This window comes from Tamandua tetradactyla, chromosome 1, assembly GCF_023851605.1.
Source record: "Tamandua tetradactyla isolate mTamTet1 chromosome 1, mTamTet1.pri, whole genome shotgun sequence".
Lineage (NCBI taxonomy): Eukaryota > Metazoa > Chordata > Mammalia > Pilosa > Myrmecophagidae > Tamandua > Tamandua tetradactyla.
In genome coordinates this window covers 176694224-176820610 of record NC_135327.1, presented here as the reverse complement: position 1 = coordinate 176820610, position 126387 = coordinate 176694224, and the positions used below count along the sequence as shown (strand labels likewise).

General features: G+C 41.1%; 2 long non-coding RNA genes across 3 annotated transcripts; one reads left to right on the top strand and one right to left on the bottom strand.

Moving 5' to 3' along the window:
• Nucleotides 1-40738: 40738 nt before the first annotated feature.
• Nucleotides 40739-71270, bottom strand: LOC143663719 (uncharacterized). The gene is made up of 3 exons (XR_013166145.1): nt 71114-71270; nt 51194-51404; nt 40739-41211 (listed from the first exon to the last, which is right to left on the bottom strand). It is a non-coding gene; the product is annotated as an uncharacterized LOC143663719 (long non-coding RNA).
• LOC143687371 (uncharacterized) lies at nt 64844-110920 on the top strand. 2 transcript variants are annotated; one of them, XR_013177512.1, is made up of 4 exons: nt 64844-64890; nt 65412-65684; nt 87669-87718; nt 110342-110920. It is a non-coding gene; the product is annotated as an uncharacterized LOC143687371 (long non-coding RNA). The 2 variants fall into 2 exon arrangements; XR_013177513.1 differs by lacking the exon at nt 110342-110920 and adding an exon at nt 88960-89262.
• The last annotated feature ends 15467 nt before the right edge of the window (nt 110921-126387 follow it).

The following is a 126387-nucleotide window of genomic DNA, read 5'->3' as shown; positions in this document are numbered from 1 at the left end:
ACTTCAACATTTGGAAATAGATAGAGGTGATGGTAGCACATTATTCTGAGCATAATTAGTGGTACTGAATGGTTGGTGAACATGGTGGAAAGGGGAAGTTTAGAGCCACGTATGTCTCCAGAAGGAAAGTTGGATGTTAAAATGTGATGTCATAAGAATGGATGGCACCTTACCTCTGTGATTTCCTCCCCAAAACCCCAAATCCCAGTGTAATGAAAATAGCATCAGACAAATCATAACTGAGGGACATTCTACAATGTACTTCTCAAAGTTATCAAGATCAGCAAAAACAAGAAAATCTGATTAACTGTCACAGCAAGAGGATCACAACTAAGAAGATATGACAACCAAATGCAATGTGGTACTTTTGATGGGATCCTGGAATGAAAAAAAAGACATTAAGTAAGAACTAAGGAAATATAAATAAAGCATGATCTTTATTTAACAATAGTGTGTCAATATTGGTTCATTAATTTTGACAAATGTACCATACCAATCTAAGATATTAAAGTAGAAGGAAGTAGGTATGGGATATCTCTAAACTATATGGTTTTTCTGTAAATCTAAAGCTATTCTAAATTAAAAAGTGTATTTACAAAGACTTTATCATATATAAAGCACTTATAAAAAGTGCTTTCTAAACTGAATGTAAGTTTCCCTAGGTTACTCATATGCTTTAATCTGCCAACACTTTTCTTCAGTATTGATAATCAAGCATATAAAAAATTAGTAAGGGCTTAAGTTTGATTGGCAAAATTGCTAATCCTGCTCTTGGAGAATACATATATTTCTAAGAGCATAGTAGAACATTTATGAAAATCAGTGAAATGCTAGGCCAAAATGCTAGCCACTACCAATTACAATGGATGATATCACCTGGATCACATTCTCTGACCACAATTAAATAAAATCGTAAAGCAATACAAAATATTAACTAGAAATGATCCCCTCAACACATACATTTGAAAATGTTAAATAGACAAATAATCAAGTATTAAAGAAGAAATAATAACTCATTAATTACCTAATGTCCCAAGCACTGTTAAGAGTTTCATATATTTTTTAATCCTACCACAAAACCTATGAGAATGTATTATTATTATTCCCATTTGCACAGGAAGAAAGTGGGGGAAACAGAGGATAAGCAACTTGCCCAAAGATATACAGTAGGAAAATGGTGGATCTGGGATCTGAACATGGGCAGTCTGGCCCCAGAGTCCACACCCTTCTTCAGCTAGGCTGCCTCCTAATATAAAGCAGAAAACACACGTGGGATGATAAAAATATGACATGTAAAAGCTTTGGGGATGCAGCCAAAGTTACTTAGGAGGAAATGTGCAGAGTCTTGTAATGGTTAAAAAAATTGAATAACTAGTTAAAACGTTTTCCACAAAGAAATTACCAGCCAAGATGGCGTTACAGGAAAGTTATATAACATTATATATACAATTTCATATAATTAATGTTATATATATAATTTTATAATGTGTAGCACATCTATAACATTGTAAGTAGAAATAATGCCAACCTACACAAGCTCTTCCGGGAAACAGAAGAAGAGGGAATATGTACAAGCTCATTTTATGCCACTAGCACAATTTTGATTCTAAAATCAGACCAGGATATTTCAAGAAAAGAGAATTTCAGGCCAATATCACTCATGAATAGAGAGGCAAAAATACTAAACAAAATATAATTAACCAAATCCAATAATATATAAAAGGGGTAATATATAATCACAAATTTGATTTTATCACAGGAATGTAAAGTTGATTTAATATTAGAAAATAGTTAATGTAATTCACCTCATTAACAAATGAAAGATATTTGAATATATTCAAGTAAATAAATAATTGATAAAAAAATTCAAAATCCTTTTATGATAAAATCTTTTGGAAAACTAGGAATTAAAAACTTTCTTAAACTGTTTAAGGGCAAGCATCTATAAAAACTTACAGTTTGTTTTTTTAAATACTCCTATGCAATATCCCCATCTGCAGAGACAGAAATTGAGGCACAGAGACGTTAAGTAACTATCTCAGGATCATAGAGCTGATAAGTGAGGAATGATGAATCAAAGAAATCTCTATTGTTCCTTTAAGATAGATCTAGGACTTTGATCACTAATTTACAGATAGGAGGAAGCAGGTATGCTTTAATATAAAGGAGCTTATTTAAACATAGTTGATATGTTTTCAAGAAAACAGCTAGCTCTGAGCTGTGACTGGACATATCTGGATCATCGAATCTTGTGTAATTTTGCAGAATTTTGCTACAGCCCTTTTTTTCCCCAGAATAAGAAAGAAACAGTTTGGTCACCAAAATGATTTCATGACATGGTGAGCCTACGGGAATTTTGAGATCAAGAAGAAGACAATGGCTCTTGCTTGGTAGCTCAAGCAAGAGTTTCTACTCAACATGTTATAGCTGAGTATAGTTTCTAAACATTTTGTGGAGGTCTTAGGCAGTTCACTGAGATAAGAAAAATTAAAGGCCTGAGATTTGAAAAGAAGGAATAAAATTTCATTATTTGCTGGTAATGTTGTATCCGAGAAATTAAGAATTAACAAATGATTTTGATTACTGAATTATTACTTAGTGTTTTTCTTTCCATTGTAAAACAGGCAGAAGTTAATACCTGAAATTACTGAAACTCAGCTAGTCTCACCTTTTATACTTACAATTGTAATGGTTGTTGTGGCCTAGTCTCAGCCCTGTTTACAATTGCTGTTGTAGTGATTGTTCTAGCTTAGTCTTACCCTTCTTTACACTAACTGTTGTAATGTTTATTCTAGCTGGTCTCCATCCCTTCTTATTTGAATCCATAAATACCCTAACTCCTTAGATTCAGGCAAACAGATTTTTGGTCCAACAGGCCATCTACTTTACTGCTTTATGTAATAGCATTAAACTCTTTCTCTCTTTGAAATTCCAGTGTCATAGATTGGCTGTTATGTGCATTAGGCAGAGGACCCACCGCTTTTGTCCAGTAACAATTTGGCAACCTGAGAAGGACAAAGATTCCTAAGAAAGAGTCTACTGCCAAAGTTCTGGAGCTCCAGCAGGGCAGGTAAATGGATAATTAAGTCTCTTGCATCCACTAGACTCCTTTTAGTCTGGAGGTTCAGTAACCAGATTTCCTCTATTCTGCCAGCACTCCAGACCATTGACAATTTAAAAAGAGGGAAATGATTTCCAGTTCCAAGTCTGGACTTACAACTGGGTGAGTGAGTCATAAAAGTAAAGGTAAATTGGGAAATTAGTACAGCTGTTAGAGTTCCCTGGCTCTGGGCTTGAGGTCCTGGGCCCTGCTTCCAGAGCAATTCCCCTTGCACTGATCTCTACACCATTTCTGTTTTATGGGTACCATTCTATATAGGGTTCAAGGCCCCAACTTGTGTTTGTCTGTACAAGCTCAAGGCCCTGCCCTGAGTTGTCTGTTAAGTACACTCCTGGAAAATAAGTAATCCAACAATTAATTGGTATTTAATTAAATTAGGTATGCATGTTTAACTATTAACTGTGTGTTACCTACGGATGATAAGTGTTTAATGCCTATTTAATTGTTAATTGAAAAAAATAATAAAACAAAGAAAAATGTTAATTTGTCATTGGTTTAGTTATTAATTGGTGTATTACTTAAATATATAAGTAAGTGTGTGCCAGGTTAAAACTGCCCTGTTCTAGTTTGCTAGCTGCTGGAATGCAACACACCAGAGACGGATTAGCTTTTAATAAAAGGGGATTTATTTTGTTGGTTCTTCAGAGGAAGGGCAGCTAACTTTCCACTGAGGTTCTTTCTTACGTGGAAGGCACAGGATGGTCTCTGCTGGTCTTCTCTCCAGGCCCCTGGGTTCCAACAACTTTCCCCGGGGTGACTTCTTTCTGCATCTCCAAAGGCCTGGGCTGAGCTGCAAGTGCTGAGATGAGGAATGCTGAGCTGTTAGGCTGTGCTACATTGCATTCTCTCATTTAAGCACCAGCCAATTAAGTCAAACGTCACTCATTGCAGCAGACATGCCTCCTAGCTGACTGCAGATGTAATTGGCAACAGATGAGGTTCACGTACCATTGGCTCATGTCCGCAGCAACAAGACTAGGTATGCTCACCTGACCAAGTTGACAATTGAATCTAACTAACACATGCCCTATACCCCAAAAAAGCCATGTTCATTAATCCTCACTCAGTATTGCTGGGTGAGATCATTTTTATTTGTTTCCATGGAAATATTACCCATCCAACTGTTGGTGATGGTTATGATCCCTGTATACTACATAGAAAACCAACAAGAGTGCTGTAGGATCTGTATAAATGGAAACACTGCCAGTCTGAATTAAAAGGGACAGAAAAGGGACAAATTGAAGGAAAAATAACTTTAAAAGCAGAACCATGGAAGCTTAGGTCTAAAGCATCAAGGATAAATGACTCATAGACTTTAAAATCTAATGGCATTTGCCCTATAGGTTTTCAGAACTGTTTGGGTCTGGTGACCCCTGTGTTCCTTCCAATTTCTCCATATGTAAATGGGAACATATATCCTATGGCTGTTCCTCCTTTGTATGTTGGCAGCAGATAACTTGTTCTGAGTTTTACAGGTCCAGAGCCAGAAGAGAAATTTGCCTTAAGACAGACCATGCCTGTTGCTGACTTAGTTGCGATTTTGTACTGTTTCAGACTTTGTATTAGTTTTTTTACTGAAATGGTTTACAGCTATGTGATGTTGTGATGAAATGAATGTATTTTGCATTTGGAAAGAACATGTCTTTTGGGGGTCCAAAGTGTGGAATGTGTCAGTTTGAAACTGTCCTGTACCTCAGAAAAGTCATGTTCCTTAATCCTCATTAAATATTGCTGGGTGGGATCATTTTTACTGTTTCCATGGATATGTGGCCCACCCAGTATTGGGTGGTCACTTTGATTAGATGGTTTTCATGGAAAAGGTGGGGTTGCTCACTGGAGTCCTTTAAGAGGGAACCATTTTGGAAAATGGTTTAGAGTCAACAGTGCCCCCACAGCCAGAGTCCTTGGAAGATGCTGGCAGAAATACCCCCGGGGAAACCTTATGAAATGAGGAGAGAAAACTAGCAGACATCACCCTGTGCCTTCCCAGCTGAGAGAGAAACACTGAACACCATCGGCCCTTTCTTTGGAGTTAAAGTATCCTTCTCTGAATGCCTTAGTTTGAACATTTCCATGGGCTTAGAACTGTAAGCTTGCAACCTAATACATTCCTTTTTTAAAAAGTCATTCTGTTTCTGGCATATTGCATTCGAGAAACTTAAACAAACTTAAACAAAGTGCTATGTGTCTGTTTGAATTGTTCGCTTGTTTGGTATTTCATTTGTATTGTTCAAGTGTTCCTGGTTGTTTTCTGATTATTGAAATTCTTTGGAACGGGAAATTCTAATGGTAGTATTCCTAATTGCCGTTCTTTGGGCTGCATTTTGAAAAGTTGGAAAGATTTTAGTTATGAAGTTATGAAAAAAACAAGGAATACTTTATTTCTGTAACACAATCTGACCTCAGTCAGATTTAAATCTCCAGATTTAAAATCAGGAGAGAAATGACCTGCAAATGATACTAAAGAAAAGAACACTGTATTAAAGTTAGAATTGTTCTTTAAGAGAGAGAAGAAAAGGGATGAGATGATGTATGGTCATTCCTTTATTTGTCTCTCCCAGCAAAATGTTGATGAGAAAATGTAATATTTTACCTCTAAAGATTAGTGGAGAAAAGAAAAATATCCTCCTTGATTCAAATTCAAAGGATCCAATAAAGGAGCCTTTATTAACTCCTTCATCTGCTCCACCTGCATCCTGTAACCAAGGGGCCAATAGATCAGGAAAGAAAGAAGCGTCATGAACTCCTCCTCCTCCTCCATCCCTGTATCCCTCTTTATCAGAGATGAAGATCTGAGATAGAAATGTTCTCCCCTTCCCATACTCTGCTTCACCAGGGCTGCTCTTTAAAACCAGCAGCAGAGCCACCAGCGCAATTTCTACGCCTCTGGCAAGTGCCTATAGGAGTAGATGATCAGGGAGGCCAAAGAGGATTCATAACATTCAAGCAAATCAGAAAGGATAAAAAGTAGTGAGTTTTATGTTTCTGGTGTTTTGTGTGTCTTAACTTTCTATTTGTGTCTGTTTGGGCAATATATATTTTCCTACTTCAGATGTAATACTAAATTGGCAAACAAAAATTCTTAAGAGAGCTCTATTTGAATTGCTTAAGGATAAATAAGTGCATATATTTTATGTATATATATTAGTACTCTAGGAGTCCCAAAAAGGAGAAAAAATTAAAAACCTCTAGGCACCAGGGCTCAAAGACTTAGTACCTCTAATCACTGGAAACAGTAATTTGGCATTAGAAAGAAATGGCCCCTAGAATTTCCCTAAAGCAGCACATGGCTGCCTCTGGAAAAGGCAAAGACTTTCAAATGTCCAGGTCACAGCTTTAGGCAAAACAGATCTAATAATTGGAAACAATTAAAAGAAGGGCAAAGGACCTCTCATCAACACTAAGGCCTCCTTAAATGAGGCAACCACCCTCATTTAAAACTTTTAAAACCAGGTGCATTCTTTCTGTTTCATGCATCCCTACCCTCAAGGCGTAGCCATCTAAGGCAGCTATGGGGAAGGATTGGGTGCTGAAAGAGGGGGAAGGTAGGCTAGGTTTAGAATTCTTTCTGCTGAGCCAGGAGATTAGAAATGGTAGGAACAGAGGAAATGTTGTGGAATAGGCCATGTTTGTTCTGAGGGAATTCCCCAATTAAAATTTGTTTATTTGAGTAACACCTTTGCAATAATGGTAACCACAATAAATAAATAATTATCAAAATATAAATAGCCTTGGGGATAACACCCTGAACGATGTCTTTTATTTCAAACTGTTGCAAAGGATTTGTTCTTTTACCTCATAAAAGTGAGATGATATTATATAGAAAGTGTTTGGGAGGTATTCCATTAAGTAAAAGGGATTTTTCTATCCTTCTGTTTGCTAAATTTGTATGGGTGAAATATTATTTATATATTTAGAGATTGTATAAAATTCTTAAAGACTTGATAATGTTCTCACTGTCCCTGTTATATCCTGATACTTATCTACATGATATTAGACAAAGTATGATATTAGTCATGGTTTTAGTTATTCTTAAAGGAAAGTTGCAGATCATGGAAATAGCCAACTTTACTTGTTAGTTACACTGCTTAGCTCAATATGTCTCTAAAAATCATCTATAAGGCAGAACTTCAACTTCAATAAAAATAGACTTTAAAGGAGAAACAAGGCAAATACGTCAATTATAGTCTGCCTGTTAATTAACATAATCCTAGTAAAGGTGAGGCAGGAAAAAATTCTGTGACTGTTTATGGTTGATGACCCCAATATACATCAATGGTCAAATGTTTTTATTTCTGAAAATAGCGCCATTTAGAAAATGCTTGTGAAAAATTATAAACTAGATTATAGCTCTTATAGCAGCTATAAGACATTATTATTATAAGACATTATTCCTGAGCTTTAACTGTTATTTCTAAATTCTGAGATGCTTTGCTCTTTGTATATAACCAGATAGTTCCCTGGAACTTTGTGTATCTGTGTGACACCTGAGACTCAGAGTTCTCCAGCTCTGAAAGTCAGCATTACTCCATATAGCAACCATTAAAGGAGCTGAAAAAAGAGATCAGGCTTCAACTAGAGATACGAATGAAGCTGATTTGGTTAGGATTAAGGTGAATCAGAATACAGGGTAAAAGATAATATTGTCTGTATTTTAAGACTTCAACTTCTGTGTGAGATCAAAGGAAGAGATATTTATTTTGTCCAAAATTTAAATTTTCTGTGGCACACTAATTTAACCTGTCCAGTCAGTTTATTTAAACAACCTAAATCAGCTTTATAGTATACTATAAAGTATACTATATATATATATATACACGTGGCATGAAACCCAGAATAGAGAATAAGACCTTAGTATACTATATAAGTTGATGTAACACTCTGACACATTTCAGAGTGTTTTGGCATAAATTAAAAAAGTATTCTCAAGGTCCCTTGAGGACCTGGGGAAAGAAAGCATGGGACTATTAAACTTCCCCACCTGAGGAAGTTTTGCAATTCTTTTAAGTAGTAGGTGCTCCCAATTTAACAAGTTAGGCCCTCAATCTTGAGGCTTGCCCTTATGAGACTTATTATTTATATTTTTAACATGGGCAGGCTCCAGGAATGGAGCCTGGGTCTCCGGGGCCTGGGTCTGTGGCACAGCAGGCAAGAATGCTGCCACTGAGCCATTATTGCTGCACCACCTGAGACTTATTTTTGGAATGGGAAACTAAGCTTACTTATAACTGATGCCTAAGAGTCACCCCCCAGAGAACCTCTTTTGTTGCTAAGATGTGGTCTCTCTCTAAATCATACTCTGTAAATAATCTCCCTACGTTCCCCCCATGTGGAACATGACTCCCAGGGGTGTACATCTCCCTGGCAACATGGGGCATGATTCCCAGGGATGAACCTGGCCCTGACCTTATGAAATTGGGTGACCAAAAGGAGGAAACAAAGTAAAGTTTCAGTGGCTAAGAGATTTCAAATAGAGTTGAGAGGTTATACTGGGGGCTATTTTGAAATGCAAGTTTCAGCCAGATATTACAAAATGCCACAGTATGGCCAAGCCCCAAGCAACAGTGTTCCTGAAAACCCTAAAGAATACCCTGGACTCATTCAGACTCTATGAAAGTTTTACTTATTAAGTTTACATTTCAGAGACTTAAAGCCTCCAGATTTTTCTTATGCCAGTTAAGCACTGAAACCCAGAGTTACCAGTCTCTCCAAGAACAACAACCAGTTTCATTCCTCTGTCCCATAATGTCAATGCCCCTTTCAGCATAAATCAGTTAGGATGGTTGTCACCCAGATATCCCTCAAGATTGATGAATGGACAAATAAAAGGAAGGAATTGTAGCAGAGAAATTAAAAATTAACAAATGATTATGATTAATAAATCATACACATATTTTTCTTTCTATTGTAGAATAGGCAGAAAATACCTGAAATTACTGAAACTCAACTAGTCACACCCTTGTTTATACTTACATTGTAATGGTTTCTGTGGCCTGGTCTCAGCCCTATTTACAGTTGCTGTTGTAATGATTATTCTAGTTTAGTCTTGTCCTTATTTACACTAACTATTGTAATGGTTATTCTAGCTTGGTCTCAGCCTTGTGTACATTTACTATTGTAGTGGTAACAGCTCCATCCCCTCTTGTTTGAATCCATAAAAACCCAAACTCCTTAAATTCAGGGAGACAGATTTTTGATCCAATAGGCCATCTGATCTCCTGCTTCACATGTAGCAATAAACTCCTCTCTTTGTAAACCCGGTGTCATACATGGGCTGTTATGTACATCGAGCAGAGAACCTACCACTTTTGCATGGTAACATATCATTTTCTACATGAAAGACCCTAAAGCTTTTACAAATAAATTATTAAAATTCATGAGTTTAGCAAGCTAGTTAGCTGCAACATGAATATATAATAATATATTGCATTTCTTTACACTATCAAGCAATTTAAAATACCATTAGGGCGGGCCATGGTGGCTCAGTGGCAGAGTTGTTGCCTGCCATGCTGAAGACTGGGTTCAATTCCTGGTGCCTGCCCATGCAAAAAAAAAAAAAAAGCAAAAGTTTATAAAATGTCATTAGAAGAAGATACCATTTATAATAAAAAATAAAAATTATCTGGAGATAAATCCAACAAAAGATATAAAAGACCTTTTTTGGAAAAAAATCATAAAATTTTATTGCAGGATAGTAAGGAAGACAAATGAATGGACAGATTCATCATGTTCTTGACATACCAAGATACCCAATATTATAGTTTTCCCTAAATCATGCTTCCAATACAATTCCAATAAAATTTCCATCAGGATTTTCTTTTTCATTACTTGATAAACTGATTCTAAAATGTATGTGGAATGCAAAAACAAAATTTAAAAATCTATGTTGCTTCTGAAGAAGAGCAAGGTGGAGTGACTTCCCTTGCTCAACTGGTTTATAATTAAAACATTATAATAATTAATGCAACAAAAACAAAATTTAAAAATCTATGTTGCTTCTGAAGAAGAGCAAGGTGGAGTGACTTCCCTTGCTCAACTGGTTTATAATTAAAACATTATAATAATTAATGCAATATGGTATTGGAACAAAGGTAAGCATATAGACCCATGCAGCAGAATAGAGAACCAAGAAATGAACTCATTCATGGAAGCATGGTTTATGACTGAGTCAACACTGTAATTGCAAAGGAAAAGATAAACTAGACAATAAATACCTTCTGTGGCAATTGATGTTCCATATGGAAAAAATGTCATAAATTCCACTTGGCTTAAAGACTAAATGTGAAAAAGCAAACCTAAAATTTTTAAGAGTCAATACAGGAGAATATTTCTACCATTCAAATAAGAACAGAGTCTTACATCACAAAAATTACAAGCCATAAAGGAAAATCTTTGACTACATAAAAACTAAGAACTTCTGTTCATCAAAACTCACCATAAAGAAAGTGAAAAAGCAAGCTATAACTTGGGGAATATATTTGCAACACAAAACACAAATAACCTACAAAGGCTTAGTATCCACAACATAAAATGAACTCCTCTTAGTCAATAAGAAAGAGACAAGTGAATCAGTTTTTAAAAAAATAGATAAAACATATGCATTCTCCACATTCAGCAAGTCAAGTACTAGGTATAAACTCTAGAGAAGTTTGAACACCAGGATAAATGTCCATAAATGTGTATAGCAGAGCATGGAAGCTGTCTAAATGTCCATCAGTAGTGAATTGGGTACACACACTGTGGTATTTCACATAGTATACAAACTTCAGCTATATGCCTCCATGTGAATGAATCTCAGAAGCAAACTGGACCAAAAAATCTAGTTACGGAAAAATACTTACAGTAAGATTCCAATTATAGCAAATTAGAAATAGGCAAAACTAAACAAAGTATATTTTTCCTCCCCTAGGCAGGCACTGGGATTCAAATCCAGCCTGGTATGGCAGGCGAGAACTCTGCCTGCTGAGCCACCGTGGCCCACCCTAAACAAAGTGTATCTTAATATGACCTTTGATACAATCAAAAGTATAAAGAAGAGCAAAAGAATGATTTATTCAAAATTCAGGGATGGGAGTCAGAGTGTGACTTGATATCAGAGAGAAACAATAAAGAATCGTAGTGATATTTATTTCTTGTCCAGGGTTCGAGAACATGGTGTTTGTTTGATTATAATTCTTTATTTCACAATAAAACATAAATGTTTGCTGAATAAATGATTTTATTGGCCCTTACAACAGTGTTGTGAGAGTCATGTATTACAATTCCCATTTCACAGGTGATGAACTTAAATCAAGAGAAGTTAATTGCATGCCCAACTTCCCACAGCTCGTCGGTGTATCTGCTTCCTGACCCTGACCTTTCCACTGAATCACAACTGTGGCTTACATTTTTGCTGCCATTAGCTCCAAGTACAGAAATGTTAGAGTTTCCAGTTATAGGCTAATGAACAAAAAAAAAGAGAGGTCCTTTTAACAGAATTATCTTTTTTTTTTTTAACTTTTTTCTATTGTATAGTATAACATATATACAGAGCAAAGGAATAAAGAAGCAATAGTTTTCAGAGCACTCCTCAACAAGCGGTCACAGGACAGACCCTAGAGTTTGTCATGGGCCACCACATGATCCTCCCATATTTTTCCTTCTAGCTGCTCCAGAATATAGGAGGCTAGAGGGCTTAAATACTTTTTTATCATCACAATCTACTTTATTTCCTTCTTTTTTGTGTGTGAAAAATAGCATATATACAAAAAAGCTATAAATTTCAAAGCACAGCACCACAATTAGTTGTAGAACATATTTCAGACTTTGACATGGGTTACAATTTCACAACTCTAGGCTTTCACTTCTAGCTGCTGTAAAATACTGGAGACTAAAACGACATCAACCCAATAATTCAGCATTCATATTCATTTGTTAAGTCCTATCCTCTATGTATAATTCCACCATCATCCTTGATCTTCCCATACCTCTCCTTAGAGTTGTTTGGGCCATGGCAATTATAAATTTCCAATGTTGAATGGTCTGTCACTAACATGGGGTAGGGAGATGGAACTATCTGATGTTCTGGAGAGGCTGGGCTAGGTTTCAGGGGACTTATCAGGACCAGGGACCCATCTGGAGGTTGTAGGTTTCTGGAAAGTTACTCAGGTGGCTGGAAACCTTGTGGAATCTTATACATTGCCTTAGGTGTTCTTTAAGATTATCTGGAATGGTCCTGGTTGGGGGTTGGGAGGTTATGAAAGTCAGCAAGGTCTACCTGAAGCTTGCATAAGAGCAACCTCCAGAGTTAGGATGTAATTTGTTGATCCCATTGTGCCAGGTCTGGATTCATCCCTGGGAGTCATCCCTGATGTCACCAGGGAGACTTTCATCTCTGGATGTCATGTCCCATGTAGCGGGGAGGGCAATGATTTCACTTGCCGAGTTGAGATTAAAGAGACTGAGGCCACATCTGAGCAAAACAACAGAGGTCCTCCCGAAGTAATTCTTAGGCATGCCTAAAGGTAGTCTAAGCTTCTCCACTACCTACATAACCTTCACAATCAAGGGCATGGCCTATTGATTTGGATATCCCTAAAGTTTGACACAATATCAGGGGATTCCCTGATGGTAAGGTTTGATAGTTTCATATTTTTCTCCCCTCCCTCAGGGGACTTTGCTGAAACTTTTTGATTATTTAGTTAATATATTATATATTATAGGACATTTCCAGGCATTACAATAATCTATACAGGACTAAAGGACCTCTTTCTTATTCTATGCTTCCTGTGTTTCAGTTGTTCAAATGAGCTATACAGATAGGTTGAATTAGGTTATGCACTCCAGAAAATTTCAGTTCCAGATCAAATAAGCCTTTCTTCCATTGGTCTCAAAGAGTATGTGTGGTTCTAAAATATAGACACTGTCTTCCTTACCCATATGTTCTGAATTACTTTAGCCCCAACCTGTTCAGCTTCATTCTTATCTCCACATATCAGGTTACATTTATGAAACAGCCTCTCAAAATCCTGAAGTAATAATCACCACTCCAAACTTAATGTGTCTGCTCTAAAAGCTTACAATCTAGGTTCCTGTTTTCTTATAAGCATTTTCTAAAGGTGGCTTATTTCTGGCTTATTTTGTCTCACCAAATGTCCCACATTTCATTCACATCATGCCTCATGACATTGTTCCTTTTTGTAGCAGTACAACCTTTGTTCATAAGTGTACACCATCGTTTGCCAATCTACTTATCCATCAGTGCATCCTTCGGCCACCTGCATTCATCGGACATCATGTAGAAGGCCCAAAGTCCACAGTCCATCAACATTTTCAATTTCAGATAATTTCATTGTTCCCAAGAGACAGAAAACTATAAACACACCCTCACCAAATAGGAAATCTAAACCTCCTCTTAATTCTTGTCCCTCACCCCATTATTTACCTCTGCTGTTGCTGTGGTAGCCTTGTCTTGTACCTGATCTTAAGGGGAAAGCTTTCAGTCTTTATCCATTGAGTATCATGCTGGCTATCAGTTTTTCGTATATTCCCTTTATCATATTGAGGTAGTTACCTTTGATTCCTATATTTTGGAGTTTTTATCAAAAAAATATGCTGAATTTTGTCAAATGCTTTTTCAGCATCAGTCGAGATGGTCATGTGATTTTTCCCTTTTGATTTGTAAATATGCTGTATTACATTAATTGATTTTCTTGTGTTGAACCATCCTTACATTCATGGTGTAAACCCTACTTGGTCATGGTGTGTAATTCTTTTAATGTGCTGTTGGATTTGATTTGCTAATAGTTTAGTGAGAATTTTTGCATCTATGTTCATTAAGGGGAGTGGTCTGTAGTTTTCCTTTCTTATAGCATCTTTATCTGGTTTTGGTATTAAAATGATATTAGCTTCATAAAATAAGTTAAGTAGAGTTTCTTTTTTCTCAATTTTTTGGAAAAGTATGAGCAGGATTGGTGTTAGTTCTTTCTGGAATGTTTGATAAAATTCCCCTGTGAAGCCATTTGGCCTTTTCTTTGTAGGAAGATTTTTTGATGACTGATTGAATCTCTTTACTTGTGATTAGTTTATTGAGCTTTCTATTTCTTCCTGAGTCAGTGTAGCTTGTTTGCATGCCTCCAGGAATTTGTTCATTTCATCTGAGTTGTCTAGTTTGTTGGCGTATATTTGTTCATAGTATCTGCTTATAATTTCTTTTATTTCTTCAAGGTTTATGGTAGTGCACCCCTTCTCATTTATGATTTTGTTTATTTGCATCCTCTCTCTTTTTTTCTTTCTCAGTCTTGCTAATGGTCCATCAATTTTATTGATTTTCTCAAAGAACAAACTTTTGGTTTTATTTATTCTTTGTATTCGTTTGTTCTCTCATTTATTTGTCTCTGCTTTAATCTTTGTTATTTCTCTTCTCCTATTTGCTTTGGGGCTAGTTTGTTGTTCTTTTGTTAAGCCCTCAATTTTTTCTGTTTCTTGTTTTTTAATGTAGGTATTTAGAGCAATAAATTTCTCTCTCAGCACAGCCTTTGCCACATCCCATAAGTTCTGATAAGTTGTATTCTCATTTTCATTCATCTCTAGATAGCCATTGATTTCTCTAGCAATTTCTTTTTTGACTCACTGGTTGTTAAAGAGTGTGTTATTTAATCTCCATATATTTGTGAATGTTCTCATTCTTTGGTGGTTATTGAGATCCAGTTTCATCCCATTGTGATCAGAGAAAGTGCTTTGAATAATTTCAATATTTTTAAATTTATAAAGACCTGTTTTGTGCTCCAGCATATGATCTATCTTGGAGAATGTTCCATAAGCACTAGAGAAGAATGTACAACCTTGTGCTTTGGGGCACAATGACCTATATATGTCTGTTAGGTCAGCGGTGTGACTTCAGCAGAGGAAGGTTTTAATAATCAAGTGAATAAGATGACCCATTCTGTGGATACCAGTCAGCCTCTTTCCCCAGCAACTCCTGTCATTGCCCAATGGGCTCCTGAACAAAGTGGTCATGGTGGTAGCGATGGAGGTTATGCATGGCTCAGCAACATGAACTTCCACTCACCAAGGCTGACTTGGCTACAGCCACTGCTGAGTGCCCAATCTGCCAGCAACAGAGACTTACACTCAGCCCCCGATATGGCACTATTCCCCACAGTGACCAGCCAGCTACATGGTGGTAGGTCGATTACATTGGACCACTCCCTTCATGGAAGGGGCAACGATTTGTTCTAACTGGAATAGACACATACTCTGGATATGGGTTTGCTTTCCCTGCACGCAATGCTTCTGCCAAAACTACCATCTGTGGGGTTACAGAATGCCTTATCCATCATCATGGTATTCCACATAGCATTGCTTCTGATAAGGAACATACTTTACAGCAAATGAAGTGCAGGAATGGGCACATGTCATGAAATTCTCTTGTCTTACCATGTTTCCTATCATCCAGAGGCAGCGGGATTGATAGAATGGTGGAATGGCCTTTTAAAAACTCAATTACGGTGGCAATTAGGTGGCAATACCTTGAAAGGCTGTGGTAATGTTCTCCAGGAAGCTGCATATACTCCGAATCAGCGTCCACTGTATGGTACTGTTTCTCCCATAGCCAGGATCCATGGGCCCAGGAACCAAGGGATGGAAATGGGAGTGGTCCCACTCACTATTACCCCTAGTGATCTGCTAGGAAAATTTTTGCTTCCTGTCCCTGTGACCCTGAGCTCTGCTGGTCTACAGGTTTTAGTTCCAAAATGGGGAGTGCTTCCACCAGGAGAAACAACAATGATTCCACTGAACTGGAAGTTAAGACTGCCACCTAGTCACTTTAGGTTACTTATGCCACTGGATCAAGAAGCCAAGAAGGGGATTACATTATTGTCTGGGGTGATTGACCCTGACTATCAGGGAGAAGTAGGACTGCAACTACATAATGGAGGTAAAGAAGAGTTTTCTTGGAATCTAGGAGATCCCCTAGGGTGTCTTTTAGTACTACCATGCCCTGTGATTAAAATCAATGGAAAACTGCAACAACCCAATCCAGGCAAGACTACCAATGGCTCTGAAACTTCAGGAATGAAGGTTTGGGTCACCCCACCAGGCAAAGAACCACGGTCAGCTGAAGTGCTTGCAGAGGGTAAAGGGAACATGGAATGGGTAGTGGAAGAAGGTAGTAATAAATATGAACTTCGAACCACATGATCAGTTACAGAAATGAGGACTGTAATGCTGTTTTGTTCATGTTATACTATTTAAGTTGTAAGATATCATGAATATTACCCAAGGATTTGCACCCTATTCTGGAGAGATTTAATGTGTTTCCAGTTATATGCAGGACAGTTGAGTATTGTTAGGTGAAAGAAAAAATATGTTTTATTGTAGAAATTTGGTATGATTTAAGGTGGTATGTATAGCTGCCAAGTTGACAAGGGGTGGACTGGCTTGGCTAGGCTCATGTGTCAACTTGGCCAAGTGGTGGTACCTGTTTGTCTGGTTGGACAAGTGCTGGCCTATCTGTTGCAATGAAGACATTTCATAAAATTAAATCATGATCATGTCAGCTGTATCCACAGCTGATTCCATTTGTAATCAGCCAAAGGGGAGTGTCTTCTGCAATGAGTGATGCTTAATCTAATCACTGGAAGCCTTTTAAGGAGGATTCAGAAGAGGCAAGCTCTCTTTCTGCTTCAGCTGGTGAGCCTCTCCTGTGGAGTTTGTCCAGACCTTCCATTGGAATCGTCAACTTCACAGCCTGCCCTGCGGATTTTGGACTCTGCGTTCCCATGGTCATATGAGACACTTCTATAAATTTTTTATTTGTGAGTGTTCCCTGTTGATTCTGTTTCTCTAAAAGAACCCTAACTAATACAGTTGGTAAGTTTTCCCCCATTATATCCTCAACTATTCTTCCTAGCCCTTTACTCCTCTCGTCTCCTTCTGGGACACCAGTGATTCTTATATTTGTGTGCTGTGTTTTGTCTATCATTTCCCTGAGTTCCCATTGCATTTCCCCCCCCCCTTTTTTTTTTTTTTTGCCATTTGCTGTTTTGAGTCTTCAAAGTCAATCATCCTGTCCTTTATATCACTTATTCTTTTCTTCTGTCTCTTCAAATCTGGTGTTGTGTGCCACTAGTACATTTTTTATTTGGTCAGCAGAGTCTTTAATCTGTGTGATTTCTGCTATTTTTCTATTTATTCTTTCAAAATCATCTTTGTCCTCTTCTACTGTCTTCTTGATTATGTTATTTGCTATCCCACTTATTTTATTAAGTAGAGTTGTATGAACATCTTTGATTAGTTGTTCCATCATCTGTGTCTCCTCTGGTGTTTTAGTTTGGTCATTAGACAGGGCTATATCTGTCTGCATTGTGATATGCCTAGTGATCTTCTGCTGTCTTTGTGGCATATAAATATCTTGATTGATTTACTTTGGGAGTTGATTTCTTTCAGTAGTCTAACACCTTGTATTTGCAGGATGGTTGTACAGCAGGGAGCAGGTCACACGGTGGAGCACTCAGTATGGTGATTTGTTTCAGGGCAGGTATGGGCACAGGTTGGGGGTGTTATCCCGATGTTTGTGAATGTGGGTGCCCAGCAGTCAAGGAGGATGTAGCTGTGTGTGTGCACCAGTCTTGGGGGAGGGGTTGTAACTGTGGTATGCACTGTTCTAAGGCATGGAGCCCTTTGTACGCATGTGTAGAGCTGTGGCAGCAGGTTGGCATTATGGCTTCATGGATTGGGGACAGATGTGACCCGGCTGCGCAGGTTGATACTTTCTCAGAGCTGGGAGGTGTGGCTGAGGGCTGTTCGCATGTGCAATTCTAGGACTGCTATAAAGTGCTGTTTCCAGAGCTGAATGAATGATTGGGGGCCCATGCACATACATGGGCCTGGGAGTGCTATAAACTGATTTGCTGAGCTCAGGGAGTGGCGGGGGGAGGTGGACACTGTGTGACACTATGGGCTGGTGGTGGGGGTACTCTAGGTATGGAGGTTAGTGTCCGCAACCTTTATGTGCTGGCAACAGCCTGCAGGGAACACGGAGGGGGAGGTAGTGCTCAGGAGGTATGCAGGAGAGGTGGATTGGGCTGCACTTGGGGTGGGGGTGGGGCAGGTACGTGCACTGGGGGCTGTTGGGGTGGCGGTGCCTGGAGCGTGGGGAATGGGAGCAGATGATGGGGTTCAGGTGCGTGGGGTGTTGGGTAAGTGGCCAGTCACAGGGCTGTGCTAGTGAGGTTAGCGCATCTGAGGAACACAGTCTGGCTTACTTCCTAGTCCCACGTTCCCGTCTGTGCACTCCTGCAGGCTCCACACCTCCATGCCAGGCTCCAACTTTCTGCCTCTCAATTCCTCGGCCTCTGCAACCAGGGCTGCCACATGTGGTGCAGAAGGCTATCCCAGGTCAGCCACACTCCTGAATTGCCTCCTCAGTCGTCCTCCTGTCCTTCTCTAACTTTTTCATGGAGCAGGGCTAATCTTGAGCTACTCTAGTAAACCATCTTCTTGGAAGTAACAGAATTATCTTTTAAAAATCAATTTTCCCTTTCCCTGTCCTTGGTTATCTATGCTGTGTGGATAAGGTATCCATTCACTAGTATAGGTAAATTTTATCAGCATTTCAAGTCAGGCATAATTCCAGTGGTAAGGAAGTGAAAGAGGTATTCAGATGGGAGAAAAAAAAGATTTTAGAAGAACATTATTAGTGCCTCAACCTGTGAAATAGTTAGATCCCAAGGAAGGGAATGTCAGCCTTAAGGCCCAGGACAGAAGTTTTTTGTGTTGTTTTGTTTTGTTTTGTTTTTGCATGGGCAGACACCTAGAATCGAACCTGGGCCTCTGGCATGGCAGGCGAGAACTCTGCCAGTGAGCCACCATGGCCTACCCCAGACAGAAGTTTTGAAGGAACTGGAGCACAGGGTCAGAAGGGATTAGAGAATGGACACTGGTGACAGGAAATGGGCCTCCATGGCTCAACCCAGCAGGGAGGAGGTGATGGCCATGACTTGGAAGCTGGGTGGGAATGGAGGGGCTGGGCAGAGCAGAGGATAGCTGTGAACACACTCCCACAGCACAGTTAGACTCAGGCCTGCAGCAGAGGTCTTCCAGCCTGGGCTGACCCCTGACAGAATTGTGTGCTCTTCTCCCAGTCACAAGAAACAGCAAGTTTGGACTAGAACCTGGCTCTGGTAGAGCTCTCAGAGGTCATCTGGTCCCAGCCTTTATTTTATAGAAGGATCTAGTGGCTCAGTCAACAGCCAGCAAATTGGTGGGACTGCCAGGTCTCAAATTTGTGTCTGAAAATGTTTATTCAGTGTTCTTTTTCTACAGGAAACCTAAAACTGCTGTTATCTTAATTTGAACAGATCATTTTGAGAGGCCTAAACCATAAACTTGTGACCTAATTTGGAATAGAACTTTGATTGGCCATTCAATGGGAATCCAAGGGTTCAAACTCTGAATCCAAGGAAACCTGGAGTTCCACACCAGGGCTGAGAGGCAAGGAAGGGGTAGTGTAGCTCTCCCTTCTCCCTCCCCTCCAGAGCAAATTCCCTTTTATCTGCTTTGTTTGTTGGAATTATGTGTTAGATTTCATCTGTAAAAAGAGTTCTGATCCTTTAAAAAAATTTTAAGAAAAATTAAAATCACTCAATGAAGAATGAAGTTGGCCTCTTGGGGCTCACTCCCCAAGTTTTAGTATCATTCAGTAATTTTGTAGTCCCATTTACATGCCCAGTTTTGTAGCATCTACTAAGGGACATATAATTGATTACTCCATCCCCAAGTAATTTAAAAATGATTCCTAGGTTATTTACTTGAAAGAGGGAAGCATTTTCTCTTAGAAGCAGTCTTATGAATGTTTTAGTTTGCTAATTTCATGTGATGTCCCTACCATCCTATTCAATTGCCTCTCAATTCTTGGATCTCCTTAGAAATTGGGTTGCAAAGGGATAGAGTGAATAATTGTGGTGCCTGCAAATTTCTTACTTTCTGCTACTATAAAAGGGAATATTTCTTTCTATGTTTGCACAAGAGATGATATCATCAATGACTTTCCAGATTATTCTGTAGAGGGGAACATATGACAATAACCTCTTCATAGTGAGGAGTGGGGAGGACACAGCAGGATGTCCTAGGTTGGGAGTTGCATAGTTGGGTACAACCTGTATAAAACCGTGTTAGTGGTGGCTCTGGGGACTACCAGGAGGTAAACTTAAAGCCCCTATAGGGGATATATGAAGGTATGTTAGTCAGAGTTCTCTAGAGAAACAGAATAAACAGGAGAGCACGGTAAATATGAGATTTATAAAGATGTGTCACACAATTATGGGAATGAAAGAGTCCATAATCCATAGGGCAGGCTGTGAAGCTGACAGTTCTGATGAAGGATCTGGATGAACTCCACAGGAGAGGCTTGCTGGCTGAAGAAGCAGTGAAAGAGTTTTTCTTCTTCCTTAAAAGCCTCCAACTGATTGAATTATCTCATTGTGGGAGACATGCCTTAGTTGATCTCAGATGTAATCAGCCACAGATGCAGTCAACTGACTGGTGATTTAATACACCTGCCTTCTGGTTTATCAACCAGCCATGAAATATCCTTGCAGCAATGATCAATGTTTGACTGACCAGAAAATTGGACATAGTCACTGCACCAAGTTGACACCAAGAACCTAACCATCACAGTCCACCTCTTGTCAACATGGCAGCTATACACATCACCTTGCAACACATTTAATTTCCAAATAGAACACAATAACAGACATATGTTTCACCTAACAATATTCAACTGTCCTGTATACAACTGGAAATGCACTACATTACTTACTGCCATAAGCTCCAGACAGCATCCCTATTTGCCACTGACACTTTCAGCACCATTTGATCTGCTGGATTATATAGCCCAAGTGGCAAAGCAACTTACATAGCAGTCTGGACATGTATCCACAAGATCCACCTGATTATTAAAAACCTTCCTCTGCTGAAGTCACCTTCTGGTGAGCTGGGACCAGATATTCACATGGGACCCAAATATCTTAAAGTTCTTTGCCCACTCATAAAGGTTTATCCACATACCTCTTCCCCATACTTGTTTGTCACCAATTTTCCAATCACGCTCCTTCTAAGTCCCTGACCATCCAGCCAAACCATTAGCAACAGCCCATGAGTCAGTATACAAATGCACCTCTGGCCAATTCTCCTTCCAAGTAAAATGAACAACTTGAAGTTCCACCCACTGGGAGGATTTCCCTTCACCCCTGTCCTTAAAGGACATCTCAGAAGGTGGTTGCTATACTGAGGCTGTCCACTGCATATCATGCAGAACCATCTGTAAACCAGGCCTGAGTTTTCTCTTCCTCAGTCAACAGACTATAAGGAACTCCCTAAAAGGCCACAGCTCTGGCCTGGGAAAGACAAAGTAATATGGCAGATGTGGGGACCATGGGCATTTGGGCCACTTCCTCATATAACTTACTTGTGCCTTCAGGACCTGCTCAAGCCCTATCTCTAATATACCGTTTCCATTTTATGATAGAGTGCTGCTGTGCACACCCAACTTTATGGCCTGGTGGGTCAGATAACACGTAGCTCATTATAGGCAACTCAGGTCTCATGGTAACTTGGTGGCCCATGGTTAAACATTAAGTCTCTAAGGCCCAGTACCAAGCTAAAAAAAACTGTCTCTCAAAAAGAGAGTAGTTATCTGCAGTGGATGGTAAGGTTTTGCTCCCAAATCCTAAGGGTCTGTGTTGTGTTTCTCCCATAGGGGCCTGCCATAAGCTCCAGACAGCATCCCTATTTGCCACTGACACTTCCAGCACCATTCGATCTGCTGGATCATATGGCCCAAGTGGCAAAGCAACTTATACAGCAGCCTGGACATGTCACAGAGCCTCCTCTTGTTATGTTCTCCACTCAAAACTAGCAGCTTTTCTGGTCACTCGGTAAATAGGCCAGAGTAGCTCATCCAAATGAGGAATATATTGTCTCCAAAATCCAAAGAAGCCAACTAGGCATTGTGTCTCTATTTTGGTTGTAGGCAGAGCCAAATGAAACAGTTTATCCTTCATCTTCGAAGGGATATCTTAACATACCCCACACCACTGGACACCTAGAAATTTCACTGAGGTAGAAGATCCCTATACTGTTGTTGGATTTATCTCCCATCCCCTGACATGCAAATGCCTTACCAATAAGTCTTGCTAATTGCTATTTCTTGCTTACTAGGTCCTATCAGCAAGATATCATCAGTATGATGTCTTCAGGGAGGGAGAATTGATCAAGGTATCTGCAGACAAGATTGTCACATATGGCTAGAGAACTGATATACCCTGAGGAAGGACAGTGAAGGTATAGCACTGGCCTTTCCAGTGAATGCAAACTGTTTCTGGTGGTCCTTATTGACAGCTATTGAAGAAAAGTATTGCCAGATCAATAGCTGCATACCAGGTACCAGGTGATGTATTGATTTGCCCATGCCATACCACATCTGGAACAGCAGCTGCAATTGGAATCACCACCTGGTTAAGTTTAAGATCATCCACTGTCATCCTCCAAGTCCCAAATACACAAAATATCTGATCATTTCCTTTTTCCCAGTACAATCACCCTGGTAAAGGGCCATAGATCTCCTTGGGGAAAACTTGGAGGAAGGTTAAAGTGTAAACTTGGGGCAGCGTAAAAAGGTCCTTTCCCAAGGATACCTGGCCTTCCCCTCATTTGAGGGGCTTCAGTCTGTAAACTGTCTCAAGTCTGGGAATTGATTCATCTGATCTAGAATTCTACTTATACAGCTCAAACAAGAATTTAATAGACTGCCCATTTATTTTACTTCTAGGTAACCCATGATTTACTAGCCAACACCACAAGTCTTTGTAAACTAGATTATTTTGACTACTGTTTTGAGTCTGCTGTCCATTGTGGTGGCCATGCCCACCTTGTCTATGGTGATTAACTGTTATCACATAGCTCTGCCAACTCAGGGTCCCATCATTCCATTATGTTTAAGGATTCCAGCTCAATGACAGCAGTTCCCACAGTAATATCTGGCTTACAGAGAATGGCAACTACAGAGCTCTTCAGGGATGATGGAGCTAGTCTCATGAATTTATTTCTTAAGTTTTTAGTGAAAGATGTGTCCTCTGGACATTCCTGGAGTATGTGAGCATGTCTTACATGATAAATCCATTCTAACATTCTAATATCTCTAAGCTTATGGATCCCCTCATTTACATTATACTAGGGCAGTTCTGGCATTTTGACCTCAGGTGATGTTGACCATATTTTGATTCATGTTTCAGCCAACCATCCAAACAAACTGTCAATGCCTTTTCTAACCCCTCGAGCTACAACATTGAATGCATAATCTCTTAGTGGGCCAATATTAATAAATTCAGCTTGATCCACCTTTACATTCCTTCCACCATTATTCTTCACCCCTAATATCCATTCCCACATATATTCCCCTGACTTCTGTCTATATAGACTGGAAAACTCATGCAGTTCTTTTGGAGTATAGCATATCTCCTCATGGGTCACAATTTGTACTTCACCTATTGGGCCTTGTTGGGCCTTTAGCCTAGTTGTAGGTCTTAAAGAAAAGAGGGGTGGTGGGGGTGGGTCATGAAAAGAAATAGAAGTGTCTTTCAAGCCAAGTACCTCAGGGCATTCCATGGCAGTTTCATTTGGTAAAGCAGGATTGGTTGCTCCAGACAGAGGAGTAGGGGCTGTTACCCCAGGGGAGGTGGTTACAGGATTAGCAGGCACTGAAGAGTTAATCTGATTAGGTAGAGGTTGAATGGCAGACTTCTCTGGGGACACTGGAGGCTGGGAAGCTGTTTCCTCAGGGTAGTCCATTACAGGTCTATCTAACAAAGACTCAGCAGATTCCAGGGATCCTGTCTCTTCATTTCCATCATTATCAAGCCATATGTCACCATCATCATTACACTGATTGGATTATCTCACTTTGGAAGACATGCCTTAGTTGATCACAGATGTATTCAGCCACAGATGCAATCAACTGACGATGATTTAATATACCAGCCTTCCAGTTTATCAAACAGCCATGAGATATACTTGTTGCAATGGCTGGGCCAGTGTTTGCCTGATCAGACAACTGGACATAATCACTTAGCTAAATTGACACCAGAACCTAACCATCATAAAAGACAAGTAAAGAGTTACATAAGGACATGAAAGTAAACTGAGAGTATGTGGACCCCACTACATAAGTAGAATTCACCCCAGCACCCAGCTCCTGCTCTCTCTACTTGTATGATTAAAATGCTGCTTGGATACATGGGGTATAATACTATTTGTTTCTAAAGAAGCCCCAGATGGCCTGTGGCCTGGTCTCTGGCCTCCTCGAATCTCCAGAACAGTCCTCAGACTGCCTCGGTCGTCTATGGGTGTGACCCAAGAGTAGGAATGGACACTTTTCCTGATGCTGTGGGCCAAGGAAAGGGGCAGAAGAAAGTCCTGTGCATCTAGCTCATCCTTTGAGAGCAGAAGGGTGTTGCCTTCCTCTCTCCTTTCCCTTTTCTTTTCTTCCTGAGTTTACAGTATGGGTCTTCGCTTCCCCCTGCTGGCCACATTGACTCAACACTAAAGTTTTCTTTATGATTGGTGACTTGGTAGGGAAATGGACTTTCATAGTAACAAATAAAGCAGCAACAGCAAAACAATACTATTGACAGAACCACTGACTGAGGGCTTATAATATGTCAGGCACTGTACTGGGCCCTTATGTAAAATTATCTCTTCTAATCCTCAAAACAATTTGTAAGGTAGTATCATTATTCCCTCTAAATAAAGGAGAAACTGAGGCACGGAGCAGTTAAACGACAGGCACAAGAATATATGCTGGTAATGATAGGACCGGGATTAAAACCTAGACGTGTTAGAATTCAAAGTCTGTATTCTGAGCCATAGTACAAATTCATATTTCTCACAGGATGTGTTTTGGAGGGGATATATTCTCTCATATTCTCTTAATTGACAGAGACACGTTACTTACCAACCTGTGTCTTTTTATTTCCATCAATCCATATCCTAGCAGATTCCCACATGATTTTTATCGTCCATTTCTTGTGCCCATCAGCAACCTGTGGCTACTCCAGTCTCTTTCTTTACTTTCTGTCCTTTGTACACTTAGCTTCCCCCAAGCTTGCTCCCAACATTCATCTGGAGTCCATAAGAGGTTTGGATAGGATTCAAGAGTTCTGTGAACTCGAACAAAGAAAAAGTTTCATTCTATTGTGAATGTAGAAAAACAGAGAACCTGAGATTTTGTCAATTATAGAAATTGGAGCTATTTCTATATCACATTACTATTGTTACAGATATCTCAAAATATAATTATACTTATTACAACTTTGAAACAACAATGGTTATTAGCCACTAGATCTGTTATTTATTCATTCATTAAGAGCACCTATAAATATATACCACATATTTCTTGTTTCAATATTTTGATAGCAGTCTTTCAAAATTACAGAATTACTTTGTAATCCTGTGAATTTTATTTTATGCATTTTCAAACATTATTCTTAAAAGGGATCAAAAGGCTTCTGCAACCTGCCAAAGGAGTCCTGGAATAAAAATGTTAAGAACCACTGCCCTTGATTGCACATCAGTCTTAGGGCCCTGGACCCAATTAGTATGATACCATAGCAGTGACCAGTGCTGGCAGTGGTTGCAGATCTCCAAATAGGATGATTGTACGTTTATCTCCCAAACTAGGACCCTTGTGAATGTTAAAGAGGACACCGTTAATAATTTTGCTGATATAATTAATGCCAGTGAATTGTACACTTAAAAATGGTTAAAATAGAAAGGTTTTAAAAATTATAATTATGCTGGTACAACAGGCATAAACTAGGATATATGGTCATCCACCAAATAGCTTGTATTGTTGAAACTGAAGACTTAGATAAGAAAATGTCAGGTAATGAAACGTAACTTGCAAGAATCAACATATAGCACACCCATTAGGCTGGCCAGAAAAAAAAATAGATGTTGACAAAGATTTGGAGAAGTCACAACCCCCATGCACTGCTGAGGGGAATATAAAATGGTGCAGCCACTTTGGAAAACAATCTGGAAGATTTCCAAACGATTAAGCATAGAGTTACCATAGGACTCAGAAATGGCACTCCAAGAGAAATTTGTGTATGAAGTTTCACACAAAAATTTGTATATGAAGTTTCATAACAGCATTATTCATAATAGCAAAAGGTAGAAACACCCAAATGTCCATCAACTGACAAATGGATAAAGAAAATGTGGTATATCCAGACAATGGAATGTTATTTGGCCATATAAAGCAATGAAGTTCAGACACATGCTACAGCGTGGAAAATCATGAAACATTATGTTAAGTGAAAGAAGCCAGTCACAAAAGACAACATATTATATGATTCCATGCATGTGAAAGTCCAAAAAAGGAGAGCTATAAAGACAGAAAGTAAATTAATAGTTGCTTAGGGTCAGAGATGGGGCCGTGGTGGGTGGGTGGCTGGAGGAATAGGGGAGTGATAACTGAAATGAAAAGGGTTTCTTTTTAAGGTAATGAAATTTTCTAAAGTTGACTTCAGTGATGGTTGTATGTACTTGTGAATATACTAAAAATCATTGAGTTGTGCACGGAAAATGGGTGATGTATGATATGTGAGTTATATCTCAATAAAGCTATTAAAAAAGAATCAACAGGCTGAATCATTATATTGATATTTCTTTTAGTCTCCAGTATCTTCTATCTGAGCAGATAGAAGTAAAAATCTAAAATTGTGGAATTCCAACCCATACCAAACTCTGAAGTTCTACAACTAATTTTGCAATGTGCTTTGAAATGTATTACTTTTTTGCATATATGTTATTTTTTCACAATGAAAGAAAAAAGTTGATTGTGATGATAAATGAACAGCTATATGATGATATTTATTGTATACTTCAGATGATTACATGGCATATGAATATATAATATATATCAATAAAAATAAACTAAAAGAAAAAACAATAGAAGGGTATGTGGAAAAAGACAAAGTTACTGCAAATTATGGACTATAGTTAATAGTAATATTTTATATTCTTTCATCAACAGTAACAAATTTATTACACCAATACTATGGGTCAACAATGGGGGGATAAGGAGTATAGGAAGATTTAGGTTTTATTTTTTATTCTTATCTCTGTGCTGGAGTAATGAAAATATTCTAAACTCAATCATGGGGATGTATGCACAACTACCTGATGATACTGTGCACCATTGATTGGTACTTTGGACTTTGTGTGGTATGTGAATTTATCTCAATAAAATTGAAGGGGAGAAAAAAGAATCAACATAAAAATTCACATTGTTTGTAACTGTGCCGCTGATAAGGTTAGATTATCTTCTAAAATCTAACATAACTGATATAAATAAAACATAACTGATATAAATTATAGCAGTTTCAAAAGACATAATTATAGCACATATGAATGGTATAGTTGATGCTAATATTTTACTTACTATTGAGCATGCATTACCTCACAAAACAACTCTCTGAAATTGATACTGTTATTATCCCCATTTTGCAAATGAGGAAAATTTGCCCTATATCACACAGCTAGAACAACTTGTGTTACAAATCCATGGATAGCTCCTGGGGCTGTGAGATAAGCTTTTGCCTTTATTTCTTCCTCAGATCATGTAATGTTAGAAATTTTCATGGTCTGAGGGGGACCCAGGAAAGTAAAAGATGGAACACAAATGTCGGTCTGTTAATCTCCACACTATACAGGGTAGACACTGCTTTTATTCTAGATGACTAATCCCGGTTATTTGACAGGAATTGTCCCTGGTAAGGGAAGCAATTTGGAAGGTTCCCAAAGAGCACTAGAAATGTTATCAGTCTGTTTATGTACATAAAGTAAATATCTTTGTTTTCTTCCCTATCTTCCCATTAAAACTCATAATTTGTAAGTAACTTGTCAGGCATTCACCATTTTCCTTTGGCTCCCATATGAGAGACGGGATGGGACAGTGATTAAGAGTATAAACTTTGTATTACTCAAGGCTCTCTAAAGAAACAGAACCAACAGGAGATATATCTGTAAATATTATGAGATTTTTAAATGAGAATTGTCTCACATGACTGTAGGAATAAGCAAGTCCAAATTCCACAGGGCATGCAGCAAGATGGGAACTGTGATGAAGGTTTTTGATGAATTCCCCACGAGAAGCTGGCTGGCTGAAATAGAAATGGAGATTCCTTCTTCAGACTGCTGAAATCATCATTTCTCCTTTTAAAGCCATCAACTGATTGGAGGAGACTTTTCTCATTGAGACATCAATCTCCTCAGTTGATAGTGGATGTAATGAGCCATAGATGCAATCAATTTACTGATGATTTAAGTCACAAAATGTCCTCATGGTTAGGATCAGGCCAGTGTTTTCTTGACCAAAAAATGGACACCAAAACCTGGCCAAGTTGCCTCATGACCTTAAGCACCACAGTCCATCCCTTGTCAACTTGGCTGCCATACACATCTCCTTAAATGTGTATACCTAATCTCTAACTGAAAAAAAGTAACAGTCATATGCTTGCCTAGCAATACTTAACTCTCCTGCTTACAACAGATGTGCATTAACTCCCCAGAATAGGGTGCAGGCCTTGGATAATATTCATTCTTAAACTTGATGTCCTATAACTTAAATACTACATGAAGCTAATACAACTATGTCATATAAGTGAATAAGATAGGGAAGAGGGTGGACCATGGTGGCTCAGCAGGCAAGAATGCTTGCCTGCCATGACAGAGGACCCAGGTTCGATTCCTGGTGCCTGCCCATGTAAAAAAAAGAATAATAAAAAAAGATAGGGAAGAAAACAAAGATATTTACTTTATGTACATAAACAGACTCAACAACACAAGTAAGAAATATTCACAACTAGTGTCATACTTATTCTGTAACTGTACACATGGTCGTAGCTCAAATTTTTAACTGCCTTCTTTAGTTACCCATTGCATGTTCACTTTACCTTCAACAAGCACTTCAGATGGCCGTGATTCTTTGCCTGGTAGGGTGACCCAACCTTCATTCCTGAAGTCTCTCGGCCATTGGTAATCCTGACTGGATTGAGTTGTTATAATTTTCCATTGATTTTAATCACAGGGGATGATAGTACTACAAGATGCCCTAGGGGATCTTCTGTTTTCCAAGCAAATTCTTCTTCTCTTCCATTGTGTAGTTGCAGTCCTATTTCTGCTTGATTGTCAGGATCAATCAGCCTAGCCAGAACAGTAATTCCCTTCTTTGTCTGTTGATTCCGGGACATGAGGAGCCCAGAGTGGCCAAATCAGCCTTAAATTCTAGTTCAATGGAATAGTTGTGTCTCCCGGTAGAAGCACTCCCCCTTTTGAAACTAAGACCTGTAGACCAGCAGAGCTTAAGATCGAGCAGGAAATAGAAGCAAAAAATTTTTCTAGTGGATTACTAAGGAGAATAGTGAGTACATTTTCACCCTTTGGGTCATGGACCTGTGAATCCTGTGGGAGAAATGGCACCACAAAGTGGAGGTGGGCTTAGAGCATACAAGACTCTTGGAGAACATTGGCCCAGCCCTGCCAGGCATTGCCATCTAGTTGGTACCATAATTAAGTCTTCAAAAGGCCATTCCACCATTCTCTCAATCCAACTACTTCAGGGTGATGGGGAAAATGGTAAGACCAGTGAATTCCACAAGCATATGCTCATTCCTTGCACTTCATTTGCCGTAGGTGAATTCCTTGATCAGAAGGATAATATATTGAGTACTATGATGGTGGATAAAGCTTTTTGTAAGTCAATGGATGGTAGTTTTCGCACAAGCATTGCATGTAAAGGAAGACAAATCCATATCTGGAGTATGTTTCTATTTCAGTTAAAAGAACTTGCTACTCCCTTCCATGATGGAAGTGGTCCAATGCAATCAACCTGCCACTTGTGGCAGACTGATCACCTTAGGGAATGGTACCACTGGCAGATTGGACACTCAGCAGTGGCTATAGCAAGATTGGGTTTGGCGAGTGGAAGTCCATATTGCTGAGCCCATACGTAACCTCCATCCCTACCACCATACTGACTTTGTTCATGAGCCCATTGGGCAATGAATGACAGGTATATCTAGGGGAAGAGTCCAACTAGTATCTACAGAATGGGTCATCCTATCCACTTGATTATTAAAATCTTCCTCTGCTGAAGCCATCCTCTGGTGAGCATTCACATGGGATGCAAATATCTTCATTGTTGCCCACTCAGAAAGGCCTGTCCCCCTACCACTTCCCAAGACCTCTTTGCCACCAATTTTCCAATTTTGTTCCTTCCGAGTCCCCAATCATCCAGCCAAACCATTGGAGACAGCCTATGAATCAGCATACAAACACATCTCTGGTCATTTCTACTTCCATGCAAAATAAACAAACACATGCACAGCTCAAATTCCACCAACTGGGAGGATTTTCCCTCATCACTGACCATCAGGGATATTCCAGAAAGGGGCTTTAGTGATTCAGAGCTCTACTTTCATATGATACTTGTATATCATGCAAAACCATCTGTAAATCGGGCCTGAGATTTTTTTTCTTTTTCTTTTTCTGTTTTTTACCTCAGTCAAATGTTCATAAGGAATTCCTCAAGTGGTATAGCTGTGGGTTGGGAAAGAGATGGTTATGTGGCAAGAGTAGGGGCCATGAGCACTTGAGCCATTTCCTCATGTAACTTACTTGTACCTTCAGGACCTTCTCTGGCCCTGTCTCGTATATATACTTCCATTTGATGATGGAGTGCTGCTGCATATGTCCAACTTTATAGCTTAGCAGGGCAGACAACACCCTGTTCATGAGAGGCAGCACAGGTCTCAAGGTAACTCGTTGGTCCATGGTTAAGCATTCAGTCTCTACTAAGACCCAGTAGCAGGTCGAAAATTATTTTTCAAAAGAAAAGTAGTTATTCTCACAGGATGGCAAGGCTTTGCTCCAAAATCCTAAAGGTCTGTGTTGTAATTTTCCTATAAAAACCTGCCAAAGGCTCCAGACAGCCTCTTTTTTGCCACTGACACTTCTAGCACCTTTGAATCTGCTGGATCATATGGCACAAGTGGCAGAGCAGCTTGCACAGCAGCCTGGACCTGCTACAGAGCCTTCTCTTGCTCTGGTCCTCACTCAAAACTAGCAGATTTTGGGGCCACTCTGTAAATGGCCAGAATAGAACACTCACACCAGGAATATGTTGTTTCCAAAATCCTAAGAGTTCAGTAGGCATTGTGCCTCTATTTTGGTTGTAGGAGGGGCAAGATGCAACAGCTTATCCTTCACCTTAGAAGAGATATCTTGACATGCCTCGTATCACTGAACATCTAGAAATTTCACCGAGGTGGAAGGCCCCTGTATTTTTTTTTTTTTTTCTTTTTTTGTATGGGCAGGCTACAGGAATCAATCTCAGGTCTCTGGCATGGCAAGTGAGAATTTTGCCACTAAGCCACCATTGCACCACCCTATTTTTATTGGATTTATCTCCCACTTTCTGACATGCAAATGCATTACTAATAAGTCTAGAGTAGTTGTTACTTCTTGCTCCCTAGGTCCAACCAACACATCATCAATATATTGGACCAGTGTGATGTCTTGTGGGAAGGAGAAATGATCAAGGTCCCTGTGGACTAGATTATGACATAGGGCTAGAGATTTGATATACCCTGAGATAGAATAGTGAAGATGTATTGTTTGCCTTGCCACTGAAAACAAACAGCAATTGAGAAAAAAGTATTTTCCAGACCAATAGCTGCATACCAGGTACCAGGGGATGTGTTGATTTGCTCAAGCAATGATACTACATATGGAACAGCAGCTGTGATTGGAGTCACAGCTTGGTTAAATTTATGATAGTTCACTGTCATCCTCCAAGTTCCATCTGTTTTCTGTACAGGTCAAATAAGAGAGTTGAATGGGGATGTGGTAGGAATCACCACCCCTGCATCCTTCAAATCCTTGATGGTGGAACTAATCTCTGCAATAACTCCAGGAATCTGGTGTTGCTTCTAATTTACTATTTTGCTAGTAAAGTTGTAGTGGCTTCCACTTGGCCTTTACTCTCATAATAGACCTCACTCCACAAATCAGGGAATCAATGTTGGGATTCTGCCAGTTGCTGGGTATGTCTGTTCCAATTATGCATTCTGGAACTGGGGAAATAACCACAGAATGGTTATTTCCTGGACCCACTGTGAGATGGACCTGAGCTAAAACTCCATTGTTTTCCTGGCCCCCATAAGCCCCTACTCTAACTGGTGAACCACAGTGATGTTTTGGATCTCCTGAAATTAATGTCACTTCAGAGCCAATGTCTAAATGTTGGATCATTTCATTCCCCAATGCACAGTTACCCTGTTAAAAGGCCATAGGTTTCTTTGGGAAAAGCTGGGAAGAAGATCAACAGTATAAATTTTGGCGGTGTAACAAGGTCCTTCTCCAAGGAGACACGGCCTTCTCTTCATCCAAAGGGCTCTGGGTCTGTAAACCGTCTCAAGTCTGGGAATTGATTAGGGTCCATGACTCTCTGTTTTTGCAATTCAAGTTAGAGTTTTGTTCACTTGATATAGAACTCTTTGGCTTATACAAGTCGAGTAAAAATTTTGTAGACTGCCCAACTATTTTAATTCTAGGTACTCCATAATCTACTAGTCAATACCATAGGTTTCTGTGAGGCCTATTATTTTGCTGCTTTGAGTTTGCTGTCCATTATGGTAGTCACACCCACCTCATCTTTGGTGGTTTCTGTTCCTTTGTTTCTGCCAACCTGGGATCCCATGATCCCCATTATTTTTAAGTATTCAAGTTCTGTGACAGCAGTTTCCACAGTGATATCTGATCTACAGAGGATAGTGGCCACAGAGTTCTTCAGGGATAATGGATTTAGTCTCACAAATTTATCCATCACAGTCTTGGTGAAAGGTGTGCCCTCTGGACATTCCTGGGGTGTGTGTGCAGGTCTTAAATGATAAATTCACTCCAACATTCCAATATCCCTAAGCCACCTACATTATGCCAGGGCGGTTCTGGCATTTTGACCTCAGGTAATGTCAGCCACCTTTTGGTCCATGTTTCAGACAACTACCGAAACAAACTGCTTATGCCATTTCTAACCCCTCAAGCTACAACATTGAGTGCAGACTCTGTGGGCCCATATCAATAAATTGAGCTTTGATCCAATTTTATATTCCTAGCACCATTATCCCACACCCTTAATATCCATTCCCACACATATACCCCTGATTTCTGTATATTTAGATTGGAAAACTCATGCAGTTCTTTTGGAGCATAGTGTACCTCCTCATGGATCACACTTTGTACCTCACCTTTTGGGGTCTGTTGAGACTTTTTAGTCTAGTTATAGGTTTTGAAGGAAAAAGGGGTAATGGGGGTAAGTCAGAAGAATAATTAGAAGTGTTTTACAAGCCAACTACCTCAGGGCATTTCATTGCAGTTTCATATGGTGAAATTGGATTAATTTCTTCAGACAAAAGAGAGAGGGCTGTTTGTTCAGTGGAGGTGGCTACAAGTTTATCAGGCACAGAAGCATTCATCTTTCTCAGGTATAGGTTGGATGTAAGTTTCCCCAGGTAGACTGCAGGTTGGGAGATGGTTCGTTAGGGCAAAATGGAGGTCAGATGGTTGGTTCCTGAGGGCAAAACATTATTGGTTTATTTGGCAAAGACTCAGCAAAATCTAGGGTTTCAAAGTCCCCACCCCATTATTATTAACCCATATGTCCCCATTCCAATTTTCAGGATCCCACCCCTTTCCAATCAATACCCTCACTTTAACAGCAGATATTGTGCAAGGTTGGGAATTTAGTTTATGTTATAATTCAGCCATTTACACTATGAAGCTTTGGGTCTGGCTTTCAGAATTCTCAAGCCTACAAGTACATGACATAAGATTTTCTTTTGGGGCACACACAGAAATTTCATGTCCTTCCTGCAGCCCTTACATGGAGATTTTGAACTCTCCAGCTCATCCGTTTCTTTTATAACCATATCCAGCATATTTCTGAACAACCAGCCAACATCATTATACCTTTTAACTCCACAACCTCTGTTCAGATGTCAGAAACACTGATACCTGGAGCCTTGCTTCTTACAAACATTTGAATAGCTATGTCCAATGGTGATATTTTATGTATCTTTATTACCAACTCATGCCATGGACTATCAGTGCCATTTTGACTACCAGAAAAAGAGTCATTCGTCCCTATGAATCTAATCAGATTAGAGAACTAATTCCAAAAACCCAGAACCAATTCAGAAATTTCATCCTTAGTATTCTATTTTTAAGAACCACTCCAGGTACCAAAGTTGTATTAGCCAGGGTTCTCTGGAGAAACAGAACCAACCAGACATATATATGTATATATTATGAGACTTTTGTAAGAATTTTTTCACATGATTGTGAGGATAAGCAAGTCCAAATTCCATAGGGCAAAGCAGAAAGCTGAGAAATCTGATGAAAGTTTTTGATGAATTCTCCAGGAGAAGCTGGCTGGTTGAAATAGAGATGGAAATTCTTTCTTCTAACTGCTAAAATCATCACTTTTAAAGAATTAAACTGGTTAGAGGAGACTTCTCTCATTGTTAAAGGTCATTTCCTCAGCTGATTACAGTTATACTCAGAACATAGATGTAACTGAGTTACTGATGATTTAAGTCTATGAAATGTCCTCTCGGTGACAAATAGGCCAGTGTTTTCTTGACCAAACAATTGGACACCAAAACCCGGCCAAGTTGGCACATGAACTTAACCATCAAAGGCTTCAAGTTCAAATTCCAGCTCTGCATTAGCTGGATGACCTTGTTTAAGTCACATCACCTTTCTGTCCTTCTGTTTGCTCATCTGTAAAATGGAAATAATAAGCTTCACAGGTGGTTGTGAGCAGTAAACAAGCCTGGTAAACACCTTAAAAATGGTAAAAAATTATTTTCATTTTATTAGTGTCCAACAGTTTTCTCCCTAAATTCAGATCTTTTGTATGGCTCTGAATATTTCTTCCATGTATTCAGGAATTTTCAACCTTACTTCCACCCCAACTTTTTCATCCTTTTCATAGCTATCTTTGTTTAATTATTACATTTGCTTATACAGCATTTGTACCAGGAGTCATTTTGCTGATGCAACATAAATTCCGACAACTGGAAGTGAGAAAGGGAATTTCTCTCATGATTATCACATGTTCTTGATTTACCAGTTTCATAATAGCATTTGCTCCATAGCTCTGTATTTGCATTTTGCTGAGACAACATGAATTCTTATAAGTTCGGGGTGTCCAGAGAATGCTTCAGTAAGAATTGAGTTGACAAAAATTAGAATGGATCATTTATCACCTTTGTAGAAACAAGATGAATTTCTGCTTTCAACTGAAATAAGAACTTAAAAAGGACTGTGGACCTGACCCCATGAAAAATTAAAAAGGTACAAAAGAAAAATAATTCAACATAAGAAGGGAAACCACACTGGAAATGGTTTACAATATGAAAAGTGATTAATAAATATGCTCTATAAGGCCAATCTTTTAAAAAACATTTTTGTTGCATCCTCTGCTAAGAAAAAGAATATCTTACACCATGACTAATACCCACTTACATTGAAACAAAAGTTTCACAAAAAAAAAACTTGCTATTGAGTATGTGAGAAATGTTGCAATATTTTTATTCTATTCTATTTTAATTTTTCCTTTAGTACTGGTCATGAATCACTTTATTGATTTCATAATTTACTAATGGATTGTTACCTGCAGCTTGACAAACAGTGATATCAAGAGCTCTTGTAAATACATAATTGGATAAAGAATATACCTAGTTACTTCAAATGGGAGTAAAAACTTTTTTTAAAAAAACAGAAAAATCACCCTCAGCACTCTCAAAAGCTCTACAAATTGTAGCAATGACATAATAAAATTTTCTACTAATTAAATTAACAGAAGTAAAAATAATAATGTCCAATCCTGATGACATTTTTAAAGTCTTTTTTTAATGCAGTTATTTATTTATGCCCTGTCCCAATTCAAAACCAGTGTGATACAGCTTTAAGTACAAAATTGCCATACACAATTGATGTCAGAATCTGTTGATGCAGTATATTTTTTCGAGTAGCCATTTGCTAGTTTGTGTAGGAGGGCATAAAAATGTTCATACTGAAAAGTAATTCTACTTCTGGGAATTTGCCCCAAAGAAGCAATTCAAAGGAAAGGAAAAATACACACAACTTTTTATAACATCACTAAAGTAGTAAAAAATGAGAAGCAGTCTAAATGGCCAAGAATAGCACAATACTTAAATAAGCTTTTACATCAACTCAAAATATTTTGCAGCCAATAAAATGCTAATTACGATGACTATAATGCAACATGGGAAAATGCTCATGCTAATAAAAGCCAAAGTTATAAAACAGAACTGTATATGTGTTCCAGTTAGTACAGCTACACAACAAATTACTCTAAAACTTAGTGGTATGAAGCAGCCATTTATTTTGGATCAAGAATTCAGAGAGGGCACAGCAATGTGGCTTATCTGGGACTGCAATGCCTGGGCCTCAGTTGGCTGGTTGGAAGATCTGAAGGCTCATTCACTCACATGTTTGGCTCTTATGCTGGCTGCCAGCTGCTGAGACCCTAAGTCTATGAGCTAAACATGTCCATGTGGTCTGTGCTTCCTCAGACATGATGGTTGGGTTCTAAGGGAGAGTCCCTAGAGAGAAAGCAGGCAGAAGTATCACCTAGCCTTGGAAATTATTCAGTATCACTTTCACTTCCATTCACTGAGGCCATCACAAAGTCAATTCTAGTTTCAGGAAGGAATGAAAAGGGAAGCTATCTTATGATGAGGGAACAGAAGCTTCTGGAAGAGTATGCAGGACTGGAAGTACAGATGAGATCATTTTCAGAAGATACAATCTGCCACAATCTGTGATCACATAAAAATCATGAGACCATGAGGGCCAGGAGAAGGAGGAAATATGGAAAAATGAAGACTTGCTATTTAAATTCTTATTATGATTTTGATGATGTCCTTTGGGTAATAAGTATGAACAAAATTATGTTACCAGGGAACTATGCTGGCAAAGCCTTGGAAATTGTCCCCTAGGTACCCCAGCTTCCCTTGGCTCTTTCATTTCTAAAATTCTGCTGTTCTCAAGATTCGAGTCCCATGGAGTGCTTAATCCACTGCATCGGCAATATCTCCCTAATTTAAGCAAAGTGGCCCAAAGCATAGGCCTGAGTGCCCAGTGAATGGGCACGTCACCCATAGTGGCTGTGGTTAGCTTTTCCTGCCCTCCTCAATCCCTCATTGTTTGACTTCCCCTCCCACTTGTGCAGCATCATCCACAGATGGCCTCCCTTTCTAGTTGGCCTGTCCTACCCTGCTGCTCTCCCCGGAATGACTTCCTCGAGGCACACCCCTGGACTTGGATGTGCTGGTCCAGTCCTCCAGTAGGGTCCCTTGGTCTCCAGGGTGCTGTCTTTTGCCAGCTCACCCTTGTGTGCTTTTAGGCATCTGATGGTGAGCCAGCAGCTGTCTAGCTTGGGGACTGCTCATTCTATGTCTGGTGAGGGCCTTGGATGATCAGACCCCATATCAACTGTGTTAATTGTCACTGGCTGCAGAACTCTGAGCTTCCTGCCTCATCCTACATCTTCCACCTTCTCCTTCTTTCTTGACTCTCTTGATTCAGAAGAGGGATGATAGGGGGAAAGAAAAGTAAAGAAATTTAGTGAGTCTTCTCTCAGCATAATATCCTGGCTTGAAGAATGTTGTCCGGCCACACAATCTTATCCTGAATGTCAAAAATTGGATATTAACTTGGCCTTTTCTAGCCAATCCTTCTGTATCTCATTCTAATGGCCTCCCAGTCAGATGTATGCCTAGGGCAAACTATGTGTAAAGGTCATAAGAAGAAAAATCACATACTATTTCAAAATATTCTTGAATCTCTATCTACTGCAATCTCCAATATCTCTTCTGAGCTCTACCTTTTAAAATCTTATTCCAGCACCTCTAAAAATCAAATTCATTCTCTTCCCTTTAAAACCTGCTCCTTCTCCTATGTTCTCAACAAAGTTTAAGAGAACAGCTATTAAAAAATAAAGTTCACAAATCTCTAAAGCCAAGTGTTTTTTGAATTCCAGGAACCCACCCCTCCATCCGCAATGATTCCAAATGGGGCCCAGGAATCTGCATCTTTAACAAACATGTCAGCTGCACATGATGTAAGTGGATGGAACCGCGTTTGGAAATGGGCTCCAAGCCCTGCAGTAGGGTGGGTAATCTGCAAGAAGAACTGGTTCTTGCAAGGTGAGCAGGTCCGGACTCAGAACCTTTAAGATGTGGAGCCATAATATAACTGTGAGCTGGTCTGTGATCAACGGCTGAAAACTGAAGCCTAGAGGTATGTTTATGGGAGTGATCAGCCTCCTGGTTTCCTGGTACAGCTCCATCTGGTTCAGCCCCACCTATAACTAACCACCCTCCACCCCCTAAAGCATCCTGAAGGTGGCATAGTGAGGAGAGTTCTCAGGAGATCTCACTAGGGAGCCACTTACCTCCTCCTGTCCCCATGACATGCATGTTCCAAGTTCTTCTACTCGTGGGGTCGCGTGGATGAGTGAGTCCTCCCGATGCTGCAGCCCTCAACCCTTAGTGACGGTGGGTAGATACTTCACCTCTGTAAGTCAAGTTGCTTCACCTGAAAATGGATGGTGGCAGAAAATGGGTTTCTACCATGTCTGTCACTCTGTTATTCTGCGTTAATTGGAATAGTAAGACAAACAAAAGGCCCCACCTTAGCCTTGGGGAAGTCAAGAGTTCCAGTCAAGAGTTCATTTCCAAGGTCCGACTTTGGACAGGGCTCAAGAAAGTCCAGGGCTGGGTGGGGGAACTGCAGTGGAGAGAGGAAGAAAGACACCAAAAGTCTGCAAGGGGGTCTCTGTGGGTGGTACCTGCTGAGGTGTGTGACAACAGAAGGGGTCCCACAAACTCTTCCACCAAGCTTGGTCTGTGCTTTGCCCACAATGGAAAGCTACACCTGGTGAATGTTGGTTTGTTGTTTTTTTTCTAAGACCTTTGTGCTTACTTTGTTTTCCTGAGTTTCTGAGGAAATGTCCTTTTGGAAAATTCCGACTTCATCTCAGTTGAACAAAAGAGAAAAAGGATTTTTCCACAGGCATCTGGCCAGGGAGATCCAAAACCCCAGACACACACTTGTTAGCTGTGAAGAATCAGAGCTGGATAGATGCTAGACAGGGCAGTCGTGGGAGAGCTGGAGCGAGGCCAACCAGGGAGATGCCTTCCCTTCCTCTCTCACCATCCCCTCACCCTGGACAGGGATGAATTCTGACACTCTGACTTGCTCTCCTTCTAAAACACTGCACTTGAGATTGAACTAGACCCTAACCATCCAATATATTAATCAAATAAGATAAATATACTCAACTGGAATGCCTATTCCAAAAGGAAAGCACTCTGACACTAATTAGTTAAGGGAATCTTGGAGATTCTCTTATTTCTCCTTTCTCCTTATAGTCTCCTGATGACCCCTTTCATTTTCCTGTATTTTTTGATAAGTATCCAAATGCTTTTTTACTGACAGAAATTCCATAACATAAAATTCACTATTTTAAGATATAATTCAATGGGTTTTGAACATATTCTATTCCTCTGACTGCTTATTGCAGCGATATCATGCCTGGCTGAGAGAGGAAGGGGCTGAGCTGAAGTTTCCCTGAGGCGTTACCAAAAGGCAACCCAGAATGAGATCCTAAAGGCCAGCTCTAACTTTGACACAGCCGTGCCCCTCTCTGGAATTTCTGGGGGAATCCTGTCCTTGGAGCTGGAATCCTGCCATGGTGGGTCAGCTGGGTTCTCAGGTGAAGTTTCCCTTATGAGACCAGTCGGAGGCTAACTCACAGGCCCCGAGGGGTTGGAGACCCCGGGCCCCATCCTGACATCAAGCACTGAGGGAGAGCTAACCAGGTCAGGGTCTGGCTGGGGACCCAGGGCAGGGGTGGTGGGAAGGTCTCAGTGCTGGTCACCCTGGAAAACAGGCTCCTAGGACACTCTGAAATTCAGGAACATGTGGCTCAACGCTCTTCCTACAGAGGAGGAGTCTGGGGGCCAGAGAGTCTAAAGTTGCACAACCTGGTAATGATATAAGTAAGACCAGAACCAGCTCCTCTGACACCCGGGCCAGTAACTGAGTCAACTGTACCAGGTAACTGAGTCAACAGTAAATAATAACTGATGTCCCTCCCCTCCATGGGCCAGGACTACACTGGGCACTACATAGCTTGGTTGACCTGGAAAGTTCTTGCAGGGTACAGAATCCTAGCACCAGGAAGGGTACAGGAAAGGACTTCGAGAGGCAGACACCACCCCCATGCCCAGCGAGAAGCTGACCTAGGGCAGAAATAGAGATCCAGGAAGATAACCCCTCAGCAGGCCCTGCTACCTGCCTGGTGATTGCTTCACAAAGCCCTTTCCTAAGAGTTACTTTCATCAGCTCTGGCAAAAACAGCTTCCCTTCCAGGTTTGCTCCTAGAGTCAGTTTATGTCAGCCTGCAAGAGCCCATTATTCTGTTTCCAGGAATTTTTTTTAAAGGTTATTATTAAAAACCAAATTATATAAACTTAAAACTAAATAAATTATATAAATAATCAAAGCATATCACTCCTAATTACTAGTACTACATCTTAACTATTATCTATGTCTTAAAGGTTATTTATGATTATATCTGTAATAGTGAAAATACTATATTACTGTACATTTCTTCCCAACTCTGTGTTCTGTGATATCACATTGTAGCTTGGGAATATTTACACCATGGAAATGGGCAAATGCTACCAATTACTATTTGGTTTGGTTTATGTTTACCAGCCACAAAAAGGTCCACACTGCACACGACATCTCCAGATGAGCAGCCTGCTTGCAGACAAGTACTGAGCTCCCATCGCATGGCTGTCCCCACCAGCTGTTCTGGAAAAGGTCCAGGCTGGGCTCAAGTCCAAGTTTCAAATGCAGCAGTTACAGGGAAGTAGCTGAAGGCGCTGGAAGAAGAGAAAGGGAAAGGAAAGGACACTTGCATTTCTGCTCAGCTTGGCTTGGTAACTGAACTGAGTGGGGGGGGGGGGCAGGGGCACTCAGAGCTAGTGAATAGCACTAACCCACCCCAAAAACTTCTACTCCTCCCCCATTCCTGACCAATCATGAAAGCGCAGAATCTTAAATTGTTAAAGCTAGAGTTTAGCTGCTTCTTGCCCATTTTCTGTCTCAGAACAGCCTCATTTGTAGTTGCCCATTGGCAGCCACTCTTAGGGCCCCCAGGTTTTCTCGTAAATATTGCCTTGAGAGTAAGGAGAGCAAATCTTGTGTCCCCTGCAATGTCTTACAAAGTTCTTTTCACAAAAAAAATAAGGGTGTTCTATAAATATTTGATGAATGAAAAATTAGAAAAGAAAAAACAACTCCAGTTGCCAAAATGCTGAAGCTTATTGGCTGATGTAACAGAAGTGTATATTCACATGTGCAAATTCAGTGTTTCAGGCGCCTCTGAGAAAGCAAATGGGTTTAATTTAGAGATCTTTACACTTAGTTTTGTCACTAACCAGCAGTGTATCCTAAGAAGGACTCAGACTTACTGAAGATGGATTCCCTCCCTGCCCCCCATTCAATCATTGAATCCATTCAGCAAAGATGAATGAAATAACCCATTCTCTCACGGTTTTTGGAATACCCACTATCGGCCAGGCATTTTTCTGGCATCTGGGAGAAACGAATACCCGAGAAGGAAAGATGTTCCCCACAGCACTGTTTTCTCTCTGCGTGCAAATACACAGCACCCACTTGGACCTAGAACACTAGTCATTTAGGAGCTTCCACAGTGTACGGGAGGTGGTTCTTAGTTTCTTTCTTAGGGGCTGAAGGTCCCAGAATTTAACTCGAATACTCAGGGCTAAAACATTAGGACATGCTTAAGCTTAAGCAACTTGTACTTTGTTCAACAAAAGGAAAAGTATCTTGGAATCTGCCAATACAGAGAACAAAACCCCCAGGCTTGTGTAGTTGCACAAATGACAGCGTGCGGGAATGGAGGTGGGCAGAGACCCCATCTAATACTCAGGATTCACTTTCCCTCCATGTTTCTTCCATTTCAGAGGTTATCATTCTTCCTCCTATACGTCATCTCTCACTTTCTGTTCTTGTATTTTCAGCTTCGGATCACTTTCTGGTCCCAAAGGTTAGTGTGCTTCAGCCTCATCCTGCATACTTGTTAAAAGTGCAAATTTTCCATCACCACCCCCAGAGACTCTGATTCAGCGGGTCTAGGGCAGGCCTAGGAATCTGCATATTTACCAAGCTCTCCCAGTGACTCTGATGCAGACAGTTTGGAACAGCTTTTTCTAAAACACTTCCTTGTACCACTGTCATATAAATAACACATTTATTGTTTTTCCCGCTAGAGAGGATTCATTGAGGTGTCACCATCCCTGCTTTCACTTGCTGCCATTACTAGCGCAGGTGTTGGAGGCTTCCTCTGTGTAAGTGTGGCTGGCCTCTGCTGGGCTGGCCTCACCAACCCTGTGCTTTAGGAAATGAGGTTTGGGAACAAGTTGGTGCTTTCTCAGGCTGATCAGGGTAACGAAAACCCGGCCAACAGTCATCTACAGGTTCACCACACGGTGGCGCCATCGGTCCACTCTCCTTTCCTGCTCAATTTCGCTTAAACCTGGGGAATTCCTACTTCCTTTTGTTTATGATATAAGGGGAATTTTGTTTTGTTGCGATCTGTTTTTTAATTTTCTGTTACCGTCTTACACCCAGATAGTGAGGGACATCATGAAGAGCAGGTTACACGGAATTGTGCTGGAATTGTGCTGGAATTTCCTCTCACCCTACCGCAGGATTCGGGACACATTTCGGATTGGGTTAAAGAAGATGGTGCCAAAGTATAGTCGGAGATCAGAATTAGTAGCTCTTATAGCAGTCACATTTATTCCTGAGCTTCAAGTGTTATTTCTAGATTCTGAGATGCTGTGTTATATGTGCATAACCTGGTATTTCCATGGAACTTTGAGTACTTGTAATATCTACAACTCAGGGTTGGAGTTCTGCAGCTCTGAAAGTCAGTCTTGCTACATACAATAACTGTTAAAGAAACCGAAAAAGAGATCAGGCTTCAATTAGAGAAACAATGAAGCCAATCTGGTTGGAAGTAAGGTAAATCAGAATACAGGTTAAAGGATGCTATTGCCTGTATTTTAGAACACCTACTGTTTGAGACCAAAAGAAGAGAGGTTTATTTTGGCCGAAACCTAAATTTTCTGTAGCACACAATCTAACACAAATTATTTATGAAGAATATTTGCACTGAGAGTAATTCAAGCTCCTCTGGAGGCAAAAAGTAAGGTATCCGGAAGGACTCCAGACACCATGTAAGAGCAAAAGCCAGCAACCAAGAGCAAAAAGGGCAGATGGCCTGAGAGTGGTCATGGAAGAGGAGAGCAGTATCAGGGGAGAGGCCAACCGGCCTCCTTGGGAGCTGACCTGACGTATGTGACCACTTAAGGGAAGCTTCAGACCAGGTTGTGTGGTACTGTAAGCCCAAAGAGTCCAAAGCGTTTCTGAAAGGTAGGAGTTCATTAGCAACTAGAATGAAAGTTCTTTTAAGTGGGAGAGCTATGCTCTCTCCAGTGAGAGGCAGATACCAGAGTTTAGGTGAGCCTTGAACCAAGGAATTAGTCCCACCTGAAGTTCTCTATACCTCACATGCCTCCAGCCCCGTCATTCACAAAGATGATCCTCTCTACATCTTAATCTGAATCTAGTGATCCACTCTGGTCAGTTCTTGACTTTTCCATTCTTGAAGAGAAGACATAGGTAGCTTCTTTTCACCCACCTGCTGATCGTCACCACTTGGCAGCCCAATGGGTATCTCAGGTCTTACATGTCCACCTCTTGTTTCCATTCCCCTCTAACCTGCTCCTTCCCTCATTCTCAGATGAATGGTTCCATGATTTACCCAGTAGCTCAGCCCAAAACTTGAGTTATGCCTGCTTCCTTTCTTTCTCTCACAACCCAAATCTAATTCATGAGCAAGTCATGTTGATTCCACCATCAAAATGTTTCCAATTCCACCACCTTTTATCACCTTTGCCACTACTAGCCTAGTCCTTGCCATTGGCATCTCCAGCCTGGATGACAGAAATAACCTCCTAAACTCTCACCCAGCTCCCACCTTGTCCCTCCTATAGTCCATTCTCCACACACCAGCCAGAGTGATCTTTTTAAAATTTAAATTCAGTCATGTTCTCCATCACGTATCAAATGGAATACAAAGTCTTCAGCATGGCTCAGAAGTCCCATGTCTGTTGTCTCCAGGACCTCAGTGCCTACCCCCCTTCCTCTAGATCCACACTGATCTTTCTGATACTTCCAGGATGCAGTAAACACACTGCTGCCTCAAAGTAGGGCACACCGGGCATGTTGCTTGGCTCTGTTTTTGTTCCTTATACTTCATATTATTCTATAATTTTCACCTTTTTATGTAATGCCTGTTTCTTCCACTAGAATACAAGATCCATGACTTCACTGGCCAGAGCTGCTATAACAAATACCACTGGCTGAGTGGTTTAAACAACAGAATTTACCATCCGGTTTGGAAACTGGAAGTCCACAATCAAGGTGTGGGCAGGCCATTGACTTGCCCGCAATCCATAACTCAGTCTCTGCCTCTGTCACATGGCCATCTTTCTCCTGTTTCCTCTTCCTCACGCCTGCTCCCATGTCCAAATTTCCTCTGCTCGTAACAACTCCAGTCATATTGGATTAAGGACCAGCCTGATTTCAGTTTGGCCTCATCTAACTAGGAGATTTGGATGTCCTATTTACAAATGAATTCATATCCAAGGGACCAGGGTTTAGAGCTTGAACATGTCTCTTCGGGGGATGTGATTCAACACATAGTAATGACTGAAAGCAAGGATTTATAATCATTTGCCCACTGCTGGACCCCCAGTGGTACACTGGAAATTCTCAATAAATACTTGTTGAATGAATGAATGAAGAGCAGAAGCTCATTTCTCTCCATAAAAAACAATGGGTTGTAAAGGAATTGAAACCTTTTAGAATGCAGGAGGCTTGGCTATTTTTTGCCCCTCCGGTTGTAGTGACAGAGCTGTGCGCACAACCTCATTCCTCTCCTCAGAACCTCAGAATAAAACAGACCTCTACAAGCTACCTGGGCAGCCTGCTTGCTCACAGCCAGGCTGAAGCTGGATCTTGCACCTGTCTGAAGACTTTCCACCTTCACCCGGCTTTTAGCCCCCTCTTCCTTCCTACCTACCTCTCACGCTGGCAAGGTAGGCTGCTCAATGCAAATTGCAGTTCCTGGCTTGATTTAGGTCAAGATGAGCTCCCAGGAATGCACTTTTGTCCCAGACAAGCTTGTTCTAAATGTGAATTGGTGATATTGAGGAGAAAGGAATGATATTTGAGGAAATGGCAGGAGAGAAGGAAGGAGGGGCCTAGGAGAAGTCCATCTAGGTGGGCAATCCCTGTCACACCTTTCAGGATTTTTCACTTTTCCAGCAATGAGGGTAGAGTTATAGCTGAGAGCACCTGAGCAATGTGGGCAGGTCCTGAACCCATGTCCTCATTCTCCAGGTTTCCGGTTTGGGTCTTCATGTTCCCTTTTTAGAGGATGGTCGGTGATGAAGGTAAGGCACCACAAATTTCATTTTCTCCTTTTGCAGGTGATGTCAAAGATGACATTGAACGAATCTAACAAAAGATTATTTCTTAAAGCTTTTGATTCTGAAAGGGAATCAGTCACAAAATATTAAGCAACTCTAGAGACCAGAATCTAAACCCCCCATTTGATCAGGGCGGAAAAAGAGAGGGAGAGGTGCTAGGGAACTTTTCCATGGAGCTAATCATGGAGCTAGTCAGGGGCAAGGTTAGGACTTGGAGTCCCCAGGCCGACCATGTAGTGCAGCTCTCCCGACCACTAGGGCACTGCTAGAACCATCTCAGGGAGCGTTACAGACCACCAAAATGCTGTAAGGACTGATTCCCCTTGCTAAGAATTCCAGTTTCCAAAATGCACAATAGGGTCTTTTTCCAACCTTGCAAATGATTTCCCAAATAACTTTTCAGCCTTGCAAATAACTTCCCCAAATGGTCAAGACCTCAAACATACCCCATTAGCCTAAAATTGTTGCTTAATGGTCTGCCACATTTATCCCAAGTTATCACCCTTTTCCCTCCCCTTCATTCCTCCTGCTATTCTTCCCAAATTCAGAATTCCCCCAAACTTTCAAGTGATTGTCTAGATAGGCATCCAGGTATCAGTCCTCGCTGATACAAGCTTGTTAACAATTTCCTTTCCTTTTCCTGTCTTACTAGAAGGAGTTTCATTAAAAGTTATCAGCCTGGAACTTCTCAGTAGTAATTTAAGCAATATATGGAACAAATACACCTTTACACCTCAGTCAAGAAATCACATTTTCCAGGTGAGACCAGAGGATCCTGTGCCCAGATGACGTCAGTGTTATGGTTGGAAGTTATTTCTGCTATCAGTGTGAGCTTCCTTCTCCTGTCAGCTTCCCCCTTGGGGTCAACGAATTGTTGGGAGTCCCGAATGGTGAACCAGACCAGCAACTGAAAGCTCTGAGTCTTAACTTGTGAAGTCCTCTCCTCCTGGCAGTGCAAAGTGGGCATTTAACAGATGGCATCACAATGACTTGGCTTCTACAGAGTCAGTAATAAATTGCATACCTGGAAAATCTATATTTCGGGAGTCACACTATTTACATTTTTCATTTATTAATCCTATTAAGAATATTCCCCCCAGGAGAAGAATAAAGGTAGAACAAAAAGGCAAGACAAATAGGCAACTCTGAAAAAGAACACCCCATTCCAAGCCCTGCTGTTTCCCATGGGTACAAGCTTATATATCAGCAGTGTGCAACAGGACATCTGACTAGGTGCAGATGTGAGAACACCTGCTGTTAACGGGGCTTCTAAATACCCACAAGGGTCCTGTGAGATCCCAGCCTAAGCATGTCTTCCTACAAGGAAAGCTGCAGTCAAATCTTGAGAAAAAAATAAACAAACAAAAATAAAAACCAGGCAATAGTCCTGAACTGCACAAGAAGTGTTGAGAACAAAACGTGATTAGAAACCAGACCAGGGGGGAGTCCAGCAGAGTTGGGCTGTTGAGCTGGTTGACTCAAGGTGATGAGTACCCGCAATGGGCTCAGTATTGGACGTGAATGCACCATCAATGGGGCGAATGCAACTGCCTGCATCTTAACCCAGAGCTCAGTAAACTCAGGTTTATATCTCACCCATGACATCATCACTGGTGATATCCCTGAGGGGCCAGCAGTCATGCCACCTCTTCTGTCAAAGCATCTTTACCTTCTCTAAACACCTGTATCATTTGATTCCACTTCTTTCCCTAACTTTTGTTCATTCTCTGCCTATCTTTTCTTCCTTATTGGATTATTAGCTCCACTAGAAATATGTTTTACATTCATCATTTTTTACTACCCCCTTGCCATGTCCCACCGTCACTTATATATATCGAAGAGCACAATAAATCAGTGCTGGAATCACAGGAGGTAACAGTTGCCAAATTTTTTGTTTGTGGGTAGTTTAAGTTCTGCTTCCTGACTCTTGTGTCATAACTTCAGAGGTGGGAGAAAGATGTTATAAATCACATGTGCACAGGGGAATGGGGAATGCTTTTTCTCACTTGACTTCATGTTTTAACCTTCTTGGATTTTGAGAGAATGGAAAGGATCTTGGTCCATAAAAAATCAGGATCTGCAACCAATCCTTGAAATATATGGTGGAGGCTCAGATTTCCAAAGTTTCCGTTTCTTCACCCCTAAGGTGAATACTAATTCCTATTCTGACTACCACTTGGGACTGTCACGAGGCTCAAAAAAGATAATGTGCATATAAAAGCTCTTTGTTAGTGGCAAGACATGATATGGGTGTAAGGTATTATTATCCTTTTAATCTCTATAGGCTCATAATAGAGAAAATTTTCCAAAGATAAATCGAGAGCACATTTCAGCCTCTCAGCTGCTTCTTGCTACATGATGCCCATGACAATTAAACCTGCCGAAGAGTTTGGCTGAATCCAAATAACAGCAGTGTGCAATAAATCTGTCAACCTTCTAGTGCTGCTAAAGACAGACAGTGTTGCCCTTTTGGCCTCTGAGGCTCACACACTGGCTGAGATAACAATTCTTATGAGAACAAAACAAATGCCACTTTGGGCGAGACCTTTATTTCATATATATCTGCTTTCTGCTTTAAGAGCCCAACCAAAGGCTGTTCTTTCAGAGGGTGTGGCTGTTCCCTGTTAAGGGATTCTGGGAGCTCTGCACACCCCGTCCCTGCCCTCTCCAGCTGAGGTACCCATTCCCCTGGCTACTGGGAGTGTAGGCATCTGAGGCTCTCAGCTAGTCCCAGTCCAGGCGTGCTCCCAGCCTAAGAAAGCCCTTGCCCAAAGTCACTCCCCCTTCCATGGCCGTTATGGGTCAGAGGTGGGGAGTGGGGGGTATAAAGTCTGCCTGGCTCCCTTGCCTCAAGTCGGGTGACTCTGAAGGGCCTTCCTAGCTCCAGGCTCCCCGTAGCATCAGCTGAGGTCTCCATTGCAATTTTATTGCTGCTTGAATCCTCCTTAGCCTAGTCCTGCTTCCTTTACCCCTCCTAGATGTTGCTTATGAAAACAACATGCTTGATAAAGCTCCTGCATGCACATCTCCAATGACATTTACCTGTGACATGTCTCAAACAGTTTTAATATGAATGGGTTACTGTTCTGCAGGGATATCGGTCCTCTCAGTCCTTGGGAAGCTGTGGGAAGTGCGGGAGCCCATGTTCCCACTTGCGTTGCCTTGGCTATAAGCAACATCTCCAGTTAGTCCAGCTTGCCATATAAGCTTAATTATCTAAGTTCCATGATGAGAGAAAAGGTTGGGAAACACAAATGGAATGTGCAGCACACTCAAAAATAAATCTTCTTTTTTTTTAAATTTTAAGCACAGTGCAGCTACTTTCCCAATATCCATTCCTTCTTCTTCCTTACTAACTGAAATCTGACTTTTGTTCCAGGCGGTAATTTTCCCAGCTAAAAATGGAACAATTTCCAGCCCCCTCTGTAACTAGTGTGAGCCATGCAACACATTCTCGTTCAGGAGATATAAGCAGAAATGTGCTGGTTCCCTACTAAAGGCATCTCCACATTTTCATACTGTTCACTTCTGTATCGTCCTGCCTGGAACAGGAATGGGAGGTTGTGACCAAGAGGATAAAATCCATGTGCTAAGTGTGTTCATCATGCACTGCTATGTGACAAATTATCCCAAACTTAGCCACTTAAAATAAACGTGTTATCACATGGCTTCTGTGGATCAGGAATTTGCAGAGAGGGGGCATCATTTCTGCTGTGTTCTCTTTGTCATGGTTCAGACTTGGTGTAAGGTGGAAGAGGACAACACAAACATGTAAACCTCAGGAAGAAGGGATCGTTGGGGCCTGCTTAGATGCTGCCAATCAGAGAGCACCCTCTGGTTGCAATATTTCACATCAATCCCACACGCAAAATAGACTTACTCTTTCCCAAGGTCTCCAAAAGTCTCATCCCATTACAGCCTTAATGTAACATTCAGAATCTTGTCATTTGACTCAGGTCCAGGTGTGAACAAGGCACCTCAAGTGTCCTTCCTAAAGTTCTCTTCGGGTACAGTCCCACCCCAGTTCATGCATTCTCTATAGCCCAATATTTTGGTGTTATAACTTATCTGTGAATGTGTCAGGAAGAAGGGAATAGGAGGAGAATTTTGCTAACTGCTATTTTGGTCCCTTCTCCATTTCCCTACCTACCACTCCCTAAAATAGAATGTGTGTTTATATGAACCCATATATATACCCACACGCATACACACACTTCCCCCAAAACACGTTTTGAGAAGTGGTGCTCTAGCCAAATAGGCAAGACAAAGAACTAACAGGAATGCCACTCACTAACAGGAATGCCAAATCTGACATTTTTTTTTCAACAATGCAACGAAAAATGTAGCTCATGAGTGGCTAATCCAGTGGATGTCAGCCAGGGTTCCACACTCTTCCTCAACCCTCCCAGAAGTTCCATGATGGAACATGGTGGGATAGAAGGGGATGCTTGGCGAGTTTGGGACTGAGGCAGTAAGAATGGGGACCAGTAGAAATAATAGAGTTTATAGAGCAGCAGAGTTTCCATCTGGCTTTACATTCCTGGAGGAATCCGTCTTTTTTACAACACTGACTGAAACACTCTATAGTCTGCAAAATGAGAGACACAGAACATTCCTTGGTGAGGATATCTTCAGGGTAATTGTGATTTGAGGTCTTTCCCTCCTATCTGGTGGCTGGCACATCTCTGGTATTTGCAGTCATTTCTGATAACTCTCTCAGGTGTGGCCAGCTAAGCACTTTCTTCATTGCGTTATCTGTATGAAAAGTCATACTTAAGGGTTTTCAGAGGACGATACCAGATACAGATAAAAAAGCCAGCCCTGAATACCACTCAGCTGGTTTCACCGTATGTGCAGATGTTTGCAGAGATTCAATCACTCTCTCTGTATTTTAAAAGTTCATTCTATAAAATTAATATTAATAACCACCTGAAACTCTCACTTTTTTCTTCTAACTGGGACCTCCAAGCCAGAATTTTAGGTTCAACCCTTCCCTTCTCCCAGGCAGGTGAAATTCAAGAGCCAATAGTGAATAGCTAATATCAAGCCACCCTGCCTATATCTTCCTATCTGATCTTGGTCCCTTAATATCAATAATTTCCCCCTGCTTTATTCTTTTTGGCCAAGTCCTTGCTGTGAGCTCCAGTTCCAGGAATGGAATCCCAGCTTTCATTATCATGATCCTAGCACTTCCAGAAATAGGATAACATCTTACCTTCTAAGGATTGATGCCCCTCTTTTCGAACCCAAATTCCTGAAAATGAATGTTGGCCTTTACCTGGTGAGGGTTTTCCTTGGTACCTTCTTGCTTCCAGCCTCTCTCTTCTTCCTGGAACTTGGGCATGCAGAAACCCTGACTGCTCCCGGGTCAAAGTAGGTGGTATTTCCTCTTTGCTCCTCACTTGTCAGATAACTCATGAGAAACACAGCATTCCCAGCTGGAAGGGGCTTCAACAGTCATCTAGTCCAAACATCCAAGCATGGCTTGCCTAGAAATAAAATCAGGGAACAAATCAAACAACTCCTCAAATTCAGAGACCTCCCCCTTCTCACTCTGAACAAGAATGACTTAAAAGTAGAGCACTTAAAAAACTTTCTCCCTAATGTTAAGGACCAAAGCCATCCTAGAGTCCCACAGATGCTATTTTTCACAGAATGAATTAATAACATCTGGCTAATGATGAGAGGAAGATGAGTCATCACTGTCAGACCCATAGAGAAATGTTTAGATAACAAAAAGGGCACAGAAGATGAGAAGAAGGACCCCCTACTCATCCCTGACTTCTACAGTGATGGCTAACTTTCTTCCCCAAGACCTGGTCATGATGCGGCCATGTCCTCATACCTATAGCTAAAGGCTGGTGGTTAAGCAAGGAGGATTAACTTTATGAGTTTCTGGTGGGTTCTTTTTTTTCATTCTGGGATAATCTACGATTCCGTGGATCTGAACTGCTCTAGTTGACCCTTTATGATAAATAATATCCTTCCTGGACTTAAACTCTAAGTCTAAGGACCTATGGGCAAGCCATGAAAGCAAGGCTTCCACTTCCACCCCAAAGTTTTAGAGCTTCTTTGCAAAACAACCACTCTCCCAGAATACTCCTTGTAAGCTCACCCTCAACCAGGCATATTGCTGACATTGGATCCTTGACTCAAGACTAGTCTGTAAATTTCTGAAATTGCACCCTTACAGACAAGCTGTGTCAGTTAGGGTTCCCCAGAGAAATCAAATGTACAGGATACACACACATACACACACACAGAGACACATGCATATCCTATTGGTTCTTACTCTCTGTGTGTATGTATAGAATTGATTTATGCCATTGTGGGGTCTGGCAAATCTGAATTCCATAGTGCCAACCTGAGATGGGAAATTCCAGTAAGAGTGATGTTGAAGTCTTGAGTCCAAATTCTCTAGGCTGGCAACCCAGGAAGGAGTGGAGGATTTAGGCATGAGGCAGAATTCCTGGAACCCTCAGTTTTTTGCATTTACATTCTCCAACTGAATGGATGAGGCCCACCCACATTATTGAAATAAACTTCCTTTAAAGTCAACTGATTGTGGATGCTAATCCCATCTACAAAATATCTCCACAACAACATATAGGCCAGTATTCAACCAAACAATTGGAAACCATAACCTAGCCAAGTTGACGCATAAAATTAACCATAATGCCAGTTGCCCCATAACCTAGCCCTGACAGACTGGGTACCCAAATGCATTAGGGGAGGCTAGGGATGTGGGAGTAGTGTTTTGTTTTGTTTTGTTTTGTTTTGTTTTTGTGGCCATGGAGAAGGCCCAATCAAGGAAATTTGGGGAGTCCATGAACTGTGGCAGTTTCAGAACAAAATGGAACCAACAAGGACAAATAGAATTCAAAAGGTGCCCTGTTAGAAGCTCTGAAGCCTCTAATGAGATGGTCTTTGACTTCATCAAAGCACCCAGAAGTCTATGATGTACTTAGTAACAATGATGGCAATGCCAGGGCAGAAAAAAGTTCTGGAAGCAGAAAGACTCAGGGGCTTTGACTGGATTATTTGTTGAATCAGGAAGCTGGGAGGTAGCTAAGCAGATAGTGTCAGGTTACCTTGTGCTGTATACTTAGTTGTTAAACTGGATAGAATAATCCCTGAGATGAGGCTCACCCAGGGCTTTTAGAAGGGCCAAGGGAGTAGAATGGTGAAATTGCACAACTCTCAGTCAATGTGTCAACTGTCTCCATGGAGAGCCCTGATAACTGGGGACCAGAAAATACCAGTGGGACCCCAAGCATAGGGAAGGCTCCAGAGGGAATCCTGGAAGCCACAGGAGGTGCATGCTCCTTTCCACACTGGAGCAGGCAGGAACGTGGAATCAGTGGTATGACACAGACACATGCTAGCAGGGGACAAGCAATTCCAGGAGAAAGCAGACCTGATTAATGTGCTGCAGGCTTTGAGAAGATTAATGTGCGGACAAGGGGGAACCAATGAATGTAATTCATGTAGACTTTCAAAAAGGCTCCACACTAGCGATTCCTTTTAAAAGTCACCGCAGGAGTCTGGGTTTTAAAGAAAGCATTTTGAAGTTAATGCCAAGAAAGGCACCTACACTTTCCTGGTGCCACTGTCACAGAGGATGGATAGTTTGTGACCCATGACTTTTACCTTGTGTGGCAATATCTAAGCTGATTTCCTCCTGGTCGTACCCTTCAAGAAGTGACCTCTCCTTCTCTCCCTTCCAAATCCAACCTTCTTCCAAATGTACCTTACTTAACACTTTCTATTTTATGTGTAATGATATGTGTGTCTTATCCCCCAAATAGATTGAAACCTACCTCAGGACAAGGTCAGCGTCTTATCTTTGTAGCCTACCTAGTACTTACGACTAAAATTCCCTGTGAGTAAGAAAACACACAGACTTCAGAACCTGTAATCTTAAGCACTACATTTTACTCCTATGGATACCGGACCAGCACTCAAAATCAGTATGTCCCATACCAAGACTGCTACCCCCCACCCCTACCATGACAGCTGCTCTTCCTGCCTGCCCCCCACCCCTTGAAGAGTGGGGTGACTATCCATGGTGAGTGGGGTGACCATCCTTGGTGAGTTGGGTGACCGTCTTTGGTGAATGGGGTGTGAGTGGGGTGACCATCCATGGTGAGTGAGGTGACCGTCTTTGGTGAGTGGGGTGACTGTCCTTGGTGACCATCCATGGTGAGTGGGGTGACTGTCTTGGTGACCATCTATGGTGAGCGGGGTGACCATCTATGGTGAGCAGGGTGGACTGTCCATGGTGAGTGGAGTGACTGTCCATGGTGAGTGGGGTGAACATTCATCCAGTGACCCAGTCAGAAACCTGGCAGTCAGCTCACTGCTTCCTGCTCGTTCACTTCCCACGGTCAATCTGGCTAGTCACCAAGTCCTGTCCATCTACCCCCTCTTCATCTCCACTGCATCTACCTTAGCCTGGGCCCTTACTGCTGCACCTGTGTTCAATACCTCCAAACTGGTCTTCCTTTCTCCCCTCTTAGCCCTGTACCAATACCTTTCCCAGCCCTGCTGTCAGAAAGAACATTCCAGAGTACAAATCTGGTCATATCAGACCTCTGGCTAACTCTTCAAAGGTGCTGGCTGGCTTGCAGGGCTCACTGTGAGCCCCCTGCTTTCCGTCCCCAGCCTTTTCACCACCCTCTACCCCACCTGCTGCTGTGCTATAGCTGCAGCCAGATGGGTTGTTCTGCAATTCCTTGGATACAATTTGGCTCCTGGGTTTCACCTGTGGGCCCTTATATTTGTTGCTCCTATTACCTCCCACCCCTTCTTTCCCAACCTTCCTCCAACTCTTTCCTGTGGTAACTGCTTACTTGTTCTTTATATCTCACTCCGGTGATTTTTTTTCTCTGAAAAAATTTCTCTGTGTCCCCAATCTGGGTGTATTGCCTTTATAATGTGCTCATTCATTCATTCATTCAACAAATATTTATGGGGCAACTACACTGAGTAGGCCTTAAGTTAAGTTAGGGTGATATAATAGTGAACAAAACAGGGTTCAGTAACTAATGAGGGGCATGAATAATCTTACAAGGGATTATAAAAAATATCATAAGTATAATACCACCACTGCCATCACTCCCACCACCACAGGGCCTTTGCGTGTGCTGCTCCCATACTCTGGAACTCTCTCTCCCCTTTGTCTGGCACTCTTACAGATTTGAACACAATTATTTCTCTAGACTAGATCAAATTCCCTTCCTTTGTGCTTTTTACCACATTTTGTACTTCTGCATCAAAGTATTTGATACAATGACAATTTTATATGTATTTTTATAGTTGTTTGATTAATGCTATTAACTCCTCTAGAATGCAAGCTTTGTAAGTACAGGGTCATGTCCAATTTGCTCACCTGGGCCTTGCATAATAGAAACTCCACAGCTATCAGTTGAATGTAGAAGCCCAAGGGAAGTGAATAGTAGAAGAACCCAACCCGGTTTGGGTGGGTGTAGAGAAAGCTGCTCTGAGGAAGTGATAAATCGGGGATCTTGAAGGAAGGGTAGGAACTAGGCCAAGAACCAGTGGGCAAAAATGGTGTTCCAGGCAGCAAACACAGCTTTGTGAAAACTCTGTAGCTAGAAGGCCTTGTATTTTCAGGCAGAGGCTTCCAAAGTGGGGTACATGTTCCCTACGGAGTGCATGAGATGATCCATTAGGAAGCAGGAAGAAAAAAAGTAGATTTGTTCACGCTGAGTTTGTACTCTCACTTAGTAAGAAAGAAATTAAGCTCGACTACCTATTTAATGCACAGGCTGACACCAGCAGCCTTAGCATGTGTTACGGAGGGTGACATGTCTTACAGCTGCAAGATGATCCTGAAAGAAGAATGGCTGCAAAATAACAGCTGTTGACCAACTCACAGATGGTATTACCTCATCAAAACCAACCCTCACAGAGTGGACATGTGACTTAAAGACGATTTTGCAAAGAAGTATGCTAATAATGGAAGTACAACTGAATAAGATGAAAATGGCTGAAATGACACTGTCTCTGACCAGAACAAGCTCTGTCAGCCCCATTGTGAGATAAAAATGATTATTTAATAAGATATGACAAGAAAGCTGCCAAAAGGATATAAAATCATCACCAAATATTTGAAATATGGATTTATCTCCTTTGTGGTTAATATTGACCCTTGCCCCAGTTGTACCTCTCCTCATCTTACTATATTAGTTAATGGGGATAAAACAGATGTATAATTTATAAATAAATAAACATATAAGCATACATGAATTTTGCATATGTTTGTAAATGTACATGCATTTGGCATACAAGATTATTTTGTTGTTTACTTGTTTACTTGTTTTTCTAATTGAAGAATACAATCATAACTTTGGAAACCATTGCATTAGAGAGCAGAAAGTTCAATGCAGTAAACTGGGGGTGGGGAGAATGTTAAGAAATTAGACTGAAGAGGTAAGGAGGGGACAGATCACTATCATAGAACTGATCATACAATTTATAATTGTTACTTTAGGGCTTCTTAACCTGGCATCTCAGATTAAGTTATAATATAACTTGGCTATAAGTTATAGCCAATGATTTGGATATGACCATTTTGTAGAGATAATTTGTGACTTTCATGTAATTCTCTAAGTGTCTACAACTTAATACATGTCAAGAAATGTGAATTGTCTGCTTCTCCCATGTAAACTGTATTCCTTGTTCTCAAATGCTCTCATCTTTATACATAAATATATGATATGTAATAGGCGCTCAACAGGGTGTCTTAGTTTGCCAGGCTGCTGTGACAAATACCACACATTGGGTTGACTTAAACTAAAAGAATTTGTTAGCTCACGGCTTTGGAGGCAAGAAGCCCCAGATGAGGGCATCAGCATGCTTTCTCCCCGAAGTCTGTGGTGTTCCAGTGCTGGATCGCTGCTGTCCTTGGGTTCCTTGGGTTGCAACTCTGCTTTTCATCACATGATGCTCTTTTTCTCCCTGCGTCTGCTCTCCTCATTTCTGCTGACTTCCAGCTTCTTCCTGTGTGGCCATCTCCTTATAAAGCCTCCAGTAGGGTGGATTAAGACCCATTCTGATTCAGTTGGCCACAGCTTAACTCATAATAACATCTTTAAAAGGTCCTATTTACAAATAAAGTCACACCTACAGGAACACACATTAAGATTAACAGCATGTGTTTATTGGGGAACATAATCTAATCTGTGATGCAGGGAGTTAATGATTATTGAATGAATGAATGGTTTATCTCTTGCTTTCTCTTCTGGCAATGGAAGAGAAAAGAACCAGAAAGTCACATCCAGTCAAAATTGTTTCTCTCTCATGCAAGGAGAGTCTTGTCAGTCTTATTTAACCAATACTTAGATAGAGTTTACTGCATATCAGACACTGGTGTAAGTCTTTTAGCAATACTAACTCCTTCAATCTTCAATATAAACCTAAAAGTAAGTACCATCACTGTGCTATTTTTCAGATAAGGAAACTGGATACAGTGCAGTTAAGTGGCTTGCCCAGGTCACACAGGTAGTAAGTGGTGGTGTCAGGTGTCAAACCGAGCCAGTCTGACCGCAAATCTGTACGTGTATTCAGTACACTGTGGCATAACCTTCATATCAGCTGCCTTCACAAAATAATCAATGCCATCAAAAGATGCTCAGTATAGCCTGACAGCAAAGATACCTGCCACAACCTCCCTCACTCCTTGGCAAAGAGTGATCTTTAAAAGCAGAGTAAGGGGGCATGCGATGATGGATCAGCAGGCAGAATTCTCACCTGCCAAGCCGGAGACCCGGGTTCGATTCCCAGTACCTGCCCATGCCAAAAAAAGAGCAGAGTTAGATTTAGTTGGGTTCATGCAGCTACCAATGTTATAGCTTGAGTAGATAGTACCACTTTATAGGATAGCAAATTATTCACAAAAGCCATGAGATCATATTTAATGTTTTATTGTGGAACTTCTGCAGAATTTTCAAACATATAAAAGTACAGATAAAAATATAATGAACCTTCATGGATCTATTACCCAGCCCCAACAATTGTCAGCACATGGCCAATCATGTTTCATCCACATTCTCAGCCATTCCTTTCTCCCCTTGACCAATTTATTATGTTTAAGTAAATCCCAGATGTTTCAGTTAGCTTATGCTGCTCAAATGCAGCATACCAAAAATGGGCTGGCTTTTTCAATGGGGATTTTACTAGCTTCAAACTTACAGTTCTAACTCAAAAAAATTGTCCAAGGCATCAACAAGGGGACACACTCACTAAAGAAAGGTCGATGGCATCTGGGGCTCCTCTGTCACATGGGAAGACACATTGCAATGTCTGCTGGTCTTTTTCTCCCAGCTTCTGGTTTTAATGGAGGTGTCCAAAATCTGTCCAAAATGTCTCTGGACATTACTTTCTCTCTTACCTTCATCTGGGGCATTTTCTTTCTCCATCTCCAAACGTCTCTGAGCTCAGAGACCTCAGTGTCCTCTCATAAAGGATGGTAGGTCACATCTCCATGCAAACAGTCTAATCAAATGGTCCCACCCACTGTAGGTCTGCCCCCAGAAGAATGGATTAGGAGAATATGGCTGCTCTAGTTTGCTAGCTGCCGGAATGCAACACACCAGAGACGGATTGGCTTTTAATAAAAGAGGATTTATTTTGTTAGTTCTTCAGAGGAAAGGCAGCTAACTTTCCATTGAGGTTCTGTCTTACGTGGAAGGCGCAGGATGGTCTCTGCTGGTCTTCTCTCCAGGTCCCTGGGTTCCAACACCTTTCCCTGGGGTGACTTCTTTCTGCATCTCCAAAGGCCTGGGCTGAGCTGCAAGTGCTGAGATGAGGAATGTCGAGCTGCTTAGGCTGTGCTACATTGCACTCTCTCATTTAAGCACCAGCCAATTAAGTCAAATGTCACTCATTGCAGCAGACACGCCTCCTAGCCGACTGCAGATGTAATTAGCAACAGATGAGGTTCACGTACCATTGGCTTATGTTCGCAGCAACAAAACTAGCTATGCTCACCTGGCCAAGTTGACAACTGAATCTAACTAACACAATGGCTTTTCTGGAATACAGAACAGTTTCAAACCAGCACACCAGATATCAATATTTTCATATTGGAACTTTAAAATATTGTATTGCCCACTTAGAAGCTGTCTGGAATTGAAATCAAGAGGCTTGATTTTGAGTCTTGCCACCACAACTTTCCAGCTCTGTGCCCTTGGGGGACAGCTTCTCTGAGCGGCAGTTTCACCATATGGTTTAAGGATTAGTTAAGTCAATACCTACCTGCTAAGGAAGGCTTCAACTGAACCTCAGTGTGACCCTGCTCTCATCTTGTCCCAACATGAGAGTCTAAGAGCCTGGATCCCCCTTTACTGGGTATATTCCACATCAGAGAAACTAGACTTGCTGTGCTGGAGGTTCAGCTACTCACACACACACATACACACACTGCCCATAAGATGTGAGCCTAGATATTCTCTGCTCCCACAGATCAATTCAACACTCTGCACTGGCACAGGGAGGCTGACCTGTACAGACTTCAGCAATGGACTCTCTAGCCATCTGACTTCAAGTTGGGATTGACCAATGAGCAGCAGAGACTGGAGGGTGGAAGGAGAGAGTGGTTGGCTGTCTCTTTACTAAGTTGTCATGGGCAGCTGTGCCTTTCTATCATTCTCCAGGTGGTGGGGTGATAGTGCAGCCCTGGTCCACTCTACTGACCCTTGTGATTGCCTTCCACTGTGCCAAACCCCTTGCAAATAGTCTTTATTAAACTCTCCTCAATTACCAAGTTTGAGCGTGCCATCTGTTTCCTACTGGGACCCTGAGTGATACAGATGCTAGAGAAAGCAGTTTAACAGAGAATCCATATTTGGTATGTGGAATAAATGTATTCACTAAGAATTCCATTAGGAGAACTTCAAGTGCTCATCAGTTTCACTTTCCCTGAGTCTCCAAACTGTCGTGTTCCAAGCAATCCAACTTTATGGGAAACTCAACTAATGCCTCCTCCACATCCCCCACCCTCTGCCTTTCCAAAGGAGTCACTCAGATCCCTGAAGTCTGCTATTGTCCTTTATTGCGTCTTGACAGAGGTGGAAGCCAGCCCCTCTCCTTTCCCATGGTATCACTTTATTTCCTTTCCTCTATGATACCAGCATCCTCTTTCCCCATCCCTGTCTCTTGAGCTTGCCTGGTGAAAGCAGCTCAGTCACAATGGGCAGCTCTAGCATCAGTGCCCCCTCCTCTCTCCTTCCTCCCTTACTCACACACATGCAAAACTGCTTTGGTGGTTTAAATTTCTATGACCACTTTCATTTCAAATGTGGTGATTCACCAGGTTGGCCATTTCTGCTCTGCACTACACAGTTAATTTCCACCGGGGCTAATTGGATGCCCTTTCATTTTCCCAACTAACATTGTCTTAACGTGGTTTCCACTACCTCTCACCGGTATAAATATTTATAACTCCACTCTAAATATGTTTTGAAAAACCTGTCCAATTTTACCAGGAATAATATTATAATCAAAGCTAGCTACAACATTTCCTTCTCTGGCAGCTTGCTTTAGAAGCAAGAAAACATTTCTTCTTGCTTGTAAAATAAAAATGGAAATGAAAACTTGACCTCTACACACCAACACAACACTGTGTGAACTTATTTCTTTATTAAAAATACCAATACTAATAAACTACAAAGTAATCCTGCCCAGATATAGCAAGAGATACCTATTTTAATGAGGTATTGATACAGCTGGCAAATTTGATGTCCCCCTGATTTCATTAAAATGGGATTAAATGTGTGTGTGTGTGTGTGTGTGTTTGCATAGCCATAAGGATAAACTCAATGACCAAAAAGTACAAATGCTGTTTGAAGTTAATTAAAATGCCCCCTTCCGGATTTGGGGGCAGCAGTAAAGCAAACACCATCTCCCTGCCAACTTTGCTCTCCCTGTCACCAACATACAGTTTGGAGTCAGCCAGCATTTCTGCTGTTAGAGTTTTTCTAGTTCAGTTAGTTAATGGACTGAGGGCATGAATGTCACCCTTCCCAGAGCCATCAGTTAGCTGGCGCCTGCTGACACTCATCTCCACCCAAACCTCCAGCAGGCACCTTGAAATAAGGGGTCTTCCCTGAGCTACGCCAGGATTTTCTACTCTTGTTACGGCAAGAGGTGGCCTGGGTCCTTTTTTCCAGGGTATGGACAGATGAATAAAAAAAATGGATATAAAATAAATAATAAGGGGGATAAGGGGTAAAATAGATGGAAACATTAGTGGTCAATGAGAGAGAGGGGTAAAGGATATGGGATGTATGAGTTCTTTCTTTTTATTTTTTTTTCTGCAGTGGTGCAAATGTTCTAAAATGATCATGGTAATGAATATGCAACTACGTGATGATATTGTGAGTCATTGATTGTACACCATGTATGGACAAAATGTGTGTGAAGATTTGGCAATAAAAATATTTTTTGAAAAGCTCTCCAGGGGGGCGGACCATGGTGGCTCAGCAGGCAGAGTTCTCTTCTGTCATGCCGGAGACCCAGGTTTGATTCCCGGTGCCTGCCTGTGCTAAAAAATGCTCCCCGGAGACTCAAATAATAAACAAAGAAGTGTTTTGCTATAAAAAAAACAAAACAAAACAACAACAACAACAATGGAGTAGCTTGGGACAAGGTGGGAAGTCTCTGGGAGCCAGGTCTGCTGAGATGGACTCGAGACAGACCGGCCTGATCCCCCAACCCCAACCGACCTCCCCACCCAGCATGACCCCCACCTGGCTAACCCCCACCCAGCATGACCCCCACCTGGCTAACCCCCACCCAGCATGACCCCCACCTGGCTAACCCCCACCCAGCATGACCCCCACCTGGCTAACCCCCACCCAGCATGACCCCCACCTGGCTAACCCCCACCCAGCATGACCCCCACCTGGCTAACCCCCACCCAGCATGACCCCCACCTGGCTAACCCCCACCCAGCATGACCCCACACCTGGCCTGACTTCCCACATAGAAGAGGTGGCAGGAACCAGAAGCCCTGCACAATCTTCACAGTTTTAAGATAAAAACACCTTCTATTTTTCCTTATTAGCTCTCAGCCTCCCATCTTGGGAACTTAGAAGGAATAGGTGAAAAGTAAAGAAATGCACCTGTGCCACTCCTTTCTGGGTGCATGCTACTGTCCTGTTCTCTACACCTGTCCTTTCTATACCCCTTGTTCCTTCACTTACTCAGCCATTCCCATCAAGTCTACTAAGAAAGGGTAGCACAGCCAAAGGAAATAAAGAGATTTCACGCTGAAACCTCTAAATCTCTCTATACTTTCTCCCTCAAATTAAGCAGCGATGCTGTATTGGAAACCTGTCTGCAGAACTATTCAGTTCTTTCTTGCTGGTCTGTCGTTAGGAGGTCAGGGATAGCCTGGGCTTGAGTGGCAGGTAAACATGGATGTTATTTATTAGTGTGCAACTCTGGGATGTTATGTAACCTCTCTGAGCATGGAGTTCCTCACTTGTCAAGTAGGGAAAACACTAGGGTTTAATGATAGACTTATTGTGATGATTAAATTAGATAAGGATGTAAGGAAATTTTAGGCAGAACTTGAAATATATCAGGTCTTCAACTACACAAAAGGCATGATGTTGTCTGTCTAAGTCATTCTGAGGGCACAGAATTTACATTTTCTTTGGAAATGAATAATTTAAGTACCCACTATGAATATAGAAATCATGAGACTTACCATTGGGGAAACCCTTGCCTGGAAACTTTGAAAATAGTTGGAGCAGCTTCACCAAAATACTCCCTGACTCCTAGTTTTCTAACAAATCTTATAGGAACAAAATTCGCCCTAGAGTATCAATTCCTCTTTTAAGTGGATTAGAATCCCAAATGAAGACATAATCCTGTTTCTGGACTGAGTTGTGATAGCTCTTCCCAAGTCCTGAAAACTTAAATCCGGTTCCTGGTTCCACTTTTGCTCCCACTACAAACTCTTCTCCTTATTGCAGCAAGGCAAATCTTTTCAAAATATCAGATGGCATCCCTCCTTGCTCCAAAGCAACTTGCTCCAACTTCCCATCTCACTCGGGGTAAAATCCCAAGTCTTTGTGGTGACCTGCAAAGCCCCCTGTATTAGTCAGTGTTCTCTAGGGAAACAGAATTGACAGGAGGTATCTGTAAATGTATGAGAATTTATAAAATTGTCTCACACAATTTTGGAGATGCACGAGTTCAAGTTCTGTAGGGCAGGCTGCAAGCTGGGAACTCTAATGAAGGTCTTAGACGAATTCCCCAGGAGAAGCTGGCCAGCTGAAGTAGAGATGGCAATTCTCTCTTCTGACTGCTGAAATCATCACTTCTCCTTTTAAAGCCTTCAACTTATTGGATGAAACTTTCGTCATTGCTGAAGGCGATCTCCTCAGTTGATTGTAGATGTAATCAGCCGTAGATGCAATCAACTTAATGATGATTTAAGTCCACAAAATGTCCTCACAGTAACTATTAGGCCAGTGCTTGCTTGACCAAACAACTGGGCACCATCACCTGGTCAGACTGAAGCATGAACCTAAACATCACACCCACCCCCCCGACATGGCCCCCTCCCGTCTCTCCAAGCTGAACCTCTCAGTCACATTGATTATCAAGCGCACTAAGTACATGCCAGCCTCAGGGCCTTTTCATATGCTTTGCTCAGCCCGGAAGTTCTTTTCTACCAGAAATCCACATGACGTACTCTATCACTTTTTTTTTTTCTTTTGCATGGGCAGGCACTGGGAATTGAACCTGGGTCTCTGCATGGCAGGTAAGAAATCTGCCACTGAGCCACCATGACCCACCCCATACTCTGTCACTTTTGAAAGGACTCTTCTCAAACATCACCTAATCAATGAGGCCTTCCCTAAACTCTTAACAAAATAAAATAGTTTTCATGTGCACACACAAACACACACATGACCACTACAACATTACTTTCTACACCCTTATGCTGTTTTCCTTTTTCTTCATGACCCATGTCACCACTTGGCATGCTATGCATTTAGTCATCATCCCCATGTTTTCTGGGACATCATCCACTGTGGTATCCCTTGTGCCTCAGAACAACGTCCACAAAAGGCAAGCACCCCATAACTGTTGAAAGAAGAGTGAATTTGTCTGTAGAAGAGCGGTTTCTGTGATTTCTCGTCCTCGGTTGTACCACACGTTGGTCACTGCTGGAAACCTGTGGAGGCCTCCACTGCCCAAAGCACTGTGGGCCTGGCACTTTGAGGCTCAGCACAACTTCAGAAAGGAGTGGAGGGACAAGCACACTTCAGTTTTATATGTTGGGGAGCAGTTATATAAAAGAGAATATGAGTATGTATGAAAAAATGCAAGAACCAAAACTGATCTCTCCGAAAGACTGATCTAGAAGACAAAGAAATGCTGAGGCCTTCTTTGGAAAAGAAACTTTCCATTTCAGCAGTGGGCTGCAAAGGCAGGGAGAAGCAGGGGACTGGTCCTTGGAGCCCAATTCATGAGAGCGCAGAGAAATTAAGCATTCCTTTTCCTCAGGATGTAGTAGTTATCTCTATATCTCCAGAGCCTGGTGAAGTAGCAGGCACAGAGGAGGTGCTTGGTGAACACACGTGGAATGATGGAGGAGAATGCCAGTGTGGCATGGAATGGAATGGAAGATAAAGCTGGGGCAGAAACAGAGAACCTACTGGAAACTGTTGAGATTTGGTATCTGGCAGTTGGCCAGAGGCTGAGGCACTTCTGAGCCTGGAGAGGCCCCTCCTTAAAGAGGGAAGGGATGGTACCACAAGAGGTCAGAGGAGGTGGTTGTTGGGGTCAGTTTTTCTTCTATCTTCAGCAATTCCAAAACAGTTCTGGGGTTACTAAGCTGCAATATTACCTTGAGCTATGGATCATCTGAGCTTATTCTGGGCCCTGATGGGGCACGTCCCTTTGGGCTCAATATGCACAATCAAGGACCAGGTAGGCTGCACAGTTTTTACTCAAGGACAGGGAACCTGGTCTGTGTGTATTGATGTCAGCTGGCTCTCTATCTTCCCTTTCTTTATCTGTGTGTGTGATTTCTGTTTCATTTAGAGCCAACATATACACCAAGTCAGCCCCCCTTCACTGATTTCCGGAAAAATCCAGTCAAACCAATAATTTCATGGTTTTTAAAGACAGAAGTGAAGATGAATTACTTTGTGCAACACATGATCTCATGGCATCTTGACAGCTTATTCTTCCTTTTACTCTCCCTTTTCAAAAAAAAAACCCATAAATAAATAAGGCATGCTCTCCTCTCAAGCAGAATAACTTTGGCCCTTTCTCTGAAACTTTGGCACGAGAGAACAGCCATGCTTCAAAGGAATTGACTCCACAAGTGAGCTTATAGAGGCATTTTCCCCAGAAAGGCAAGTCCCTTCCTAAGAGAAATTCTTGTGCCCCCTACTAAAGAAATGACTTTTTTTTTCTTTCCATCTCATTGTGCCTGAGAGCTGCAGCTGAGTAGAGAAGGCATCTATCACGCAGACTGTCTCCTGACCCAGACCCCGTGTGCTCGTGGCTAAGTTCTTCAATAAAACAACAAGTAAAACCTCAGAGAACTTTTTCATTGTTATCTCCATGGAGCTGTGAGAACACACAATCGCCATGTTGGTCCCAGCAGCTCTGCAGTGATGGAAGATTGTACTGGGGCTTCTGAAGTGTCACATGACAATCCCTTGCTCAGACATCTAGGCCTTCAAATCAGATACCAGCTGGTGGCATCTACAGAGGTGAGCAAAGTAAAGAACCTCTAACTAGATGATGCTTTTGGTAGTTGGTCCAATCTGGCAACATCACCTCCAAGAAACGGGAAAAGGGGAACTTCAGGAGCTACTGTTCAGCCAAGAGAACTACTTCATAGAATTCACGGGAGACGCTCTCACCTTGGCTTGAGTGCTCCAGGAGGAAATTTGAGTATCAGAAAGATTAACTACCCTAGCTGCTCAGCAGGGGATGGCCCGTCTGACCTATCAGATGTCTCTGGGACAGATTTCTGTAATGAATGAGAAAGAATCCATAAATGAAAACATGTGCTCCATCAATTTGTCTTCATTGGCACCGCAGCAGTGTAGCTTTGTTTTGTTCAAGGTTATTTAAGAATAACTTCGAAGTGTGGAGGAAAGAGAGTTTGGCTGACCTCACCCTCTGTCCTTCTCTACTACTTTTCTCCCATCACCTTTTTATTCTTTCTTTTCGGGGGACACAGATATGGGAAGAAGACGATGTTACAAAGATGATGTGAGTACAGGAAAGGGTGGAGGCAGCTCAATGGCTGATTAAAGATGCTCTTGAATTTCCATAAGAACTTCCTTATTCTTCCATTTTTTCCAGACCTCCTAGCCAACTCTGTCAGCACGTATGATCTAAGATCTTGGTACCTGTGGATAAGTGATGCTAGATGCTACTTCTGTATCATTAAAAGTCCCATGCCTATAAATATCAGAGAAAACCAGTGGTTTTATAGCCTGCTAAACACTTAAGTCATTTTTACAATGTGTGACTAGAGCCCTTTCTCCCATCTGCTGTACACTCATTATGCTGTCATCAATATCCTTCTAATCTTTTTAAGTTGTAAATAGATGAGCCACAAAATGGGAAAGATAAGACATATACCGTAAGTGAGTTGAGAGTTCATTCTGTTGTAAGCGTTACTTGGTGTCAGTACTAATTTTTTCACCTAATGACCTGCACGGGAATAAACATGAGTCAGAGAAAAAAATGTTTGCGCTGACTGTTGTAATTCTTATGCTTTAATTTCTGGGTACCAGAAGTTTTCATGGAGACCCTCTGTGTGTGCCTCCCTCTCTCCCAGTACTTAGGGCTGTTTAAGGCTTCCCCCGTCCAGCATTACCTCCAGCCAGAGCCCTGTCAGGTCCAACAGGACCCTCTTCCCCACCCCACCCCATGCCCATACTGCGTCCACCCTGCCCAAACACGCAGGAAGGAGGCGCTAATCTTCTTCTCAAAGACTTCAGCATCCTTTCCTTCCCCTAAAGCTGAATTGTAAGCACTTTTCTAAACTCTAACTACCGTCTCTTCAATATACCAAATTTGTATGAATTTTATCTTCTGTGGGTTCTTTAGTATTTTTAACCAGCATCAATATCTGTAGTTTTTCCTAATGCTTTGCACTGTTTACTTTTTAATCTTTTTTATTCTTTTAGCCCCTCTGTCTCCTATTCTGCACCCCCCACACACACACACACACAGAGTAAAAATATCTCTACCCAATACTCCAACTGCTAGGATTCCTTTTACCATACAGTTATTTCCACTCTCTATCCCATTGTCTACTACCCTGTGATGAGACACTCCAACTTGCAATGAGCACATTCTCTCATCCCAAGCAATGATGGCAACGACTTGCTAAGCTCTGTATAATCCCTAATATAGAAATGAGAAAACTAAGAGTCAGAGTGCTTAGGAATCTGTCTAAAATTAAACTGCTAGCAAGTGATGGAGCTGGGATTTAATTTATGGTCTTTTTGTCCCCAGAGCCTGCTCTCTTAACCCATAGCCTGGTCATGGGATAGAATAGTTGAAATCAGTTCTGACACCAGTACTTGGTTGCGCTACCCCTCCTCCTATATTTCTAGACTTCACGTCTTTCCACATTTCCTGGTTTTGGAGGGAGGCCTTTGCACATTCTGTTCCACCTTTGCCCTGCTGGCCCCAGATGCCCTGAGTCTAGTCAGTGCCACTCAACAACCTCTTCAGGTCCCACTCTTCATCCTCAGAACTCCCAACCCTTCCTTCAAATACCTGATGAACTCAACCTAAGTGTTCTTTGACTCCTTAGTATGGAACAACCCCATATTTAGAATCATTCAAGCAGTTATTTCAGAAACTGTTTATAAATAGTAGTGTTTGTCCTTCACGTATTTTTCTAGTTAAATTGTGAACATGACCTTCCCACTCTTCCTAGCCTGGAAATAAGAAAAACCTGTGGGTTGAAATTAATAAAAATGGTTTATAATGGCTGGTGCACGCCAAGTTCCTTTTATAATTAAAATAGATATGTCTGAAATAAATAAACAAAACTTTAGAAATGCATAAGATTTAAACAAGATTCAAAGATATTTCTGTTTTTAGGATTTCATTGTTTTTCTGTGCTCTTATTGAGGGACATAAGAGCAATCTATTTTCAGCCTTCCTGTTGTTTGATTTAAAGGTCTATGCATGGAAGAGGCAAAAATATCTAGATCTGGGGCTAGGTAGGTGTGAATTCCAAATTGATGGCAATTAGTATTTAATAAGGTATCAGGTTGACTAAGGTTCTTTTTATATTGATGTCAGTCTGCTCTCAAAATAATTTTTATTCTGAATCTAGACTGTTCATATGAATTTAATATTATTAGAATGCATTCAAATTGGAATGTTCTTAGCAATCCTCACCTGTTCTCCAGATGAACCTTACAATCATATCGCCAAATTATAAAAATTAGTCCCATCAGAATATTTAATTGGGTTTTTGATTAACAGATCAAATAAATTGTGAAAAATTAATATTCAGTCTTGTTATCTAGAAACCTGGCATATGTACCCATCTTTTCTGAAACTTAATTTTATAAGTAGTAAGGTGTCTTTTACTATTGTACCTCTCAAAGAAACAGCTCTTGAATTTATATATCAATTATATTTAGTTTTCTGCTTTCTTTTTTTAATGCTATCTGCTTTTACCTCTGCCATCTCCATCTTTGCTTTTCCTTAGGTTTGTTTCATTTTTACTCATCTCTTTTTTTTTCTAAAATGAGGAAATTGTTTAAGTCTATGAGTTTACCTATTAGTAGAGAGTTGGCTGTCTTCTATTAGATTTCATATATGCCAGTTTGTCTTATCATTCTTTCCTTACTTTGTATTTGTAGTTTTGATATTCTCTTCAACAGTTGCTTAATTTCAAAAAAAAAAAAAATTATCTCAACAAATTGAAGGTTTAGGTAAAATTGTATAATTTGGAGGCAAGAGAATGTGACCAAAATTATAACAAAAATAATAGCCATAGCTAACATGTAACAAGTACTTATTATATACCAACCCCTATGATAACCTCTATAAACTCTCATTTACTCCTCACAACACCTCTGGCTTTAGAGATCTACTCTTCCACCAAAACTTTGAAATTACATCCTTCTTTCTCCCCATCTTTTCTTCTCTTTCTGTTTATTCCAAACTCAGTGCTTCGTAAAAGTCTGGGCATGGTGGAACCTCCTTGCATTATTATCTGTCCACTTGGGTGCTGGTCAGAGTGCCTTCTCAGCTTTATATTTGGCTTGTGGGTTAATGTGCCTGGCTCCTCCCCTGATGCCCAGTTTCATCAGGTTTCTTCTTATTCAGCTTTGCTGAACAGAGATGGGACCTTCCGCTTTCACCACTGCTTGATCTTCTGAAACACTGACTAGTTTGAACCATAAAAGACAATCCACACCTGCACAAAAATCAGAGTTCTCCCTGCATCCACAATGCTTGCCACAGTCTTTCTCAAATGTAGATTCAAGGGTCCATGGGCTCTATGAGAATTTTAAAATTCTATGCATTTATTTTGTGGCAATCTAAAAAAATTATTATTATGCAGATGAATCTTTGTTACAGTGGTAATTTAAAATTGAAAGATATTTCCAGAGAATCAGATTTAGTTATTTTAAGTTGCAGTTTCTGAAAAACATCATGAGGGGAATTAGCAAAATTGGATTACATAGTAGTATTGTATCGATGTTACATTTCCTGGTTTTGATAACTGTTTCTTTTGGTTATAAAAGAGAGTCCTTGTTCTTAGTAAATAGCCATTGGAGTATCTATGTTTAAAGGCAGGATATCTGCAAACTACTCCCCAATGGGTTGAGGAATAAGTGTGCATGTGTATGTGTGTGTAAAGCAAATGGGGCAAAATGTCAACGAATTCTGTCAACAATTGGTGAATCTGAGTAAGAGTTAAATTAGAGTTCTCCATATTTCTTGCAACTTTTTCTAAGTGTGAAATTATATCAAAATAAAAAGTTTTTTAAAATGTCACTACTTCCATGGACCTCAGTCCACAATGTGTTTTTAGTGTGTGGGAAAATAATTATTTTTCATTTAAAATTATTCAAGGTGAGAAACAAGTCAATAAGCCCTCTATTCTGCCACCAAATTAATCATCGGATTAACAAATTTAAACCAAAAAAATCAACCATTTTGCTTTCTGCTTAGAGTTTTCCACTGACTCCTAAATGCCTCGTTCAAATACCTGGTCTGGACTACAAGCCCTCCGTGGTTTTAGCCCTTGCAGTCCCAGCTGCTGCTACTCCTTGCCTTACAGTTATGAGCACCAAACTACCTGTGGCTTCCTATAAGCTCATTGGTTCACTCTTCTGACTTTCACCACATTCACTCTGTCCAAACTGCCACCATAACTCCTCCTACTCACATATCATTTTTTCTTTAAATGAAGAAAAAATGTCATTTGTTAAAACCAAAAATTTGATATTGCCTCCTTGAATCTTCCTAAGCTCGGTGTTTCTGCTCAGAGCTCTGGTAGCCCCTGGATATCTTCCATAGCAGTCCTCTTACTGCTTTCTATATCTCTACTAGGCTGTGAGCTCACAGAAGACAGAGCTGCATCTACTCTCCACACCTAGCATAGTGACCAGGGACAGAGAGGACATTTGTTGACCTGAGGAGCAGCTTAACAGACAGCTCCCTTAGTGGGATCTGCCATGTATGCAGGCAGAGAACATGGCTGCAGGGTGAGGGGTGAGTTGAAAAGTTCCAAAAGATTCTTCCTCCCTCAAATGTCTCCCACACTCCTTTGCCACAATGTTTGAAATTTCCATTAATGTCCTTAGTTTAAAGTACTGGTTTCCAGAAAGATAAAATTTAACTGCAGCTATGCTTTCTAGTATAGGAAACCTATTAACATGCATTATTATAATGGCACAGATTATTATCATTAAAGAGCATCTTCTTGATTGGTAGATTACTATATGGTTTATAAAAGAAATAAGTTTCATAAAGGCTTGTTCTAGTTTGCAAGCTGCTGGAATGCAATATACCAGTAATGGAACGGCTTTTAAAAAGGGGGGAATTTATTAAGTTGTATGTTTACAGTTCTAAAGCCAGGAAAATGTCCCAATTAAAGCAAATCTTTAAAAATGTCCAAATTAAGGGACCAACAAGAGTTTACCTTCACCCAAGAAAGGCTGATGGAGTTCAGGGTTTCTCTCTCAACTGGAAGGGCACATCGCGAACATGGTGACATCTGCAGGCTTTCTCTCCAGGCTTCTTGATTCATGAAGCTCCCTTGGGGATATATTCCTTCTTCGAAAGGTCTCTGGCTGTGCACTCTGTGTCTTTCTTCAAAATGCTTCCTCTTTTGAAGGATTCCAGTAAACTAATCAAGACCCACCTGGAATGGGTGGAGTCACATCTCCCTCTAATCTGAGGTTAATATCCACAATTGGATGAGTCACATCTCCATGGAGATCATCTAATCAAGAGATTCTAATTTGCATTTTTGAACAGGGGTTAAAAGAATCTTCCTCCCACAAGATTGCATCAGGATTAAAAGCACAATCCTTTCAAACCAGCACAGGCTCAACATCTATATTTATTTTTCCTGTCAGCCCAGAAGAGTGCTTGAACATAGTAAGTGTTCAATAAGAGAGTGCCGGATAAATAAATGAATGGAAAACTTTCACATACATTGTCTCACTAAATCCTCACACAAAAAAACTTTAAGTCAGAAAGACCCTGGCACTAGACGTCCCAACATCATTTACCTAAAAGACTAGACTCTGTGGAGTCAGAGAGGTGGCTGCCCTAGATGACACCTTGTCTCAGGGCTATGCATGTCCACTCATGAGTTACGGCTCACGAGAAAAAAACTTTTGGAAGAGGAAGGACAGTGATAGGTCTACCTGTGCCCAGAATAGGTGCTGAGATACCTCTTTGAATCCCACTGCTTCAGCAAGGGGTTAATGGAAGCTTTCAAGCAGGATAGATAATTAACCAGATTAAATCTCTACCTGTCAATTAAGCCAATATATTTGAGTATAATGCTATTTAATTCTGTGCCAGAAATGGTGCAATAAATCAAAGTTTACAGATGTCTTCAGCAAGCCCTTGATGGATGAAACACTGTAACCCAGAAGTGCATAGAAAATCTCAAATAAGATAACCTCCCATGTGATTAATATAGCTGTCTGCATTGGCATCGGCTCCAGAAGGTTCTAATCCAAACATGATTAACATCACGTACTTTATTGTGACAGATTTAGAAACCTGAACTAACTAACCAGGCAAATGGTGCTTAATTATACTGACTCATTATGGACCTCAGCAATAAAGCAGGGATAGAGAGTTGTGTTAATTCCCATCACACAGTCACACGCAACAGTATCCAGAGTGTCTTACAGAGTCTGGTTGGTGTACAAGGCACAGGAGCAATCTTGTTTCTCTAAGGGCCACTTTCCTTCTCTCCACTCAGTGGTGCTTATTTGCAGTCCTGGTTCAGACCAACTGGCCAGCAAATGCATATCACTGCTCACAAAGGGGAAGAAGCAAGAGGACATGAATGTTTTTATCAGTGTTTCTCCATTTTTGAAAAACAAAAATAATTGAGTTCTAAGTCTTTTTTTTTATACAAAAGATGGCGCCCATGTAAGCAAATGTGTCTGGCAGGAACTCTATTATTTAAGAGGTTAAATTAAAAGTTTATCAACCTCCTGCATTGATTCTGTATTTGTGCAATTTCAAAAGGATGGTCTTTTAAACATATGCAGATTTGAGCTATTAGAAGTGGGTTAGAAACTTCTGGATAAAAGACAGAAAATTCAACTCCCTGTCCTGTTTCCAGACTGAAATTAGTCATAGGGGACTTCCCTATGTCTCATTTGAGTGTCAAAATGTGAGCAATTAGCACAAATTTTTACAATAAGAGCAAGTCTTTGACTGCATCTGTGCTGATTCAAGTGTAACCACGAGGACCAGGTGTCAGTCATGGTTTGCTGATTGACTGATGGATCAATAACGTGTCCCAAATGTTGTGTATGGATGCTATGGGACAGGAATGAAGCATAATTCATAGATTCTACTCTTAAAATACATCCCATTTATTTGGAAGAGCAGCTTAATACATACCAAGAAATTAAGGATAACAGTTGTATAGTATTGGCCATACATGCAATAAGAATTCACTGAGAAGAGAGATGAGTGTTGACAGGAGTCAGTCAAAAAAGCCTTCATGAGGAGGTGGGCTTGAGATGAATGTTAGAGAACAGGAAGGATTTGGACAGGCAAAGAAGATGGAGTAGAGCATTCAAAATAGGAGAAAGAGCACAAACAAAAATATAGTTGAAGAATTGAGGTTTTGGGTGAAGAAGGCAGTGTGGGTTGTGATTTAAAAGATGTAGGCTGCATATTGGTGGTAGATCAGATGGGTGTGACAACACCATGTACTGGTTTGAAGCTGTTATGTACCCTAAAAAGACCATGTTCTTTTAATCCATTCCTATGAGTGCTGACCTGCTGTGGGTGGGAACTTTTGGTTAGATTATTTCAATTGAGATTGACCCAGCCCATTCAAGGTGCATCTTAATTCTTTTACTGGAGTCCTACATGTGGATGAAAGGCAGAAAAAGCACAGAAAGCTTGGAGAGAAAAGCTCCAGAGAAGCTAAGAGGGAGCCACTGAAACCAGAAACTGAAAGCAATGAGACCTGTGAGAGAAGGACCAGCAGACACCAGTCATGTGCTTTGTCATCCCATGTGAAAGAGGTGTCCCAGATTCCAGCAGCCTGTCTTTAGAGAAAGTATCCTCCTGCTGTTGCCTTAATTTTGGACATTTTCAAAATGTCCTAAGAACTGTAAATTATAAGTTAATAAATCCTCATTGTAAAAGACAATACATTTCTGGTATACTGCATTCCAGCATCTTTAGCAACCAAAACAGAACACATTTGGAAAAGTATCCGGAGAAGTCCATATCCGAAACCCAAGGCACTATGGAAACATTTAATATAATTGAATAAGGATTGCCTTAGTTTGCCAGGGTTGCTATGACAAAAATCATGCACTATTTGACTTACATAATGGGAATTTATTGTCTCATGATATGGGAGGCTAGGAGTAAAAAATCAAGGCCATGACAGGCCATGCTTTCTCCTGGACTCTGTGGTGTTCTGGTGCTGGCTTGTTGCAAACCTTGGGATTCCTTGGCTTACATCTCTAACTCCATCACATGTGAGCTTCCTCATTCTCTGGCTTCTTCTGATTTCTAGTTTCTACTTCTGTGCCCAATTTCCTTTGCACATAAGTACGTCAGCCATATTGGATTAAGGCTCGCCCTCATTCAATTTGGCCAGACTTTAATTAATAATAACATCTTCAAAGCTCCTATTTACAAGGGGGGTCACACTCACAGGAATGTAGATTAAGACTTGACTATGTCTTTTGAGGGGTACATGATTCAGTCAACAACGGGGACATGACAACATGAGCTGGAAGACACAGATGAGTGGTTATTGCAAATCTAGGAATAAAAGACCAGCATCTTGACTATAGCTGTAATAGTAGAATTAAGACAAAAAGAGAATCAAAAGAAAAAAGTGATCCAGAACTTCTGCTTCTTTAACTGCAAATCGGAAATAGGGATAATACCTGTGATAGACTCCTTAACATCCATTCCATCCCAAATAATCACCATCTTACACCTGGACTAATGCTTCTAAATAAATCATGATGACTTTACCCTTCTCACCAAAAAATGGGTTCAGGATTGCAAATGTTACTGCTTCTGACCAGTGAGAAGTAGCTTCTGGGATATATTTACTCTACTTGTGTGAGAAACACCAGATAAGATAGTCTCTTTTCTTCGTTTGGACATAGTTCTATCTGGATGCTATGTCTGAAACTGCTGCACCATCTCACTATCCACCTGGAAAATAGTATGAGTCCTTGATGACATCATTGAGCTAACCATGAGCCTTGCTGAACCCTTGGCTTTCAGTAATGTGAAATGATTCACATTTTCATTGAATCATTTCATTCACTTGGGTTGGGTTTTTTTTCCTCATTACATAAAAAACATCTTCACTGATGCACAGTCCTAACTTCCCAAGTCAATTACAGAAAACCTTTGTAACTCACTGTATAATAAGAAGGTATAAGAAATGGGAGAAGGAAATAAAATTTTCTTTAATGCTTGCAAACTTTTTAAGTCTCATTTCATGAGTCTATTGCTAAACAAAACAAAAAATTTAAATTATACCACAACAAACCAATATTCCGTATTCCTCAGATTTGCTAAAGGTTGCATTTTCTTTCTATTTCCATCATCAGAAATGCCAGTAGCTCAAATGAGTATTAGTGTTCTCTCCCTTATTTAATAGTTATAAGTGATGGCAGTAGGTATCCTTGCTATTCCTTGAGAAAACTGCATGACAGCGACTAAACTTTTGTAACAGTATGTGTGATTCCAGTTCATTTTGAGAGCAGACAAAAGTTAGGGCTAGCCAAAAGCACATGCTATACCAGTAAAGATTAGTTTGACTATACTGCAGTAACGATACGAATATCTCAAGGGCTTAATAAGTTACGTCTCACTCAGACAAAGTCTACTTGGGTCTAAGAAACTCTCCAGGGTAGTTGTCCTCACTGTGGTGGCTCAGTATTCCCAGCAACTTTTGTTCTTGTGGCTTTTTGAACACTCAACATGGGCTTCCATGATTACCAGAACAAGAGAAGAGAGAGGTGGGGGTTCCCACCCCCTGCAAATAAAACCTGAGCCCTGATATGACACTCTACTCACAGCCCATTGGCCAGCACTAATCACATGGTCTGCCTAACCTCAAGGAGAGCAGGGAAATGTTACCCTCCCACGTCCCAGAGGAGAGCTAAGCGCAGGTGAGCACCAGAAGCCTCTGCCACACATACTAACATGTGAAGCACCAAACATGCTCTTTCAGTTTCCAAATTCTGAAGGCAAGAGTTACCCAGTCCTATAGGAAAGAGTCTGAAGAGAACTATAAACCCCATGAGCATGAATTGGTAGTCAGAACCACCTAATAATGCCTTTTATCTTGTTGAACTTTCAAAGAGCTGCCTTTCAGTTATTTTTAAGTCTCCTTGCTAGGAAAGTTTCCCACCTTGACCATAATTTTCCCTACAACTCCAAATTCTCTGAGTTCAGTATCTTGCCAAAAAAAAAAATAGATCAGGGAAACTAATGAGATAGTATATCAGTGTATTAGTTAGAGTTCTCCAGAGCAACAAGTGGCAAGATATATATATATTTATGTGTGCATGTGTGTGGGGGGAGGGGGCGTGTGTATATACTCATAATAAGTTTATTCTAGGAATTGTGGCTTATATGACCATGGGGGCTGGCAAATCCAAACTCTGTAGGCAAGCCACAAGCTGTTAAACTTGAATAAAGGTGAAGCTGGAGTCCCCAGAGGAAACTGGCTGGCCAAAGAAGAAGTAGAAATTCTTCTTTCTGACTTCTGAATTTCTCAAATCCTCAGCTCTGGCTCCTAAGACTGCTGACTGATGAGGAGGAAGAGGGGACTCCCTCACTGCTGATGCAGTCTCCTTTGTTGATTGTAGAAGAACCCCAGCCACAGATTCAATCAACAGCTTATAGATACAAGTGCATCTACGAGATACCCTCTCAGTAATAATCGGGTCAGTTGACCAAACAACTGGACACCTTAACCTAGCCAAGTGGGCACATGAAACTGACCATCACAGATAAGATGGTACTGGATCTAGCTTGAGTGGGAGGGTATTGGAAATAACGTATTGAAGAAAATCCAACGTCCCAGACTTTTAAAAGTTATGCTGTATGGGAGATTTTTCCAGATCCCTCTATTGACAATCTTTGACATTTTGGAGCTGCTTTGTGAATGTGTTGTGGTAATGTGATGGGATGGTTAGGTTCATGTGTCAACTTGGCCAGGTGATGGTACCCAGTTGACTGGTCAAGCAAGCACTGAACTATCTGTTGCTGTAAGGACATTTTGTGGACTTAAATCATCAGGATGTTGATTACATCTATGGCTCATTACATCTGCAGTAGGCTGAGGGGAATGTCTTCCTCAATGAGAGAGTTTAATCTAATCAGTTGAAGGATTTAAAAGGAGAAGTGATGACTTCAGCAGTCAGAAGAAGAAATTTTTATCTCTACTTCAGTCAGTCAGCCTCTCCCAGAGAATTGATCAAAAACCCTCATCAGAGTGCCAACTTACAGCCTACCCTATGGAATTTGGGTTGGTACATCCCCACAGTTGCATAAGAAACTTTAATAAAATCTCATACTATTTACAGATATCTCCTAGTGGTTCTGTTTCCCTAGAGAACCCTAACTAATACATGTAATATGTAGATTTCTCCCAAATTTCTCAGTATTTCTTGCTTTTTTTGGAACAGAAGGGTTGTTTAGGAACTATCACTCTTAATTTCTGTGGACTTCACCCAAGCAGTAGAGCTTCTTTAGCCAAACTCTTGAAGCACAGCCTGAGAAACTTCCCTCAAAAATCTCATATAGACACGTGACTTATCAGTATCACTTTTTTCAAAACTGAGTTTCCCTGGGAATCCTTCTTTTAGATTGTCAATAAAAATGTAAAATAATACCAGCCCTCTTTCCAAAAGGTAATTTCACTATTACAGTTTTCCTCCTAGAGTCGTAGGGAAATGATGCCCAGATAAGTCTGTATAGGGTCCTGACTGGGGGTCTGGAGGGAGGGACTCCTCTGCCCCTTCACTGCATCCACCTCTGACCTCTTTTTACCTGTCTTACTATCTCCAAAGGTAGTAAGACTTACTTACCTCCTCCAGAGGTGGAGGAGATTTGACTGATTAAGCATAGGACATTCACTGAGCCACATGTTATCAGAAGTTGGGATAAGAGGACTCGAGTCTGTATCTCTGGCTCCATTCTCTCTTTTTCTGATTCTTTACAGGCTTAACCAACAATAAACAAGGTGAAAATCTGGGAGGAAAAGATCCTACCTGGATCTCTTTCCCCACTGCAAGCAGCTAGCACTACCACACCTCTACAGAGCAGGAAGTCCACAGAGAACTCATGAAACAAACTCTGAAAGCTATCTCTTCTATATTCTGAATGAATAGCCAAGCAGATTAATTTAGACTCCCATCTGATATATTTTGCTGTTATAATTAAAACAGGCCTGGTTTTAAATCCCTGCAGCACCTCCAGCTTGCTTTGTGGTCTTGGGCAAGTTTTTTCACTTCTCTGAGATTCAATTTTTGGAGCTATAAAAAGGAGATAATGATGATGGTGATTATGATGCCCACTCCACAATGTTCTTGGGAGAAGCAAATGAGCAAAAGTATGTAAAAGCTCCTGATAAATAAATGAATAATGATAGTATGATGATGATAATAATAATAATAAACCTTAATGCCTCTCCACACCCTCTGTCCATAATTAATATATTCGACAGGAACATTTATTGGGTTACTCATTTCAAAGTTCCTAACAAAAGGCAGATCACTGGGGTCACAATGGCAATTGTTACTGAATTTCAGTTCTGTCACCAGTCATCTGGTGAAACAAATCAGCTTCAATCTTCCAGCTATATTTTCCAGTTTGCACTTGACAAAACAATCACAGAAATAGACATTTTCTTGTTTTACCAAATGTTATTATTGGCAAATATCAAAATGAATAAAAAGTTACACATTTATCAATCTCATGCTCTTCCCTGACCTTGTCCATCCCATTCCACTCCTCTGAACCTAACTGGTAATAATTTTCGTCATTTTCTTATATATTCAGGGTTTTTTTTCCTTTCCATAAACAAAAGGCAATATACTTTATACAGTGTTCTGAACCTTGCTTTATTCACCTAACAATATACACTGGAGTCCTTTGCACGTTAGAACATATGGAGTATCTGGATTTCTTTGTAAACAGCTGTATGGGACCCCACTGTGCAGCTGTGCCTGGGTTATTTAACCAATACCCTTTTGTCAACACTGGTGTGGTTTCTAATCTCTTGCTATTACAAACAACCCTGGAGTAATCTTGTACCTAAGTATTGTGTGTGTGTGTGTGTGTGTGTAGATAATCAGTAGGATAAATTCTCAGATGTCATTTTCCTGGGCCAAAGGGTAAACATACTTGTAATTTTGGTAGATATTGCCAGCTTAATGTTCATGTGGATCCTTCCACTTTCCCTTTCCAGCAGCAATGTCTACAAGTGTGAAATAAACATTTTTACAGTAATTTAACAGACAATGAGGCTAAATATGAAAGCTAGGAGGCCTGGGGAGTAAGGAGCATTAGCACATTGAATGGCTAAAATTGCATTATTTATTGGAAATGGGAAAGTTCTCTGTTGGTCAGACTGTGAGCTGAAGGCAAGGCCATGAGGTTGACAACCTGAGCTGTCCCAATGCCACTTTCTATAACAACAGCCATATCTCCCATCTGTATGGCACAACACAGCCCACAAAACTTTGTGTGCACATCAGCTGAGCTGATCTTCACACATCACTGTGAAGTGTGTGAAGCAAATAGAATTACCAGCCCCATACACAGAAAGCATGGCTGGGAGTCAGGTCCATTGACCTATTCTTGGTTTTGCCTCTAAATTGTGATGCAATTTTGAGCAAATCACCTCACCTCTCTGGGCCTCAGTTTTCTTATAGGTAAAATGGAGAGAATAAATAGTCTCAATTGCCTCATTGGTTTTAGGACTGTCCGTGTCCCATTTGACTTCTCTGGGGAGCTCAAGTTTTTCTCTTTCTAAAACCTACCATACCCCTACCCTTTGGGGAGAAAGTCTGGTTGGATCAAAGCTCACTCCCAGACCCTGAGTTGGAGAGAGTAGTTCTTAGGAGGAGATTAAAAAGGTTAAAATATCTATTTTTTTTTCAATAGAGTGCTTTTTTTGTAAGATTGTCTTGCCATTTTACAATTAGGATTGTGTGTGTGTGTGTGTGTGCATCTTTCTTTTTTAAGATAACCTCATTTTCTTCTCCCACTCTTGTGTGGTATACTAAGACCTAGGGCTTACCCCTTACTCAAAAGACCCCACCTTTGGGAGTCTCTGAGAACCAGGTTTGAGTCCTATCTAGTGGGCAATTGAGGCCAGATTTGCTCTGTCCCTGGGAATAAGAGCTCTGATGATAGAACTCAGATGGCTAAGAACAGAGTGTGCCTTAGGGAAGGGGACAGGACTCAGCAGACTCCAAACTAGGCCTAAAGCTCAGGGTACATAAGGGATCATTATGAATTGCTCTGGGCCCAGCCCAGCTCACCAGATTGGAAGACCAGATGGAGAGTGGGCTAAAACAACCAGACATGCACCAGACATGTGAACATGCCTCTGCAAAGGAGCCTCAGGCAGAGGTGGTCAAGTTTTGGACCTCCCAAGGGCTTAGAAAAATTTATTTTTCCTTGCGACATAGCCAACCATGAAAATCAAATGAGATAAAATGCAATGGCATCTGTAAAGTGGTGTAAATACTACCATGGAACAACAATGAGCTGCACCACATGGCCTGCCAAGTTCATCTCCTCCTTTGACCCCAAACTCCTTCTTCTTTCCCAATTTAAGTACAGAAGTTTATAAATGGCCTAGCATTACTAATACCTGAGAGTGGAGTTAAGGTGAGCCCTATAATAATAGCACTTACTCTCTGAAATGCTGTGGCTTCAGAGCGTGAGAGAACAGGGTGGTATTTCAGCCTGGAATGCCAAGTGTGTATAGCTCATAGTCCAGCTTCTCTGACTTCCATCCAGAGTGTTAGAGTTGTGGGGATTTGGGATTAATGTGAGGCTTTACTGGACAGCCAAATTTCAAGGACTTTCTTCAAAATCTGGGTCTTTCTATGATAGTATCAAATATGTGTGTTATGATGGGGCAAGAAAAAGCTGAGAACTATTGTCTCAGAAAAAGCTCTCTTACTAGAGCCTTTCCTAGTTGGCTTGTCTGAGTTCCAGCAACTGCATCACTGTGTTAGGGTAAGGGAGACACTGCTCCAATGAGAGACCTCACATGCAGTGGGCTTATATAAGAGAGTTTATTTCCCTCTCAGTTCTAGGGCCTAGAGGTTGGCTGTGCAGGTTGGAGCAGCAGCCTTTTCCATGTAGCTCTTTCCATCTCGTTGCTCCATCATACCCAAGGGTGTTGGGTCTCAATGGCTGAGGCTGGGTCACTGCCACAGCCATACCCAGCTTGCAGAAATGTTGCAGAGCAGAAATTTAGGCAAAGTAATTTTCTTTTAAACAACTATTGCAAATTTAGGGGACAACCTGCAGCCAATTATTTCCTACTCCCTTCTCCTTGCTAATCTTGGGGCAGGGCCAAGGCAATTGGTTTAGGAATATCAGGAACCCAGAGTACCAGAGATAGATATGTTATCATAAATGCAAAGCATAGAATTCATGGTGACCAGCTGTTCTCAATGTGCCTATGAAAATGGAATATAAAACACAGACTTAAAATTCAGTACAGACACACGATTGATGTAAGAAGGGATTGTCTTATTGTAGGGGTTAAAACATACAAGCTGGGATTTTAAGACAAATTGTAGAATCATCTTTCAGAACTCTTTCCAAATGCCATTGTTACTGATCATTTCCTCCTGGAAACCAGAAGCTGAACAAGGTGACCTTTGAGCTCCTTCCAGATCTATGATTTTTATTATTCTTGCCATACCCCTCTCCCGACCCCTTACCTCCACACAAAATCAACTAAAAATTATCTATGTAAAAAAGAATGCAACCTGAGAAAAGAAATCAATTCCTGAATCATTCTACTTTCATTTAAAGAAATTTTCTTCTTTTTATTTCTTCCGACAGACTATTTGCATGGAAACTGAATCTCAGTTCATCTGCACGTGCTCTTCTTTGTGTCCTTATTCTTGTCTGCTCTGACATGACAATCAGTTGCTGTGGAGATGACTATATGTGTCAAGAATAGAGAATTTATCATTTCAGGTGTTGAATGACTTGCTGTATCCCTGGCTGATAGTTTCTGTGATAATTTTGACTCTAGCTGCTCTGGTAAGGACATGAGAGATCTTCCGTTGAAAAGAATCCTCATGCTTAATATTTTTAAAACTCCTTTAAGTCTTATTCTCAACTTATAGAAATGGTGCCCATCCAATGTCACTATCATGTTGCAAGTTTTCCAATCCAGAACGTCAACAGAAGACTATCTCCTGGTTTTCAGTCTTGCAGAAAATAAAAGGGCCATATTCATTCATGAACCAGATATCACAGACTCCCCAAGACTATTAGTCTTACCTGATGTCTGGCAGAACCCAAGAAGATAACTGTTATTTCAAGTCTCTGGGTAGAACCCTATCTTTACCCAGCAATCAGCTAAAATTTCATTACTAAAAATTCCTTCCTTTGTCACACATTATAAGGCAAAAACTTCCTTTAAGGCCCTCACACCCAAAACCTGGAAGGGATTCAGGGAGGGGGACACTCGTGGATGGGGTGGGAAAGGGAACATGACGCAAAGGAGGAGAGGGAGAAAGGAGGAGCCGGGGAAACTGAAACCAATGTTACCCTCTTGGAGTTTTCCTTGTAGCAAAAACAATGTATTGTAGAAGGTGACGGTGGCCCACCATAGCCCCTCTGCCCACCTAGAGACCACCTACAGCTTGGTGGATTGCTCCCACACAGGGTGATAGCCAATGACCTCAAGCACCCATTACTCTCTTCCTAAAGGTTTTCTCTGGCCTCAGAAGTATGCTCAACCTATTCATGGGTAGGCCAGAAATGTCTGGGAGTTAAAGCCCCAAGAGCAGCCTTCAACCAATAAGAGATGGAATTTAATGGATCAAAACCCCATCTTCCTCATGTCTCCATGGGACAATGCTGAGGTATGTTCTATATCTCTCTGAGTCCTGATTATCCATAGACAACCATCTCATAACACAACCTCTATTGACTTTTCTTCCTCTTGCCTAGCTCCCCACCCCCTCACCTTTCTTCCTAGAATCACCTCTGAATAAACTACCCATACCAAATGCCTTGCTCAGGGTTTGCATTTGAGGAAACTCAAACCAAGATAGCATGCCTTCTTTCATATTCCACTGTTGTGCCAATCTCCCTAAATCAGTTTCTCACAGGTCCCCACAGAGAAACTTTTTCTGCTTAAGTCACACTTTTTCCTCTACTTGTTCCCTAATGCCCAACTGGTCCCATCTCTACACCATTACTAATAGAATTCTCTCCCTGGAATGGTTTCCTACTCTTTCTCCCTAAGTTCTTCCAGATCCATGAAGCCAGTCCTTGACATTTCTGACAAAGTTCTTGCAAACATTGTAAACTCCTGGTAGATTAATAGTTTCTACTTTTGCTCGTGAATATTCTCTCTACTTGCCTCATTAAATAAAAGTATATGTCAATGATCCTATCAGAAGTTGTAAAAAGGAAATCCATCCTTGAGTTAACCTGATGACCAATGGCCTCTCGCTATACCCCAAATGACAAATGCTAGTAGTGAAAACACTACTAGCTATGCCACAGATATAGCATAACTAAAACCAAGGTGACCAGGGGAGGTGAGATGTGCATGACGGATGAGGCAGTGGTAGGTTCTTGTTCTCTATCTTAATGGAAAATTGTAAATTTTAAACCCTTGCAGAACAAATAGAATCATGACTTATTCTTCACAATTTATGTAATTGATTTGTTGGATTTTTGACAGTTCTATCATGTTTCCAACAAATATCTCTTTCTTCCTTAGTAAGTTGGTCATATGGTGTTGGGAGGGGGTGGTATGGGGAAAGCTGATTATTTTCCTTTCTTTCAGTTCCAAGGCAATTACTGTCTAAATCATTTATTCAGCACTTAGCTGAAGCCACCTTGTGGTTTTTATTTGGGGGTGGTGGGTGTGTGTGCATGGTCCAGGAATTGAATCCGGGTCTCCCGCATGGAAGGCGAGCATTCTATCACTGAATCAACTGTGCACCCGCCACTTTGCATTTTAAATGCCATTTTCTACCTACAAAAGCCCAGTTTCCCCAGTCAGGCTATGAGAGCCTCCCAGGCAGGCATCTTGTCATGTTCTTCTCTCAGGTCCTGACAACTGCCAGTTACTTAGAAATAGAATTTTTTTTTCTTTTTATTGATGAGAATGTCAACGCCTTCCTAAAATACACTATAAAATTATCTGAATTCTTTAAGAGAGGTGTTGGCAGATCAGGATCTAAGTGTTTGCACCATGCAGGGTTGTATTTCTGTGCTGATTTTTTATTTTTCTGCCTTCTTCCTCAGTGTCAGGCCATTAGCCAGCTCTTTCCTCCCATTACACCAGCCTCAAATGCCTTCCCCTCCCATGCCACAAGCCCCTCCCCAGTCCCCAGATTACAATCTGTTGCAGGCTAGGCATCCCATACTCCAGATGTGACTTAGCTTGGAGAGAATACGACCCTAAATGTCTTCCCTTTAGTCAGCAGCTTTGTGATAGACATATCTTGTGCTTGGAGACTGTTTTCCTCCAGGATAGGGTCTGTCAGATGCAAAAGGCCAACACTCTAATGCACACAGGGTTTGGGAGCAGTTCTGGATGGTGTCTGGTCAATGTTAAATGATGCAGAGAAAATAATTTTTTTTTTTTGTATGCTGTATGGCAGGGTCCCATTTCATTATTTTTCCATGTGAGTACCCATTATTGCAGCACCAGAGGAAGGAATTTTTGATACCTGAGAAAAGCACCTGAAGGCCAGCATTGAAATCTCCTGTGCACTGCTGCAACTCACAAATTCACTCCCAGCCCTAGCTTTCCATGATTCTGCAACTAGAAAAAAATAAATTGACTCACTTTCTCAGAACTCAGAAACATCTATTGAGCAACAGAAGCTTTGCCCGTACAGGATCACCTACTTCAGTACTCCAGTCTGTCAGTTAACTTAGCATTGGTCCATGGCCAGATAATTTCATCTGATACTAGCAACCTCAAGAAGACATCCTGGATCCACCACGGGAAACTCACTGTAAACTTGTGCTCTACCAGAGGTGTTAGAGTAGCATTAAAGTTTGCATCCTGATTAAACAGAACAAAACAAAACACAAGCATAATATGCACTTTTAAAAACTTGCTAGTTCTTTCGTTTCTACAAATGAATTATATTGTTATGGACAACCTGTTATTGTGCAAAAAAAAGAGCTTTTTCTAAATTAATATTAACTGATTTTATTTACAATACAACATCTTGGGATATGGGAGCTAGATCATTAATGGACACTGGGATTCTCAGTTTTAATGGAGTCAGTTATCACAATGCTTCATACACACATCCCCTCTTGGTTTACCATAATCAGATCCCCAGAAAAGCTTGCTCAGGCAGAAAGAGAACTGAGAAGGATCTTTGGTTCTACCTTGATGAAAAATCCCAGGAAAGTTCTATTTTCATCGATATTTTAGCTGGTACACATGCCCAATTAGAAACGACCTGAGAAGTTTATGCTGTATGTGGAAAGTTCCTGCAGCCAAGTGATGTCAGCTAAAGAATGCTCTATGTCAGCTGTGTCCAACCTAGGGGAACCATGGAAAACAACAGTGAAACCAGCAATCCCTGGAAAAGCAGTAACCAGCATTTTTGGCCATCCAAAAGGGTATGCAGGCAGAACAGATACTTTGTGAAAACCTACTTAGAGATGCCATGACTACAAGACTAGCTGTATATGAGGAATATGGACAAGTTGAGGACAGTGAGTGCTAATAGGGCTTTACATATATTAATTTAGCCTTGCCACATCCTGGATAGGTTCTAAGATAGGTACTTTTTATTCCCATCTTATAGATGAGTCTCAAAAAGATTATAGCAATCCCCCTAGTAAGAATGAGGACCAAGTTTGAAATTCATGACTTTTCCACTGAACCACAGACACATCTCAAGAAAGATGCCTATTTGTAACTAAAGCTTTTGGCAATACAAATTCTTCTCCCAGGCTGATATTCAAAATATCAAATCACTAATATGGCAGGATGTTGATTAATCAGAATGGAGCCAGCTATATAAAATGGTAATAAACATACTGGTACATATCTGCTGAATGATCTGTCCCATTTCCTTACGTTCATGAATGGGATTGCAAAAAAAAAATGCTTGTAGTTGGTCACTGTTAACAAAATATTTTTATTTCAAATAGTATTTTTATCATAAGGGAAATGTAAGTTCATTCTACTGAATAATAGAATATTTTAAAGAGAAAAATTGCAGGTAACCACTTTACACACACACTCACTCACCATAGGTAAGATCTTGCCTTTTTCACTTATATCACAAACACTTTCCCATGTCATTAAAAATTCTCTGTGACTTTATGCCAATAGCTGTTTAATATTTCATTTTAGGAATGTAGCATAAATGATTTAATTTTCTTTGTTTTGTTGCAAATTCAGCATATTTCCAAATTTTTTTTTTTTAGAAATTTGATTAATAACTTCGTGCCTGAAGGTCTGTTTGCCTTAAAGTTTATCTCCTTAGGAAAATTTCTAAAACAATTTCTGGTTAAGATGATCACAGAGTCAATGCATATTATAATCCTGGATTCTAAACTGGTTATTACTATCTCAACTCACATCCTCAATCTGGGAACTTTTCCTTCATCTCAACAGAGTCACTGTAATCCTCATAGTTATCGTAATCCTGATGATTACTAATTTTATGTGATCTCTCATGAGATCCTCATCGCATCGCCTTGCACCCCTTCTAGCACCCCTCACTGGTTTCCCAGTGGTCTTGGAGTAAAGGTTAGTTCCCTTCATGTGGTTTACCAGGCCCTCCATGTGTTCACCTCATTTTACCCTCCCAGTCTCATCTCCTGCCCTTCTGCCCGTGAGCTCATATTCTAGTAATGTTACACATCTTGCCATTTCCTGATTAGGCGGCAAAGTCTCCAGGACTTGTATCTGCATTTTCCTCTGCCCAGGCCACTTTTTTCTTCACCAACCCTGCAACTTCACCTGGTTAATGCCTACTAAACTCTGCAGTCTCTGCTTTGATGGTTCTTTCTCCATGGAATGTCTGGGAAGACTGGCCACCTGCCCTTCCTAATTGCTCCTGTTGCATTCTATAATCCCAATATATCATAGGTCACATTGCAGTTTAATTAACTGTCTTCTCCACCAGATACCAAGCTCATTGTGAGCTGGATCATGTCATGCTGACTATTATATTCATATGCAAGTCTGGCATATAGTAAACATGAACTAGATGTTTTTTGAAAGAACAGACACAACCTATGATTAAAGCATATTATTTGCTGCTCTGATCTGAATAAACCAGAAAAAGCACCCAAGATTTGACTGGTTGTGTATCTATGAGGAGCTGCCATTTTCTTGAAGCATTTTCCCTGATTAGAAAATGAAAGAAAGTTAAAGCCAAATTTATAAGGATCAGGTTAGTGGAAATCATGGGGAGAGAATACATCCCTCATCACACAAGTTCAAACAATAGATCTAAATGCTAACTTCAAATAGGAAATTCCCACTTGCATTCCCATGGATTAGCAGTGCAAGAATGGACTAATGTTTCCTATCTTTTAATAATCATTCCTCTATTCCTGAGAGCACAGCCACAAAATAGAGCTCAGAATCCCATTATGGCTTGCGAAGGAAAAAGAACAATGTCCAGGTGGTGATATCACAGACCTGCTTTCCAGGTACAAAAGGGAAATGTCTTCACAAATTTATCCAACACTTGTCATTCAGCTTCCTAACTAGTTCCGTCATCTTTCTAAAGGTTGAGCCACCAATGGATGGTGATGGCACTTTCTGGAATCCTGAGAAGAGGTAAGTTCATAGTGAGTCATCCTCTCCAATCTCTCCATCTCTCTTCTCGTGCTTTGAGCTGATGTGTTGGTACAAACAACTCAGGGTTGGACAGCTTCCAAGCTATCAGAAGGCTCTACAGCACAGTGGAAGAAAACAAGATCGGACATGAGACAACCTGGATTCTAGTGCAAGTTTATTAATTAACTTTGCCTCTATTTCTCTCTGGGTCTGTTTCCTCACCTGGAAATTGAGGTGTTTCAGGTCAGCTCTGAGAACCCTTCCAACTCTCACATTGTTTTTACTCTTTATTTTTTCATCTTGTACATAAACCTGTACTGGGCATTGTTGGGAATGGTTGAGTATGAAATATGATTTCAGTCCTTTAGCAAACTTTCTGGGGAGGTTCCCTCATTCTTCCAAATGTGTAAATGGTAAATAAAGGTTTCCTACCATATATTACAGGAGATAAAAGAAAGTCTTCATGGACTTTCAAGATCTGAACTGGTCCTTGAAGTAAATCTTTTAGCAAAGGCTCCTGGCAAGAAATATTCCTATAACCAAAGTATAGTCTTACAATAACATTTTCTTCTACATCAGATTCCTAGATGCTCCCTAATGGTAGTGGGTACTCAAAGCTCATGGGATGGAATGGGATGGGATGGGACCAAATGTTTTCATGTCCAGTCTACAGTTTACCACTACTTTTGCCTGCAACTCCTTATTCAGAGAAGAGTCTATCAGCAGTTCTCACTGTGGTGACAGTACTATTTAACTCAGAGTATGCATGGCATGCTTTTATTTGCAAAATGTGATGTTATTAGTTCATGAAAACAGAATCTTAATCTCTGACCTGTCACATTGGGAGAAAAAGGGAGAGTGAACTAAGGCTTGCCAAGCACTGAGTCAGGATTAGACCTCACAGCTCCTCTGTGACTTGTCCCTCTTTCCACCCTTCTCCCCAACTTGATCTCCTGTTATTCAAATGAGTCATTTGCTTCCTCCCTCATCTGATAAGTTAGCTTCCCAATGAACCATTGGACTTTAAGGGCTAAGAATGTTTCCATCAATGAACTAACCACTGTATTAAAAAATAAAACTTTTAATCGTACATGTAGAGAGCTGAGGAAACACACCACAAGTTTCAGATTACAGAGATTAAACTGCCCGATCCCCCACTGAGCACTGCCTTTGTTACAAAGGAAGGACTGGAATGGTTTAACATGTCCACCTTTCATATACAATTGATGTTTCCCTCTCAGGTTTGTTCAGCTTTAGGTTTCAGAAAGGAAAAGACAAAGAAGAGCATATAGAAATGGAAGAAAGGAAAGGGCAGAAGGGATGTTCTGGAATGGTTTAATCTGGCTCAGACACGGGAGACTGATGTGAAATCAGTGGAAGAATATCTATATGTCATTCCCACTGACCCCCATGTTCGATCTCGAGCTTCAAATCTCCATTACGCATGTGGTTTCCAGGAACAGTGGCACAGTAATCTATAAATCATGTAATGTGGATTTAATTTCTTAATTGTGTTTTTCATATACTATTAAAATGAATTTGGATTTGACCTTATTGAGCACCAGGGAATGATTGCAAGTTCTTAGCAGAAGGGAAAACTTGAACATAGCAATTTATATTTTGTATCAGACAGAATCATGGCAGGAAACAGATGGAACGTTCCAAAGGGGTGTTTGAAGAAAGTTTATTGAAGACACTATGTACAAGGTTATAGGGCAGAGTTTAGGGAAGCCAGCAAGAGATGACATGAGTGCTTAGGACTAGCAAGAGTCAGGAGCTTTACTGCCAATAGGCCTGCCATAGTTACTGCAACCTGGACAGAGCTCTAGTACCAGGAGACCACATGCCTACCTGACAGAAGCTGCAGCCTTTGGTAAACGATTGGCCTTACTGCCAGCCAGCAGGCTGGAGCAGAGGGAGGTGGGGGAATATGCAACCCTGATCTCTCTGTTTTAGTTTCTTAGCTGCTAAAACAAATACCACACCATGGATTAGCTTAACAACAGGAATATATTGGCTCATGGCTTCAGAGGCTAGAGGGCTTGCTTCCTCCTAGAGCTGTATCATCTGGCTGGTTGGCAATCTTTGGGGTTCCCAGTCTTTTCGGCTCAGGAAAAGCAATACACATGGAAATGCATGTGGTGATGTTTATTTTCTTTCTCCTCTGGGTTCTGTTGACTTCCAGATTCTGGCCGCTCCCTGTGGTTTCCCTCTCTAATTGACCTTCACTCTGTTTATAAAGGACTTCAGGAATCCAGATCAAACCTGTAATATCTCAAAAAGAACTTATTTACAATAGGTCCATATCCAAAGGGTCCTCAGCTTGAGACTTGAAGATGCCTTTTGTGGGAGACATTATTCAATCCCCAAAAGCCTCACCCTCCAGTCTCTGGCTATGCCTTCCCTTCACTGACTATCCAGAGCTGTGACAGCAAGGGAGCTCATGGACAGTGTCTGCTTGAGTCAGCTTCTCAGGATCAGAGCGGGATGAGGAAGTGAAGTGCTAGGTCTGGAGGGGCAAATGGAGAAGTGCTAATCTATGTTTGTGCAGCATATTATAATGTGCAGAGGATAAATATATAGATAGATGGATAGATAAACTTTTTATTCTCATTTGATCCTCACAATAACCCTGCATGATTTTAACTTCATGTTTTCCAAATGAGGTAACTTGGGCTCTTTAAGATCAAATGATTGATCTCACTAAAAAAGAAGGGGACTTCGAGATGCCACTTCCTGCCCTTGTCTCTTCTCATACCATCTCCCACCCCCCCTTCTCTCACCAAAGTTGACCCAACTTTCAGGCCTCATTCCAACCTTTATGAGTGAAATTATTCCACTGATACTATTCCTTTGTTCCTGGATAGATGTCTTGGTGGTGTTGAAAATACACAACTTAGTGACTATTCACTTATCATATATTATTGTGTAGGTGTTGGTCCTTGAGCTCCAGAATTTATTTTCCTTAGAACAAGATCAATAAAAGAGTCCCTTGGGATTTCCTCTCAACACCCAGCAGTAGAACAGGCATATTCTACCACACAATAGGTGATCAGTGTATACTTCCCAAACTTAAATAAGCAGCATGGGAAAACAGTCAGGTATATTTTGATATACTTTGTGAGTGTGTAGATGTGTTTGTGAATGAATATGTTTTGTGTCAACCAGGGTCTGATGTAGGAAATAGAACCATTCTAACTGAAAGGGATTTATATAGGGAATCAGGTACTCATGTAATCGTTCAATGGACAGAAGTAAGAGATTCACCTTTGTACTATTGGTTTCAAGGTCAAATTATCATAGCTGTGATCTCAGGTTGGGAAGCTGTTACTGTTAATGATATCAGCATGATTGTCTGACACCCTGGAAGCTGGTGACCAGACACTGGACATGGAGTAAACACTCACCCCTGAGTGACCTTGCTTCCAACTGCTACAGTTGTAGACAGATAGCCTCTGCCTACTTATCTTCTACTCATGCAAATTCAGTTCACCGGTTGAACCTAAATTGCATGTAGAGCCACAGCTCTAAGAAAATATGTGAAGGCAGTTTTTGGTCTCTCCTTCCTTGCAATATCGAGGGGAACATATAAAAAGGTAAGAATGGGTTCTGAAGGCAAACAGACCCCATGCAGCACAGAACCCCTGCATGCAGTCATCATTCAGAAATCAAGGAGGAATAAACATGATTAGATGTTGTGGAGTATCAAGTAATCTCAATGAGGTAAATTCTTTTTTTTAAGGAGATTGAAGATTTTAATTCCAATAGGTGATGTTCAGTCGTGGATGCCTTAGTTTCCTAGGGTTTCCTTAACAAACTACCGTAAACTAAGTGGCTCGAGATAGCAGAAATGTGCTGCATCAGAGTTGTAGTGGCTGGAAGTATGAAATCAAGGTGTTGACAGGGCCAAGCTCTAGGAAAAGATTCTTCATTGCCTCTCCAGCTTCTGGTCATGAACGATGATCGTTGGTGTTCCAATCTCGGCCTCCATCTTCACATGGTTTTCTTCTCCTGTGATTGTCTATTTTCTTCTTCTTGTAGGGACACAAGTCATATTGGATTAAGGCACACCTAATGCAGTGAACACCACTGAATTGTATATTTGTATGTGGTTAAAAAAGGAAATTTAGGTTGTATATGTGTTACCAGAATAAAACTTTTCAAGAAAAAAGAAATCTATAGGACCATGCAACACAAACGTGATCCCTAATGTAAACTATGCACTATGGTTAATATTATAATTATAATAATATTCTTTCATCAATTGTAATAAAGTTATCATACAAATGTAAAATGTTAATAATAGGGAAAACTGTATATGGGAACTCTGTATTTTCTGTATGATTTTTCTGTAAAGCTACAACTTCTCTAATAAAAATTGAATTCAAAAATAAGAGATCACCCTTGAAGGGAAGTAGATGGCACAGAAAGATAATTTCTAACCTGAAAAGGGTGTATGAGAGAAAAGGGAACCAGCCTCCCCTTGGTGCTAGCAGGAATTTGGTGGCCCACAGGTATTGGGTGCATTTAGGTATATGAACCTGAATCTTTTGTGCACCAACCAACTGTTCATTTAAATGCTCCTCCTCAGAGAAAGATCAGAAGAGAAGGAGGAGTTATAACAAAGAAGTTAGGATTTAACAAATGAGTATGACTGCTGAATCATTATATCGATATTTCTTTTTAGTCTCCAGTGTCTTGGAGCAGCTAGAAGGAAAACCCAAAATTGTGGGACTTAACCCATACCAAACTTTGAAATCTGTCCTATGACTGCTTGTTAAAATGTACTTAGATATGTAATTGCTTTTTTTGCGTATGTGCTTTAAAAGCCCCCCTCAAGCCCTGCACCCACCCCCACCAGCTACTATCCTGATCAACAGAGCCCACCCCACCCCATCCCCCAGGGCCTTTGGTACAGCACAAATACCCCAATTTTCTGTAGCTTAAACAGATTAAGCTACAGAAAACAGATTAGCTCAGTTTGAATTCAACTCTTGAACAGGGGTAAACACAAATACAGATTAAGACAACAAGCAAGTCGGAACTGGAGCTCACAACTCTTAGCTCCCAATAAAGTGGCAGCCCCTGGTTTTGTTCCTGATAAAGCTGGATCTGGCTAGTCAACCCTTAGAACACTGGTTCTTAACTGGCAGTAGTTTTGTCTTCCAGCAGGCATTTGGCAATGTCTGGAGACAATTTTGATTATCACGACTGGGGAGGGGATGCTACTGGTGACTAGTGAGTACAGGCCAAAGATGGAAGCTGCTAAACATCTTACAAGGCACAGGACAACAAAAAAATTGCTTGGTTCAAAATGTCAACAGTGCCATGGTTGAGAAATCCCACCTGAAAAGAGGAGGGTTCTTCCCTAATGCTCCTCAAGATGTCAGGGGCTCCAGTTTTCACCAGTGCTTAAACCCCCTACATGATCACAGTTCTCAAACTTGAGTCTCTGAGGGCAATGAAAAGAGGAAAATATAGAACCCCATAGGCCTGGGGTTCTCAGCCTCTTTGTACCAAAAAGAATTCAAGATCAGCAGAGTCCCCAGCTTGTCAGGCTCTCTGACAGTGACCACAGAGGCCCAAGAATATATTTTCCAGGACTTGTGCCAGGTCATAACATATTAGCTGAAGATTTGCCCCACATGGCTTTGATCAGACAAGGCTTGGACTGGACTTCACGGGACCGAGGACAGCTGGCAGCACACATGGGCCACGTCTTCAGCTTACCAAGAAGACATCACTTAAAAATCTGACATGTACTATGCGAAAGGGAGCCTTGGAAGCCCTTCTGGCTTCATGGCAGGGTCAGCAGGACAGTCTGTGAGAACGAAGATAAGAGGAAGGGACTGGAACTCACAAGAGGAATGGGGACGTTGCCAAGTCCTTTCAGCTGCCCCTGATTTTTGGCTGTGCCTCTAATGTGCCTGCTCTGCTCAAATTAAGACAAAGCTACTTTACTTATCTTGGCCCGTTTCTCTGCAGTAGCTCGCTGTCCCTTTGTATGCGTGTGTGCATGTATGGGTTTATTTAACATTTTTTTCTGCACTAATGACCCCAGTCTTTAAAACACTGGGCTAAGTCCAAGGTTCAACTAGACTTCAATCCCAATTAAGGACCAGTTATCATCACATACAGAAAACTGTTTGAGGTCACAGAGAGCACTCTTGCCTCAGCTAGCCATCTGGCACATTCAGACTATTTGTCACAGGAAAACCAATACAGGAGTAGGGCTGATTCAGGACAAATCATCCACACCCAGCCATGCCTCAGCCTTCCAGGAGACAGAAGCCAAAGGCAGTGAATGGTGCCAAAGGACATTCAGCACCAACGGCATATGGCCCACCTGTCTTTTACCCAGAGGATGCTGCAAACCCCAGAAAATACCCAGTAGATGGCATTAGTCACTTCTTATTGGCTGAATCCTCAAGCAATATGATTCCATGATTCCCTTTTCGAAGTGGTGGCCATTTTGTAAACCCCAAATTTTCCCCAGTGACCTCTTTGAGTTTCTATTGAGAGGACTCGGTGGCCACTGAATCACCAGTGAAGGCAGGAGCTGGACAAATGCACTTGCTCAGCTGTTGAGATGGGAGATATCTATATGGCCAGACCCTCTCCTGCCGAATCCACAGGCCACGGGGCCCATCTCCTGGGGAAGGCCTGGGCCACTGGTGCCAGAATTAGTATAGCATTCTTCCCGGACAACAACAGAAAAGTACTTTCATTGTAGACTGGTAGTAGGGTCAGAAAACCCTACACTTTCTCAAACTCAGATTTCCTAAAGCCTGGATGTAAGGGTAGCATCATGCAGCCTACACCCTGGGTCAGGTAGTGTCCTTTCAAATTCCCTAATTGTCCAGGGTTTATGACAATGCAAGAAGCACCGACTCTCCTCTTGAGCCTCCTTTCTATATGCCGCCACCTGAAAGTCAGTATAATAACTCCTTTCTCTGGTTTTGGTTCTCGTTATTCCCCCAAATTGGATTCCTACCACCACCACCTCTTTATTCAATTTCCTCGCTTTCTATCCATCTCTATACTTGCTGTTATTGAAGCGAGTAGTGTTTATAAGGCAAGCCATCTTAAACTGTTTTCTTCTGGAACTTTTTGTTTGCAACTCTAAATGCTGCCACCAGGTGGTGGTGGCACCTTGAGCTCAGCCTTAGCTATTCCAGTTTCCACCAGCAGCTAAGCTTCTGGACCAAGGGCAGGCATTGGGAGGGGAGTGGTCCCCACATAACTTCATTTAACCTTACAACAACTCTATACCACCAGCCCCATTTTATAGATGAGGAAAGAGCAACTCGGAGAGGCTGAATAGCCAGCCCAAGACCTGAAATTGAAGATTTGAACTCAGGTCTGACTTCTTTAAAAGCCCATGCTGCTCCCGGGGATACTTGCTATTAGGATGGAGTTTTCTGAAGAGCCTCTTTACTTCCACTTTTACGAGCCTCACAGTCTGCCCTCTAGTCAAGGGACTATCACCTTCCTGCCTGATTATCTCACCCTCATTTCAAAATATTAGAAAAAGAGAAAACACAAAAGGGCTAATGTATCCTATTGTGCCTCTGTGATAAACGTGGCCCTCAGGCTCTGGAGTCAGGCGGTGTGGACCTGGAGGACCTTTTACAAAGCATTTTCGCCGATGGATTCTTGTTTGATCTCACCACAACCCTGTCAAGTGGGCAGGTTGGGATGGAGAGGACAGAGACAGAGACCTTAAGTAACTTGTGCTAAGCCACAGAGCCAATGGACAGTGGGCCAGAACTTGAACCCGAGACTCCTAATTCCAAATATTTTGCTTTTATTTTATTTTCATTTCCCCAGTGCATGGTTCTGAATTGAGCCATGACAAAGTTTTTATAGAGCAGGGTCAGAGGATTAAAAAATAGGAGCAAGCTGGGGAGTTATTTCAACAGCTAAAATTTCCACTTTAGAGGATTGTCCTTTATTCTGTGATGATGTCCTTCTTGTTTTTTATTTTTTAAATTGTATTAAAATGTTCTTTCTTTTTGAAATGATGCTCATTGTGGGTGATGATCAACATTTATTTAAGAGTCTACAGGGCAAAGTTTTGTAAAAATGATAACCCTATGCTCATGCCCAAAGTTTCTATTAGGAATTTCTCTGGCATTTGGCATCTCAAAGCTTGGGAGCCAGAGGCCTACATTACACTATTCACTGGTGGCACTGCAGAAGGAAACGGCTAGGAGCCCAAGGATGCCAACACCCCTGCCAAGCCTAAGTTCTTGACTGTCCCCCAGTGGTCCTGGCCCTTTCCTGATGGAGTCACACAGCCCCTCTTCTCTTCCATGGCTGTCCGTTGTTTGGTTGCCACTGACCTTAGTCTCATCACCACCTCGTGGGGACTAGGGGGCACCTTTCTGGGCAGACCAGTGATGGATTCCTTCTGGAGCGGCTGCTGCTGTGTCTTGGGAGAGAAGGAGACTCTGCCATATTTGTTAAGCAACATGTTATCTAAAATACTCATATGTGCTAAATGGACTCGGTACCACATCATTTAGAGGAGACATGGTCTGTCAACCACCAGATCTCAGCTTTGTACTGGCAGTCCTGGGCATCAACTTCAAATGTTTACGTTTTTCATACATATTAAAATGCAAGGGGTACACAGGTGGTTCAGTGGTAGAATGCTTACCTTCCATGCGGGAGACCCAGGTTCGATTCCCGGACCATGCACCCCACCCCACCCCGCTCCAAAAAAAGCAAACTTATGCACATGGGCCAAGTACATGCATAGTCTGGGTCCATGGCCCTTTCCAATGAATCACCCACCCCACCCAACTGTTCCCCCACCACTCAGAGAAACCAGGCCATTCCTTAGCACTGTATTTGGTCCCATCCCTTATCTAGGAAGAACTCCCCCCATCTGTCCTCTCACATTTTATTCTGAGGCAGGGAGGATGGAGGAAGCCCCAGCTCAATTCCCACATTATCCAAGGAAACCTGCCATATTTGCCAACACTTAGTTCTCCCTATCCTGGTACTTGCTACCCAAATTATGGCCTTATTTTTTCATGACTATATCTCTACAACACCACCCCCAAATGAATGTCAACATTGCCAGAGACCATCTCCAATAGAGCAGCAAAAGAGGATATTTGTCAAAGGAAAATTATTTTATTTGCTTTTAGAACTCTCCTGCAATTCACCCTAGCTTCTTGTAGTCATTGAAGATGTGCTGGTTTGAAACTGTTATGTACCCCAGAAAATACCATGTTATTTTAATCCATTCATGTGGGTGCAGATCTGTTATGGGTGGGACCTTTGATTCCATGGAGATGTGGCCCACCCAATTCAAGATGAGTCTTAATCCTTTACTGGAATCCTTAAGAGAGCTCACCAAGATAAAAGTTTAGACAGAAATGCCCCAAGAGAAACAAGCAAGAACCCACAGAAGCCAAGAGACATTTTGGAGAGAAGGACCAGCAGATGTCACCATGTGCCTTTCCATGTTACAGAGGAACCCTGGATGCCATCAGCTTTTCTTCAATGAAAGTATCCTCTTTTTGATGCCTAATTTGGACATTTCCATGGCCTTAGAATTGTAACTTGTAACTTAATAAATCCCCTTTGGAAAAGCCAGTCCATTTCCGATATATCACATTCCAGCAGCTTTAGCAAACTGAAACAGTAGACCAATAGACATGTTCGTCTAACTTTGGAATTCCTTGAGAACACAAAGAATCCATTGTCTGTGGTCTGTCACATTAAGAATGAAACGGGGACTGTGAATCTCCCATGGTCCCAAGACCTGAAGATCTCACCTCCTTATGTCCTTTCGTGGAATGACCCTTCTTAGAGGGCTGTCTTTGTGAGAGGTGAAAAGGCCTCTCATGTTACAGAGAACTTCAGAGATAATGACAAAACTCCTCCAGAGCCACAAACCTGAGCACCCAGGCAAGCTCCCCTGCTGCTTCCATGGATCTGTATGGCACCGCTTGTAACCAGCTGGTCTATAGCTGTGCTTGCTGAAGGATCAAAGCCACCAAGCTGTGCATTTGGGGTGTAAAACTGCTGTTACTTCCCCTGTGGTCATGTCTGTAGCATGTGGCCAGTCTCAGCAGCACAGCCACTGGGAAAGCATGCTACCTGCTGCCCACCACTGCTTGAGGAGCTCCTCTGCCTGGCTGAAGCTGCTCCACCAATGTCTTTCTTAGGTTGAGAGAGTCCAGTGAGGATTTTCTTATCTCAGACAGGAGGGAAAATTGAACCACAAGTGCTATGCCCCTCCAGGACTAAGCCTGATTTGGAAAGTCAACAATATCCAAGTTTTCTCTCTTTTCATGGGAACCTCAAAAGGTGAACCCATACTTTCACTGTCTCCCACAGGAAAATGAGGAGCAGCCTGAAAAAACAACTCAGTTCACTTGTAGTAGACCTTCCTCAACTCCACACACACCAGATGGGCTCAGGAAGCCTCTTCTCTTTAATACTCTGTTCCATGTAAGGGGGCCCAGTAGTGCAAAACTGTTACTCCCCTGTAATGTGATGCAGAGAACAATGTCCTCTAAAACATCCCCATGGGAAAGTACATGGACCAATGGCATAACACTAGACATAGTTCAGAAAAATCATAACACTAAGTGTAGCACAAAACAATGTGGCCAAAGACCATTCTCTGATGATCTGCTTTAATCAAGGGATAAATTTAAAGTATCTAATGGATTTATCTGCTGCACATCCTAGGGACAAACTTCCAGTTACATTTTGCTTAGAGCTGTTGAGTCAGCTTACACTCCCTGACAACCATTGGAGATCAAGTATTCTACGTTAGGGTAAAATGTCAAACCAAGTGCCTTAAGAGACAGCACAGATAGGGGTAGGTATGACAACCTCCGATGAGCAGAAAGAAGCTAATGAGAACATGTACCTAGCGTACAGAGAACCTCCCCATCCCACATGCAGGTAAGCTTTATAGTATCCCAAGCGCCTGAATGGATTAAAAATATATTCCTCTCTCTTTCACCATTTCCAAGAATATGTATAAGTATATATTAGATTAGCAGCATTTTTAAGAACAAGAGGACTTCCAAGTCTATTTTTTTCCAAATCTATTTTTAAGTTGTAACATGTTAGCAATTAAAGTTATTCAAAACACCTTAAACTCTGAGAAACCTTGAGACTATGAATGAAGTGGTTTGTTTTTTATTTAAGTTTCAACAAGCAGAACTCAATAAAAATTAATGAATTTCTGAAGGCATCACTATGAAGGTGAAAATGAGGAAATACGATTGTCATTGTATCTATTTTATACAATCATGTCTATTCAAGGTTATGTGTGACGGTTCAGCAGTTGCTGATCGTGTACAGGCTACACAGGCTCACAGAAAAGGGTGTGCAAGTGTCTGTCCCTTTTGGGATGTGCTTTTTCAGTTTGAATCTAAGCCTTCATCTGTCACACCAAGTCTACACCTCCTGTTATTCAGAGATGTTTTTATCACATTCACTGATTCCCATTTTTATGTAGGAAAAGAGGAGATATATGTAGTAACATCACTTCCAAGAGTAAATATTATTTAATTGGTGTCTTAGTTTCCCAGGCTGTTTAAGCAAATAGCATGAAATAGGTCAGGTTAAATGATGGTGGTTTATTTGCTCACAGTTTTAAGGCTAGCAAAAAGTCCAAATCAAGGCATCATCAAGGCCATGCTTTCTCCCTGAAGACTGTGGCATTCTGGGACTGGCTGTTGGTAATCCTTGGCTCCTCTACCACCTGGCAATGCACATGATGGCATCTCCTGGTCTCTCCCTTCTCTCACAGGTTCTGTTTCAGCTTCTTGCTTCCTGTGGCTTTCTCCTGTGTGTCTGAATGTCATAGGAGTAAGACCCACCCTGGTTGAAGCAACCTCATCAAAAGGTCCTGCTAACAATGGGTTCACACCTAAAGGGACGGATTAAATGTAAGATTATATTCTTCTGGGGTACATATAGCTTCAAACCACCACAGGTTTGGTGACCAAAAACTTGCAAAATTACATACTTTGATTAAACAGAAGTTATCGAGATAACATCTGCAAGCCAAGATCATTGTCCTCCCCTTCTAATCTGTGCCAAAGGCTTCCTCAGGAAATTGGCCATAGTTTCTCACTGGCAACTCATTTTGCCCATAGGGGGCAATTGAATCTAAGGGTTCATTATCTGCCAGATTTACTTTGCTTTAAATCTCCCACAGACTAGGAATTCTCAGGCCAAATTGCTTCAGGCAAATGAGGAAGCAATGTCCACTAGAGAAATCTTTCTGGATGTTTAGTAACACCATCATGCCATCTTCCAAAGCACGCTGGGTTTCTTCCTGGCAAAACTGCAAGATACCTTTTATGAATAATCCTCAGTTCACTTTGTGTGAGTATTTTCATTATGTGGGTTGCTTATTAACTGGGGAGAGGATAATTACATGTACTTCACCTTCCATAGGACCTAGTGCTATGCCTTATACAAAATAGGTGTATAATAAATATTGCATTAAATTACAGGGGGGTTTTAAGTCAGCAAGTCCTTCGTTACTGAATGTGAGTTGGTTACAGAGTTCCCTGTGGGGCTGACTCACTGAGAAAATTTCTTGTGATGTTCGAGTTTGAGAAATATAGGAAATATTACCAATGTAGTGTCCTTGATTTAACAGCCTTCCATTTAGCATGTGAGGATATCTGAAGGTGGTCAAAGGACATTCACATCTCTGAAAGAAGTGTAATCATCTGAATTCTTCTTGGCAGTTCTAGAAATATGAATTACTCCCAGAGCATGGAAATTGCTGGCACTAGCAGAACCTGGATACTGTTGTTATATTTTGGCTTTGGGGTTAGTCTAGAGATACCAAGAAAGCATCAAGCACATAAACCTTGGTTATTATGTACCTATAAGGTGTTATACTGGGGCAAAAGCACAGGGAACTGAGACCTCCAAATCTCCCTATGTTAGTCCCTGTGGTTGAAGTGAAGATAGACTACCCAGAACCTCCCCACACTTAAAAGGAAGGCCTGGCAGCCCAGCTGCATGGATGTTGTCAGCAGATGGCTTCCAGCTATCAGCTTTTTCAGGGTCTGTCCCAGCAGCAGGGAGCTGCCTCCCCTGATCTCACACCTTCCTGGGGCAGCCTGCATCTGGTGACTCAGCTGGCAAGAATATAAAGGCAGTTACTTTGTTCCAGTTTGGGACCAACTGACCAGTACCACTGGTTCTAAAGCTCTACACTAAATTGCCTGAGGCTTTGTGAGGCCTGCATTGCAATTCAGTTTTTCCCACTGTCCAAACTTGCATCTGCCCCCTTCTTTTTACAGTGATAATCCCTAGCAAATCTCTAGGGATCTAAATTCTCAGCACCTAAACTCTCTCAGCATCTGCTTCTACAGAACCCAACTGTTGGGGATTAAATCATATCCCTCACAAAAGACAAGTTCAAGTCCTAAAACACATTCTTGTGGGTGTGAGCCCATTTGTAAATAAGACATTTAAAGATTTTATTATTAGTTAAGAGTAGACTCATTTGTGAACGGCATCCTCGAAAATACCAATGACAAAGCCAAGTAGAATCAGAGTGACCCTTAATCCCTATAGTTGAAGTCCTTTCAAGCAAAAGGAATTTGGGCACAGAAGTTCAAAGAAACCAGAATTCAGAGAAAGCCAAAGAGGGAAACCATATGATGAGGCAGAGATGTTAGCCAAAAAATCCTAAGGATTGCAACAAGCCAACACCAGAACTCCACGGGCTCCAGGAGAAAGCATGGCCTTCCAAGACCTTGATTTTGAACATCTGGCCTCCAAAGCTATGAGGCAACAAATATTTATTTATGCCAACTCATGGTATTTGTCAGAGCAGACTTGGCAAGCTATCACACCAACCTACAATAGTTGTACACACTCTGGCCAGCAGCCTATAGGAAACCTGGAATGCCACCTACACTTGCCAGAATTCCTAGAGGCAGGAGAGTTTCACTGCCTAGATGGAAAAAGAGTACAGACTTCATCACACAATGGAAGCCTAATTGCCCCTGTACATAGTCCCATTTTTGCACTGTCCCCAATATCCTTCGGGGGGACACTGAGGTAGGAAAAAATACCTACAAACATTGAATTTTCCAAATCGCATTTTATTATTTAGAATAACTGCCTTGAGGATAGGAAAGAAGATTGGACTCACACCAGCTCTTTAAATAAAGATGACCAACTTTCAGGAACTCAACCTAAGATACCCCCAAAAGCCTAAAGTCATCCACTCTGGTAGTTCACTCTAGTGTATTCAGCAGGAAAGCAAATGTGGACATTCTAGCAAATTTCACAAAAGCTATTTGAAAGGAATGTTGATTAAGTTTACTTGAAGGGGGACAGTATTTGGGCAGCAAAATACTTAAGGCTTATAAAAGAGTAAAAATGATGGTACGGGGGATGAAATATTAAGGATCGCTTCATTAGTTGGTATTTTCATCTTCTTTCTCTAAATACTGACATGAGTGCTGAGTTGTTATAGACACACTGAATTGTTTCTCAGCCCTGGATTTCATCTGGCTGAGAGCAGAGCTCTTCCTGCTCTGTATCATTTCAGGAGCCTATGGCTGAATTTATCTGTGTTTATTTAGTGTTTACTTCATTTTGCCTTGCATCATAATTAGTTGGTTATAAAATCATTTCCTCTATTAGAATATAATAAGATACACTGACTTACTTTTACACCCAACCAAGGAGTCCATCTCCAGCCCAAAATCTAAAGTGTGATCATTGAGGCCCGACCATGGACAATTACAAGGCTTTGCCTGGCTGGCCTCATGATAGAGAAATGCTCTGCTCCTCACTCTGCACTGGGTACATAGCCAGAGTGTTACAGTTTTCTGGAGAGAGTTGCACTCCAGGACTCAGCCACCTGCCTCCTATATTCCAGCCTCCCTGCCCCCAATGCCACCCTGTATTAGTTAGGGTTCTCTAGAGAAACAGAATCAACAGGGAACACTCACAAATATAAAATTTACGAAAGTGTCTCACATGACCACGGGAACACAGAGTCTAAAATCCACAGGGCAGGCTGTGAAGCCGACGATTCCAATGGAGGGTCTGGATGAACTCCACAGGAGAGGCTCACCAACCGAAGCAGGAATAGAGCCTGTCTCTTCTGAATTCTCCTTAAAAGGCTCCCCACGATTAGATTAAGCATCACTTATTGCAGAAGACACTCCCCTTTGGCTGATTACAAATGGAATCAACTGTGGATGCTGCTGACATGATCATGATCTAATTCCATGAATGTCCTCATTGCAACAGACAGGCCAGCACTTGCCCAACCAGACAAATAAGTACCACCACTTGGCCAAGTTGACACATGAACCTGACCATGACACACCCCATCCCTTCTACCCCACCTCACCCCCAGGTCATCATGGCCACACGTATATTTGCATTCCTAGCCCAGGCCACCTCCATTCAAAGGCCCCATTCCCAGCCTCCTTAGGAGGTGATGCAATGGACTTGGCTAAGACATTTTTCTTCACCCTGACTCTCTACTTGCCCATTCCTAGTCCTTCCTTCTCTCCCTTTTACTAGCCCCCTGGGTCCATAGAAGGCAAGACACCACCAAGCACCCCTAAACCCTGTTCCACACACAGTACTTTGTGCCTATTCAATAATTATTTTTTATAATGAAAGGGAAAGATGACAAAGAGCAAGGAAAAGTGGCAAAATGATGGGGATTTGATTATATGAAAATACATTGCAGCTGTGCTATATGCTAAAGCTTGGAATAAACTATATGAAGCTCTACCAAAATGAGTCACTTGGCTAATAATTACCCAGTTAGCCAAGTTCCTCTAACACCAGCAGTACTGGGCAGAGGATTCAGTTGTTTCAACAGGCCTGACGAAGACCTCATCAAAAGTTCTTTAGAATCACAAGAATCTGCTCAGCTTAACTGCTGAGTTAACGTGGTCCAGACTGTCCTGGGATACCTGACATGGTCTGTGGGCCTGGCAGAGGGAGAAGGGGTGGGAGATATGCTCTTGGTAAATGTCCAAATGATTTTTCAACTCTAAATTCTCCTGGTCAGAAGGCTGAGGGACTTCCAGGCACCCAGAGACTGGAGGTCCTCAGGTCTGATTCTCCTATGAAGTCTCTTTCTTCTGCTTTTCTAGCTGCCAATATCCTCTTTCCCTCTGCTTCCACCACTTTTTTATTATTTTTTTAAATAGTGGGTGCATCTAAATCCCAACTCTCCTTTCCCCATTAATACAAAAAAAATTGTTTATTTAGCAATACATATTTTTTAGAAAAAGATACATTTTATATAGCTTCTTCCAGACTTCATTTAATATAGTTAATTAATATTATATTATATTGTATTATATTATGTTATATTATATTATATTATATTATTATATGTAGTTGTATAGTTAATATTGTCTTAGTTTAGAAAAATACACTTTTTTCATTTAATGATGTAATTAAATCAACTATGACAATAAATACACATTGCCATCTATTTTTTATGCCTGCAGATAATTCTAATCTATGGCTGTAGCATAATTAACTTAATGTTAGACCATTTCCAATTTTTCACTATTTTGATCAGTGACTGCTGAAAACTGTTGATGATAGCCTAGAGGAGAAATAAATCTTCATGGATTGTGGTTTACAAAACATTTTCTCATACATTGTCAAATCTTCTAACAACCAGGTGAGCTAAATATTATTCTCAGAAAAGAAAGGCAAAGAAATGTTTCAACTTGTCCAAGTGGGGTAGAATTGTGTTAGAAAAAAGATTTCCAAATTCTAAATCTAGTTCTCTCCCACTATGCCACAGTTCTACATCATCTGACCCTAAGAAACTTAATTAAACCAAAAGGTCAATATGAATGCAAACTTACTCTGATTAAAAATTGTTGTCTTGCATATTAGTAATTTTAGTGCATCGTGGAGATGTTCTATCACCTTTACTGCTTTTTTTGGCTATTGTCAAATTTTTCTGAGTTTTATATCTTTTTGCCATTTTATGTATAATTAGTTCTAACCAATTATTCCTGGTCTGCCTTATTTATAATAGCAAAAAGTCAGAACAAAGAAAATGTTCAACCACTTGGTAGAGGTGTCACTAACACCAAATATTAAGTGCTGTATAGCAATGTGCTAATAACAAAAAATTTGCTTCTTAATAGAACAAAAACATCCATTCCATTCCTTTTATCAACTTCAGCTATGCACCAAGGCAATTTTTTTTTACCCTAAGCAAGATTTAATACACTTCTTTTCTACTCTCTTATCCCTATCCTATTGCATGTGTGTTGTACAAATACACCACACACAAACACACACACATTTCTGAGGCTCAGTCCTCAAATGATAAACGTAATTAAAAATGAAAAAAAGATAGAGGAAGCTAGGGTAAAAGAAACAAGCTAGCTAGATGGACGTGCCTCCAAATCTCAAGAGGACTGGCTAATGTTAGTGTAGCTTGGAGACAGCCTAGTCATTTAATGAAACACAGAGAAGAGAGAGATGCCTGTGCTATTCAAAAAAGCCACAACTCGTGAATGCAAATGTGCCCTATTTGAGAAAACCAAATTAAAGGAACTGCTGGGAATTCTCTGCATAGTTAAGCAGAACCATTTTCCCCCTTTAAGGCCATGTTTACCCTTCAGAAGTCACATACCCGTAAGCACAGAAACCTAAAGATGCATCATTTTTAGGAAGGCTGTGTTGCATTAGCCGAGTCCTGTCCTTCAAAGGAAGACACGCAAAATCCATCATTGCCCTGGACAGCTTTTGCTGAGCTGTTGCTGCAAAGAAGAGCAGGCTCTGGGATGCACATCCAACGCAGCTGCGAGGTGAATGGGTATCTGGTGTGGTGAGCACTTTGAGCCCCCACTCTAGTCCACAACCACTGTCCAGTATGCAGACATTTCAAAGAAATAGTAGACCAGGGAAGTGCTGTCCAAAGCTGAAGAGATGTAACAGGCAAAGAAACAGTTATATGGAGAGCTCTAGTTCCTAAAATGTGTTATGGGTCAGTTTCCATCATTTATTCAAGATTTATCTTTTTTGCTTAAATTGCCCAAGGAACTTTCTTCCAGTCGCCTTATCTCCATCTTCAACTAGACCATTTTGATTTCAGGTCATGAAAACTCATAAGAAAAAAAAAAAAAAAACAGAGAACAGCCAGGGGCTTGTCTGCCTCTCTCTGGTTCTTTGTCTGTCTGGGCTGCTCTCTGTCTCTCCATCTCTGGGCCTGTGTCTCTCCCCACGTGGATTTCTCACCTTGCTCTCTCTAATTCTCTTTTGTGGTAGGAGATGTGTTCTCACAGCTCCTGATGGCTGTGTCCTCAGTGCAAGCAATCAGGAGAGATTGCCACTGTCTCTGATCCTCAATTCTAGAGTCTTAGAAGATAGAAAATTTGTGAGCAGAAAGAACACACCCCTGCCTTAATAGAATTATAATTTAGTAGAGAGAAGGCACTACGAATAAATAGAATCATAAATATATAATTATGAAGTGAGAGAAGTAGGATGGAAGAGTACAGACTGCTATGACAGAGAATAATGGGGGTATGTGGAGACTGGGGAGCCAGGAATTGCTATCCTGAGAAGGCGGCAGGCAAGGTGAATCATAAAGAAGGAGCTAGGAACTAGCTATTCCAAGGGAAATGGGAAAAGAGCCTTGCAGGCCAGGGACACCACCACACCAGCGGGGCCAGAGCTGGTGGGCAAGGCTGAGGGGGACTGGGATGAAGTGGAAAAGGTCCCAGGAGTTAGACCGTGCTGGGCCTTGAAGGATATATTAAGGGTTTGGGATATTATTGCAAGGGCAACGAGAAGCCATTAAAGAGGTTTAAGCAATTGCTTTATGTATGTATACATGTATGTGTATTAGTCAGGGTTCTCTAGAGAAACAAAATCAACAGGAGAGATCTGTAAATGTGAAATTTATAAAGGTGTCTCATGCAACCATGGAAATGCAAGAGTCCAAAATCTGCAGGGCAGACTGTGAAAGCTGATGGTTCTGATGAAAGGTCTGGACAAACGCCACAGGAGAGGCTGGCTGGCCGAAGAAGCAGTGAAAAAGTCTCTCTTCTCCCTTAGCAATCTTCAACTGATTGGATTATCTCCTCGGTGGGAGATGTGCCTTAGTTTATCATAGATGTAAGCAGCCGCAGATGAAATCAACTTACTGATGATTTAATACACCCGCCTTCTGGTTTATTACAAAATATCCCTTGCAGCAACGGTCAGGCCAGTGCTTGCCTAACCAGACAACTGGGCATAATCACTTAGCCAAGTTGACACCAGAACCTAACCTTCACAGTATGTATGTATGTATTATATTTTAAAAGACCACTGTGACTATGGCAAGAACCAACAACTAGAAAACAAGAATGAAAGCAGAGAGACCAGTTAGGCGCCTGTTTCAAGAGTCAAGGAGAAACTAAGCTGTCAGTAGCAGTGGAAAGAAGTGAGGCACTTAAGACAAATTTCGGAGATAGAAATGACAAGTGCTGAGGATGGATTTTACGTGGTATAGGGCGGGTAGGAAGGTCAAGGATGGAACAGAGGATGCTTCCCAGCTTTCTCATCTGAGAAAACTGGGTGGATGCAAACACCAGTACTGAGATGGGAAGCCCAGGCAAAGAAGTAGACTGGGTGGGAGGGGGCGTTGCCCTGTTTTGGACACATTAGGGTTGAGACACACCAAGGAAGAGTTAGAAAGTAGGTGTATATGTGAATCTGGTGCTCAGGTGAGTAGTCTGGCCAAGAATTATAAATGTGATAGCCGTCAGAATAAAGAGACAATGTGGGAGGTCACTAAGGAGAACTGAGCCTAGCCAGCTCCAATAGCAAGAGCTTAGGCAGAGGGAGAATCAGCCAGGAAGTCTGGGAGGACTGTGTCTCTCAGTCTGGACAAGTGGGCTGCCATAGAGCCAGGGAACAGAGTCCAACTGGAGCAAGAGCTGCTAAGTGGTCAGGTAAGGAGAGCCCTAGTCACTCACCTGTGGCGGTGCGGAGCTGGTCAGCTCTCCAGAAGGTGTCCACTATGCTTAGCTAACCACTTCACTCTCCCTATTTCCTTTCCAGTCCCTTTATATTTTACAACCATTCCAAGTAACCTTTAACCAAAATTGTCATCCATCCATCCACCCACCCATCCACCCATCCAAGACTCATACTTTCCATCAGGAGCAAGGTGCACAAGGAGAAGTCCTCAGTCCAATTTCCTGTCATTTTTCCTTTTCTTTCCCTACTTACTTTTGTTTTCTGGCTCTGGAGGAATTTTTCAAGATTTGCTTCACTTACATATAACGCTATCCACAAAAGCATTGTGGATTTGGTCTTGGTAAAGCACTTCAGACCCCAATTTAACTATGTTGAGTTAGTAGTAGTAATAATCACAATAATAATAACATTATGACTGGAACAACATTCCTCTTAGTGACGAGCAGGAATGTTTCTAACTTCTGTGTTTTCACACAGTCTTGATTTGAGTGCCTCTAACTTATTTAAGCCCATTTTCTCTCAGTTAACTCAGTTTCTTTCTACATTTGCATTTTCTTTCAGCCTGTCAGCATGAAAAACTCTTATGTAGTGATGCCTTAAAGGTCAGTGTAATACCTTCACAAAGACTGATGAGCCTATTTTCTAAAAAGACAAATTTGTTGTGCTACACTTGTTGGTGAGCCTAATTCATGCCTTGCAGCTGATACCCCCATCCTAGCTTATCCGGCTGACTTTCTCCCTGAACTTCTGCCACCACTGGAACCATAAGCTCTCCCTTTCTCTGGCAGGTCCCTTCTCCAGCTACCAGCTGGGCATGCCTTTTTTTTTTCTTTGTATGCTGTATAGTGGGGGTCACATTTCATTCTTTTCCATGTGAGTATCATCCCCTTATTGCAGCACCATTTGTTGAATTTTTATTTGGTTTTTCATTTGTTTGTTTGCTTGCTTGTTTGGGAAGTACATGGGCTGGGAATTGAACCCAGTCTCCCACATGTCAAGTGAGAATTCTGTCACTGAATTACCCTTACACTCCCCTGGGCACGACTTTTTAAATATCATTTGTCCATCCAGCTTGGGAGTGATGGTAGATTTTAACACGCTTTCTTTTACAGATTTACCTAGGAAGTGTCACATACTCCTTAATGACCTTTCTGTGACACAGATTATAAACTAAGATGTTACCAGCCTTGCACAAATCAGTCTTCCATTGTGTCAGAATTTACCTACAACCACTTTCTTCTCCCTTTTCCTAGACTGTTCAATAGCAACTTGCAAACAGTTCTTTCATTTTGCGCCAGCCACAGCCCCTCTGCCATTTTACTGTCTGCCCTGATGTTCCCCATTCCTGCACACCCAGTCCAGCTCAGACTTCCACAGGCTGAAGCCATCCTTGATCTGTGTTTAGGGCAGCACGTCACATAGCACTCAGTGTTTGTACATTCTTTTTTCTCCTTAAACTTTGAACCAACTCCATTAGCCAGTTGCCTCACATCCATTGTGGAAGTAGGCAGGAGCATAAATCCTTAGTAAATAGATAGACTCCATCAGCTTGTGTTTGCTGCGGCAGGTGATGAATTAGGGGATTAAACTTCCAGTGAGTGAGAGTTGTTAACACTGGAACGACTACCAAACAGAGGTTGAGGAGTGTCTTTCCCTAGGGGCTTTCAAAACAGTCACCTAGTTTTTTTGTTTGTTTTTGCCTGGGCAGACACCCGGAATAGAACCCGGGTCTCCTGCATGGCAGGCGAGAAATCTTCCACTGCACCACCATTGTCGTCCGGGTCTTTCAAAATAAAATGAACTTGACTTAGGTGATTTAGGGGAACAGATTAGCTGACTCTTCAAAATTCTTCACAGTCCTGTGTTTCTACTGTTCATCTCTCACCTACTCTGCCCTCTGATTTCAGGAGCATCCGTGAAGTTTTGCTGTGATTGACAGCACCCATCCCCCGCCTCCCCACCCCAATTTTATTGATGGGGTGAAGTGGACTTCTTGTAAATCCATCAAAAAAGATTTCCAAAACATACTCGGGAGCACATGTTAAATCTAGGAATCCGATGTCTCTTTTTTCCTATGGCTGAATAGCAATTAGGTATATATTTCCATAGCTGGCCATGTCTTGGATTTGTTGATCCCCCCACCCCCACCCCCCCGGTGAATCTTTCCAAGTTCTAACTGAATGGGTACTTCTCCAAGGTAGCAAACGCCTCTAGAGAAAAATTGTCATCTAAGAAATTAACTATAGACCCAAAGGCATATTCTAGGGAAATCTTCTGAATTTAAAAGCCAAAGAGGATTGACTCGCTTTCATTGGGTGAAATCAATCATTGGGTGGATCAACATGGTACACGGTATTCGAGCAACTCACCTGCTCTAGGATGTTACTAAATTCCCACCATGTGCTGGGAGCTGTGGGAGGGAGGCTCCAAAAGACACCGTACCCTCTACGGCAGAAAAGGGAAATACTGCAAGGGGGTGGGAAAGCCTGGGCTCTGGAATCAGACAGACCTGGGCTGCTAGCTATCCGCAGCCTCACCACTTCTCATGGTGTGGGTACTTTGGACATGTTGAAGAAACCCTGGTTTCTCCGCCTGTGAAATGGGGACAAGTATAAGCTCTTCTCCTTTCTACAGAAGTTCTGACAATGCGCGGTGCAACCGCACGTGCCGCAAATAGAAAACGCCGAGGAAGAGCTGTGTGTGTTATAACCTGCGGCTGTGTCTCCGGGGCTCTGCGATTTCCCCAAATTCCCATTGCATCTCCAAAGAGAACAAAGCGTTAAAGGACATGGATTTGAAAGGAAGCGGTGTGCAACGGGCAGCTGCTCAAAGGTCCACCGTGAGGTGACTTCACATGGCTCTGAGTTTGATCTGCCCACCCAGAGAGGAGGAGTGCTGCTGGGACAGCCAGCATCAGCCCTTCCCTGCATTAAACTGGGCCCTCTCCATTAACTGTGGCTATGTATTTAGTGGATGCATTTTGAAGTGGGCAGAGGGTAGAAGGACACTGACATTAACTGAATGCATTACCCGAGCAGAGCAAACTTCAGTAAATTTACTTAATCCTCAGGCTAAGGATGCTATTATTATTCTCTTTTTATAGTTGAAGAAATCACAGCTGAAGGTTTTAAAACAAACTGTGTAAGGGTCACAGCACATAATAAAAAGCAGTCAGGATTTGAAGCCAGATCCATTTCATTCTAAAATATCCACTTTTCCCATGACCTACAGGGTTTCCCCATCTTCAGTGTTTTATATTGAAATTAAAGTCCTGGTAACCCTTATAGACAAACATTACACATTTTTGAGCTAATGGTTAATAAAAACAACAAGAACAACAAAAATGATCCAGTCACTGCTCAGAAAACTGCACACACCCTACCACTTTCAATCTCTGAATTTATTTATTTCCCAGGCATGTTCAAAATGGACAATGACCATGACATCTGACCTACAAGCCAGTTACAGTTTTGTCGCAATTGTAGGAGGAACTCCCTTTTAGAGCATGCTGTAGTCCGGGAATCTCCCATGCACAGATTTAGAGAAGTTTAATATTTCGCGGAGGCAGCCACAACCCTCGACTGAGCGATTTTGCATTCGCAGCGCTTATGGTTCACCATTCACTGCAGCTCTGAGCGTCAGTTCCTGAAATACATGGGAATCGACGTAAATCTATCTGTGTGAATTTTTTCAAAATGTAGAATCACAGTAACTGAACTTAATTCCTTCCCTTCTAAAAAACAGCACCCAAATGTGCTCCTTTTGTTCTTTGAGTTAATGAATTCTCCTCAGTGCTGGGTGAAGGAACAAAAGAGAAAAAAAATACCTTTGATTTTAAAAAAAAGGGGTCATTTATTCATTACCCATTTAGTCCTGAAAGTCTGCAAAGAGTAGATACTATTATTGATGCTTGCTTGCTTGCTTTCAAGTGAGAGATTTCTTAGCTTGCATCTAGGTTTGTTTTGTTTTCATTTCTGGTTTGACCTTCCCAAATGACATCTGGGTCTACCAGGAGACTGGAGTGGGGCTGAAGATCTCAAAGAGAAGGTGTAATTGCAGAATGAGGGAAGTTAATGGGTTCCAGAAATTTTTTTCTTTTATTACTTCTTCTGCCATTTATAAGTAGGACTAAGAGGACTGACCTTACTCGCAGAACTCTTGAGAGAGTAAAGGCTTTTGCAAAAAATAAAGCAAAGCATCAACTCTCCATACTCCAGGCAGAGTTCAGGATATGGAAGAGAAACAGCCCACCTCAAGCTTTCTGTCTGTCACACAGGCCTCACAATATGTCTTCTGAAGGTTTTGTTTCTGGGCTGGTCCATCCTGGATTGTCCTTGGTCAAATGCTCATCTCTGAATCCCCATTATTGTAGAAAGTGGTTTTAGAGCCTTCCACACACAGTATTCTAGCACATTATGGCACAACCACAGTTGCCACTTGTGGTTCTCTGGCTAAGGAGCGTGTTTGTATCCTCCAGGTCCCCATATTGCTATCTGGCATATTATTGACTCTGTATCAATGACAGAAATAAAAATGATGCTGACACCAGCCAGTAAAGCAATGAGAGGGGGGAAACCTCTGAATCCTCTTGATGCATTAGCAAACCCCAAGTTGAGGATAATCTTTGAAAACTTAGGTTGGAAAACACATTACAGCTATGTATATAGCTATTAAGAATCTTAGCCAGATGGAAGGCAGAAAAGCACAGCAGCAAAGCACCTCTTCCACTCTTTCAGCTTCTTGGAACAGTGATGCTCACAACCAGTTGAAGTAGATATTGCGCAAGTAACCATTGCCAGGGACTTCAGGTACCTGCAATTAGTGGCCGAGGGGAGTTGGCCCAGATTCATAGATTTTCCTATAATGAGATCCTTACTTTGTACACTTATCCAATTCTGCATGAAGAGTTTCTTTGTAATCCCTTCATGACTTTCTACAAGTTTATTCAATGTAGTAAGCAAAGAGCTTAGAGACATAAAACTTGGACTTTTGTAGATGGTGTCCAAGAACTCTGAAAATTCTGAAGCTCTTGATTTTAACCTGGTTCCTGACATGTCAAGTTTTTCGCAAGTTGTGATTTTGTGACTTGCTTCTCTTTTCTCTAAGTTGGAGAGGCAAGTACTAGTGTATACTAAGGAACTATTGGAAGGGTAAAAATTGTAAGAGATTAAAAGTATGCTGCAGACATAAACTATACATGCAATTTATTAAGGGTTCTTTATTCTGAGAAACCCAAGACACATTCAAATATATTCACTTGTCTAATATTTATTAAGCATATATGTGGGGGGACAGGACCAGATCTAGGTGTTGGTGATGCAGTAGCAAACAGATTAAAGCCCCTGTCCTTAAAGATCTTACAAAGAAGAAAGCAAATAAACACTAAAGTAATGTATAATATAATATAATCATTTCAGGCATTGATAAGTGAGCTAAAAAAAATAATAAAAAAGGGTAAAGGGCTGGATAATGATGGAGGTGTGGATATTTTAGGTCAGATTTGCCAGAAACAGTCTCACCAACAAGCTGGCATTTGAATAGGAACCTAAATGAAGTGAGGAAGTGAGCAATGTAGATATTTGAAGAAGTACTCCAAGCAAAGGGAACAGCAAAATGCAAAGTCTCACCATCCCTCACCTCAATAGCACAATCAGCAAAGGAACAAATATTTGCCTCCTCAAGAGGATGAGAAACTGAGGTCCAAAGAGAAGAGGAAACCTGGCCACATCCACAATATTTTATGGTCTGGACAGGAGTGGACAGAAGACTAGGAGGCCTCGTTGCAGTCCCTGCCCATCCATTCAAGTAGCTGACAAACTGAGAACATGTGAGGAGCTAAACTGCTGCAGCCTGCAGTGGATTTTCTGAGACCGCCTATTTCTCTGAATGTGAAGATCCTTATACTTTTTTAGTAAAATGGGATCAATTGTGTTTGCCTCTGAAAATGGTAGCAAAAAACTTTGAAAGTTGTTTTATGTCTACAAAGCAACACTATTCGCCATCTTATGCTATGCCTGTGAGAGGGCAGCAGCAAAACAATGCCAAGGCCTTTATACACAAAGTGCTCATTTCCCTCTCACTAAATATTATTTTTTTACAAAGACTTTAGCTAAATTACAAGCTGCTTTACAGCCTGAATATACCCTGATGTCATGTGTGCCTTTTCTTAGCCATAAAATGTTTTGAGGTTTCTTGTGTGGGAATAGGTATAAAATTACAGTCCATTATTACTATTATACATTTTCTTTCATTACTCTTTGTTATATTTCTTAGGTCTAACCAAAATAAGTCTTCCTCTGCTGACTGTTTACAACCTTCAGATGTGAGTAGATGGTCCCTAAGATACCCCAGATCATCATTTAGCCGAGCTCTACCTATTCAGCTCTTTTAATCTTTCATCATAAATCAAGTTGTCCTCCTCCATCATTCTCGTTCCTTTCCCCCTCACACTCGCCCCATTTGTCTGTACCTGGCTGGTAATTAGGTGCTCAGGGCTGAGCACAGCCTTCCAGGTGGGGTCTCAGCAGAGTCGTCTGTTACTCCAAGTGTTACTTAGCAGATCCATTTCCATTTCCTCCTGGGCCCCACATTTCACTCCAAACAGAGCCAAGCTGAAGAGAACACAACAGAGAACAACACAAATATTACCCAGACCCAGAAAACTGGTCCTAGGAGGAAAGATCACAAAGCTGGGCTGTGTTCTATTTACAGCCCAGAAGCAGTTCCAGAAAGAGATGATATAAAGAGGGCAGGGACTAATTTTTTTCCCTCCATCTTCAATGACAAAGAGAAAACAGGGTTTAAGCTGCAGCAAAGACATTCTGTCTTAAATGTTATTAAAACCTGCACTTTCTGGGATTTTTCTTTCCTTCTGGAAGTCACTAGAAGCTTCTTTTCAGTGAAGTGCTTGACACAAGGTAGAGCATCCATTCCACAGGCATGTTGTGGTCACAACTCAGCATCTCCCTCTTTCTTGCCCACATGCCCTCATCTCTCCACATACTCCTTCTCTCTCCCAAGTCACATAGAAGGACCCTCTCCCAGCTTACCCACCTGCAGTGGCTGGGATTAATTAATTTACTTATTAACAAGTTTATAGAAGGAGAGAAATAGTTACTTAAACACTCCGAGCCTCAGTTTCTCCATACATAAGACAGAAGCATCCCATTGGGCTTCTGTGAGATAAGCAAAGCCTCTAGCACATAACAGGCATTCATATAACATTTCTTCTTTTTCCCTTGAGGGGAAACCCATTGGGTGGATGGCTCTGGTAGACTCACAATCTCTCACGCTTTCAAAATGTGTTTAATTGTCTATACTAATGGAAAGTTAGCAATTGGAGGAAAAAATGCAAAGAATACAGTTAGTCTAATCCATTAGCAATACAATGCGGAAGTTCATAACCTACCTTTGATCTGCAATTTGGAGGAAAAGGTTTCCCAATACTTGAGGGATCATTTCTCCCCCTTGATGTGATGTTGGAATTTAACTCCCATTAACCATAACAGGCATAATAACTTGGCAGCCTGGGGAAGCATCCCCTCTAGTGCTTAATGAACACCAAATAAAACATTTCCTTTTATCTTCAACATCTACCAGAGTAATTTGAATAATGATATTCATATTCACGATGCATAAGAGCCTTCCATCAGCTTAGCACTGTCACAAAGCCTCTTACAGAATGCCAATAAAGTATGCAGAGATGTTTTTGATGTTGTGGCATGGAAGATGCTACTGCAGATGAATCATGGAATCCCAGGTCAATGACACTGATTTGAAGTAAAGGACATTCTATAGTTCTATCTTCCTACTAGAACCAGTGGAATTTGGTGGCCTTGAAATGATAACCTACAAATAGAACATACATCACCTTTAATTGAGCAGTGCAATTATAAGGTCATTCCTTTCAAACCTAAGGTTCTACTGTTTGTCCAGCTGGGACTAAAAGGGGCAAGGTTAGGAATTTAAAAAGCAGTTGGGGTAGGGAGAAGGGGTTTGGAGAGAATTCAGGCCATACTATACTCTCAAATTATACATGGGAAAATCTCTGCAATGAAATCATCCCTCTCCCCATTATGTCTGCTAGCTCCTTGAGGCAAAGGACTATGTCCTATGTGTTTTTGCATTCCTACCACTTAGCACAGGACTTGGTACATGATGGGCTAAGGTTTTGGAGCACTTACTATACGCCATGTCCTGTGTTAAACATTTTAACGTTATATTATCTTATTCATTCTTTGCAACAAGTCTATGGGGTAGGTAGGAACTGTTATTATTTCCTTTTTTACAGAGTAAGAATCTGAGGTTTAGAAGATTAAAAAACTTGCCTAAGTTCATCCAATAAATGTCAGAGCTGAGACTTGAAGCCCGGTCTGCTTGGCACTATAGCCTGGGATCTGAACTGCACATTATAGTTCTCAATAAAATGTGTTGAACAGCACTGGAGTCAGGGGTGGGTCAGCATGTGCAAGGGCTGTGTGACTTTTATACATGAATCTGTGGGTACAAGCAATACAAATACAGGATAAGGTTGAGGAGGGACAGATAGTTCCACAGCAGAGATCAGCAAACTTTTTCTGTCAAGAACCAGGTAGTAAATATGTTAGGCTTTGTTACATCTACTCAACTCTGCCATTGTAGCCCGAAAGTAGCATTAGACAATATGTAAACAAATGAGCATGGCGGAAGTTAAATTAAACTTTTATTTACAAAAACAGGCAGTGAATAGATTTGTCCCAACCCCCTCACTGTAGTTTGTCAACTCCTGCTCTGGTATCTTGCCCACAAACTCAATAGTTAGGTTAAGTTGGAGAACAGACAGAGAAGATGATGGTTCAGAACTGGCTGCTGTATCAGTCAGGGTCCAGAAGAAAACAGATGACACACTCAAAGTGTCCATTAAAGAAAGTCGTACAAAGGGAATTTCCTCAGAAATGTGCGCCTCATTAGGAGAACCAATGAAGGACAGTAAAGACCCAGAGATTAGTAACAGTGGAAAGCATTTACCATCCCTAGTCCTGAAGGCAAAAGGGAGGGAACATTGTTATCGGAACCTGGACTGAGCCGTCTTCATGGGAGAGGAGCTGTACCAGGAACTGTGCCCCTAGGTGGGAAGACACAACCACTGCCAGAATCACAGCCCATGTGAATGGGAGTAGGGGCCATGAAGACCCCAACCTCTCTTGTCCTGCCCTCTGATCTCCTCCTGGTGCTTCCTATTTGATAAGCCAACTGGATGCCAGCAAGCGAGGGAGCTGTGATGTGTTGCCATAGAGATCAGACTCCCCAGGGCTCAAAACAGGACAGAGAAGTATGGAAAGTGAATCTTGAAAGGATAATGAAAACAACTGGTGCTGTTTTCTAGGGCAAAGCTAAGAATTGCTATTATATTGAGCCATCAACTACTTTTAATGAACCAAACAATGTTTTTTTCTTCTAAATCCCACCTTCACAATGTTTTGTTGTTGTTATTCTTGTTTGGGGGGGGGGTGTAAAAAACTAAAGAGGGCTATTTTCTTTACAAACTATCACTCCTACTAGTTTGTCTTTCGGAGAATAACTTAGCATTCCCTCTCCAGTTTTCTGGGAGAAGGCTCTTCATGCACAATTTCCCAAATGCCCTCTGTCCAGTCTGCTGAGTGCAAATTAAAACTATGTACACTAAGTAAAAACTGAACAGTGAATACTGAATCAAAGGATACTGAGCGAGAAAGTTAATGACACATCTAAAAAAGATGCTAAAATGTTGTCATCTCTGGGTGATGGCATGATGGGTGATTTTTTTTGTTTTTCTTTGATACTTTTCTATACTTTTCTTTTATTCTATGGTAAACAGGAAAAATGGCCCAGAAATGGGAGATAAATTCTAACAACATACTTTATTGTCCAGGTAAACGTCAAAGTTTGCAGCTTCAGGTACTCCCAAGGATGTGTTACTGCTAGCCCACATGGAGTCATTCACTCATTCACTCATTCATTTAGCAAGTATTTATTAAGCAATCATTTCACTACGCACTGTGTTTCCAGTGCTGCAACAGATAGTGCTTGCCTGACTGTATTAAGCCAACAGAACAAGAAATAGATGAATGACACAGAGTCCTTGCCATTGAGGTCTCTCCAATTCAGATAAATTCAGTACCCAAAAGGGTAAGTGCAATGAGAGAGGTAAGCAAAGGAAGCAGTAAGAACACAAGGAAGGGCCCTAAGCCCATATGGGATTCATGGAAAGTTTCCTGGGGATACAATGTTTTAACCTGGCCTAGAGATATATCTAAGTTATCCAGGAGAATAAGGATGGAAAGGGCGATCCAAGTAGAGAGACCAGCACAAGCAACTGCCTAGAGGCCCAAGAAGTTCCAAAATACTACAATGTAAAGCTGATGCAAGAAGTGGGTATAGGTGACTCTAGACCTGCACTATCCAAGTGGACTTTCTACAGTGATGGAAATATTCTCTAAATCTGCACTCTCCCGTATAGTAGCCACTAGCCACCTGTGGCTAATGAGTATTCAAAACATGGCTAAAGTGATTAAATATGGCTGGTGGCTACCAAATTGGACAGTGCAGTTTGAGGAGGAAAAATGTGGGGAATGGGTTCATAGCAAGAGGGTCACAGATGGGATACCATGCTTCTATTCAGACTTTGGGTTTTATTCTGTTGACAACGGGAAGTCGCTGCAGTGTCTTAGTCTGGGAAGCCACATGGTCAAATATGTGTTTCTGGCTAAGTATGGTCTGATGGAGAGTAAAGGAAGTGCAGAGTTCTGTAGAAGGTCTTAAAAGGGAGCCCCAAATGAGGATAAGGTCAGAGAGAACTTCCTAGAGGAAGAGGTGGCACCTAAGCAGCATTTTAAAAATGGAGTGGGCATTTAGCAGGGGGCCCTGAGAGAGAACATTGGAGCCTGAGATATGAACAGAGACAAACACCAAGTCTGGCCTGCTCAGGGGGCTCAGCATAACCCGAAGTTCAGGTATAGGTAGTGGAGGGTATAAAACGAAGCTCAGGAGAAAGATCAGCACCACAGCACTAAAGACCCCAGAAAGAAGTTTGGAATTTTTTTTTTTTCCTATAAAGGAACGGTTGATCTGTTAAGACTTTTAACCTTGGTAACTATCAACTCCTCTGAGCGTCTCTTTCCTCTTTCATGAACTGTATATAGTCACGTCCACCGCATGGACCCGTGTGAGGATCTCCCACGTTTCCTGCTGCAGAGGAGGTGCTCAATAGATGTTAGTCCGTGGAGTTCCCCTGGCTGCCTCGTCACACCTGGTACCTTAGGGGAAGCTGCAGCTTCCCTTTTCTCAGCTGTCACCCCACAGGCCCAATGCTGTGCAAACCAGAACGTCCACTTTTCAAACTCACCACCCTCCTCTCTAACACTGGCCACACTATTTCCTGAAATGATGGGTGCTCACGGCACGAGAGAGGAAGTCAGTTCTGACTTTATAACAACAACAAAATAATCATCTTTATCAGCAAAGGCTTTGTTTAAATATGTGCCCAAACTTTTATTCTCAACAAAAATCCAGTCTACGACATTGGTGTCTGATGGGAAAAAGAGGTTGGCATTAATTCTGAGTTGTTTCGGTTTTGCATGACATGCCTCTTCCCCACCCCTTCTCCCAAGAACAAGCTAAAGTATATGGGGAAGATTTGTCAAAGTATCTCCAGGATAATTATTTTCCAGGAGATGAGGGGCCGACTCGCCGCTTACAGAGGGCATGATGCAACTTGAAGCAATCACAGCAGCGCAAGTAAAGCAGGTTGCAAAAGCTGTAGTCAAAAAAAAACCTGTGACCACATCGTTGGAAACGAACATTTTCTGCTTAGGAATAAGCTTACTAACATAAGCTGTTTTCTGGCTTCCCTTGTGTCAGAGAGGTGGGAAGAAACAAAATCATCTCTGCCTTTGAGTTCCTCTGACTACCCTCTTTTACCCATAAAGTCATTTGTTTCTTGTAAGCCAATCGACATGGTTATTAAAAAGTAAGGGGATCTGAAAAATCCTGGATGAAATCTTGGTCCCAGAAAAGCAGCTGCCTCGTGTCTTGACCTTTGTGAACTTGTGTTGGGGACACTGGGCCAGGGCCTGAAAAAACCCCATGATCCAGCCTTCTCACCATCTTCTTTGAACTTGTTGAAATACCATCAGTGCAAAATGGAAGAGAAACGACTTGCCCCTAAAGGCTTTGGCGCTATGGACTATAGCTCTGCAAGAAAAATAAGCACCGGGAGAATGAACTCCCAGAAAATAATTACTGCGGGAAAGTACACGGACTTCAAGTTGAACTCTGAGGCCCAGGTCCAGTCTCAACCACTAACTGCCTGGAAACACCTTATTTAACCTCTCTGAGCTTCGTTTTCCTTATCTGTTTCTGTAAAATGAGAATAATATAATATACCTGTCTCTTAGGGCTGTAACAAAGTAATATATGAGATACCATAATGTAAAACACCTGGCAAAGTGCCTGGCACAGAATTGCTGTTCAATGCACAAGTATCTTAAAGAACACTGAAATATAATAATTTGTTCATCTGGCCAATAAATATTGAGCGTTACTTTGTGCCGGGCCCTGTTGTAGGTACTGGGAATATACACAAACTTCCTGGCTTCGAGCCATTTACAATGGAGATAATAAAAGTGCTGAATGCCCTGGAGATTAAATGAGATAACATGAGCAGAGTACCTGACCCAGAGAAGGTGCTTTCCTTTTCTCAATCAAAATATATTAAACTCTTGCCATGGGTCAGCATTGTGATGGATAATCCCATACTTCCTCTCATTGTGTTGGCCACACGACTAGATTAAGGTTAATGAAATTGCATAGACTTACAGAACCGCCATAACTTTTTTTACCTAGCAATCAGTAAACTGACACCTCCATTCAGAACACAAGTACCAGGAGGAGACAAAATAGGCCTTCAAATTCCCAAAACACCTGCCAGAAAGATTATGCACTAAAGCTATAGACTTGAATTATGAAGTGCCCTCCATTCCCGACTCATTTTTAAACCCAGTCTTACCTGCTCAGTCAGTTGGACTTCTCAGGCTACAGAGGATTGGAAGGGACAGTGGCCAAAGGCTGACATGCTAATTCATGTGAAAGGAGCAAAAGGTATAAAAGACGATGAAAATTAAAACTGTAAAAACAAAGAGAAGAACTCAGCAAAGGAAAACAAGAATCAACTCATTCACTCCTTTTGTTCATTTGTTCAATCACTCACTCAGCCAACAAATATTTATGGAGTGACGAGCAGGGTACACAGAAGTGATAAAGACATTACACAGGGTTTAGGGTGGTGCTGAGGGAAATAGTCAAGGAAACAACTTCCCTACAGCATGTTAAGGGCTAGGATGGGGGCGAGTACAGGACGCTAGATGGCACTGGAGGAGCACTGATCAGTCCTTAGCCACCAGAGTTTTCCTGGAGGAAATATGGAGCCATTTAGGATCAGGACACTCAGGGCACAGTTTGTTCAGGGGCTTAGGAAGCCTCAGCAGACTGCAGTGATGGATGTTCAAAGCCACGATGTTGAGCACACAAGATGAGTCTATTATATTTGATAAAGCTGGGAATTATTTAAGATTTCCCATCAACATTATTTCAGTAAAACAAATTTCAGCTCTACATTTGACGAGTTACTGGAAAAATTCGCTTGGTTGGAACCGTTGATTTCCTGGTGATATTGAAGCTATGAGGAATTACCATTCTGATGTCATTTTCAGGCAATGAACAAGGTATATACACTTTCCAGGTCCCTAACAAAACTGCGATGTTTTTCTGCCAATTTAGCACATTTAACTTGCCTGCTTGGCCTCATATGCATTTAGATTTGTGAGCCTTAGAAAATGTATTTAACCTTTTTGACCCTTGGATATCCCCTGAGAAGAATAACACCTATCTATTTCTCAGGACGGATGCCACTAAGTGTAGAAGCTCCTTCTAAACTGAAGCAGCCAGAAACTGTGATGTGCTCCATTCATCACCTAGAACAGCAGATTAAAGCATATGTTTTTAGGACATGGGTAACTGAGATCTTCACATGCACGTAATACCTGAGTTGGGTAAAGAAAAAAAAAAGAAGAAGAAGGGGAAAGAACCAGAGTAAGAAAAGTAAATGAGCTCATGGTTTTCTTCTTCCTTAAAATATTATCAAATATACAAGAGTGTTGGGAGTACAGCAAAGAACTTTGAAACATGTCGTACTTGATGAAGAAAACTTCCTTCTCTGACATCATTCATTTTCTAAAAGTAGGATAGCAGTATGTTTTTCTCATACCTAGATTTGCTTTCTTGATCAATAGTACAATTTAGCAATATTAATTCTGTAACAATGAAAGGGGAAGATCATAAGGCACATGGATGAACAAGACAGGGTTCCCCCCATTCAGGAGATCATCCACAGCCTCAGGCATCAAGTTTTGTATCTTTAGGTGATTATTCTCACTTGGCAATTTCTTGCATGCTAGGTACCATATTGTATACAAGAATCCCTTCAAAAAGGAGCTAGTTTTCTAAAGGTCCTTCCTTTCTTCCTTCCTTCCTTCCTTCCTTCCTTCCTTGCTTCCTTCCTCCCTTCCTTCCTTCCTTCCCTCCTTCCCTCCTTCCTTCCTCTCTCCCTCCCTCCCTCCCTCCCTTTCTCCTTCTCTCCTTCCTCATTCCCTTCCTCTCTCCCTCCCTCCCTCCCTCCCTTTCTCCCTCTCTCTTTCCTCATTCCCTTCCTCTATCCTTTCCTCTCTCCCTTCCTTCTCTGTCTTCAGCCATTACTTATTGAGCATCTACTGAGATCTAGATACCGTCCAGAAGTTGAGGATACTGTGGCTAGTTAGACACAGTCCTTCCCCTTGTGGCACTAACATTCTAGTCTGGAATATGGCCTTTCTAGCCAAAACTATTAACTATAGTAATTTGAAAATAGAAATCTGTCTTTGAAAAACACCCTTGAAGAAGTTAAATTATATAAGTCTATCATTACACTGGAGCATTGCTTGAACCTGACCGATGAAATGAGCAACATGAATATTTTGACTTAATAAATTATTACCTTAAGTATATTTATAGTGTGCATTTCTTGTGCACAGCTCTAAGCATCTCAAGATTTATGTAGTACAGAGGTGAGAAAATTACGTTCATATGATAGATATGGAAAACAAGTCTTAAATACTCAAGTGACAGATCTCTGTAGGATTGGCAACTTGAGGAGATTTACCAGGTAATGTCCCACAGGTGTCATATTACTTATTTTTTTTGTCAACAACATTGTTAAGTGGATTTTATAAATGATTCAAAGTATGTCTAAGTGGCTGAAACTGGAGGCAAAAATGGCTTTTAAAACAATGTTGACAGCTTTTCATGCTAACAACACTGGGACAAAGCTAATGAACATTCTCAAAGCAATAGAATCTTCCAGAAAGGTAAAAGGATTGTGCCAAGGTTTTAAACATGTCAAGCTTAGCTTCTGTCTAGGAAGTTGCCATTCATTCAGAAATGATAGAACTTTGAACTGAGGAGAAACAAAGTCTCAATAAATTAAAACATACTGAAATCATACAATATACCTTTAGTGACCATCAATGGCATGAAGCTAGAAATCAATACAAGAGAGAGAACTGGAAAAATTACTAATATGTAGAAATAAGACACTCAAACAAGAAATAGGTCAAAGATGAAATCACCAGTAAATTATGAAATATCTTGAGGCAAATGAAAATGAAAACCCAACATATCAAAACTTATGTGATGCAGCCAAGGCAGTGCTGTGGGGGAAATCTATAGCTCTAAAAGCTTACATTAAGAAAAAAGAAAGACTAAAAGGGGGAAAAGTGAATGAGACAAAATAAAGAGTCAATGGCAGAGAGATTCCAAACAGAGTCTAGAGGTTATCCTGGAGGTTATTCTTATGCATTAAATAGATATCACCTTTTTAGTTAAGGTGTAATGGAGAGGCTGGAGGGAACAGCCTGAAAATGTAGAGCTGTGTTCCAGTAGCCATGTTTCTTGAAGATGATTGTATAATGATATAGCTTTCACAACATGACTGTGTGGTTGTGAAAACCTTGTGTCTGATGCTCCTTTTATCTACATTATGGTCAGATGAGTAAAACATATGAATTAAAAATAAATAAATAATAGGGAGAACAAATATTAAAACAAATTGAGTAGATTGAAATACTAGTGATCAATGAAAGGGAGTGGTAAGGGATACAGGAAAAAAAAAAAGAAAGACGATAGATCTCAAAACCACATTCCTAACCTCACAACTGGAGAAATAAGAGTATTTATTTCTCTTATAAATATTTCTCTTATTAAAAAAACCCAAAGCAAGCATAATCTAATAAAGATTAGAGTCGAGATCAATGAAATAGAGACTAAAAAAAAATCGTGAGAATCAATGAATCCAAAAATTTGTTCTTTGAAAAAAATCAATAAAATTAATAAACCTTTAGCTAGACTGACAAAGGGGAAAAAATAAAAAGAACGACAAATCGCTAGAAACACACAGACTACCTGCACTGCCTCAAGAAAAAATAGAAGATCTTAACAGACCAATAACAAGTAAAGAGATTGAGTCAGTCATCAAAAATCTGCCAACACAAGGACACAAACAGACATTTGTACATTGATGTTTATAGCAGCATTATTTACAATTGCAAAGAGATGGAAACAGCCAAAATGTCCATCAACAGATGAGTGGCTAAACAAAGTGTGGTATACACATACGATGGATTATGCAGCTGTTAAACAAAATAAAGTTATGAAGTGTGTAACAACATGGATGGACCTTAAGGCCATTATGCTGAGTGAGATTAGCCAAAAACAAAAGGACAAATACTGTATGGTTTCACTGATATGAATTGACATTAGTGAATAAACTTGGACTATTTCAGTGGTAACAGAGACCATCAAAGGAGATAGAAATAGGGTAAGATATTGGGCAATTGGAGCTGAAGGGATACAGATTGTGCAAGAGGACTGAATATAAAAACTCAGAAATGGACAGCACAATACTACCTAACTATAATACAATTATGTTAAAACACTGAATGAAGCTGAATGTGAGAATGATAGAGGAAGGAGGACTGGGGGGCACAAATGAAATCAGAAAGAAAGACAGACAGTAAAGATTGAGATGGTATAATCTAAGCATGCCTAGACCGTATAATGATAGTGACTAAATGTACAAATTTCGAAAATGTTTTTGCATGAGAAAGAACAAAGGAATGTCATTATGCAGGGTACTAAAAATAGATGGTAATTAATATTTTAAAATTTCAACTTATGTGTGAGACTGAAGCAAAAAATACTTATTTGGTACAAAATTTATATTTTGACTAGTGCATTTCCTAATATAACTTATGCAGATAGCTTGGTTGAACACCATAAGTACATGGAACCTTGGGTAGGACATGAGATTTTGTTGGTTTGTCCAGAGTGATGCCCCAATAAATCCCAGAGTGATTTGATCAGTAAGTGGAAAGGTATTTTCAAAGTCCCCTTTGGGGAATGGTGAGAACGGGGGGAAAATTCAACCTCTCCAAGTTGAATTCTTGATATTCTCACAAGAAGTGTGGACAACCAAAGCTATAGGCTGAGCCCCCAGTCTTGGGGTTTGTTCATATGAAACTTAACCCAACAAAGGATAGGTCAAGCCTACTTAAAATTAGGCCTAAGAGTCACCCCAAGAGAACCTCTTTTGTTGCTCAGATGTGGCCTCTCTCTCCAGCCAACACAACAAGCAAACTCACCACCCTCCCCCTGTCTACATGGGACATGACTCCCAGGGGTGGGGACCTTCCTGGCAACGTGGGACAGAAATCCTAGAATGAGCTGAGACTTAGCATCAAGGGATTGAGAAAACCCTAGAATGAGCTGAGAATTAACATCAAGGGATTGAGAGAACCTTCTGGACCAAAATGGGGAAGGGTGAAATGCGACTAAGTGTCAATGGCTGAGAGATTCCAGACATAGTCGAGAGGTTATCCTGGAGGTTATTCTTACGCATTAAGTAGATATCACCTTGTTGTTCAAGGTGTAATGGAGAGGCTGGAGGGAATTTCTTGAAAATGTAGAGCTGTGTTCCAGTAGCCATGTTTCTTGATGATGATTGTATAATGATATAGCTTCCACAATGTGACTGTGTGATTGTGAAAACCTTGTGTCTGATGTTCCTTTTATCAACCTTGTCAACAGACAAGTAGAACATATGGAATAAAGATGAATAATAGGGGGAACAAATGTTAAAGTAAATTTAGCTTGAAATGCTAGTGATCAATGAAAGGGAGGGGTAAGGGATATAGTATGTAATTTTTTTTCTCTGTTTACATTTTATTTCTTTTTCTGTTGTCTTTTTATTTCTTTTTCTGAATTGATGTAAATGTTCTAAGAAATGATCATGATGATGAATATGCAACTATGTAATGATATAGTGAATTACTGATTATATATGTAGAACAGAATGATCATATGTTAAGAATGTTTGTGTTTCTTTCTTGTCATATTTTTTAAATTTAAAAATAAATAAAATAAATAAATAAACATTCCTTTACAGAAAAACAAAAAAAAACAAAAATCTGCCAACAGAGAAAAACTCAGGACCAGATAGTTTCACTGGTGAATTTTAGTAAATCTTTCAAGAAGTAGTAACACAAGCCCTGCACAAACTCTTCCACAAATTGAAG